Source organism: Sceloporus occidentalis, unplaced genomic scaffold, assembly GCF_023333645.1.
Source record: "Sceloporus occidentalis isolate IW3139 unplaced genomic scaffold, rSceOcc1.0.p SCAF_10, whole genome shotgun sequence".
Classification (NCBI taxonomy): Eukaryota; Metazoa; Chordata; class Lepidosauria; order Squamata; family Phrynosomatidae; genus Sceloporus; species Sceloporus occidentalis.
Window position 1 is genome coordinate 2,262,579 of NW_028316990.1, and position 144,179 is coordinate 2,406,757.

Genomic DNA, 144,179 nt, shown 5'->3' on the forward strand with positions numbered 1-144,179 from the left:
CATCATCATCATCATCATCAGGGAGTAGCTTCACAAGATCGTTCTGGTGAATGCAGACAAAACTCCGTCTCTAGCCTAGAAAAGTTACTTTTTGGGGGAAAGGCGGCACAGCCCCCTGAATTCTCGGGTCTCTTTACCCCAGATCGTGTCTTTTTCATGTAACAGAGAAAAAGAGAGAGAGGCTGGAAAAGTTACTTTGTGGGTTGAGCAGCTAGCCCCCAAAAAGACATGGTCGGAAACTATGTATCTCTTCCCTGTTTGTGGCGAAGTGGTTTGTGTGTTGGACTAGGACTCTGGGTTCCAGTCCTCACTTCTTTCTTTTTCCTTCCCTTTCTTCTTTTCTTCTTTCTCCATCACCTTCCCTTCTCTTTCTCCTTCCTTCCTTCCTTCCTTCTTTCTCTTTCCTTCTCTTTCTTCTTTATTTTTCCTTCTCTTTCCCTTTGCTCTCTTCTTTCCCTTTCCTTCCCGTTCTTCTTGCTTTCTCCTTTCTCTTTCCTTCTCTTTCTCCTTCCTTTTTCTTTCCCTTTCCACTTTCTTTCTTTCTTATCTTGGAAACCCACTGGGTGACCTTGGACAAGGCACAGTCTCTCAGCCTCAGAGGAAAGCCAGGCCAAAAACCCTCCTTTCTGAACAACAAGACAAAAATCTTGCCAAGAAAGCCCCAGGAGACTTGGAAGGCTTCGACTGCAGCTCTCAGCATCCCCAGCTGGGGATGCTGGGAGTTGTAGTCCACCAGCAGGGACGCTCAGGGCAAGGAAAGCAGAGATCTGGGAGGTCCTAAGTTTCTTGCTAAAAGTTTTCCTAAAACTTCTTCAGAGCATCCCCTTTTCCTCCCTTCCCCTCCTTCTTTCTCTCTCCTTTTGTTTTCCTTCCTTCTCTCCATCCATCAGGACACTGACAAAAAGGAGATCCCTCCTTCCCTTGTTCCTTTTCTTTTTCCCTTCTTTTTTAAGCCCCACACATTCCCAGGACAATTAATGCAAACTTACACCCCCATCTCTTTCTTTCTCCCCATAAGGCAGAAGGCGGGCTTAAGCCCGGCAACTACAGCTCCCATTGGCTGGCTGCCGCGTCAGTCTCCTTAATGAGGAGGCGGGATGAAGAGGTCTCTTCCCTCGGGACAAATGCTGGGGGGGCTAGGGGGCGGGGCCAGGGAGAAGTGGGCGGAGTCTGAAGTGAGAAAGGCGACAGTGGCATCGAAAGCCACACTTTCTTTTTTGCAAAAGGGGGAGGGAAGGGAGGACTTTTTCTCGCCCAGGAACTCAGTTTCGTTTCGTTTCCTTTCTCTTTTTCCTTTTCTGTTGCACTCTTTCTCTTTCTCCTTGCTTTCTTCCTTGTCTTTCCTTCTCTTACTTCTTTTTTACCTTCTCTTTCTCCTTTCTCCTTTTCCTTTCCTTCTCCTTGCTTTCTCCTTTCTCTTTCTTTCTCTTTCTTCTTGCTTTCTCATTTCTCTTTCCTTCTGTTTCTTCTTTCTTTTCTTTCCCTTTCTCCTTTCTTTCTTTTTCATATTTCTCTTTCTTGCTTTCTTCTTTTACTTTCCTTCTCTTTCATTTTTCTTCCCTTTCCCCTTATGTCCTCCTTTCTCCTCCCTTCCCTTTCTCCTTGCTTTCTTTCCTGTCTTTCTTTCTCTTTCTTCTTGCTTTCTTCTTTCCTTTCTCCTTGCTTTCTTTTCTATCTTTCTTTCCCTTTCCATCTCTTCTTCTTAACTGAGGACTTTCTCCTTCTTTCCTCTTTCCCTTTCTTATTAAGGGCTCCATTATTTCTTCTCTCTCTTCATTTCTAAGTTACTTCTCTCCTCTCCTCTAGCAACTAACTTGCTTTCTTTCTCTCTTTTGACTAGTCGATACGTTCAGATGCTTTCCCTTCTCCCTTATCCTTTTGTCTTCTTTCTTTCCCTTGTGATAGCTTTCTCTCCCCCTTTTTTCCTTTAGCCCATTCGTTTCTTTTTCCCTTTTCCTTCACCCCTTCATTCCTTTCTTCATCACTTTCCCTTTGGTACAGTGTATTTAGTTCTCTCTTCTAGGATTATGAGGACTTATTGCTAAAGCAAAATAAATGGGAAAGCTGCTTGTTTCCATTTCAATTGATGGATTGATGGATGGATGGATTGACTGCATTTCGGTGTATAAGTTTAGACTCTTTTTATTTGAGCAAAAGGCAGAAAGGATCAGGTTTTGGGGGGTTCGGCTTTTCTCCTCTCCTTTCAGCCGAGACCTTTCTAAAAGATTTGGGGAGAAAATGCATTGTGTCTTTTCTTGTTGCTCTTTTTACTTGACGTTTCGGCTCCAAATGTCCCGATCCCCAAAGCGCTTGAGCCGAAGCAGCCCTTTCCTCCTTTTTTTTTCCCAGGAGGAATCAGCCGTTTGAGAGCATTCAGACGTGCAAAGATTCAGGGCTTTCTAGCTTCTTGTCCTCCTCCTGCATCCACACTGGAGAAATAACCCGGTTTGGCACCGCTTTAATTCTTTTTCTGGCTCAAGGCTATGGATTTCTAGGAGTCAGAGTTTGCTGTGGGCCCAGATCGGAGCGGAGCCCCACAACATTCTGCAACTCCCAGAATTCCATAGCCTTGAGCCAGAACAAGAGTCAAAACCCGTGAAAAGGGACACGGGAGAAAGCCCTGGTCGCTCCGAGAGAGGCTTCGGAGACAGAAGCCCCTTTCAGAGTAACCCACCAAAGGGAACGCCGGCTGGCTAACTTTGAAACCGGTTTGAAACCAGAGTAAGGGGGAAAGACGTCTAAAAAAGGAGTAATCCTTCCTTCCTTCCTTCCTTCCCTCCCTCCCTCTTCCCTTCTTTCCTCTTCGTTCTTTCCTTTCTTCTCTCCCCCTTCCTTCCTTCCTTCTCTCTTTTTCTTCCTTCCCTCTCTCCTACCCTCTTCTCTCCCTCCCTTCATTTGTTCTTTCCTTTTCTCTCTCCCTCTTCCTTCCTTCTCTCCCTCCTCCCTCCCTCCCTTCATTCGTTCCTTCGTTCCTTCCTTCCTTCTCTCTCTGTTCCTTCCTTCCTCCTTCCCTCCCTTCTCTCCCTTTTCTTTGCTGCTTTCCTTGCTTCCTCCCTCCCTCCTCCCTCTCTCCTCTCTCTTTCTTCCTTTCCTCCCTTCTCTCCCTCTTCCCTTCCTTCCTTCCTTCCTTCCTTCCTTCCTTTCTTCCCTCTCATTCTTTTCTCTCTCTTTCCCTCCTGCCTTTCTATTCTTCAGACAATACTCTCTGGTCTCTTCCCCCTCTTTTATTTTATTTTTATTTATTTATTTTGTATTTCTTATTAAATTCGCAACTCCAAGACTTCGGTTGGAAGCGACAGGGTCCCAATTTGCCGGCATCATCGCGGGGGAAACCCTGGGAAGGGACTTCCTAACCCATCATCCAGGAAGAGACTCCTGCCTTCTCCCCTCTTTCTCCTTTTGCCCTCCCTTTGGCCTGCCTTCTGCTTCCTTCGGTGGCGGTGCAAAAGCGGCCGCCTGGACAGGTCCAAGGCATTTCCATTTCAAATGAGCCGCCGGAGGAAAAAAGGAAAAGAGAGAGAGAGAGAGAGAGAGAGAGAGACTGCACGTCTCGGCTGTGTATTCTTGGCCCACGCTTTCACTTCCCCCAAAACACACACACACACACACAAACACACACACACACACACACACACACTCCTTGTATAGTTGTGTGTGTGTGTGTGTGTGTGTTTTAATGACCCCCCCCCTGTTTACCAAAGTGGGTGGAGGCAAAATACACCTCTCACAAACCTTTCATAGAAGTCGGGCTGATCGTGGGACAGAATTGGCTTGGGAGCTTTCTCTCTTGCATTGCAGGGCACCTATCTTTTTACACACACACACACACACACATAGAGACAGACAGAAACATACACACATACATGCACACACATATATAGAGAGAGACACGCAGAGACATAAATATGTACATACCTATACACACACACACACATAGACATAAATACAGAAACGCACATATACATACACACACAGAAATAAATATGTACATACACACACACATATATACACACACATATACATACACACACATATAGAGAGCTACACACATAAAATCTATATCTATCTATCTATCTATCTACACAGACATAAATATGTACATATATATATATATATACACACACATATAAACACACATATTCGCACACAGAAATAAATGTGTGTGTGTGTATATATATATATACATGCACACATACATAGACACACACACATAGACACAAATATATATATATATATATATATATATATATATAGACTTACATGCACACACATATAGAGACATAGACACAAATATATATATAAATATACACACACACACTCAAAAATGCACACATATATAGAGCAACACACATATAGACACAAATATATGTACATAAATATATGCACACACACACGTTCATGCATACACATGTATAGAGACACACATATAGACATAAATATATACGTACACACACACACACACACATATCGTACATGTGTGTAGTCCCATATGTTACTGTTTATCCCCACACATGCCATATAGCCCTATATGATATTTGACAATATATAATTTATACCACTCAGGCCCGTATATTGCTATTTCTGTGTGTGAACACAAGCACATTCACACATACATTTAGGAGCACTGTATGTGTGCGCGTGTTGTATGCCTACCTTTGACTATATCCTAATATATAGGTGACTGTAATGTGTGCGTTGTGTTGTGTCTATGCATTATATCTGTTCTCTCTTCCTCTCCACAGGGCTCTATAGGTAAGTTGCATGTGCCTTTTGTAGGCTATATGTTCCTATGGGACTCCCTGCCTCCTATAGATCCTCTCTTGGAGGCATTTTTCTATAGGCGCGGAGATAGTCTAGCCTCTCCCTAATCTTATAGATATGCATGGGTACCTAGATCTATGACAGCTGAATATTGGTCGATCTGTCTCTTGTGCATCGCATCCTGGATATATATGCCTTGGATTCCCAAGACAAACAGAGGAAGGACTTGAAAAATGAAGATAATCATTTTTCTCCCTTCCCTTGAATATTTCAAGACCTCCTTCGGGCAGAGACGGGGCCCTTCAGGGAGGGGATGCTGGGCTTTCTCAGCCCCTTCCCTCCTCCTCCTGGACCCCCCCCTCTCTTGCATCGTTTTCTTGCTCGTGTGAACCCGAGGGGAAACTTACTTGCCTCCATTGCAACTTGCAAACCCGACCAGGAAGGTTCAAAGGGACATTCTGGGGGGGTTACTTGAGAGTAAATAGACTTAGGATCCCACCTCCTATTTTTCATCTAATGGCGAGCCCCCAAAGTAACCCGCATTCAGACCCTTCTTTGGAGGGAGGGTCTTGGGTTTGCACGTGTGTGGGGGCTCTCTCGCGTGTTCGCGTCCCTGATGGTCTTTTTCATATGTTTGGTTCCCCCCCCCCCCCCAATATTATTATCATCATCATCATCATCATCATCATTAATACGGTAGTCTATCAGATTCAAAGGATCCTCCAAAATCAGAATGGCGAGATGATGATAATGATGATCATTATCATCATTATTACTATTATTGTCATCATCATCATCATCTCGCCATTCTAATTTTGGAGGCTCCTTTGAATCTGATCATGATGATGATGATGATGATGATGATGATGATAATCATGATCACATTCAAAGGATCCCCCAAAATCAGAATGGTGAGATTATGATGATGATGATGATGATTATCATTATCATCATCATCATCATCATCTCACCATTCTGATTTTGGGGGAATCCCTTGAATCTGATCGACCAATCCACACCAAACAAAGTTATTTTAAAACATCACTGCGAACGATAGGGAAACAAACAAATGAAGCAGAGGAAAACAAAATGGTCTTTTCTCTCCTCCTCTCCCCTTCATTTACCTCCCTTAAAAAATAAAGAAAGGGAAATTGTGTGTGTCGGGGATTGCTTTCCACGATTTTGGAAAAGGCAGGCAGTCTTTTTAATACTTTTGTCACTTTTATTGGCCAACTTCGGAGCACGATCTGGCTGGGAGAGGATGCATTTTGTTTGTGAGTTTTAATGCCCAGGAAGAGCTGCAACCTTTCGAAGCAGCGCTTTAGAAGCGTAAAAATATTAAAAATAAAATAAAAATCCTTTATCACCACGCAAATAAATAAATAAATAAATAAATAAAATGGACACAATTTTCCCCTCTCTTTTTTCCACTCTGGATTAATTCCTTCCCTTCTTGATGCTTTTTAATAAAGACTGAGAAGTCTTTTAAGGCTGCAAATGTAAAGCAGTCAAAAAGGAAAAGGCAAGGAGCGCCTGGGGATCGATCGCAAGGAGGACTAGAAGGAAAGAGGGTTGTGTTGGTGTGTGTGTGTGTGTGTGTGATTTGTCATTCTTGTGGGGCAGGTTCGGGATCCGAAGGGTTCAAAGCTCCCCCAGAGCTTGGCTGGAAAAGAGGCGTCGCCTTCTCTGCCAATGCAAGCCATGCCGATCAATCGTTTGCCAATACCTCTCCCTAATCGATAACAGTTATCTATCGAGGAGGGAGAGGTCAGGTTCCTAGAGACATAATTCTAAGGCACTGACAAGCAAATCCATGGCGAAATGTGGCAAGAATTCTGCTCCAGAAATGTACACATACCTAGTTAGAGGGATAATAATACTATGCTACTACTACAAGTACTACAAAATACGAGCAAACCTCAAGGATCTGGAACAACGACCAAGAAAGATCAAGGAAGAAAGTGCAAAGGCACTTTCTTCCTTGAATTGTTGAATATAAGGAAAACAAAAACATAATGACCACAGAGAACCTGCAGAAATATGAATCGGACAAGAAAGGAAGACATAGAAATAGCAAATGAATTCTCATAGCTGGGATCAAACACTGATAGAAATGGAGACTGCAGCCAGGAAATCAGAAGAAGGTTAAGAATGGGGAGGGCAGCTATGAAAGAAGTAGAGAAGATCCTAAAATGCAAGGATATGCATACGACTGAGGACAAAAGTTAGAATCCTATAAGCCAGTGTATTCCCTATTGCCATGCATGGATATGAGAGCTGGACAGTGAAGAAAGACGATAGGAAGAAAATCCATTCATTTGGGGAAGAGTGCTGAGTGTGAAAGGGATCTAGGAGTCCAAGTAGACCACAAGTTGGACATGAGTCAACAGTGTGATGCGGCAGCTAAAAAGGGCTATGCGATTTTAGGCTGCATCAAGAGAAGTATAGTGTCTAGATCAAGAGAAGTAATAGTGCCACTGTATTCTGCTTTGGTCAGGCCCCACCTGAAATATTGTGTCCAGTTCTGGGCACCACAATTCAAAAAGGATGTTGAGAAACTGGATCCATGTGTCCAAAGGAGGGCGACTAAAATGGTGAAAGGTCTGGAAACCATGAAGCCCTATGAGGAAGGACTTAGGGAGCTGGGGATGTTTAGCTTGGAGAAGAGAAGGTTAAGAGGTGATATGATAGCCCTGTTTAAATACTTAAAAGAGATGTCATATTGAGGAAGGGGCAAGCTTGTTTTCTGCTGCTCCAGGGAACAGGACCCGGAGCAATGGATGCAAGCTCCAGGAAAAGAGATTCCATCTCAACATTAGAAGGAACTTCCTGAGAGTAAGGGCTGTTCCACAGTGGAATATGCTGCATTGGAGAGTGGTGGAGTCTCCTTCCTTAGAGGTCTTTAAACAAAGGCTGGATGGCCATCTGTCTATGGGGATGCTTTGATTGGATCATAGAGTTGGAAGAGAACACAACATGTACCTATGCATGCATATATTTGTGAGGGGGAGGCAGAATATATACATGTATCATCGTCGCACAGAAAAGGAAAAAACTCATGGGGAAAGTTGTGCAAGAGTTCAACTTCCTCCTCACAAATGTGCAAATTTGGAAGCATATATTGAAAGAGGGAGCGAGAATTCTTGCAAAATTCTGCCTCATTTAATAATAATATTAATAATAATAATAATCTATATGACAACTATAAGTGTAGAAGTCTCTTCCCCACACTCAAGTCTCCTCCCCAAAAAAAAGGGGGGGGGGATCTGTGTTTTAAAAAGTCCCTTTTAAGACCACAATCGTCCAAATTCTCCCTCCAGCTTTATGCGCTTTTGGACTAATCGGGAGCAGTCGGGAAATCCCACCAAAACCATCTCCAAAGCCTTCCACAGCCAACAAAGCGACAGAGAGAAGGGGAGATACTGGGATTTGTAGTTTGGTGGGGGCACCAGAGCTCTCTGACAAGTCCTAGAAGTCCACAGCATTGAGCCATGGTACCTAAAGCGAGGTCAAACTGACGCCAACAGAGAAAGAGGATCCATCCCTTGGGGATCCATCCTTATCTTTCTCCCTTTCCTCCCTTCAGCTCTTCCTCCCTTTCCTTTATTTTTATGATTTATTTCCTAATGATCACCCAGCAGCCCCCCCAAAAAAATCGATTACTGACAACCAATAATTGATCATTGGCTCAGGCAGCTCAGCTTCCCGCTTTATAACTGCATCAGAAGCAAAGCCAGTGGAGAAAGGGATCGCGGGGCCTGGAAGGAAAGAGGCAGGGATTCACTTGGGTCCCCAAAGAAGGCAAAGGGAGCCCCTGCCATTACCAGCCAAGAGAGAAAGGAGAGTTTTCTAAAAGGAGTTTGTTCAATTGACCCACTCTTGTTATGGTTTTGGAGGGAGGAGGGGTCTGCCTTGACATCTAACAGGCTTTTTAATCAATAGCTATCTATCTATCATCCATCTATCTACATCTATATCTATATCCATATCCATATCTGTCTATTGTTATTATTGACTGCCCTCTAGGGTCATGCTTTTTGTCTTCTTTATGTTCAGCATTTAGACTGTCTTTGCACTTTCTTCTTTTACTTTTCCCCCTATATCTTTATCTATCTATATCTATATCTATTATTGTTGTAGTTAACTTCTCCCCAGATTTTGTTTTCTTTATGTTCAGCATTTAGCCTTCCTTTGCACTTACTTCTTTAACTTCTCCTATAGCATCTATATCTATATCATCTATATCCATATCCATAACTATTTCTCTATCTATCTATCTATCTATCTATCTATCATCTATCTATCTATCTATCTATCTATCTATCTATCTATCTATCTCTATCATCTATCTATCTATCTATCTATCTATCTATCTATCTATCTATCTATCTATCTATCATTATTGTAGATTCCTTTCGTTTTCTTTATGTTCAGCATATAGCCTGTCTTTGCACTTTCTTCTTTTACCTTTTACTGACATCTATATTATTATATATCCAAATCAATATTATCTACTATTATATATATTATTTATCCATATCCATATTATCTGTTATTGTTGTTATTGTTGTTGTTGACTGCCTTCCAGGTCATCACTTGTGCTTTCTTCATGTCCAGCATTTAGCCCATCTTTGCACTTTCTCCCTTTGCCCTTTATCTATATCTATCTTCCTTGCAAAAGGAGCTCCTGGTCGTTTTGCAGAGCGGTCCCTGTAGAGGAGAAGGGGAAAAATAATAAGGAAATTGACCTCAATGCATCAGATCTCTCCACCCTCCTAAAAAATAAAAACCCTTATCCTTCTTAATTTACTCTTTTCGTTCTTTTATTGCATTGTGGCCATCATGAAAGATGCTTGTTTCAAACGGGAGGCAAGGCACACTGCTGGAAGGAGTCTTTTCCTCCATGGAAGAGGCACAGAAGCCCTTTGGCTGGAGGAAAAGCAGCCGCTTTTAAAACAGAGTAAAATTAGCTCGGATCCTTATATTTCTTTATCACCTTCCCTGCCTGCATTTGAGGAAGGGAATGCAGAGGACAGAGCAGCTCAGGCTAGAAACCCACCAGGAGATTCTTGCACAGCAACTAAAACTGGGCTCCTAAACAGTGATCCTGCTGCAAATATTAGTGTTAGGCTGATGAAATGAAGGGGGCTTTAACCAGGAAAAAATAAAGTACAGCCAAACCTAATGAGCCAGGAGTGAGTCCAACTCCATTGCTTTCCAAAGGATAACTGAGGTCCAAGGTCCAAAACACAGGAGTTTATCACACAGGAGGAATTTCTCTTAATTTTGAATGAAAAGAAAGTGGGGCCAGAACGTATTCACGTCAATTTGTTAGTTCAGCGAATCTACGTGAATTGGAAATGCATTCAAACTGACTTCCCATTGTCCGAAAATAGCTTGCCATTGCCCGAAATTGCATGTGATCACCTCTCACGCAATAACGTCCAACCCCATGATTGCGTTCTGATTGACTTCCCATTGCCTGAAATTGTGTGTGGTAGTCTATCACACAATAACATTAAACCCCATGATTGCGTTCGGATTGACTTCCCATTGCCTGAAATTGTGTGTGGTTGTCTGTCACACAATAACATTAAACCCCATGATTGTGTTCGGATTGCCATTGGATTATACTTCCAATTTCCCTTGTCTGATAATGTCCACACTGCAGACCTAATCCAGTTTAAGACTGCTTTAACTGCCCTGGCTCAATGCTAGGTTATTCTGTAAGAGGTGTTGGGGTGTTATTATTCAGAGAAAGGCAATCCTAGCTAGAAAATATTGTATATCAGGTATTTAAAATCTGAACCAACCAGCACTTAGTAACTGATGTCAATGCGGCTGAGGCTTTGGTAGGTTACAGACTTTATCTTCAGCTGTTTCTAATTAAGTCTACAAATACGAAATCCCTTTTTCTTTGAGGGGGCTCCCCCAATTCATTAATCCAAGCAGCATGATTATTACTTTGTAGCATTGATTATGTGTACTATTGATTATGTGGATATTCCTCCTAGATGGACCTATCCACTGATTAAGGAGCTCCACTCGTCAATTGATTGGCATGCTTTTAACCAATGGATCAATCTAGTCATCTATTAAAATCAATGCTACCATCTATGGGAAGAGGATAGTTAAGTGAGGATATTTAATAAAGGTAAGTTTCTCTGGACTAAATAACAGAGATAAATAATTTGTTTACAGCTCTTGAGTGTTTGGAAGTGATCTTTTAGGGCAGGCAATGTCTGAATCAGTAATGAGACACAGACTATTCACAGGACTCTATCATTTAATTTCTTGCGGGATATTTCCTGGTCAATATGTGATTTTAAAAATCCATGTTTTAAAACCTGTGTTTAATGAAATGCATAGCTCTTCTAAATGTCTTTACTCAGAAATAAACCACACTTTCAATAATTTATACTTACTCTTATTAAGTATATTTGGGGTTTTATTTTCCCAGGAAAAGTTTCCTGATTTGGTTCTACTGTGCTTACTTTCAAACCAATGTGTATAGGATTGGAGTGGATGTTTAATCCCATCCTTCTTACCATTTTTTATTGGTAAAGTAATATTACCATAGGTAATATGGAAGCACATTGGCTTCATTGTCAGTGGGGCAATGAATCTGCTCTGGGGTTTAGTCTGAACTGCAAAATATCTATCCAAGACACTGGACCTTTTCTGGAGATATTAAGCATCTCGGATAGTTCTTGCTGGCTCATAAATACAGTTTGCAAATGGGAATCTCTGTACCTTAAAAGATGCCCCATGGAAGCTTTAAACCCCTGTCTGTGGAAACTCAGGCCTGTTACAGACTGCCCAAATAAAGCTGCTTCGGGTCTCTTTGGAGGTATGCTATTTAAATGATGCATGGGTCCTAAGAGTCCGGAGGTCGCGCCAAAGCCACACTCCATTCCTAAGCACTGGAGTGCAGCTTTGGTGCAGCTTCTGGATTCTTAGGATGCATGCATCATTTAAACAGCACACCTCCAAAGAGACCCCAAGCAGCTTTATTTTGGCAGTCTGTAACAGGCCATAGATTGTTTAATGAAACTAGGGCAGCATCTTTTACCCCAAGATTCCAATTGTTAACATAAAAATGGAATCATTCAGACGACTATAGTTAGCTCTGAATAAACCACCAGAAAGCCTTCAGCATAAGATTGAGCTGGTCATATAATTGTTCCTCAGAGCTGAGCAACATTCAGAAATGTTGTATGGTGCAGCCTTATATGGGTTGTTATATATTTGAAAACGTCCCATACATCAACAGTTCTTTGCACGCAGAAGCTAGCATGTAAAGGAGTCAATCTAGTCTAGTACTGTACTCATTTTTGGAAACGGAGAGAGCCTTCTTGGTTGTGGCATCCCAGCTGTGAAACTGGAGCCCCTTTGGAGCCCCAATTGGCACCAGTGTTGGCCTCATTTCAGTGCCATTAGACCTAGCTCTTCACCCAAAGAATCATAGAGTTAGAAGAGACCTCAAGGGCTATCCAGTCTTAACAAATTCTGCCATGGAAGAAAACACGCTCAAAGCATCCATGACAGATGGCCAAGCAGCCTCTGTTTAAAAACTCCAAAGAAGGTGACTCCACCACTCTCCAAGGGAGCATGTTATACTGTCAAATAGCTCTTTCTTCTTAATGTTTAGGTGGAATCCCTTCCCCAGTACTTTGAATCCATTGCTCCATGTCCTAGTCCAGTGTTTCCCGAGTTTTTATCTTCCAGATGTTTTGGACTTCAGCTCCCAGAAGCTCTATCTAGTTTGACTTCAGCTCCCAGAAGATCTATCTGGTACCTGAAGTCCAAACATCTGGAGGAGCAAAGTTTGGGGACTCGTGTCCTAGTCTCTGGAGCAGCAGAAAATAAGCATGCTCCATCCTCAATATGACATCCCTTCAATGCTTGTATGGCCCTGTGACCATACCTTATAATTTGGTTAAATCATAACCAGAGTGTGTTTTATAGTGTATTGTGAATACCATTTTAAAATCTTCTGGATTCTAGATTGGCTAATGCTTTATGATTCATACCCTGACCTAAGAAATTGGAATATACTGCAAGATGGGATGTAACTATTTTAACCGTTAGTCAGTTAGCCATTAAATTAATGAGTTAAGCAGGCTATGCATTGCAAGCTATTAACTGGGTTATGTGATTGGGGAATATTGTTGTTATTTATATGGATGGTTTTCAGTCATGTGACTCAATAGTTTTATTTTATGGCTTTCACTTTTTACACGCCAATGTATATAAAATTATAGCTCATCGGGAAAGCAGATTCTCCGCAAAGCTAATGTCAGTTTTCTCAAAAGTTAGTACTTAAATCTTTAGACTCAAGGGAAACAGAGCTGGTATTATTATTATTATTATTATTATTATTATTATTATTATTATTATTAACCTTTATTTATAAAGCGCTGTAAATTTACACAGCGCTGTACATACAATCTTTTTAATTGGACGGTTCCCTGCCCTTAGGCTTACAATCTAAAAAGACACGACACAAAGGGAGTGGTGGTGGGGAAGGGGCCTCTCTAGTAGGATAATACATATAAAATACATAGCAAAACAGGAAATGATTCAATAAAACAGACAACAAGAGAACATCAAATAGCAAGTGACAATTATGCAATTGTCACTTGCTATTGGTAGTATGTTTAATTCCCGGTATTTGTTCTGAAGGTAACACCGGCACTTTAGCCACCCAAGCAAAGTTCTTCACTGGGGATGGGGTAGTATCTTCCACTTAGAGCTTGGAAAAAGTTCCTTTTTGGACTACAGAATGGCCAATATAGCCTAAAATGTAACTTTTCTGTGTCTCTTGAGGAATAGATTAGTATGGGTATCAATATAGGCGGTGCAGCATAAGAGTGCTCTTGACTCCTGAAATGGGGAACTGCTGGTAACTATTATTATTATTATTATTATTATTATTATTATTATTATTATTCCGCTCTTCAGCCAAAAGGCTTGATTGAGCTGGCTTGCCTTTCTCTCCCTCTGGATGGTGGATGGATGGAGGGCCTTCTTCTTTCAGGCAAGGCTTGCAGTGGCTGCCATCATTACCTCTACCACCCCCAAGAATTTGCTGCCTGAGCCAGTCAACTTTCCTTGTCTAACAAGAAGATTGACCCCTCTGGAAATTAAAACTACATTCCTATGCACACATCCCTAGGGATTTAAGCTCCATTCATTTCAATGGAGCCTCCTTGTGAGCTGATGCATAGGCTTGCCGTGTTGATCAGCTAAACAAACAACGGTTCAGTTTAAAGTTAAATGTTTCATTGGTTATTCTTTGGCCCGGAGGCCTCCTGAGTAATCCTTTGCATACATGAACTAATGTGGTCCTTGCAGTTGTTCTCTGTTACTGGCAACATATAAATAATTTTGCATCAACACTATTGTAAACAATGGCATATCATTTGTAAAGGGTTTAGCTTATTTAAACAGTCTAAATAATTGCACAATTTGTATCTGGAAAGAATTAGGCTTCTGACTTATTAACAGCACTGGAGGTCTCCTGAGTTCCTCCGTGGTTTCCTTTTAATTTTCCATCAGGGGTGGGGGCAGTCAACCCTTTTTTCCCCCTTAAGTATATTTTTAAAATCATACCCTACTATTACCTAAAAGTTTGGGCCACTTATGAAGCATAATTTAAAACAAAAAAATTAAATGAAAACAGTTTTCATTAAATGTTCCTATGATGTATGAAAACTGATCCCTTTCATCTTGGAATTCTTGGAAAAGGAAACAAGCTGTTAGTTTGCCAGCTTTGCTTTCAAGGACAAAGGGATTCTCATGCCATTGCTATTGATTAAAGATGGGTGATAATTTCAGCTCAATAAATGTTGTGAACAAAACTTACTGAAATCCCATGGATGTCTTCATTCTCAGAATGGAAAAAGTTGAGTTTTCTTTTTTAAAAAAGTGGAATAAAATGCAATTGACAGATTCATCCATCCAGGTGTAAGATCTCGCGTAACTAAGTCTTAAAGGCTTGAATCCCTGTGTTTAGGGTTGCCACTCTCAAATGGAAGAAGGCTCCTGTACCTTTAATAGTTGTGTAGATGAGGATATTTCAGCAGGCATTACTTGTTATGTAACCAGGTAACAAGCAACATCACTAAAAGTTGTTCCGTACAGTTCTACATTAAATGAACTTGTAGTTTCCAGATGGGCCTCAGGACTTTGTCACACTAGCTGGCTGTCCTGCTGCAACTGCACTCGTTTCAGAATGGGGAAGCATACCAGTTTGGCATCATTACTTATCAAACTTTTTGCCATAATAGTGTTTTGGTGTTGCTTTGACAATCCATCGGAGGGAGAGGAGCAGAATCACACCCATTATACTACCTAAGAAAGGACCTATGACATGAAGGTGGCAATGGAATAGCAATGAGATTGGGAGCCTGTTGACATGTTTTGCCCATCAATGAAAAGGTGCATTACAGTAAGAAATGGTATACAAGGCAGAAGCAGGACAGACACAATGTAAAATGATAAGTACTGGCCAAAGACACCTTTATCCTGTTAAAATTCTGCTTTTCTAGCCTCGTGTGATAAAGTATTTAGTTTTTCTTTATGTTCTCCTGTCTTTTGGATAACTAAGGGGCTGTGCAGACCTGCTGTTTTGGCCGGCTTGGGGGCGGAGTTGGGGTGTAGCATCTCCACAACTCACACCCTGGCTCCATTCCCAGGGTGGCGTGATGCTGTGCACCACACCGCACATTTTGCAGCATCACGGCGCTCCTCCATCACTGTGTACATACGATGCAGTGCCAAAGGAGCACTGCCAAGCCATGGCAATGCAGCTATTGCACCCTTTGCAGGGCACAAAAAGGAAGTGCTTTTTGTGGCTTCTTTTTGTGCCCTGCAAAGGCCACATTGAGGCCACAGTGTGCGGTTGCCACAGCCCCGATCTGGCTGTAACAGGGGCAGCTACAGCCCTAAGGGACCTTCCACATTATACAGTTATATTGCTACGGTTCCACTTTAAGTGCCATAGGGACATCCAATGGAATTCTGTAACTTGCAGTTTAGGGATGGGCATATTAAATTCTCAGCCAAAGAGCTCTAGTGCATCACCAAATTGCAAACCATAAGTTTTCATGGGAGGAAGCTGTGACAGTTAGGATGGAATCATAGTGCTATAATTGTGTAGTGCGAAAAGGCCCTAAATAATAAAATCCATTCTTTACCCCATCACCAAGAGGCAAAGCAGGCCATTCAACATCCAAGGAAAAGGGGAAAATAAGTGAATTTCTATACATGCATCAAGGACCAGGGATCTATCAGCAACTGAAAATTCTGGTTTATCTTTCTGAGAGCTGCCCAGCAGGAAAGTCACTTTAAATGGGTTACACTTTACAAACTTCACAATGAAATCTTCAGTGTTGATCGACATTTCTCTTTGCATGTGTCTGTCACTTTGATGTAATATGCATTTTCAGTGAAGGTAAGGGAGGGTGGGGAAAAGCTTTAAGGTGGCAATTTAGCAGCAAGACATGCTGTGAATTCCAGATCTCAGAAAATCTTCCATCTTCAAATGCCTGGGTGTATAAATAAGCCAAGAGAAAGTTTGTGTGTGTGGTGGTAGTGGGGGAGCTAGCATTAAAAACCACCCACCTGCATGGAACAAAACATGGTCAGTGTACTGAATGCTTGAAGTTTAGAACCTGTATATTTTATTTATTTTAACTGTGTCTTTCTCAAGCTGTGTTTTTATCCTTAAAATGACAATCCTGCAAAGTAGGCCAGGCTAAAAAAGAAAGTAACATACACACGTAAAAAACCCAAAGGGTTGAACAGAGACTCAAACTGAACATCTTTCCAGTTGAGTCCTGACTCTTCAGCCGCAGTTTTATGAGGGTCTGTTCTGCATTAATCTAAGTTTGGACTACATTTTAACATTTACATGAAACTGCTGGGAGAGATCATCCGGAGACACGGGGCGCGGGGTTATCAGTACGCTGATGACACCCAAATAATTTTCTCTGTGTCTCCGACTGATGCAGTAACTAAGGATGGCATCCCTCCTCTAGATGCCTGCTTGGCGTCGGTAATGGGCTGGATGAGGGAGAACAAACTCAGTGTGAATCCAGGGAAAACGGAAGTACTGGTGATAGGTTCCCCGGTCCCGGGTGGAGAGATCTGTCATCCGGTCCTGAACGGGGTCACGCTCCTCTTGAAGGACTCGGTGCGCAGCTTGGGTGTACTCCTTGACTCGTCGCTCCAGCTGACATCTCAGGTGGATGCGGCAGTCAGGAGTGATTGCTATCAGCTTCGGCTGATACGCCAGCTGCGCCCCTACCTGGATCGTAGGAACCTTGAAACTGTTGTACATGCTTTGGTAACCTCTCGGTTGGATTTCTGCAATGCGCTCTACATGGGGCAACCCTTGTACCAAACCCGGAAGTTACAATTGGTGAAGAATATGGCAGCCAGATTGGTCACTGGTAGCTCCAGGACAGACCATATAACCCCTATTTTAAAAGATCTTCACTGGCTGCATGTTCGCTTCTGAGCTCAATACAAGGTGTTGGTTTTGACCTATAAAGCCCTAAATGGCTTGGGCCCAGGGTACTTGGAGGACCGCCTCTCCCCATATAATCCACCTCGCACACTCAGATCATCTGGGACAAATCTGTTAGAGGTCCCTAAATTTCATCTGGCGAGGACCTCGCAGAGGGCTTTTACTGTTGTTGCCCCCTCATTGTGGAATAAGCTTCCCATAGAGCTCCGCTCCTCTGCATCACTAGTTTCTTTTAAGAAACAATTAAAAACATACTTATTTCAGCTGGCTTTTTCACTTTAGCTAATAGTGTTCTTCTTTTTCTGCCCCTTGTTTTTCTGTTTTTCTTGACCCCAGATTATTGTAAATAGTGTCGCTTATTCTGCCCCTGATGAATGTGATTTGTATAGATTCCTGTTCATATCTCCTTGTAATGGCATTTTAAATTTTTATACTCTGATGTTTTAACTGTATTTTATTCTCCTTATTTTTTGTAAGCCGCCTTGATCACATCTGTGGAAAGGCGGGGTAGAAATAAAAATTATTATTATTATTATTATTACATGGTACAAGGGTAACTGAACATGAGACACTTCCTATGGGTGCTGATGTTTCCAAAGTCTGAGTAAATCATGAACAGGTAAGCAAATTTTGAGGTGCATGGCAACATTTCACTTATGCTACAAACACACTGTACAAAAACACAATTTACAAAACCAACACAGTTGTCTTTCAGACCTTTCAGGGGACAGGGAACTTTTTGACCTACAACTTCTTGTGGCCATGCTAGCTGGGGGATTTGGAGAGCTGTGATCCCAAAAGTAACATTTCTAAGTACTGGGGGAAACATGCTGCCAGCATAGCCAACGATGAGGGATGATGGGAGTTGCAGCCAAATAAGATCTTGGGGAAGGCATGTGTTTTCTGTCTTGTCTTGTACACTTTCAAGGTGTTTCTGACTTATGGCAACCCTAAGGTGAAGCTATCATGAGGCTTTCTTGGATATCATGGGGTTTTCTCTTTAGCCTGGAGAAGAGAGGGTTAAGAGGTGATATGATAGCCCTGTTTAAGTATTTGAAGGGATGTCATACTGAAGAGGAAACAAGCTTGTTTTCTGCTGCTCCAGAGAATAGGACCTGGAACAATGGATGCAAGCTCCAGAAAAAGAGATTCCTCCTCAACATTAGGAGGAACCTCCTGACAGCAAAGGCTGTTCGACAGTGGAACACACTCCTTCCTTGGCGTGTAGTGGAGTCTCCTTCCTTGGAAGTCTTTAAATAGAGGCTGGATGGCCATCTGTCGGGAATGCTTTGATTGAGAGTTCCTGCATGGAAGGGGGTTGGACTGGATGGACCTTGTGGCCTCTTCCAACTCAATGATTCTATAATTCTAAGATTTGTTCAGAGGGGGTTTGCCTTTTGTCTTTATCTGAGGGTGAGAGAGTGTTGCTTTACCAAGGGCACCCAGTGGTTTCCATGGCTGACCAGGGATTTGAACCCTATTCTCCTGGAGTCCTACTCAAACACTCAAACCACTTCACATTCTGGCTCTGCTAGCTATTAAAGACCAAGACATTTTTATGATTTACAAATACAGTTCTCTCTTCTACAGGCAAAATAAATAAATAAATCTGTATTTTAATGTTGATATTGGTGCCAACATTTGAGGAATGGAACTTCTTCTCCAAAGTGCTTGGAACCCTCCTGCTTTCATGAATCTCAGAACATAGGGACCTCAAAACTCTTTTTTATGAACTGCCTAAACACTTACTAAACTTCAAAGCTTGCCGAAAGCTGTACTTATTTTGATTTAGGGAAATAATTTAAATTAATTACTCTTGGTTTGTGTAGAAAATATGTAATCCAATACATTTCTCTGCCTCCAGCTTTGAATCACTCCAGACTCATAAATTACTTTGCTAATGTTTCCTCTTTTGGAGAAGTGTAATGCAACTTAGATGTGAAAAGAACATGGATATTAGCAGAGGCCCAATATTACCTGCTTATTTCCTTATGATCTGGCACAGCTATAAGTAGATATCTTTAAATCTGAGACTGCCAGATGTCTCTTATTTTAACATGTTTTTAGCATTGCCAGAGATCTTCTTATAAACTTTCACAGGCATGTTCCTTTTTCTCTCTGGAATATCCACTTCTTCTAGAAAAAAGACAATGATCCCGCATTTACCAGTGTATCCAGTGATGTAGAAAATGGCCATTCTATTCAAAAAAATGTAAGCAGTGCCCAGTTTGTAAAATGAAAATTGAACCAGCTGACAATGATGATAATGATAATAAAAATAATAATGATAATATAGATATATATATTATTTCTTACCCAGATCTCCCCAAGGCTTACCAATTATATAACACCCTCAATTATTCAATGTACTTTATAGATGTTATGATATAGTTGTAATCTTTGACATCAATGATGTTAGGTAAGTAAATACAGATCAGCCAGAGAAATATGCTATGCAACAATATGACACAGGACCTTCTTTGCAATGGCACCCCAGTTATGGAATACTCTCCTTGGAGGCCTGATTGGCACCAATATTGCTGGTGTTTAAGTGCTAAGTAAAAACATGGTTTTATGAAAACTTTTGGGGCCCAACTGATTTTACAAGAACCTGCCCACACACATGGATCCAAAACACACTGCAGAAATAATCCACTTTGAGACTGCTTTAACTGTCCTGGCTCAGTGCTAGAGAATCCTGGGAATTGTAGCTTATTGTGACACCAGAGCCTCTGAAACAGAGGGCTAAATGTTTCACAAGGCTATAGTTCTCAGAACTACCTAGCATTGAGCCAGGGCAGTTAAAGCGCTCTCAAACTGGATTATTTCTGCAGTGTGTTTTGGGCCATGGTTTCAGTTCCTTTTAAACTATTTAAAACTATTTTAACCTTTTTAATCTATTTTTTTTAGTTTATTAATTGTCCAATTCTTTTTAGCCTTTAAACATTATTTTAATGACTTATACAATTTTAAATTAGTTAGATTTGTTTTATTGTCCTCTGCCCTGAGATCTTTGGATTAGGGGCAGGGTATAAATATTTTAATAATAAACAAATAAACAAACACATACATACATATTGTCAACCCATACAACTTGCATACACATGATTAACAGTAATATAGGTACCTTACAGTTTTTGTAACAAGACTATGGAGCTAATTGCATTGACAAAAAGCCCAACTGCACCCCAACGGGATGCAGCCGAGTTGCGGGATGCAGGTGGGAATGACTGCACATAATTCGCCACTGATTCCTCCAGGCGAGAGCAGCCTGGTTGCATCCTGGGTCCCAGGCATGCTTCAAAGGCCACTTTTCATAGCTGGGAGCTTTCCAACTTTGAAAAGTGGCCTCTGAAGTGTCCCTGGCTAGGACCGGGATGCAGCTGAGATGCAGCCACCCAACAGCAGTAGCGGCAAATTACATGTGATAATTCCCGCCTGCATCCCACAACCCGGCTGCATCCTATTAGGGTGCAGTCGGGTTTTTTGTCTATGCGATAAGCTCCTACAACAAATATGTTTTTTTAAAAAACAGTGGGCCCAAACAGACAGGCCAAAATAAAGTAGCTTTGGGTCACTTTGGAGGTATGCTGTTTAAATGTTGCATGCATCCTAAGAGGCTGGAAGCCACGCCAAAGCCATGCTCCAGTCCTAAGGACTAGAGTGCAACTTTGGTGCGGCTTCTGGCCTCTTAAGGTGCGTGTGTCATTTAAGCAGCATACCTTCAAAGTGACCCGAAGCAGCTTTATTTTGGCCTGTCTGTTCAGGCCCTCAGTTACCAAAAGAAATAAAAAACTGTTTTGCTGATTGTGTGTGCATTTAAGAACATTTCCCGTTACATTTTATTACTTTTAAAGACCACTTTGAGGCATTTTCCCCAAGGCATTTGGAGCAGAACCTTTCACACTTTATGCTATTCTCTTATCTGTCCATGATGATCTGAAGTTAATGAGGAGAGCTTGACCTAAAGTTGGGTGTAAAGTTTGGTTCAAGCTTTTGTACTTCTGCAGTCTTGATGGTGGCTTCAGCCTGATGAGATGACTCATCTATTTGCATGCAGATGCTTGAACTTTTCACATGCAAGCTTTCCTGAGATGATTTATACAAGGCACTTGAAGAGAAGGATGAAATATGTTTACCACAACCGAACCAGGCTGCCGTCGGCCTGACAAGAGGAAAAGTCATTCCCAAAAGTGAAGAGGCCAAGATGAAACTGTACATCCTGCTAATGTCAGAGGCTTATTTCTTGCTTGCGATCCTCAGGAAAGATGACTGGGACATATGATGATCCACCAAGGCTGCATGCTGGCAAAACTCATTTGGCAGTGAGGGTTTTTTAGGATTTGTTGTGGCTTTACCAACCCAGGATATTTATTGCCTCCCCCCAGCAAACTGGTTAGGGGACTGTGGGAGTTGTAATCCAGAACAAAATTATTCCACCCAATGAATGAATGTCACGGATTGACCATGCAAGGCTCTTGAAAGGATTGAGATATGATAGGCATCATCCCTTGAACGCTTGACATTCTCTTTGTAACTGCTAAGTATTTTTATTGCTGTCCCTATGCTTCTATTCCCCTCTGTCCCTATATATGGGTAATAATACTGTGGGTCTCTTCAAAGAATCATAGAGTTGGAAGAGACCACAGAGGCCATCCAGTACAATCCCATGCTATTCAGGAATACACAAAGCACTCCTGACACATGGCCATCCTCTGTTTTAAAACCTCCAAAGTAGGAGACTCCACTGCACTCTCAGGCAGCATATTCCACTCTCAAACAGCTCTTATTGTCAGAAAGGTCTCCCAAATGTTTAGGTGGAATCTATTTTCATTGTTGTTGATGGGATTGCTGAGAAATACTGTACATAAACATCAATTATTATATTTCTTTGTCTTGCCCTGCCCTCCCTCAACATATTCATTTTAAAAAAAATGATATGCCTTGGAACATCTTGTCAGTGATGGCCCTAAATCCATTTGGCACCAGTACACTAATAATGATGTAAAGATGTACAGATCTCTAATGATCCCTATGGCAGCATTACATTTATTCGGGCTCCCCTCCCAAAGACACAATATGCACAAGCTTTTGAGATATGTAGCTCTCTTCATCAAGGTGTTCCAAAAAGCAGGTGCCATACTGTCTGCATGTTATCTCGAGATGCATTGAGGAGGAAGGGTCTCAAGACTCTCAAATGGGATTTATCAGGTGATGGAATTATGTTTCACCCATAGTTTCACCCTTCAGATGCCCCTCCTCAGGCTTGCTAGAGCAGGGAAGACAATAAAGTTTGGTTCACCATTTTGAAAATGGAAAATTCCACTCTAAATTCAGAGCTGTCTTTGTTTATATGGGGTTTAGTATTGCTTTTGGACTTTTCAGGCTCTTATGTACAGCATGGGCACCTCTGGTTTTTTTCTTTTAATACCCTTTACTAAGATTCCAAAATCTGCCCACTGATACAACTGCCTCTGAATCTTATCACTCTTGCTTTATGCTCCCTGTCCAGGGAGAATTCATAAATGTCCAAATCAACAAATAACTACAAAAAGAAAGCCCATGGAAAGCATAAGATGTGTGTGCATGTGTGTGAGTATTGTGGGCTCTGAAAATGGTTTATTTGCTTGGATCTGATGTGGGATTAGAAGATGTTTATCAGTTACCACCAGACAGTCATGCAGAAGGAGTCTTAATTTCTGTCGGAGACAAGCTCTTACAGCTATTGATGGCTTGTGCCAGTGTCCGTCCTGAGAAATGGAAGAGCTGCAGGCCACTTCACTCAAGACACTCTATTGATCGACTGCTTCCTTGGTTTCCCTGAAGCAAAAGCAGAAACTGAAAAAAAGGGGGGAGTAGAAGAAAGAAAGAAAGAAAGAAAGAAAGAAAGAACAAACGAACAGACAAATGAACAGGAGGTAGCATTGCTATGTCAGAATTATCCCTGGTTCTGAGATTTCAGGGTCAAAACTTGAGACATGGAGATGACCACTTCTGATTTTGCCAGAGACAGGCTATGGCGATGCTACAAGTTTAATGTTACAAGAGTCAACCCCTAGTGATGCCATTAAGCATGACACATTAAGCATTGACCACAGTTGCACAAAGTATACTATTCATTAACAAAAACCAATTCTAAGTAAAGAGAAACACATATACCGTATTTTCAGGCATATAAGACAACTGGGTGTATAAGACGACCCCCAACTTTTCCAGTCAAAATATAGAGTTTGGGATATAATCACCGTATAAGACTACCTCTCTTCCAATGCATATCAAATACAAATTAAAAAAGCATCAGATTTGATTTCAATATGGTAATTTTAATTCAAATGACATGCAGGCACTTAGCAGGAAACCTTGTTGCATATAAAGCCTGCTTGGATTGGTCAGCTCTCCCTGCCTGCCCAGCCTTTCCTGTCTCCAAGACTATCAGAGCGGTAGCTGCTTTCATACGATCGTCACATATGGTAGGGATGTGGCCGTGGCCGTTTTTGAGCTCCCCCCCCCCCATATGCAGCGACCGCAGATTCTCCAGTCTGGCTCAGAAGTTTCAGCACCTGCCCTATAAGATGACACCCAGCGTATAAGATGACCCCCGACTTTTGAGAAGATTTTCCAGGGTTAAAAAATAGTCTTATACGTCAGAAAATACAGTACACTTTTCAAGGCAGTGCTGAGATTGCACCTTTCCTTGCCCTAAGGACTGAAGAAGAAAATCTAGGCCCAAGGTTTATGACCAGCAACCAGCTTGCCCTGCAATGTATCAGATTATTGGGCTGATACAAATGTATGGCGAGTTTATGGAATACTGAAAACTATTCCACTGAGGAAGACCCCGTGAATGTTTCCACAAGTTCCTTGGGGTAGTCCTTTGCAACCTGCCATCATGCAAGGACTCTGAGAGAGAGAGAGAGAGAGAGAGAGAGAGAGAGAGAGAGAGTGTATATATATATATATATATATATATATATATATATATATATATATGCATCTCCTTTCCACAGCCTCCAGCTATCCCATTCGATGGAAAGGAGCAATCTGGGGAAGACAAGAGGGGAAATGATAACATCATCCCTACCAATTCAAAAAAGCCCTGCCACTTTGACACGGCAAGCCCTGGCTCCATTATATCACTGTTTGTGACTCCATTCTGACATCCACCTGCCACTGAGCTGAGAGCCACAGGGAGGCAATTTCTGCACCACTTGCTGAAATACCCTCTTCTACACAACCATGAAAGGGACAGGACCCTATTCCTTATTCTACTCAGCAATCCAGCCCAACCCTTAACATCTGCTGTGTGAGCCATCTGTCTTTCTCCATGCATGCCAGTATCCTGATAAAGTTATAGATTCTCTAACATATATACTTTTTTCCCTTAAGTCATAGGCGGGTGTATTTATTTTGTTTAACTGTCTCAGAGCTGACCATATTGCTGATCATTTCTTCATCACATTTTCACTTAACCTTTTGCCCTTACGCTGGCTAAGCATCTGATCACATTTCTTCCCATGGGACTCCCATCCCTCCCCTCCTTTCTTCCTCTAGCTGCTTCTACTCCATTCACAATAGTCTTCTAGACTCCATGAAAGCAGCCATAGATTTATTTATTTGTTTTAAGAATAGAAGAAGAGAATCTTTTATAACATTGGAGTCCTGGTTTGAGCTACATTTTGCTGTTGGTTACCCTGGAATTATGGGCAACAGAAAGGCTTCCCATGTCTTTGAAATTTTCTGTTGGGAACAGTGTGGTGTAGTGGTTTGAGTGCTGGACTACAACTCTGAAGATCAGGGTTTGATTCTCCGTTCAGCCATGGAAACACATTGGGAGAGTCACACTCTCTTAGCCCCAGAAAACCCTGTGATAGGTTTGCCTTACAGGCACCATAAGTCAAAAATAACATGGGGGCATGCAACAACAACAACATGATAGTATCACTGCAAATTAATACATGACCGATTAACACTACGCAGTTATGTACAGAACTATGATGACATTTTAACCACGTGGCTGCAACCTATAGAATCCCGAGGTTTGTATTTTTGTGAGACATTAGTGCTTTCTGGCCCATCTCTAGACTCCAAATCCCAATATTTCACAGGATTGAACTATGTTTGGCAAAATAGAATCATAGTGCTATACTTGTATAATGTGAAAGTGCCCCTGGTCTAAGTAGAATTGGTTTGTTTATATGGATCAACACAACTCAATTTTGCAACTCTCCTTGATGGAACTTGGCATGATGGACACCTGCACTTTCACATTTTCCCACTACATTGCTGGTCACAAATTATACTAAGGAGTAAGAGCCAAGGAATGCACCAGAACCAGGAAGATAGGTATTACGCAGGGAAGTTTTTATTGTCCTGCCTAGCTAGAAATCACCAAGGACCAGTCATCTGTTTTTGTGCATGCAAAGGAAAAATCCAGAGCTGGAAATACATAGTGCTAGGAAACATGCATGCTACACACAGTTGCAGGACTTCTGGAAGCTGGCTGCAGTGTGTGGACAGACACTAAGTTTTGGAAGCTAGCATCCAGAAGAAGGTAGCTAAGCATCATCTGAATTCTGTTGGTAGTCCCAAGCAGAGTAGACCCATTGAATCAATTGTTGAATGGTGAGTCAACACCAAACTAAACCACATTGATTTAGTTGGTCTACTCTGGTTCAAACTACATATAGGATACAGACCCATACTGTAGTTATTCAAGAATAAACACCATTTAACTCAAGGCACTATACATTTGGGTACATTTGCACTAAGTGGGACTAAGTTTGCATAGTCAGTACGATTAAAGGTTATTTTCTCTTTTAATTCTTTGTGGTTGTTGCTGTGATTCGTTCGTCACCGAAACCCTTGATTTTCGCTTGCAAGCAGCAAGGATCAGCTTGTCATCTCCAACAAGGTGATTTCAGCCTTTGGATGCCAGAAAACCTTTCCTACTGATCAAAACACAGCTGTGCACAGGCTTGCCTGATCGGTTAATGGGTGCCCCAGCTCAGGGACATGTCTGCTTATACCTGTGAAAATAGATATAATTAGTATAACAGATATCATATGTATATGCAAATCCCGGCAGGTAAAAATGACTTGTAAGCAGACAAGGTTTTCATTTGCCATACTCAAGAAAAGCTACTGGGGGAAAAATGTGGCCTACATTTAGAATATTCTCTTGTGTGAGCTCTTTTTAATTTGTTTACGGCATTTTCTAATGTCTCTGAGTGCTAACAATGGCTAAGAAGGGCACTAATTTTATTACATGTGTGTTTGTGCAATGCTTAATTTGACTCTTGGTCCTTGTGTGTGTGTGTGTGTGTGTTATGTGTATTCAAGTCATTTCCGACTTATGGTAACCCTAAGCTGAACCTATCATGGGGTTTTCTTGGCAAGATTTGTTCAGAGGAGGTATGCCATTCATTCCGCTGAGGCTGAGAGCATGCAACTTGCTCAGGGTCACCCAATAGGTTTCATGGCTGATCTGGGAATCAAACCCTTGTCTCCAGAGTTGTAATCCAGTTCTCAAACCACTGTGCGAGGCTGGCTCCTTATTCCACAAGAAATACACATAATGTCATTCACTCATGTTTAGCCCTCATTTATCTTCATTTCTCCTCATCCTTCCCTCTGTTGTAGCATACAGACCGTAAACTCTTCAATGCAAAGACCTATCTTTTACATTACTGGATCTGTCCCTGTGTACCACAAAACAGTGGGTATATATAGATTTATGCTGCTCAGTGTTCATGGTGACAGCTGCTTCATCCTCATTGTTGGCTAGGATCCTGCTTGTGTCATGCACATGCTTAAATTCTCTTCCACATGCGGTTGTACTTTCAGGCCATTGTGCAATGGATCTATTCAGTTCATGGGTGTATATGTGGAATCCACAAGTATAATAATAATATCAGGCCTAATGATTATAGGCCTAAATCCTATTGGTGGTCCCAACTAAAATAGAACCATTGGGTTAGTTGGATTTGCCTGACTGTTGACTCACCATTCATCAATTGATCAATTGGTCTATTTTATTGGGACTAACCAAAAGGAGCTAGCATGGTGTAGTGGCTTGAGTGCTGGACTATAGCAATAGCAAGTACATCACTATACCGCTTATCAGTGCACTTAAGCACTCCCTTTCACTTTCAACCTCAAAAGAATGCAAGTCTGAGTCAAGCTTGCGCCCTTTCGCTGGTATTGAACTCACAACCTTATAGTTTGTGAGTGAGTGGCTGCAGTACAGGCATTTAACCACTGAGCCACCAGGGCTCCTTTGTGCCACCAGGGCTCCATAGACTGTGACTATGGAGAACAGGATTTGAATCCCTGATTGCCTATGCAAACTCCACACTCTCTCAACCTCAAGGCAAAGACCTTTGAACAAATAATGCCAAGAAAGCCCTGTGATAGGTTATCCTTAGGGTTGTCATAAATCGCAAACCACTTGAAAGCATACAACAGCAACAGCAACAACAACAACCCAACCAACAAGATTCCATCCATGCAGTTGTGAATTCTTGGATAATGAGTGAGTATGTTTCAATGCTTTCATTTAATGGGACTCCAGAAACAAGCATTAAGCACTTCTCATTGCACAATGGGACACCAAGCAAGCACATTGGCAGATATATACTAAGTCGCATGATGTCGGTATTCAGTTTGGTAAACCATGGTGTTCTTACATGAGCGATCTACAGTTTGGAAGTCTAATGTAGGATGGGGTGGTCAACTAGGTGGGGGCCAGGGGCCAGTTTCTCCTGCTCAGAACCCCCACCACCACCAAGTGGAGGCAGTGGCATCTGTTTTTCCCCTTTCATGCCACCAATGTTGCTTAGGCCAGAACAGAGATGAATTAACAAGATGGCTGTAATGGTAAAGAGGAGGTGCAGGAGTATAAGTTTTTGAGGGACATTTGACTTAGCAACCTAGCCTGGGTACAGAGTGGATAGCACCCCAAACTTCAATATCGTGCATGCCAGGCATACTATCACATTTCCACAGAGTTCATGTGTCTTTCCTAGAGATAAACCTGCCAATAAAATATTGTGGTCCTTCAGTTACCACATGTCTGTACCTATGAAGCTCTGATTACAAAAATTACTTTAAAGAAGATGCCTTTCTCTGCATTTGAAGACAGTCGTCTTTGCTTTCAAATATAGAGCTCCAAAATGTTTGACAATTTCTTGACCCCGCTTGTAAAAAAGTCTGAAGTCGCAAGGCACTGGGATCAAACCTTTTCATGGTAAACAAATAACTAAATAAAAGTTAGTTGAGAAGTTTGCAGCACTATTAAAACTTTAATCATAGCCTGGAGGTAAATAGATGCTGTATCTAAAGTTACTGCTTTATTAGAGCGCCTGGAAAAAACAACAACAATCGAGCGCCACAAAACTCTAGGAACCTGATCTTTTGCTGTTCTGTTTAGTTTTTGAGGAGACACCAGGAAATTAACCCTTCTCCAGGTAGATTTTAAAAAACGAACAAAATTATTATTATTATTATTATTATTATTATTATTATTAAACTTTATTTATATAGCTTTGTAGATTTGCACTGAGTGAATTCTGGACCCAGGGAAATTCATATGTATTGAAAATTAGCAATAGAATTTATGTATTCAAACTTACTGATTTATTCACATATTTATATTCCATCCCAGAAAAGATTGCAAAGAGTAAAGATATACAACTGAGTACTAAGGTTAGAATTGTCCAAGCCATTATATCCCCCATCACCATGTATGGATGTAAGAGCTGGATAGTGAAGAAAGCAGATAAGAAGAAATTCAATTTGTTTGAAATGTGGTGCTGGAGAAGAATGCTCAGGATACCATGAATGTCCAAAAAACAAACAAACAAACAAAAAACAGAAAACAAAATGGGTCCTTGAATAGATCAAGCCAGAAATGTCATTGGAAGCCAAGAAGATCAAACTGAGGCTATTGTATTTTGGCCACATCATCAGAAGGCATGACTTCTTAAGAGAAGACAATAATGCTAGGAAAGATGACATAGGCCTTTTACAGACCACCGGGAAAGGGCGGTCTGGTGGCGCCTCTGCTTGCTCCATGAGGGAGCCGCAGCTTACATACCGCGCGGCTCCCTGGCTGAGTAAAAAGAAGCCCCAAAAGGTGTCTGCAACGTCAAAATGGCGGTGCCCATGTAGAACGGGCGCCGCCATTTTGTACGTCCCCAGGACGTACTAGGGTTAGGGGTGTGCGTAAAAGATGCCCTTTCCTAACCCTAGTACATCCTGGGGACGTACTTTACGCCCGTTTGTAACGGGCCAGGGAAAGAGGGGAAGATTGCCTGCCAGATGGATAGACCCTGTTCGGAAGGTCATGGGTATGAATTTACATGACCTAAGCAAAGCAGTGGGGAACAGGGAGTCTTGGAAATGTCTCATCCACAGGGTCTCCATGGATTGGGGTTGACTTGAAGGCCATTAACAACAATAAAATCCCATCTTGTATCACAGAATTTCAGGGCAGTGTAAAAGTAATCTCAGTTTAACAGTTCAAATCATTTTCAAATTTAAAATCATAATACTGATTTAAACAAGCTAGAAATGAACTAAAAAATTAACAAAGGAAAACTAGTTTAATCATTGGTTAAATTTAAACCCCTACTTTAAGGATCACAATTAAATGTGCACTTCCTCACCGAGATCCTACATTGCACTAGCAGGTATATTATCATGCTCCCCCCCTCAATCTCTAGGGGCACAACCAACCTCCTTGCTACCCATCTATCCAGAGTACCCCTGGGATTACCAGGAGAATGACTTCTTCATGTGTCCACCTTCAGGAACACATTTTTTGTCTGGCTGGCCCCATCCTGCCCTGGGGTCCTTTGATACTATACAGTCATAGTGCTATAATTCTACTTTAGCTGATATGCTTCCATCTTGTGGAATGCTGGGATTTAAAGTTTGTTTGTTGTTGTGTGCCTTCAAGTTATTTCCAATGGCAAACCTATCATGGTGTTTTCTTGGCAAGATCTGTTAAGAGGAGGTTTGCCATTGCTTTCCCCTGAGGCTGAAAGCATGTGACTTGCCCAGGGTCAACCAGTGGGCTTTATGGCTGAGCTGGGAATTGAACCCTGATCTCCAGAGTAGCAGTCGAACCCTCAAACCACTATGCCATGCCGGCTCTCCATTTGCAGTTTAGCAGTTTACCACGTCTTGGTAAGACGTGTCTTGTGCCTGGGTCCTAGAACAAATAAAGCCTGAACTATCCCTAAAAACCACGATGACTAAACTTTGGAAACATCATGAGAACTCAAGACTCACTAGAAAAGACAATGATGCTTGGCAAGCTATGCAGAAGACACTAGGAGAAAAGGAAGACTACATTCCTGATGGAATATCATATTTAGATTGTAACTCTGAAGGCAGGGAACTGTCAAATTAATGATTACATAGGCCTGTTACAGACTGCCAAAATAAAGCTGCTTCGGGTCTCTTTGGAGGTATGCTGTTTAAATGATGCATGGGTCCTATGAGTCCGGAGGTCGGCCAAAGCCACACTCCGTTCCTAAGCACTGGAGTGCAGCTTTGGTGCAGCTTCTGGATTCTTAGGACGCATGCATCATTTAAACAGCATACCTCCAAAGAGACCCTAAGTAGCTTTATTTTGGCAGTCTGTAACAGGCCTAAGTTACCCTGGGAGCTGTTTTGGATGATGGGTAGAATATAAAAACACCAAATCAATAAATTGTCACCAAAATGTTGCCAGACCTTCTTATTTTTGGTCTCAACACATTACATAGGCTGGAACAAAAAAGTCCAGCCCAATGCCAACAATTTCTGGACAATTTTTTCTCTGAACTGTCCCTGTGAATAAACAAAGAAACTGTTTGATAAGTAGCTGGTTATAGTTGTTTGGGTTATAATGCTGTAAGAGAACAACCTTGTATTTCTGAGTGACTTCTCCAAGAAAACATTACTCTTGGGGGATTGAAATATATGTGTGAGTTGATGAGAGCTCATGAAATGGCCTGTTTCAAAAACTCAAAATCATGTGGGTAGATTTGTGACCTTTTACTCTCCAAAGAAGAGCACAGTAACAGCCAGACATGCAGTTTCATTCCTAAGTGCAGCTAATTCAAGATTTTTTGATCCTGAAATGACTTGCAGGTATGAAACTGAGAGGAAAGGCTACCATCAGATCTTCCCCTGTGTAAGTGATTGAATGAATGATGTATTCAAACAGTGTATAAATGTCTTCTCCATTTAAAGAAGAAGAAAAATATAAAATGTACCACTATGATCTGATAATGGAAACTAATCTGCTAAAAGAAAAGATTGGTATAAATATATGTTCCAAGGTACATGTGACCAAAAAGGAGAAAATGTATCACTATTAAAGAGGACATAGATTTGCATAACATATTTAGCATGCTAACGGTTATGTATATATTTAAGAATGCAATAAACAAATGGAGCTGAATAAATAAATTAATAAACATAATGTGTTGGTTTCTGCCTTCCTCGGTGGCTTAAAATAAAACTGAGCTTGTAGTCAAGGTGGCAGCTGAGAACACTCCATCCGTAACATTCTTAAATGTTTGGTGTGTTATGTACGATAATCCTTTAGTTTGAGACCTGGTGTTAAAATCCTGAATCTTTTGGTCTAAGAATTTTCTCTTCTGTCTAAAAATGCTTGAATTAGTTGGCACCACATTTCTAAACAGAGACAAGTCAGAGAGACTGTTCTGAGCTAAAGTGTTTGGCCACTGGTTGCTCTAGATTCCTGGTCAAGTTGGCAGATTTTCCAAATCTGAACTGTGTATGCAGATCTGCGATTGTTTCCTCACGTATTGCAGATAGCATCCTGTACGTCTGCATTCAATCACATAAACATGATCGCCCAATTGGCAAGTGATGCTTTCTTTGATATAGCTGTTCCTGGCAATGCTCCTAAAAGTGGTTACCTCCTTAAGATACATACAGCCTTAAGATAGAGATACAGCATTTGGAATCCCAAAGGTGAGGTCCAGGATTGCTCAGGACAGCTTTTACCAGGGGCTCATTCATGCTACACAATTATAGCACTACAATTCCAGTTTAACTGTCATGGTTCCATTCTGTGGCATCATGAGATTGGCAGTTCAGGGAGAGGTATTTGCAGTTCTCAGCCAGAAGCCTCTTATGCCTCACCAAACTAGAAACCCTAGGATTCAATGGGATGCAGCCATGGCAGTTAAAGTGGAATGATTTTTGCTATGATTATTAATCTGAAAGGATCCCACCAGTCTCCTTAGATATGCATTTTTGTAACACAAAGAGATAAAAGATATAAAATGTGGAACACAGAAGAATAGCACCTTAAAAGTGAAAGCAAAGAGAAAAGGCTTCCATGCTTTGAGCTCGTGTGGCGACTTTAACATGTTGAAACTCCTTCTTCTGCTTTTGTCTTCTTGCAGACAATTCCTCCAGACAGGATAGAGTGAAACTGGCTGATGGCAATGATTCCAAAAATAACATATCTTTTTTTTCTCATGGGTTCAGGACATGAAATATGTCCTTGATGTTTCAGGATGGGTGAAAGATGCTCGATGTCCTATAAACATGAGGTGCTAGGTGTCCTACAAATCAGTATGGTGATATACAACTGCAAGTGCGACCGCTCAAAAGATGTTGTACAGCTTTTCTGTTCTTAATGTTCTTTACAAAATGTGCTTAATGTTCCTTACCAAAATAAATAAATAAATATATGAAGTAGTGGGAAAACAGGAGAGACGTCTTAGAATCATAGAATCATAGAATAATAGAGTTGGAAGAAAACGCAAGGGCCATCCAGTCCAACCCCCTGCCATGCAGGAAATCCAAATCAAAGCATCCCTAACCAATGGCTATCCAGCTTGATAAAATGCACTGAATTAGGAATTTTCACAATATCTGGAGGTATCACTATAGTTGTTGTTTTTGTTGTTGTGTGGCTTCAAGTAGTTTCTGACTTTTGGTGACTCAAAGGTGACCCTAAAGGGGTTTTCTTGGCAAGATTTGCTCATGGGAATGTTGCCTTTATATTCCTCTGAAGCTGAGGGAGTGTGACTTGCCCAAAGTCACCCAGTGGGTTTCATGGCTGAGCAGAGAATCGAACCTTGGTCTCCAAAGTCTAGTCCAGCACTCATGCTGGTTCTAACACATAGCTTTCTTATTACATATACTATATCTCACATACATAGGGTCCATACAGACAGACCAAAATAAAGCTGCTTTGTGTGACTTTGGAGGTATGCTGCTTAAATGACACATGCATTTTAAGAGACCAAAGCTGTGCGGCATGACTTCTGGCCTCTTGGGACGCATGCATTATTTAAACAGCATACCTCCAAAGTGACCCGAAGCAGCTTTGTTCAGCCTGTCTGTATGGGCTCATAACCATATTTCGCCAGAATTCTTCAAAAATGCAACAAACCCTTTTTCCTGTGCAGAAAACAGGATTTTGTACAAAAAGCATATAAAAAACAATTGCATAGAGCAGGGGTTCCCAACCTTTTAAACTTGCGGAGCCCTTTTTAGAATCAATCTCTATGGTGGAGCCCCTAAGAGGCCTACCCTATGTCTTACAAGTTAATGGTGTTTAGGAGTAGTGTTATGGTTCTTATTCTTATTCTTTAATTTCATTCAATTTTTATTTCGTTCATTTTCTTGAAGTGCCTGCAGAGCACCTGGGAAGTGAACACAGAGCCCAAAGGGCTCCTCGGAGCACAGCTTGGGAAACTCTGGTATAGAGAATACAGAGTAATTCCTACACAACATTTCAGGACATTAAAATACAAATGCAAGGACAAATTGTTTGAGAATATACCTTTCTAATTTATACACACACAATATACAACAAAAGATAAAAAAGAATTATCTGGCACTGTGCATTAACTGAACATAGGAAAATGTAGCAATCTTAGCAGTAACAATAGGGTTCCAGTCAGATATACAGTATGTAACCAATCTCTCATTGGGAGATCCCTGGAAATGGTGCAAAAGGAAGCAAATTTTACAATTTTTCCTTTTTAGATTACAATTCCAATAATAAAGAACATGTGTTAAGGACTCAAGAGCCTTAGCTATACATGCACAATATTTTTTTTCTTGACAAAGGATTCCCAAAAATCTATCCTGGTTTATTGATGAGTGTAAAATATTAAGCCTAGCAAGCATGGCTGCTTCATGAGTTTGATATTTTCGAAGAGTTGTTAAATAGGATGCAGATGCCCTGTATACTGATCTTTAACTGATCTTTAAACCACTTGGGATTAAAGCATCTATTAACACATTGTGACAGAAACCTTCAGCCTATAAACTTTACAAAACCCAGCATTATGAGTCATTGTTGCTTTTTCTCTACAGTTGGGAAGAGATATTACTGGACATTAAGTTGTAATGGTTTAGGATACATTAAAGCATACCCCCCAACTATCCTGATTCTGTATGGACAGCCTCAATGAATCCTCCATTGTCCTACTTTTTTCACTTGCCTTAAAAATGTCCCACTTTCTCTACTCTCACTTTCTCCCTTTGTCTTCGGCTTACTTCACTTGCTGCAAACTGTGCAAAAGTGCAAAAACAGTTTGTATTAAATTAACTAAGGAGGGGGGGAGACGAAGAGGTGGCAGAGTCTTGCTCTTCCCAGTCAGCTCAGCCAAAAGCAACCTGCTGCAGCGTCTCCTGGCTTGAGCATTCTCCATCATTAATGTCATCTACCATCTTGACCACACTGTGATGTTGCTTGAGCACAGGTGTCTCACTTTTCATCTGTGAAATGCTAGACAATTTGGTTAAACCTTTAACCATTAAAGGATGGATGAAGGAAATGGGATCTATGGGCTGTATGTAGCCCTCAACATCATTTTTGAAGCCTCTTGGCTCCCCCAAAAAAGTTTTCCCACAAATGGTTTTGAATTTTTTTTAAAGTACCAAATGGCTTCCCTAACCCCTTTGGGGGGTTGTAGGGGATCAATTTTTGCTACTTTTGTCCCCTGCATTATAAACCCTGGAAAGGCCTATTGTTGTGTGCCTTCAAGTTGTTTCTGACTTACGGCAACGCTAAGGCGACCCTATCATGGGGTTTTCTTGGCAAGATTTGTTCAGAGGAGTCTTGCCATTGCCTTCCCCTGAGGCTGAGAGTGTGTGACTTGCCCAAGGTCACCCAGTAGAATTCGTGGCCAAGCTGGGAATCAAACCCTGGTCTTCAAAGTCATAGTCCAACACTCAAAGCACTATGCCACACTGGCTCTGGAAAGGCCTATACATAGCAACCCTAAGGTAAATCTTTCCTGCTAAGCCCACCCTTCAACACTCCTTTTCTGTCTCTGTGGACAACATTTCTATTCAACCCGTCCAGCAAGCCTGCAGTCTTGGTTTTATCTTTGACTCTTCTCTGTCGTGTATTCCTCAGATCCAGACCACAGCCAAGGCTTGTAGATTCTTTTTGTACAATATTGCCAAAATCTGACCATATCTCTCCGCCTCTACTGCCAAGATCCTGGTCCATGCCCTAGTGGTCTCACGACTTGATTACTGTAACGTCCTCCTGGCTGGGCTTCCTCTTTCTCACCTCCGTCCTTTAATCTCTGTTCAGCATTCAGCTGCACGCATTATCACTTCCACCCACCGCGCTGACCACATCTCTCCTGTGTTGGCATCCCTTCATTGGCTCCCCCTCCCTTTCCGCATTCAGTATAAGCTCCTGCTGTCGACATTTAAAGCCCTCCATGGACTGGCCCCTCCTTACTTATCAGACGTTCTTTCTCCTCACCTTCCCACCAGGGCCCTCCGTTCTGGTAGTCAAGGTCTGCTGTCTCAGCCCAGGATTTCCTCTGCCCCATCCCGGATTCGCCCCTTTTCACTTGCTGCCCCTCACTCCTGGAACCTTCTTCCCCCACAAGCAAGAGCCATCACTTCTTTAACTAGCTTCAAAACGGAGTTGAAAACCATCCTGTTCAGAGAAGCCTTCCCAGGCATTGCATAATTGTCGCTTGCTATTTGGTGTTCTTTTGTTGTCTGCTTATCAAACCATTTCCTGTATTGCTATGTACTGTATATGCATTATCCTACTTGAGAGTATGTATTTTCCCTGGAAGATTAACCATCCATTATGAAGCCAAGCCCTCCCTCCAGTCCATCTGCCTTGGTCCAGGCCTCAGAGGTAGAGAGGAACTGCTGGACCCCTTACCCTTTCCCTCCACCACTCTCTTCTCCTTCTGTGTCATGTCTTTTTAGATTGTAAGCCCGAGGGCAGGGAACTGTCTAATTAAAAAGATTGTATGTACAGCGCTGTGTAAATTTACAGCGCTTCATAAATAAAGGTTAATAATAATAATAATAATAATAATAATAATAATAATAATATCACAGGGTTTTCTTGGCAAGTTTCTTCAGAGGAGGTTTGCCCTTGCCATCTCCTAAGCCTCAGAGTGTGATTTGTCCAAGCTCACTCAGTGGGTTTTCATGGCTGAGCTGGGATTTGAACCCTGGTCTCCCAGGGTCTTAGTCCAACATCCAAACCACAACACCATGGTTTTTACTCTTTGGCAACATTCATCTGGTGATGTGGAATTGCTTCCACATTTCATACTGGCTGGTTGAAGTGTGCGCGCAACACAGAAAGCGAGATTCCGCGATTCATTAAATCTAATTTATTGCATGTGTAATTAGGCACCTCTAAGTTGAACCCAGGTCTCCAGAGATAATAATACTTGGAATGTATATGGGTGTCTTTCATCTTCAAAGTGCTTTACAAACATTAGCTAATTAACAACATAATGAGACATGAAAGGGCAATGTCTTTACCCACCAGGCTGCCGAACCTTGCATAATTCAGATTTTGATGTTTGGAATTGAAGTAAAAGCATATTATGGGTTTTGCTCAGCTTTCTTCCTATTTTTTTAAACCTTACTTAGTAACATTGCAACAATCCAAATGAGAGGATGGGAATCTGGAGAGCAAAGTCTTTTGCTCTCATGGGCTGCCATTTTTACTCTTGACAACCATTGTAACTCAGTAATTCAGAAGGCTGTAGACTGTGGGTTAATAGTAGTTAGTGGTGGTTAGGACTATCATTCGGTTTCAGATGGGTTCTCAGGATCTGGTAGCTGAGGAGGACCAAAGGCAAAGGTCCAAAATTCCCAGCATATTTTAGTTTATAGTTCTGACTGGAAGTAGCTACAGTGGAAGATAGGTGTTTCACCTTTACAGAATTGAAAAAAGAGAGAGAGAGACTGCAAGTGACTCTGTACATGGGTACGTAGGAGAAACCAGAGGTTTTGCTGGTTGTTTGTGTCATTCAGTGACATATGGGAATTACATTTTATGAGTAACCTTAGTAGAAAATAAATGACTACAGAATCTGTATGGTTCTTTATGGGAGGAGGTCATTGAGGGTGTGTGTGTGTGACACAAAGGCCCGGTACATACCTTGTTCATGGTCAGGAGCGGCGGCGGCATTTTTTCCTCTGCAGGGAAGCCGCAGCCACCAAACCACATGGCTTCCCTGCAGAGGAAAAAGAACCTGCAAAAAGCGGGTTCTTTTAAAGCTGCAGGGGTGGTGTAACAAGTGTGCCACTGGTGCACTGGTTACGTAAGCGCCATGTGGCAATGTGCGAAGGCCGTGCGTCGCTTACGTAACAATGGTGGTGCCCGTGTATATAGGGTGCCAACATTGTTACGGCGCTGCGCCCTATTAGGGTTAGGAACCATGCGATTGCTGCACAGTCCCTTAGCTTTAGTACAGTGCCAGCATGGCGCATTAATGCTGTCTGTACCGCTCCTGAGTTACTGCACCAGGTGATGCAAACCTTAATGATGCCACTAGTCTGAGCCACTGTGGATTTATGGGACTCTATCTATAGGGCTAAACCTTTCTTCATGGTTGGTGATGTGACACTGTTCCACATAGAAGGTAGCTATGGGGGTTCAGGGCACATAGCTATCTCCTTCACCATCTTGCTAGAACCTTTCAGCATTTATTACCCAGAGAGTGCAGCACTGTCGACAGATTGGCTGACCCTGTAGACAAAAATCCACTTCAGCTGGATCATGCCTTGGGTTATAGCATGAGAAATAATATCAGCTCATTGTAAGGAGAGGCCTTTTGCATTTACATGCTGTTTCTTGCATGAGTTCTGTATACAAGATGTACAGAAATAGCAATAACATCCTACTAGACATGTAAATAGGATTATGAGGAGGATTTCAAAGTCTCTTATGCCAATTTCGCAACTGTTCTTGCCCCAGTCCTCTACTCATTTCCCTTTTTATGAAAGCTAAAAGTAGCCTTAGAGTTATAGATTTTATTTTTTTTCAAAGCACACATCATTATTACTCATTCCCTCTCTGTGCAGCTTTTCTAAGCTATAAACAGGAAAGCATTTTTTGCTTCTTTTTAAAGTTGGTTTTGTAAATATTTTAGGAAATGCTGCCAAATGGTTGAAGTTCACGTTATCTCCTCTCAAGCTAAGGCTATGACCCTATGTGCACTTACTTTGAGAAAGTCCAATGGAGTGCCCTGGATTATTTCCATGCATGTGTTTAAGGCTCTTGGATTCAACCAGGCATCCTCTAGATGTCTTGATCTACCATTTCCATCAATGACCAATGGGCACCTGGGCTGGGGATGTTAAGGTCAATGCATAGGGAGGTTGCCAGGTTTGGGGAGGCTGTTCTAACAAGCAATTTTAAATGAGCACAAGGAATTAATTCAATTTATGTGTTTATTTTATTTAGACTGGGTAGCAATTTCATTTAATGACTGGAATCCCGTGGTTGTCTTATGCATATAAAAGTTCCCGCACAGAAGTGGTTGGACATTTGTGCTCCAAGAAGAATGGCCACATTTAGTTCAAAGCTGAAAAAGCAGAGTTGCCCATGTGGTACCATTGTACTTGGAGGTGCATTGTGCATGGAGCCCATGCACATTGTGCATGGAGGCCCATGTACTATGTGCATGGATATGAATTGAAAATGGATGCATATCAGTTTTTTTTTTATGTGCATTTAGTGGCACTTACAGATATTAGTGGCTCTTACAGTTATTTGGTCCAGCTGCACAACACTTGGTGCATCCAAACTGCAGAAATAAAGGAGTTTGACACCACTTTAACTGCCATGACTCTATCCTCTGGAATGCTGGGATATGTAGTTTGGTGAGGCACCAGAGCTCACTGACAGATCAGGCTGAATACTCACTAAACTACAAATCCCAGGTTTCCACAGGATGGAGCCATGACAAAGTGGTGTGGAATTGCTTTATTGCTGCAGTGTGGCTACATGCTCAGTACCACAACACCCTCTCTTTTGGTAGAATGTTTGACAAATGGTAGTACAAAGGCAGCAGATTGGATAGTTTAGAAACTCTTTAGCCACACTACTTAACCAACCTTGTCTCCCTGTACTGAAAGGGAGTGGCTGTTCACTGTGGCCACACTAACTGGATTAAGCAACACAGTTCTTCTAGCAGGCTGCTGAATAAAACAGCAAATCTCTGAGTAAAACAGAGAATGCTGAGCTTGGCTATGCACTGCAACAGATCTGAAAATAGCCCCAGCTGGTCCTTTTGGGAGTGCTCATCGGTTCTTGTTTTTCACACCACCCCTTTGCCCCAGTGTTGCAACTAGTCACTTGACTGTTGACTGGGAACCCAGGAAGGACTTGCAACTCTCTTTCCTCTGCACCCCCTTTGCCAAGGGAACCACTACTGGAAAGAGAAGTATATGACTGTGGACCATTATGATGACAACTATTGCAATTTCAAGCTATAGGAGGTTGTCTCTACTTGATGCAATTCTCCAAGATATTTGTACATACTTACATTGTGGTCACATCACAGTGTCATGAATCCCTGCTTTTCCATCCTACGCTTATGGAATTCAGTACCTGAATATGCCCTCCTTAGTAAGCCTTCAGGGTAAAGCCATCAACAGCTGCTAGTTACTGTATACTGCTGGCCCTCTGTATGCACAGATTCTGCATCCACAGATTCAACTATCCATGACTTGAAAATATTCTCCCCCCAAAATTCCAAAAACCAAACATTGCTTTTGCCATTTTATATATGGGGTACTATTTTACTACACAATTGTATATTGTAAGTTATGTCATTGTGCATGCTCAATGGGACTTGAGCATCCATGGATTTAGGTTTCCATGGGTGGGGGTGGTCCTGGAACCAAACCCCAGTGGATACCAAGGGTCCACTGTAAAGTCTGTTCATACCATCCACTTATTGCAGTTTGGCAAGGACAGTCCCAATTACTCCTCTGTTGTTCCACCTTTCCAGCTGCTTTCAAGATGTCAGTTCCTCTCTCATCCTTCCATTTCCCCCTTGGTCATCAGTTTGCTGCAAACGGAGTTCAAAATACAAAAGTTGTGTATACTCAGTTGACTCAGAAAGGGGGAGAGAAGAGGAGGGGATAGATTCTTCCCGTTCCCAGTAGGCTCAAGCAAAAGTGAACTGCTGTAGCCTCTTCTAGCTTGTGTGCTCTTCCTCTTCATTACCCTGTGATCTTGCTTGGCTACAAGTGTCCTGATTTTCAGCTAAAAATGCAGGAGAGTGACCTATGTGATACCACTCAGGCAGATCTCAGGAAAGTTCATTTTTGCATGACAGCTCCTGGAATCCATGTTCAACTTGTGCATTACACCTTCGAGTGGCCTGGCCACTGAGAGTTGTGGTGGAAAAAGTAACTTCTCCAAGGTGTGTTCCAATGTCAATACAGCTCCTCATACCAGTTGTTGGGAAAGATGAACGGGCCTTTTCTGTGCATTATCTGCAGAGAAATGTCTTTTCTTTTGTGCAGAAAATGGTTTTGGTGTGAAAAAGATGTGTGTGTGTGTGTGTGTGTGTGTGTGTGTGTGTGTGTGTGGGAAGAACCTCCTGCTGCTTTTTCTTTTCATTCTGCTGTATTTCTGGATCTCAGAGAAAGAAAGACTATTGGTTGAAGAAGCTACTCTCTTAACAGCTGTTGCGTACCCAGCAAAAGGGAATTGCTCATGGAATTGACACTTGAAGAAGCTACTCAGGGGTGTCTTGCCTGCCTCTTCTCCCCTCCTTCACTTTTGCAAACTTTTGCTACCCATCACTTCTGTATTATCAGTCAAGTCCAAGGAAGCAAGCCACCCCATGCCAATATCTTTTTATGAGCAGAGAACTGATATATAGAGTAGTGACATGCCAAAGAAAATAACTCAGTAACTGAGTTTTCTTCTTTGGGATCTACACATGGTGTCCGTTGCCCTGAAGAAATGGATTTGCTCCATCTTGAGTCAGACCTTTTCATATTCCCTGTCTCTTCCCCCAACCCAACCCCGAGAAAAGGTTTTTTAATTTACTTAAGGCAAAGATACATCGGAAAGCCTTTGTGGCCATTGCAGATATATTGGAGGTGAATAATGAAAATCAGGGTGAGAAGGAGTCCCCTGCAGAGAAGAAATTCGCCCCTGCCATCTGAGTAGGAAATGTTTTATGTCTGAGTAATAATGCGGTTTATGGCTTTTCTTGTAATGCATTGTCCAAACTTTAATCTCGAATCATTTATCAAAGTTTTCTATTGTGCTGTACTAATGGATCTCTTTAGCAAAGCAGTGAAAAAGGCTGCACCTTGAGCAAAAGTAGCAAAAGTGCCATTTATCTTTTTTTTCCCCTGGCCCCTTTGGCAGGATGATAACATTTTTTTAACTTACCAGGAATGGTGACCCTGTAAAGATGTAGAACCACGGGTGAGTCGGACACATACATGCTTCATTGTGATTTAGATAGCTGTGGGAGCCTCCAAAGAAAATGTTGATATTGTAAATGTTCTTATGTTTCCTCCTCTGAAATTGGTGAAAGATTTTGCCTATGGATTGAAAGGCTTCCTCTGTCCAGATCATGGAAAAGTTACTTTTTGTGGATCGCAGTGCCCAAAATCCCAAAGCCGCCAGCTTCAGCTATAGGTACAGCTTTGGATTCATCCATCCTAAAGACCAGCTTAAATAGTTTTAATTGTATAGAATAATTGCTTTTAAAAATAGTATTTATTGATAGCACTTCTATGCCACTTTTCTCCTGGTGTGGAATCCAAGGCAAGGCACTAATATATCTTTTTCTGATTTTTTAAATGTTTTAATCTGTTTTAGTTTTACACGGTTGCTTTTTAAAGTGGTTTTAACTGTTGCTCCGTTTTAATGTGTTTTTACCTTGCTCACGTTGTTTATGTTTTGATCTGAAAATGCTTAGAATTGCACATATTGTATACAACCCTGCGATCCTATGATCAAGGATGGGATAGAAGTGTTGACAATAAGAAATAAATACATTCATGATTGAATTATGGATGGGAGGGAGCGCCAAGCCACGTCAACCTACTATTTTTTGGACAGTTCTTTTACTTACTGCTTTCTGAAGGCTAAGAAAGTTTGAATAAAGTTACGAAGAGTCAGGGTTTGGGCATTGTGCCTCTTCCAACTCTCTTTATTGAGTCATTTCCCAATAACCTTCTGAGCACAGAATTTAGAAACATGGATGTGATTTTCCTATAGAGGCACTTCTCCATCTTTACCATTTGTGAAACCAAAAGAAGGGGGAAAAACACCCCTGAATAAATAACAAATAACATCACTGAATAAATGAGAGCCTCTTTAACACTTCTGTGGCTTAGTAGAGATGAGAGAAGACTGTATTAACACACACACCTCTCTCTCTCCTTCTTAACCTTGATTTATTGTCTTAGGCAAAACCAATGCAAGGTATATAACATAGTAAGCACTGCTGCTCTTACCCTGATCTCGGATGTTATCTGTGGTTGTGAGCACATTTTATAACCGCGGCTGTCAGATTGGAAAAGAAATAGGGGAGGGGGGAACCCAAGCATCAATCTCCTGGATAAAAATCAGACCATTTTCTACCACAGTTTGACCTTAGCGATGCCTTTGGATAGTCTTACTTGTCGAAGACCTTACGGCAATTACCAAGGGACCGTTTGAAAAGGGAGCTTTTATGGTGAGGTCTGGAATTACCAGCTGCAGCAGAGACTTAAGGAATGGGCAGGGAGAGAGTGACTTCCCAGCATCAGAAAGAATTTGATAGAATTCTGCTACTGCCCAAAGAAAATAAAAGGGACCAAGGTGGACAAAATCCTAGTCATATTTTTATTTGCTTCTCCTTTAAATGCTATACACAGTCTGCGCTCTCGGAATCTGCTGCATGAGTTAAATACACCTTCTGGATGGCATAAAGGGACTCTCAGAATTCTCCACCAACACTGAATGCAGTAGAAGCTTTCAACCATTCAAAGTGATGGTTGTGACTTATAAAGCGTTGTATGGTTTTGGACCAGGCTATCTGATAGACCTCGTCTTCCCATATGAGCCTGACCGGACCTTGAGATCCTCAAGAGAGACCCATCTCTCATTGCGCCATGTTGACAGGCACACTTGGTGGGATGCAAGATAGGACCTTGTTGGTGTCTGCCCCAGGCTCTGGAACTGCCTTCCTAGGAAGGATAGACTGGACCCTTCCTTTCTGTTCTTCCACAGGAGACAAAAGCTGCAGAATTAATGTAGTTTGACACTGCTTTATCTGCCATGGTTTAATGCGATAGAATTCTAAGATGTGTAGTTTTGTCAGATATTTCACCTTCTCTGGTGCCACAACAAACTACAAATCCCAGGTTTCCATCGCATTCAGCCATGATAATTAAAGTGGTGTCAAACAGTTTTGGGCACCACAGTTCAAAAAGGATGTTGACAAGCTGGAGTGTGTCCAGAGGAGAGTGACTAAAATGGTGACAGGTCTGGAAACCATAGCCTACATGGAGAGCCTTAGGTGCTTTGATTGTGTAAGGTCTCTTTCAACTCTATGATTCTATGATTAAACTGCATTAATTCTGCAGTGCAGACACAGCTCTTAGGGCTTTCTCTGCTGTCACTGCTAAAATCTGGAATGACCTGCCGGAAGAGATTCTCCAATTACCCTCTCTTGAGGCCTTCAAAAAGGCGATAAAAATGATTCTTTTCTAGCAGTCCTTCCCCGATTGATTATGGCCAGAACTGAAGGAATCTGCCCATTTTATTACTTTCCCTCGTTATTCATCATTTGTTAATTGCCAACTTTTCTTGATGCTATTGCTATGTATGATTTTACTATTATAACTGTATACTTTAGGGAGGTAAGTTCTGGGATGGGGGCTTGGGATATTTTGATGTTTTATTATATTTGTATTGTATAAACCTTGTTGTTTCCCGCCTTGATCCCCAAAACGGAAGAGGCAGGATATAAATAAATTATTATTATTATTATTATTATTATTATTATTATTATTATTATTATTATAGAGGGGGTTTTGGGCAAGATTCCCCCATAGGAGGCTTGCCGTCATCTTATTGTAAGACTTAGGCCTGTTACAGACTGCCAAAATAAAGCTGCTTCGGGTCTCTTTGGAGGTATGCTGTTTAAATGATGCATGCATCCTAAGAATCTGGAAGCTTCACCAAAGCTGCACTCCAGTGCTTAGGAATGGAGTGTGGCTTTGGCCGACCTCCGGACTCTTAGGACCCATGCATCATTTAAATAGCATACCTCCAAAGAGACCCGAAGCAGCTTTATTTTGGCAGTCTGTAACAGGCCAGAGTGACTTTTCCAAGGATATAGATAAAGTCTTATATAGATATATAGATATAGATAAGGATAAAGATAGCCGCTCTGATAGCCTTTTGGGCTGAAGGGTGGGGTATAAATACCCTAAATAAATAAATAAATAAATAAATAAATAAATAAATATTAATGGGCTTCCATGGTGCGGTAGGGGCAAGAAATCCTGGTCCTCCAGAGTCCCAATACACTATGCTGGCTCTATTAATAGTCATAGCAAACTATTTTATTTGCTATTTCATTTTACAAAGCATTCAACAGGCCAAAGATTTACAAAGCTGCTTGACAGAAACCAAATTCCCTCTTCTTTTATTTCATATCATTTCTTCCAGAAGAGTGATTTTTTTATTTTACCATTTAATGCTATGTTTGCAATACTTAAAAAAATTATTTTTAAAACCAATATATAATAACTGTAAGAGGGAGGAAATTAAAGGAGGGGAGGAGAAGCAAGCCAGCTTAAGCTCTTTTACTGTACAGGAGATGATTATTAAGATAAATGCTGTGCAAAGAATCTGGAGTTAATTATATTCTATATAATCAGACATTGGTTGACTTGTAATTTATTGCCCCCTAATTTGCATTTATTATCAAAGATAATCCATTTTCAGGAAGTGCAAAATAACATGATGTAAGTTGTGATCAGGAAGGCATGCTTTTAGCTAACTTCAAAACTATCTTCCAGCCTTTTCAAAGCCAATTACATACAATTTCAGGAAATAACACACAGAAAGACACTCAGGCGACTTGTAATTGTCAGTGCAATATATATATATATATATATATATATATATATATATATATCACGCACACACACACACACAAAAGCAGTCATTTTTGGGAGGAAAATATCAGGATTTCCAAATGAAGGTATTCATTCACAGAGTGTTAGAAAAGCAGATGAAAGCAGACAGGCTAATAGGTTAAGTCTAGGCCTGTCTTTGGACTGTATTCAGATCAAAATAACATATACATAAATAAATAAAATGTGTGTCGAACAAGACATTTTCATTAATGGAAAAAGATAGTAGATGCCTCTGCTTCAAATTAGGATATGTTTGTTATTAAAGGAAAGCTTATTAATATCTCCAAAATGCAAAGGATTGCTTGTCTTCTTTATAGCATGTAACCTTGGATTAGCACACAAATGATAGGATCTTGTTGGTTAAGCCCAACTAAGGTAGATCCATCGAAACAGTTATTGAATTGTGAGTATCCAACTGCTTCAGGCTGCATCCACACTGCAGAATTAACACAGTTTGACACTACTTTAACTGCCATGGCTTAATGCTATGGAATCCTGGGGATTGTAGTTTGCTGTAGCAGCAGAACTCTCTGACAGAGGAGGCTAAACGTTTCACAAAACTACAAATTCCAGAATGCCATAGCATTGAGCCATGGCAGTTAAAGCAGTGTCAAACTGCACTGTTTCTGAAGATGCCAGCCACAGCTGCTGGCGAAATGTCAGGAATAAACTCTTCTAGAACATGGCCATATAGCCTGAAAACCCCACAAGAAAACTATGGATGCCGGCCATGAAAGCCTTTGACTTCACAATCTATTCTGACCTTACAATGACCAAAATCTCTATCCAAACCTACCTTAATAGGTGTGAGTTCTTTTTTTGGGGGGGATACCAACAGGAGATGTAGTTGCAGAGATGTTTTTATGTAATAGTTACCTATCCCTCAAATATAGGATCCAAACACTTATTTAAGATACACATTTTTGCATATATCTGCATTTCTGCACACATCCCCCCCCCCCATTGGAAAGCTCAGTTTGAAGGAAAACTGAGTTTGGGCTCATGTCTTTGTTGGAAAGCACTAAATCTGATAAGTTTGCTACATTGTGCTTTATAGAGTAACATGCTCAGCAGTTTACCAAACAAATTTTAAAAATGATAAGATACATCGCCCGGTTGACTAGATATCTGAGAAGGAGTAACATAAGTAAATAGATGCCAAATGTCTACAAATATTAAAGATTTTTTCCTAATATTTTTTTTGAAGTGCTGAAATATATCCCAGATTATTAACACCCTCCCGTTGTGCATTCCTTTCCAAAGGCAGCATTTTGGAGTTTCTGGAGAGACACTTGTTTTGTGGAAACCTTCCTGCTCCATTCTTAGGAAGGCCACTTGACACTACTCTGGGAAGCTCAGCATTAAAATTCCCATCTGGCACAGAAGTGGAATTACCTCCTGCTTTTTCCCTCCCCGGCTTGTTGTTTTGTTGCTGCTGTGCTGGTTTAAGGTTAATGTTTTACTGCTTAGCTAAAGCCAGAACACCAGTTTCCTATTACAGTTCAGGTCCCCCCCCCCCCCCAATCCTCCATCTATGATTGATTCCAGTGGGTTTTTGACTAGCATTCATTCTCTCAATGTGAAATCACAGTGGGGGGAAAAAGTGGCTAATGCATGTAATGCCGGAGAGAGAGGAGAGAGAGTTTTGTTAATGTATAACAAAGCGATTTCATGAATAAATTTCTTTTGTCACCACTGGGGTCACTGAGCTTTCATTCTGGCCAGCCATTCAATGCTTGGCTGTAAGCATCGTTTTCCCAAAGAGAACTCAGGGATATACTAATCATGTACTTTTGAACTAGATCACTTGAGAATTACATCTCACTTGCGGTGGGTGCACTCCATAGAACAGGACGGGAGGACTTAAAATACTACAAATTTTCCAAGACAGGAGGAAAAGGATGCCTTCAAGTGGAAATGTGGAGGTAGATCCTGCCTTCCTCATTGATAAAGTATGGTCAGGTAGTTGAGCAGTTCCTTGTTTCTGGTCCTTGTCATTTTCACAGGTATTCAGCTATATTCTATTCCTTGCAAAATCTGTCTGTCTGTCTGTCTATTATGGACTTGCATCCTGTATTACAGTTACATTTTTGTAAACTACAGTTATGGATCTGTAACTGCTGTGTTGTCAGGAGTTGCAAATGCACCTTGCCTGCCATAAAAATCTTAGAAATAAATAAATAAATAAATAAATAAATAAAATGTTGGGAAGTTGGTATGATGGGTTATAGAGTACAGTGGACCCTTGTTATCCGCTGGGGTTTGGTTCCAGGAACCTCCGTGAATAACAAAATCGGTGCATGCTCAAGTCCCATTAAATACAATGGCATAGCAAAATGGTGTCCCTTATATAAAATGGAAAAATCAAGGCTTGATACTTGAAATTTATACTTTTTTCTTTGAATATTTTCAAGCCGTGGATGCTTGAATCCGTGGATAAGAAATCCGTGGATAAGGAGGGCCAACTGTAAAAGCGGTTACTGCTAAGAAATGAGCTGCATACATACTTCAGAAATAATCTGAACTACTTTAAGTGCCATGCCTCAATGCTATGGAATTCTGGGAATAATAAATACTAAATAAAAGCCTCATTTATATCCTGCTTCTCTGTCACTAGGACAACCGAAGCAGCATATAATTAAAATTTCATACAATAAAATAATAAAATCCCAATCTTCCCTCCCCCCCCAAAAAAATTAAACACATTCCTAATTAAAAATAATCAATTAAAATAATCAGAATGGTAGTTTGTTGTGGCACCAGAGAAGAACTCCATAGCATTGAGCCATGACAGTTAAAGTGTTGTCATACAGGTTATTTCTGCAGTGCAGCTGCAGCTATGGTGATCCCAGACACAGGTCCTGATTTAATACTGGAGAGGAGACAGGCATGGGTCAAGCCTATTCAAGGTAGTTTCAGTGACAAGAATCTAGTTGTAACAACAAAGAAGAAGCGGTATGGGAATGAGAGGAACAAATGTGTTTATTAATTAGAATGAATGAGAGTTGGTGCTTCCATGAAGATGAAATTATACACAGTTTAATTAGGCAATGTTAACACTTGTTTAGTTTGGACAAAGAACATCTCTGGATTAGAACTATAGTTGCTGAATAAAGGTTTGCTGACGGACTATAAATATATTCATTTATACTATACTATAGTCATTTATGCTATGTATTCACAACTGTGGCACTATTTCCACAATCATAAATTTCCCCAGAATCCCAGCTTTAACTCTAGAGAACTGCTCCAAGTGATGGATATCTTTTCTGCTGGTGACATTGCCAACCCCCTCCTACCAATGAGTGAGGCCATGGTGATCAGATCCCTATCACAATTCCACCTCACAACAGAGATAGCTGGCAAAAGTGGGCTGGGAAATGTCATCCTGCTGTGCCAAATCTGAGACCCTTCATCACTCAGAGTAGCTGCTGACTGTTAGAGTGGGTTTTGGGGGGTGGGCGGGATGGGGATGGAGTCAGATCAGAATACTTATATACAATTAACATTCCATATTTGCAGGCTTCATTTTTGTGGATTTGATGATTCGTGGATTATTTGCTGCCTCCTCCATTGCTGTCCCTATTTTTTTTAATAGAGACTGCAAACCTCATGAGACTGAGAGACTATGAATGAGGCTTGTGAGTCCCTATTAAAAATGGGTGGGATAGCAGTGGAAGTGGAAAAAAAAGCCCCACCAACTGCCCACTTCTGCCTTCCGAAGGAACCCCACTGCTTGGAAGGCATCCATGGTGGGTTGAATCCACAGATTGTACTTTTTGGGAGGTATTAAATATGGTTGTGTGTGGCAAGTAGAGTTTTGTTGTTGTGTGCCTTCAAGACATTTCTGACTCATGGTGTACCTAAGGGGTACCTATCATGGGGTTTTCTTGGCAAGATTTGTTCAGAGGGGGTTCGCCATTGCCTTCCCCTGATGCTGAGAGAATGTGGCTTTCCAAATGTCACCCAGTGGGTTTCATAGCTGGGCTGGGAATCAAATCCTTATTCATGTTTTTCCCCCATGTGGATTCTGAACCCCTAACTACAGCAAATGTAGAGGGCTGACTATTCATAACTAAGAGGCTTATCACATGTATTATTAAACTGGCTTACCTCTATCCACTTTAAGGGTTAATTCAGGCAGCATCCTGATCTTATCACACACTTTTTACCACCAAAATTGCAGCCTGAATACATCCCAGGGCCATCCCCACTTGCAGAGCTGCTCCTACTGGCTCTTTTCAAATCCAAGAGTTTTACCGAATTTAAGAAAATGGCCATTGGAGCAGCTCTGCAAGCGCGGATGGAGCCAGGCTGTATTCGGGGGCAATTTCAGTGGTAAAAAGTGTGTGATAAGATCCGGGTGCCACCCAAATTAACCCTTAAACTGGATAGAGGTAAGCCGGTTTAATAATACATGCAATAAGCTCCTTGGTCAGTCATGTAGGATCTCATTGATGTTATTGTTGCTGTTGTTGTTATTGTTGCTGGTGTTATCCTACCTTTTGCTTAGTTTGGGACTCAAGGCAGCTTATATCAGTTCAAGCAAACATAGCTAAAATTCACAAGCATACAAAAGTTAAAAAGCAATTAAACCATCATAAAACTGAAACCAGTTAAAAACCATAAACCATTAAACAGCAACCACAAATAAAAATGTATTATACAGGGCCTGTTTCCTCCAAACGATTCATTTTCCAAATGCTGGCTGGAATGCAAAGCCTTTTACCTGCTTGCAGAAGGAATGACGAAGGTGCCAGTCTAGCCTCTCTGAGGAAGGAGACCCTCCAGAACCAAGGAGCAGCCACAGAGAAGACCTTCTCCTGTCTTCCCCTCAAACATATATGTGATGGTGAGGGGGCAGAGAGAAAGGCCTCCCCAGAAGATCTCAAAACACAGTTGGGATTGTATGGGGGGAAATATGATCCTTCAAATTATTATTATTATTATTATTATTATTATTATTATTATTATTATTTATTAACCTTTATTTATGAAGCACTGTAAATTTACACAGCGCTGTACATGCCATCTTTTTAGTTAGACGGTTCCCTGCCCTCGGGCTTACAATCTAAAAAGACATGACACAGAAGGAGAAGAGAGTGGTGGAGGGAAAGGGTAAGAGGTCCAGCAGTTCCTCTCTACCTCTGAGGCCTGGACCAAGGCAGATGGACTGGAGGGAGGGCTTGGCTTCATAATGGATGGTTAATCATTTTCCAGGGAAAATACATACTCTCAAGTACGATAATGCATATACAGTACATAGCAATACAGGAAATAGGCACCAAAGAACATCAAATAGTAAGCGACAATTATGCAATGCCTGGGAAGGCTACTCTGAGCAGGATGGTTTTCAACTCCATTTTGAAGCTGGTTAAAGAAGTGATGTCTCTTGCTTGTGGGGGAAGAAGGTTCCAGGAGTGAGGGGCAGCAAGTGAAAAGGGGTGAATCCGGGATGGGGCAGAGGAAATCCTGGGCTGAGACAGCAGACCTTGACTACCAGAACGGAGGGCCCTGGTGGACTTGATAACCTGAACTTGAGCTATACAGCGCTTTGGAGGTCATCATCAATTCTTTGAGTGGTGCCTGGAAATAGATGGGCAACCTGCGGAGCTGTTGCAACAAGTGAGTTGTGTGTAACTTGTAGCCTGTCCCAGTTAACAATGTGGCTGCAGCTAAAGAGCCAAAGGGACTCTGAAGTTTCTGAACACTTCAAAGGCAGCCCCACATAGAGCACGTTAAAGTTATCCAAATGAGATGTATAACAAAGGCATGTGTCACAGTGGCCAAGAATGTGTCATTGGTCCTCTTAAGGACCAGCATTACTATCGGCACCTGTTTGCATATTTCCATATTGATGTTGGAGCAAGACCAAGGGTTGAATCCCAGCTCAGCCACAGAAACACATTCTCTTAGCATAAGAAGGTGGCAATGGCAAACCTTGTCTGACTAGAGCCTTATCTCATGCTAAAAGAAAGCCAAAATGGAGCCAGAGAGAAGCAGCTTTCTCTTTGCCTCTCCATGTGCTGTCATAGCACTTCCATTCTCCTTCCCAAGGGAGATAGGTGTAAAAGCATGCCTTTTGCCAAATTGGTTTGACCAGTGCAACAAAAGGCACGCTTTTATGAATGTCTTTCTTGGGAAGAGAACAGAAGTGCTTCAACAGCATGCAGAGAGGCAATAAAGCTCTACATCTTGACAAGAAAAATCTAAGATAGAGTTGCTGCAAGTTGATTTGAAGGCACATAGGAACAACAAATACCCCAGTATTAAAATCTCTTCACTGGCTGCCAATTACCTTCCGGGTGCAATACAAGGTGTTGGTTATTACCTTTAAAGCCCTACTTGGCTCAGGCCTGAGTTACTTGCGGGAATGCCTCTCCCTACACAATCTGCCCCACACTCTCAGAACATCAGGAAAGTATTTACTGGAACACCATAGTACCAGGCTAATGACAACTTCCCATAAGGCATTTACAGCAGCAATCCCAAAATTATGGAATAGCCTACCGGAAGAGATCCGTTGCATTACTACCTTAGAGACCTTCAAGAAGGCACTCAAAATGGATCTCTTCCGGCGGGCTTATCCATTAGATTCTATATAGAAGTTGATAATATCCCACTCTCAACTGTGATCACTGACTGCTGACAAATTGATTTTAGAGTCCTTGTAGAAATTGGTAAATTCAGTATTAGTGTTTTATTGTTTGTATTAATATTTTGTACCATTTGTATTACCTTGTATTATTTTATTGCTGTAATCCCGCCTCGATCTTTGTAGAGGCGGGAAATATAAATCAACTCTATTATTATTATTATTATTATTATTATTATTATTATTAAGAGCTGAACCCTCTGGAAATGCTCTGGCAAAACTGGACCACCAAGATTCCTATGTTGTTGAGTGTCATCAGGCAGTATGAATCAGAGGTATACTAAATGATCAAGCACTATGAAATATTAAGACAGCAATTGCTGTTGAGACCTCCCAGGAATAGTAGCGCCTGCAATCTATGCTATGCATATTTGCTTGGGGAAAAGCTACAGGAAATACATGGAGGGCACTTCTAAGTACAATATTGTGCTTCTCAGAGCCTTTCATATTTAAGGATGTCTAGATGATAATGGAAGGGGAAAGTAATTTGCCTTCCCTTTGCATGTAACTAAAACTGGGCAAAATTAAAGACAACCTGCCTGCCATTATTGAGATCCTCCACTATAAAAATGATTTGAAGGTCCCTGTTAAGATTAAAGTCCCATTGATTTTGGTGGAATCTACTCCCAGGTAAGATGCTGGACTAAATTATTTTGGGGTTTGATCATTCAAGCAAGCTAAGATGATGGACTTCAGTCCACTCCAGTGTGGCTCTTCACATCTTAAACACACATCTTAGGGTCCTTTCTTCCTTTCTGCATCCAGCCAAGCCAAATCACCAGATCTAACGGCATCATCGAAAAATTCTTCTTCCCTCTCAATAAAGATGTTTTCATGTTCAGAAACAGAAGAGGTTGATGTGGGACTGGGGGTAGGGATGGGGGATAGAGGAAGCCACTGAAAGAAATCTATGAACAATAAGACACCAGCAGCTGTAGTAGCTGAATCGTCTTTGTTATCAAGTGAAATGACTCCACAAATATGACAATAAATCACTCTGGAAATCAATCCGAGCGGAGGCGACTGCTCCATGCTGATAATGCATCAATCAATATTTAATGTTTACACTTTAATTAATCCACGCGAAGGAAGCATTCTTTCAGTGACACAAAAAAGGGATGAGAAATAAAACACCTTTGATATCAAACAGGGAACAACTGCCTGCTATCTGTTAGACTTTGATTGGGCCTTCAATTGATCATTGCGGCATGTCTCCCCATCCTTTCCATTCTCTGTTTCACTAGCATACAATGTCAAATTTGGTTATAAAATAAATACAGTGTTTTTGCAGGAGGAAAAAGAGAATCAGGGAAAGAAGGAAGGAAGGAAAGAAGGAAAGAAGGGGGCACAATTAATTTATTGTTTCAAAATCTTTGGGAATAAGAGCGAAATATAATTCTGAAGGAATCTGAGGACAAATGGAGAAAGGAGGAGGAGGAGAGAAAAATGGGACATTTTGAAAGAAATTGAAAAGTGGGATGTCAGAGGACAGTCCTCACCTTTCCTCCTCCCGCCGCTCTAAGTTAACTGAGTGCAAACTACTCTTACACTTTGAACTGAGTTTCAAGCAATGGAAGTAAGATGATGACAAAGGGGGGAAGTGGAAGCAAGAGAGAGAACTTGGACCATTTTAAAAGCAGATGAAAAAGTGGGATGACAGACTGGAACTGTTCTTACCAAATCCAGACAGTTGGGGTGGAAGAGTTGGCAGGAACAGTTAGTGTTCCCAAAGAGGCTTTCGAAAGTGACTTCTTCTGACAAGCTAGCAAAGAGAAGGAGTCTACCACAGCAATGCACAAACAACAAACAAGCAAGAGAAGATAACCATGCACATGATAAAATTATACACACTTGTCCATGCAAAGAAAGACTCAGGCCAGAATCCTGTTATTGAGACTGATATGCTTAGTGCATGCATATGTCTTACTATTTTCAATCCCTTCATGTCCCAATTTTGCTCCATGTTCACTATCCTGGATCTTGCCCTAAAACCTTTTGGATTTATTCATATGGTGGTGAGAGAAGCAAATGGATGCTGCATTAAAAACATATATTAGAATAATGCTACTCAAAATGATGATCCATAGACCCCTGCTGGTCTGCGAACCATCAGCTGTCTTTGCTGAGTTTCCAGGAAAGAAAGAAACATAGCTAAGGGTGCAAGTATGTTACCATTCTCTGGAGCATTGGGGAAAATGTTCCACCATATCAGGTAGGTAGAGAAGCACTGGCCTAGAAGCCAAATTAGACTTGAAATTTGTCACACTTAGAATTATATTTTAAAAATTGCCAACATAAAATGGATAGAATTCTAAAATGGACTGGGACCATGGCATGCCATCCCACTGGTCTTAACACTCCCCCATGGTTCCAGTTAGAACCACACTTTTAGCGCTTGATGTTCAATATGAGACTTGAGTTTGAGAAACTCAACTCTGTCATGCTTGCTTTTTCAATGTGGGTGGCACTGCATTGTGTAGAAGTAGCATTAGAAACCAGCTGAACAGCAGCTATGGTTTTTGGACCCTGGGACCCTATGTCTCCTAGAAATGCAACAATGCTATAACACATGGATTGCCACCCCAGAATATCCATTTACAGGGCCAAAATTTTAGCCATGGTTAAGAAGTGTTGAAATCAACTCAGCAGGTTCATTGCAACCAACAGGAAATCTATTATATTTCATTGGAGCCTAAGCGCAGCTAACTTTCTCTCTGGATTAGGACCAATGGCTCTTGGAGCAAATCCTGAGCTGGTTAAGAACATTTGGCATTAGTGCCAGTGGCCCCACTTAGTACAGAAGGATGCCAGGAAAGGGCTAATATTTTGGCATTCTTGACAGCTATATTTATTAGGCAATTTAGCTCCAGCAAGTTATGTTTTTAGTTATATTTGGGTGGGTGCCCAGGGATCTAATTTATAATAATAAAATATTTCCAAAGCAGTGGCCAAACTCAAGTGGGTTAAACTTCTATTTCCTAGCCGAAAAGAAAAGAAAAGAAGTGGGCATATTTTTAAAACCCTGCCTGTTTTGGAAACTGATGATATTTGCAGAGCTTGGCATGAATCCTATGGTTTGGTCCCAATTAGAGTAGACCTTTTGAATGAATTGCTAAATAATGAATGACCCTTGTGTAAATGCCATTGATTCAGTGAGTCTCCTCTAACTGGGGGTTTCAATAGGATTCAGGGTCATGGAAGTAATATGTTACCAGTAGAATAGTTTTTGTAGCATGGGTTTGTGTGTGTGTATGTTACAAGGTATAACAATATTAGAGTTTTTCAGTTTATACACTTAATGTCTACATATGATATCAGAAAAAGCAACAACTAATGTTTACTCAATATTTCCCATTGGGAAATAATGAGTAAACATTATTTCCTATACTGATTTTTTAGTCATAAACATGCAACTACGTAATGTCTCCTGGCCTGATTCTTCAAGTCCAACGTAAGAACCAGCAGCTGCATCAAGCAAGGGAGGTCTGTTCCACTGCCTATTGGAGAGTAAGAAGGAAGATGTTCCCAGGATGTCAATGAGCAAGGCTGAAATGAGTAATTGTGACAGGAGACCTTCTTCTGATTTTGCAACCTCACTCACTGGTAAGACCAAGCTAGAAATATCCTCCTTGCATCTCAACTGGTAGCTGAATTGATCTCCTTTCCTCAATGCAGCTGTTGGCACTTGTGATGGGTTTGGACAATATTTACAATCATGGAACTATTGCCACAATCATGACTACATAGGTTTACTGAATATGGAGCAGTTACAGATCTGTCACAGAATGCCAGCTTACATTTTAATGGAGTGATTATTGGTTTTGGTTTTGGGTAGTTTTCTGGCCATTCAGCCATTTTACTGAATGATTCCAAGCTCTGTTTGCCGCCTTCAAACACAAATACAGCTCAGAGCAGATCACAGTCCATAGAAGCAATCAGTAGTCTAACAAGGGATCAGGTGATAGAAAGCAGTCAGTAGGAATCCATGCAGGTATCAACAAATAGTTGTGCATCCATTGCTCATGCTTTTTGTATTGTGATCACACCTCCCCTGAAGTCATTTTGCATGTTTAGCCACTTCAGGCCAGCTTTCTATTGAAGGAGGCCAGTTGTGATCAGTGCTGGGTGCCTTGCTGTGGCTTCAGAGGGAGCACCTTGTGCCGGGAACAGTGGTGCGAAATGACCTAGGGACAAAGCAGATGGCAGGTAAGGGGTGGCTTAATGCGGCCCCTTTGAGTGCTTGATTGGGGCCATGGCAACTGCACACTGTGGCCCTGATCCAGCATTTTTCCAGCCCCAAAAGAAGCGGCAAAATGCCACTCCTTTTTGGGGCAGGAAAAAGCCACACCTGCTGGCACCGCTGTGCTGCAGAAATGTCATGACACTGCCCGCTGTCTGGTCAGGCAGGTGGCATAACACCACTTTGGAGGCAGATTCAGGGCTTGTGGCATGCAGTCACCATGCCCCCACTCCATTCCAACACTGGCCATTTTGGATGGTCTGTACAGCCCCATAGTGGAACACATGTATAAACTACTGCCCAGCATTGCTATGGAGTGTAGAGATAACAGAGGGAAACTGTGGTTACTCCAGGACCAGAATATTCTGAGAGCAGACCAGAATATTTTGGCCAGTGTATAGACAACCCCAAAAGAAACTAGGATAGTTAACACCAGTATCCCGCAAGCACCTGTATTATATAAAAATTGCATAGAAATAGTCACCCCTTTTCACTTTAAAGTTCATCTTCCATTACATTATCTCTACGTTTGTAATGAGACTACGTGTGAAAGGGATCTAGGAGTCCTAGTAGACTACATGCTGAACATGATACAACAGTGCAATGCGGCAGCTAAAAAGACCAATACGATTTTAGGCTGCATCAATAGAAGTATAGTGTCTAGATTAAGGGAAGTAATAGTGCCACTCTATTCTGCTTTGGTCAGTCCTCAGCTATCTCCAGTTCTGGGAACCACAATTCAAAAAGGTTGTTGAAAAACTGGAGCATGTCCAAAAGAGGGCGACCAAAATGGTGAAGGGTCTGGAAACCATATGAGGAATGACTTAGGGAACGGGGTATGTTTTGCCTGGAGAAGAGAAGGTTAAGAGGTGATATGATAGTCCTGTTTAAATACTTGAAGGGATGTCATATTGAGGAGGGAACAAGCTTGTTTTCTGCTGCTCCAGAGACAAGGACTCGGAGCAATGGATGCAAGCTACAGGAAAAGAGATTCCAGCTCAACATTAGAAGTAACTTCCTGACAGTAAAGGCTGTTCAACAGTGGAACACACTCCCTCGAACTGTAATTGAGTCTCCTTCCTTGGAGGTCTTTAAACAGAGGCTGGAGGGCCATCTGTCAGGTATGTTTTGATTGAGAGTTCCTGCATGGCAGGGGGTTGGACTGGATCACCCTTATGATATCTTCCAACTCTATGATTCTATGATTATCAAACTGAACATCTATGTTTCTGGAGCATGTATTACTCAATAGTCAACCAACCTTAAAAAACAAAACAAAACAAAACAAAATGCACAGAAGTCTCTGCCTTCTTCCATTATGATTAGTATTAGCCTCAACTAGAGTAGCCCCATTGAAACAATGGGCCTTACCTATGTGTTGACTCATCATTCAACGATTGTTTTAATCAGTTTCCACCTGTTAGGACTAAACAACAGAATTCAGGCCTGTGTTGTTAATAACTGTAAATAAATATTCCATTTAAGGATTGTGTCAGTGACAAATAAAAAGTGCCGGTACTTAGTCTAATTATTCTAACACCTCACTAAAACTCAGATGTTGGGCATAGGTGACTGAAGCCATAAAAGTTCCAGAATAGGAACAACGAGCCCTATGAAACTAATGAAAACAATTGCCAACTTCCTTGCTCCAAAGCCTGATTTTTCTTTTAAACAAGAGTTACATTTCTTCAGGGTTGCCAAAAATGAACACTTTATTTGAATTTAAGTCAGGTCTCCTGGAATTTTTTTTAAATCTCTTAAGAAAGTAGAACAAAACCATGATGCACAAATGACAGTATAATTAAGCTGTTTCTATCCCTTGACAGTTTCAGGATTTTTTAAAATACCAGGATAACCCAATAATGCAAATAAAGAATTGATCAATAATCAGACGTATTCTCTTTCTGGAACTGAGTAGGATATGGAAGATTTGCTGTGATTCAAGTTAGCCTTGGTTGGTTGTTGTTTTTTAATACACATATATCCTGCCAAATGGCCCTGGGGTGGTTTATGACACAGTGGAATAATGCATCTGGAAACAACAACAACAGATCTATTTCATACAATTTTTTAAAAGAACATAGCTCCAATTGACAAAGATTTTGAAAGTATGACAAAACCACAGTTCGAAGATCAGTAAAATCAATTAAATCCATATAAACAAAGTTACTAGGCTAGGGTGCAAATCATATGGCCATCTAGCTTTTGTTGGATTGCAGCTCCCAGCACTTCTAGCATGCATAGCTAATGCTGAGGCATGGTCCAATATCTGGAGGGCCACACAATTTCTGAACTTTTACTCCATCTCTTTCATTAAAGGCTCTCTGGCATCATGAAATTACATCCTGTACTGCAACTTGCATAGAGATCAGGGTTTGACTGGATGATCTCCAAGACCCCTTCCACCCAGAACATGAATGTACACATTATTTCATTTGTTCGTTCATTCATTCATTCATTTGTTTATATTATCTATACTCTGCTCTTTGGCCAAAAAACCCCTTTTTAATTTGACAGTTCCTAGCCTTCAGGCTTACTGTCTAAAAAAAGATATTACACATAAGGAAAAGAAAATGGTAGTGGGAGAATGGATTTAATCCAGCACATTTCTCTAGCCTCACCAGCAAAGTCAGAAGTCTCTTTTCTCTCCCAGAAGTCAGAGCAATGGCAGAGCACAGAAAAGTTACATTTCAAGACTGCGAGTCCCAGAATTCTCAGCCAGAGTTCCCAGCTCCATGCCTACCTCTGCAGTTCTATAATGCTGTGAAGAAGGCTGTGGTTGAACATTGTATCTGTTTCAAATAAAGTATTTTAGTCACAGGATGGCAGTGGTGGGAGGGACGCAAAGGAAAGGAAGTGATAAAAAAAAAAGGCCAGTGACAAATTGTACATGTGTAATGCTGTGTACAGAGAGTGTGGTGCAGTGGTTTAAATGTTGGCCTAAGGCTCTGGAGACCAGGACTCAAATCCTTGCTCAGCCATGGAAACCCACTTTGGCTGACTTTGGGCAAGTCATACTCTCTCAACCTCACAGGAAGACAAAGGCATACCTGCTCTGAACAAACATTGCCATGATAGGTTTGCCTTAGGGTCATGCTAAGTTGGAAACAACTTGAAGGCACATCATAGCGGCAAATGTTGTGTTCATAGCATTACCGTTAAAAACAAAAATGGACTCATGGGGAGTTTCTGAGCTCCTGCTTCAGAATAGAAGATGCAAAAGTAATGAGGGTGGGGAAAAATTCAGATGAGGGGAATTTCAGGAGAATTCAGCTGAGAAATTCAGCAAGCAGGTAGGGTGTCATCCTCTGGGGGCTTCTTCTGTTTACTGATGGAAAGGGATGGCGAGAAGAGGCAGTTCAGACAATGAAGATGTGACTAGAAAAATGAGAGTGTGCACTTTTCTTTCTCTTCCACTGAGAGCCCATATCAGCTGCATTTTCATTTTCTGAACATTCTCCTCATTCCTCATTCTCCTCAATCCACCAGCAGCCCTTGTGATGCAGTACTGCAGCCACAAGGTTGTGAATTCGATCCCAGAGCTCCGAGGTTGACTCAACCTTCTATCCTTTCGTAGGTCAGTAAAATAAGTATCCAGCCTGTTGGGCACAATAGGCTTACAGATTATAAACCACTTAGTGAGTGCTAAATACACTGGTAAGTGGTATAGGGCTTGATAGCTACCAATGGTAGTTTTGGAGGGACACAAAGGACTAAAGAACAGCACTCCTCCACCTTGTCCCTAAAGAGACATAACCGAACATAAGCCCGAGTTAGAATCATAGAGTTGGAAGAGACCAGAAGGGCCATCTAGTCTAACCCAACTTTGCCATGGAGGAAGACATCATCAAAACATTCCTGACAGATGGCCATCCGGCCTTTGTTTGAAAAACTCCAAACTCTACCACACTCTGAATTACATGGCAATATGGGGATTATCAGACGGAGGCACTTACAGTCAGTAAAATGTTGGCAAAAGAGTGAAGGTGTGATAGCGCCTCACACTTTTAAAACATCATTGAGGTGTCCCTCTTCTCTCCCATCGACAAAGCATTTACGTAGCAACCATCTTTTGAATAATGGGATCGTCTGTTATTAAAAAAATGGCTGCTCCACGAACGCTTTGACAACGGGAGAGAAGTGAGATATCTCAATGACATTTTAGAAGCGTGATGCGCTATCACACCTTTGCGCTTCAGACATGCTCCACAAACCTTTTGCCCATGGTAAGGCTCCATGTGATAAGGTCCATAGAATAAGGGTAGTGATGAGATCCCTATGTCACCAGAGTAGGGGAGGTTGACAATGGACATTTCTTCACTAACCTACCACTGAAAAAGAAATAATTTACTTGGGGGTTCTGTCCATCCAATGATAGCTTTGAAAGCCATCAAACTCACCCACCAGGGTCCCATTCTGGGAGAAAGATGAGATATAAAAGGAATCAACCAATGAATGGCCTTCATGAAAATGGCTGAGAAAATGTAATGGAATCATAGCACTGGAAGGGGCCCCATAGGCCACTGAGTCCAACTTCCCACTCAGTGCAGGAATTCTAGCTCCTCAGCAGGGGAGTTTATATATAGTTTATCTCAGGGGCATGACAGACCAGCACTTTGTGCCGGCCTGTGGGTGGGGTTTGGGCACAGCATCTGTATGTTGGATGCCCTAACCCTGCCCCTAAGGCACCATTTTTGGCGTGCACCAGTCTACATTGCACATGACATTATGACACTCCTCCGGTGCTGCACCCACATGATGAAGCACCAAAGAGGCGTCATAAAGCCACACCACTTCAGCTATGGCGCACCTTAGAGGATGCAAAATAGAGCCACTTTTTGCTGCTCTTTTTTGTGCTCTCCAGAGGCTGGATTGGTGTTGCGGTGTGAGGTTGCCATGGCCCTGATCTGGCCAGTAAAGGGGCAGCTGCAGACTGCCCCTGCAGGGGTGGTCTGTATAGCCTATTAGTAATTTTGTTTTAATACTGAAGTTGATAGGCTGTGTTGCTTTACTATGCACTCTTTGGCACAACACAGCAGCAATACAACAAACTCACCACATGAATAAACTGCCTACTGGATCAAAACTGTTAATAGTCCATCTTAGTAGAACTCTTCTTTATTAACCAGAAAGTGTTTCCTTTCTAGAGACATGAGAAAAATCTGAACAACTTTGACTGTTTATTAACAGAGTACCATGGAACCTGAATCCCCTTAAGAAGACAAAACTTTTTCTTTCCCCCTCTCCATCCACCTCCCAATTTTGCATTGCAACAAAGGGAAAACATCCTCATTACTTATTAAGATGTGGTACATCCTTTGTATATTGAGTTTCTCCATAGACTTTGAACTCTTATCCCTCGTCATTTTATTTTGGAGGCAAAACATCAAAGTGGCGTGGTCTTAACAGAGCTCCTGAGCAGGAGAGGCCTTTCAGAGAATATTAATGCCCTCTTGAAGAGCAAAGCTGGGTGGGAGGTGTAATCCCCTCAAGGGCTCATCTTGGGAGTCTAACAACACAGAAATGCTCCAGCCTGCTTGATAGATCAGCTGGATCTTTTTTTTTAGAAAAATTGTGCCGCCTCACCAAGGTGGTAGGCTAGAATGGAGGAGTGTTTTAGTGGAATCTCTGCCACAAGAGACAGGATGGCAGAATGGATCACATTCAAGAGGCAGTCAAGAATTTCTGGAGTGCACATAGTACTAACACAGTCGTTGGGGTGGGGGAGAGAAAGAAATAAGCTGAACTTCTACATTGAAATGGAGCATAACTTTGTACTTGTGGACAAAGATCTTATATCACTTCAGTGTAGTGTAAACATCTGCCAGTGGAGTTTTGTTATACAACCCTTGTACTGAATGCAATGTTTTCAAATCAGTGGTCAATCACATGGCTGACAACCCTGTGTGCAAATGCATTGTGAAATGTGCAAAGGCAATGTATAGAGGTAATGTATATGTACTTTAATATACTACCACCTGTACAACAGTCCCAAATGTGCGACTCCTCTTACATTGTCACTAGCTGGTTACAACCATTGTGCAACAATCATAGAATCATAGAGTTGGAAGAGACCACAGGGGCCATCCAGTCCAACCCCCAGCCATGCAGGAAATCACAATCAAAGCATCCCCGACAGATGGCCATCCAGCCTCTGTTTAAAAACCTCTAAGGAAGGAGACTCCACTACACTCCCCAAATGTGCAACTCCTCTTACATTGTCACTAGCTGGTTATAACCATTGTGCACTGACAACAACAACAATAATAAAATCACTCTGTATGTGTATCACAACATACGGCTGCATATTTTACTAGCAGGATGCAAGACATGGTAGACATGTCAACATGGGTCAATTACACTGGTTTCTCCCAACCCTTACTACAACCTGTCTATACAAGGCAGGGCCAAAGCTTCAATTTGAGTGTGGACTGTATTCACAAGGGAAAGCCAGTCTGCACCAAAACTGCTCTATCCCTAGCTAAATCAGTGAAGAAAACTTCTTTTTTTGCTCTGGATTTTGCTGAAAAATCTGGAGCACATTAGAGTGGTACTGGATGGCTGTTTACGCACATGTCTTGCTGTGTCACCTGGTGCTGCTGCTGCTGGTGGAAGTCACTCTCTCTGAGGTGACAGCAAAGTGCCCAGGTAGGCGATTGACACTGGGTTACTTGTTTCTGACTTGAGAGGAAGCAACTTGTTCGGCAGCATGGTGGGATGTATGTGTAGACAGTTGCCCAGCCTTGCTCTGGAGTGCAGAGGTAATGTGGGGAATTCAGGGCAACCCCAGGCCAGAATACTCTGGGAGCAGCCTGGCATATCCTGTCTGGTGTAGATAAACTCAGAGTTACATAATAGTGGTGCAGTGCCACCTTTCAATGCTGCACACGCATTGTGACACTGAGAACTGAAATGAATGAGTGAGTGAACCCAAAGCTGCATGAACAGCAGCATGTACAAAGCAGCATGTGCAAGGCACTAGGGGATGTGTGTGTGTGTGCACGCACATGTGTGGTCCACACAGAGTAACACCCCAAGAGTGTGTGTGCACCTGGTGGGGTAGTACACCCAGTGGGTCTAGTGCTGCTGCTGGGTGACTGAGAAAGAGCTTCACATGTCTCTCTTACTTTCCCAGCAGCAGCACGATATCCCAAATGGCCCCCTGAAGGCTGTAGCACTACTCCACCAAGCTACAGGAGGCACATGGCACAAAAGGCGCATGGGACAATTTTGCTATGTCTTAGGAGAAAAACACAAGCTAGGAGAGGCTGCAGCAGTTTGCTTTTGCTTAAGCCTAGTGGGAAGGGCAAGATTCTGCCTCCTCCTCTCCTCTCACCCTGTTGAGTAAACTGAGGACAAACTTCATTTGAGCTTCAGACCCTGTTTGCACTAATAGAGGCAAAATAAAGGAGATTATCACATTACCTTTGCTCCCGTGATAGACTTGGGATGTAACTGTCTTAAGTCAGATCTCATTGCATTCACCCATCGCTGGGCAGTATGCAGCCTGTATGCAACCTGGGCTTATCCAGGCTTGTCATGCATCTTTTTGAGAATGGGAAAATCCTGTTCTTGAAAAGCTGTGAGAGAAGCCCAGATTGCATATGGGCTGCATACTGCCCAGTGATGGGTGAATGCAGTAAGGTCCACCTTAATAAAATTACATCCCGAGTCTATCCCAGCAGTTAAACTAATGTGATAATCTCCAAAGACAAAAGGGGAAAGTGGGAAGAGGTGAGGGATATTTGTTGTTATCTGTTCTCAGGTTGACCCTGACTCATGGTGACCCTGTGGATGAGACATCTTCAAGTCCTCCTGTCCTCTACTGCTCTGCTTGTCCAATAGATTCAGGTCCATGACCTCCCTAATTGAATCTATCCATCTAGCTTATGGTCCTCCTCTCTTTCTACTACCTTCAACCTTTCCTAGCATTATTGCCTTTTCTAATGAATCCTGAACTCTCATGATGTGGCCAAAGTATGATAGCCTCAGTTCCATCATCTTGGCTTCCAGGGAGAGTTCAGGCTTGATCTTTTTTTAGGACCCATTGGTTGCCATTTTAAAAGCAGATTTGAAATGTTGGAGAACAGAGGATAAATTGGGATTGTCCCTACCAAATTGGGAAAGTTGGAGGGTATGGGAGAAGACAGCCCTGCAAGATCTCATGGGGCACCATGTACCTCCCCCATTTCTGGCAGTTGCCCACTGCTGCCTTCGAGGGAAATGTAATTACATTGCAACAAATAAAACATCAAGTTCATTCTTTAAAATATGAAATACCCTACTCAAAATCCCCTACTCAAAATCCAAAATGTTGTACAAGCATGGGGAACATTTTACAATACTGTTGCTCTTTTGTATATGTGTTAGATGCACTTATGGTTTCTTCCTTCTCCCACACCAAAAAAGAAAGAATACAAGTGAGCAATTTTAATCAAGTCCCTCAAATGTTTCTTCCAAGTTATTAAAGAGTGGGCAATGATAAGAAACACAAAGCACATCCCTTCTAATATTAAAGCACATTTATGAATGCCATTGATTTTTTTTTAAAAGGTGAAACATGCTGATTTTTCCTCTGGTTGGGGGCCTCTGGCATTTACTAAGCTGCCTCCTTCATAAGGTTTTACGGAGAAAAGATTTTAACAGAGTGCAAAGGAAGATTGTGATGGGGGTGGGCTTGAACCAAGGGAAACAGAGCTGTATTCTTGTTGTCGGTTATTCATGATGTCCAAAGCTCTTTTGAGCCAGTCAGAAAGACTGATGTGTCAGAAGGATATCAGTCACATCCCTGTTTTGTTTTCTGCCGACTAAAACAAAGTGTGCCGTCATGTCCCTGAATAAAAATGTTCCATCTCATTAGTTTGGTACCTTTGCTGGATAAGCATCTGGAAGATTCTCTACCTGACCCCCATCACTTTTCTGGCTGTGTCATTTTTAGGGTGGGTGCTTCAGATCTGGTGGCAATGGAAGTTAGCAAATTCAGAGCAATTATAACCATTAGAAGTTTAGTCATTTTATGTATTTCATATTTTTATATATAAAATATGTACAACAGGATCTTGGTATCCACTGGGCTTTGGTTCCAGAACCCCCTGTGGATACCAAAATCTGTGGATATTCAAGTCCCATTACATACAATGGCATAGTGTCCCTTCTATAGAATAGCAACATCTATAGGAATATCTATATGTATATATACATATATGGAATATTTTAAAGCTATTGATAGTTGAATCCATGGATAAAGAATCTGTGAATATGGAGGGCCGACTGTATATTGATTTTATATTTGATATGTGTGTGTGTGTGTATGTGTGTGTGTGCACATTTCATATAGATTTATTAGAATGATTATGAAACAGCTCCTTTTAAATATACAGGTTACATCGTCCTTATCTGAAATGTTTGGGACCAGAAGATAAGAGAGACTCAACCTCTATTAGGAAAATGTTTTGGCTTCTGCCTTTAGCCAAAAGTGAGCAGAATCCAAAGTAGTTGTTTAGAACATTCAATTGTCAATTTTTTTTAAATGAATGATGATTTTATGTATTATTTTATAGGCTGAGCCATGCAGTGTTCTGGTCTTAAGTCTCTGAATCTAGAAATTCTCTCTTACTTCCAATATATTTAAACAGGTGACAACTCAGTTCAAGCAACTTCAGAAGAGATCTCCTCCTCATAACTTTGATGACAACAATAAACAGAGCAACTATCATGTCTTCACAAAATACAAACAACAGCCAAGAATGTGTTCCACTTGCAGCTGACTTTTATGCATCTCCTAACTGTTGGTGTTGTGTGCTTTAAAGTTGTTTCCAACTTATGGCAACCCTAAAGTGAACTTATCTTGGAGTTTTCTTGGCAAGTTCCATCAGACAAGGTTTGCATTTGCCATTCTCTGAGGCTGAGAGAGTGTGACTTGCCCAAAGTCACCCAGTTTATAGGGCTAGGCTGGGATTCAAATCTTGATCTTCAGTCGTAATCCAGTGCTCAAACACTACACCATGCTGGCTCTAAAGAAAACTTGGGAAAGTTATCCATTGTTACCAAATTTGAAATGTCTTGCTAGAGTAGGGATGGGTAAATGTGGAAGGGAGAAGAGCATGTCTCCTCCCTTGGGGCTGACACATTTAGGCGCACCATTTTGACCATCTGTGTGCCATTTGTCTTGCTTGGGTTTTTTTTTTTTTAGGGGGGGAGGATCTGGGAGGGTTAAAGGAAGCAAACTGCCACATTTCTGGGTGGTTTGTGTAGTGGTTGTCTGAGTTTCCTTCAAAACATTGCCAAAAATCAGCCCCACCACAACATCATTTGGGGGGTCTGGAAAATTTGGGAAGCTTCTGGGGGCATGCAGGCCATGGGCTGCAATTTGCCAACCCCTGTGCTAAATCCCTGTGGTGAAATTGCTGGTGGGAAAACAGTTTTCAAAACATCAGTCATCAATCCTGGATGTCACCCTTTTGCTTCCAAGACTTGCATCACCTCTCTGTATCTTATGAAAACAGTCCCTTTTAGGAGCACCGTGACTAGTAGCACCTCCTATGCTAAACAAAACATCCTCTGTACATCCTGCAATCTTATTTCATTACAGAATGCAAATGTACAGGTTGCCATCTTCAGTACACAGAGAAAACAACCACAGACCTATGTGCACATTTCAGGAATCAGAAATCTGCCATCCTGACCAGGAAAACATAGGCAGCCAGTGTGAATTCAATGAATCTAGTCTAGTTAGTGCTATGAAATAAATTTTGACCCCATGTATCTGGAGTGGCTTTATCCATCCATACTACTTGCATCTGATGAAGTAGACTTAGTGTACGAAAGCTTATGCTACCAACTTCTTTCTCTCATTTGGTCTCAAAGGTGCTACAAGATCCCTTTGCACACTGATCCAGGAGATACGAGGTTTTTAAATCACAATTACAATTGGAGAAAAGCATCTTTGGTTGTACTTCTCGCACAACACCAAAGGAGTTTATCACACTAGCTAGATTCCACAGGAAAATGGGAGTTACACTAGATTTAAACCAAAGAAAACCCGGTAATAACCAAAGTTGATCACACGACGTCACAGTTAACATGAAATAATGTGAAGTTAATCCAAATACAAAGCGAAGAAAACCGGCAGCTTTTTATTTTGGGAACAACCCGAAAGTAAAAAAGCTGCCATTTTTCTCTGTTTTGTGTTCGGATTAACTTTGCATTATTTCACTTGGGCAGACCCTAGTGTGATAAACTAACTGAATTTGCAGTTTGGTTTAAATTCGAATGTACTTTCAATCACGTTTAACTCCTGTTTTCCCACAAGATCTCCCCTAGTGTGATAAAGCTCTCTGTCTTGTTGCTGCTTCGCCTTAACTGTTGGTACAGCATCCCTTTTCACTGATGGGAAAACCTGTCAATAACCACCCAATTGTGCTGATTTCCCCATTATTCCATAGATACAATAAATTTCTCCAGCTATAGTTTTGATATTGGCAGTCATGTGTCATCAGTAGATGTGATTCTTCTTCCCTTTCCTCCTTTCCTCTCAGTATTCCCAAACATGCTGTTTTTCTTTATCTTTTTTCCATTTTCATCTCCTCCTTTTTTACTAAATTGCATTAACGTAACTCCACAATGTCATTACAAATAAAAATTAAAAATAAAATAAAAAAGGCACACTGTGTAGGCCATAGGAGAGGAAGGTGGAGTTAAGGAGGATGTGCGAAGGAAAGCATGAGGGACCATTGATCGCACAAATGTCCCAGTCATGCTATTGCAGAGATGTGAAATATAGAATGCTCCTCAAACAGTATGCTTCTGTTTCCTTTTACTAATGCAATTGAGGCTCATATGAGGATATCCTCTAATACAGACTAACATAGCTGTGTCTTTGAATTGTATCCACCCATATTTCAGGTTATCCCTTGTGGATAGGAAGTTCAATAAAGCACTTCCCATTTTGGCTGAGATCATGGCTGCATCCACACTGCAGAAATAATCCTGTTTGACACTGCTTTAACTGCCAAGGCTCAATATTACAAAATCCTGGGAACTGTAGTTTGTTGTCGCACCAGAGCTCTGTGGAGACAGAGAAGGCTAAATGTCCCACCAAACTACAATCCCCAGAATTCCATAGCACTGAGCCTTGGTAGTGAAAGCAGTGTCAAACTGGATTATTTCTGCAGTGTGGATGTAGCCCTTGTCTCTCTCTTGCCATGTTCCTTTTGGGACTTATGTGGCATGTTCTGCCCTGACTCTCAGATTTTCCTCTGGCAGCTGTTCAGTCTTATCACGCTAGTAAAAATGCACATTGTAAGCACCATGGGGCTGAGTCTTATCTTTTTTGTTTACAAGACACAGTGTACACTAGGGTTGGGGAACATTTGGTCCTCCAGATGTGTTGGACTGCAACTCCCACGGTTCCATACCCTCAACCATGATGGATGAGGCTGATGGGAATTTCAGGCATCTGGAGAGCCAAAGTTTTCCCACCTCTGACATATACGGGGAACACTGTTTACCTAACAGCAAGAAATGTGTTAATATAGAAATCAAAGTTGGTAGGTAAATAAATTAAAACTGCCTATGTTTGATCATGATGTCTGCATCCACCTTCTCCAGGGGTAGATGAAAACAGCTTGGGCACGTGGCTTGGTTCTAATATACACTCTTGCTCTTCTTTTTTTTTTTGGCAGAAACACATTTAGCAGCAGCCTGGGTCACTGGATGATTTACAAAACTGCCATTGTCATATGGTGTTAATTTGATAGCTCGTTTCAAGTGACATCTGCGAGAAACAGTTGGACATGCTTCGGCTTTTGCATTAATTAACTCAAGTTTCTAATTAATTATGCAAAGCTGAAAACAAACAAATAAAAATAGAGCGAAAAATAATAGCTAAAAACCCAAGATAAGATGCACTTCAACACCTCTCTTCAGTTACTGATACCCATTGGTTTGACTTTGGTTTCCACTGGTAATGGATTTTTTTTTTAACAGGCTGAGAGGTACGCTGGGCATTTTATTGGCAGACTGGTTAGAGTGTTGCTGTGTTTCTATTTTTAAAAAGAACAATGTGTATTGTTTAGAATGGCAGGAGTGGAAGATAGGAGAAAATAGTATGCAATGTACATGGAATTTGAAATCAAAACATAGTTAGGGTTCAAACATTTACCCTCGGGGAGGGCTATTTCTCAGCAGCCATGTTTTGGATTGCAATAACTACATGCAACCACACTGTCCTGAATACAAGATGCCTGGTTTGCACTTGGATAGAAGACTACCAGGGAAGATCAGGGCTTGTCTACATGGACTGTTTATGCTCACTTTGTCCTGTTTCCATGATGCAGGGCCAAAATCCCAGATTGGGCATGGACTGTCTTCACTACGTCCACATCTGATTTTGTCTTTCCTTCTCTTAACTCAGATTTAAAAATCATACCTTTTGCTCCATGTTTTCAGCTTTCTCTGTAGTGACAGTGGGAGGCTGCCTTCCAACATGGTCCCTGAGAGCTGCCTGGTACTGCTGTTGTGAGTGTGAGTTGCTCTGAAGTCAGAACAAGGTGCCCAGCATTAATAATATGGCTGGGTGCCTCGATGTGGCCTCTATAATGGCACCGGGTGACAAATGGGGATTGCCTGGGAAGGCAGCTTTCCATTGTTGCTGCAGAGAAAGCACAGGTAAAGAGAGATGGAATTTGGGGCCAGAATACTTTGAGAGCAGCCTTTAGTGTTTTAGCCAGTGAAGACAAGCGCAAAGTATCTCCAGATCAGTCAAGGAACGAATCTTTCCAGAAACCCGATACAGATGTTGCTAATCAATATGAGTCTAGATGGACCCATAGTCTGACTCAGTGTAAGGCAGCCTTTTATGTACCAATTCACTGATTAAATTCATCCATTCGAAAAGAAATGTTCCACTAAAAAGTTGCCTTCTCATTAGGTAGAAAAATGTAGATGTTTTTGTAATGTGCCTTCAAGTTGACTCCAATTTTTGGTGAGCCAATGGTGTGTTTTCATGGCAAGCTTGATTCTGAAGAGATTAGCTGTTGCCTGATGGGGATATCTATAATTTGGCAGCAGTTTCTCTTGTGGGTTTGGGCTCACATGGGTTTACTTCCATGACATTCCAGCAATCTCCACCGAGATCATGGTTTCTCTACTGTGGAAGTATAGGGTGCAAACATGAAAGTGTGTCCATGCAAGCATGTGCCTTCTGGTTACAAATAATATGGTATTTCTTAATGTGTTCCTGTTTGCAATTACTCATACATAGCTTGGTTGTGTTATGATTGTAAGTAACTGAGGGGTTTCATTCCTTTTGGGGCATTACTGTGATCTTTTACTTATTTTTTTTTATCACTGCAGAGGCGTAGCCTCATGAAATGATGGAGGGGGGTTGTCATACAGTTCAAGAATTGTGCTTATTGTGGTTGAAGGTACAGAAGTAATCTCCATTTATCAGGCTAGCCATGACAGCCATTTTTATATATGTTTGACATGATGGCTATCTTGAAATATCTGAAGCAATGTCACATAGATCCTGCTTCAGAGACTTGGACACAAGCCAGTAGATTCAAATGAGAAAATTCATCAACATTTCTTTTTTTGAAAAGAAAAGAAAAGAAAGGAAGGAAGGAAGGAAGGAAGGAAGGAAGGAAGGAAGGAAGGAAGGAAGAGAGGCTCTTCCTAAATATTAGGAAGAACTTGACTGTAAGAGCTGTCTTGGAGGGTGGTGGAATATCTTTCTCTGGAAGTCCTTAGAAGTGGAAAGTGGGAAGAGGAGGAGAGAGAAACTGGAGCATTTTAAAAGCAGATATAGAAAGTGGAACAACAAAGGGACTGTCCCTGCCAAATCAGAACAGTTAGAGACTATGAGTCTAGTATCTGCTCACATATATAACTCTACAAGGTTTTATATAACACCAGAACCAGCAAACTTCAGGTTTGTGGGATCAACTTTGTTTCTGATTAAAATGTCTAGCTTCACCAACTGGAAACGCAGAAGCTTATGTATCTTATTGTTAGTCCCAACTAGAGTTGGTCTGTTGAACCAACTGGATTTTTCTATGTGTTGACACACCATTTTACAGTTGATTCACTGACACTACTATGATCTCACTACCAATAGAATTCTAACTGTATGTGCATTTCCTTCAAGTCATCTGTCAATTTATGGTGGTCCCATAAATTTCACTGGGTTTTCTTAAGCAAGGAATACTCCAGAGCGGTTTGTTTTTGCCTTCCTCTATGATATAGGCTAAGACACCTGGTATTCCTTGGTGGTCCTGCATCCCAATACAAACCACGTCTAATCTTGTTTAGCTTGCATGATCATATGAGATCTAGTGCCTTCAAGGCAGATCCCATTTGATTTTGGTAGCCTAGTAGGGCCAGCCTCAGTTAGTACTTGGATGGAAGGCCACCAACAAATACAAAGTACTGTATGCTATATTTCAAAGAAAGGAACAGGCAAAACCATCTCTGGATCTTCCTTGCCTTAGAAAGCCCTATGAAATTCATTTGGGTCCCCTTAAGTCAACTGATGTCTTGAAAGCACACACACATAGCAACTTAAAACTTCAGTTGATACATGTTAGGCATATCTGAAGAAAAGAGGCAGATGAAGTCACCAAGGGAATGCAGGCACAGTAAATATAAGAGTTTTAGTTGTGAATGATTTTCAGTGTCTTATTCCATGCAATGCTAGAAATTCGGGGACTGAAGGAAATGTTCATTTCAGGAGGGTGAATTTCTTCTGGGGGAGAAGCCCTCATTTTGTTGCCCCTGTAGCTACATCCCTGCAGACAATGTAGACTTAAAATCAGTGTGTGTATATGTTTCTGTGTGTGTGCGTGTGTGTGTGTGTGTGATGACATGCAGAGTATGAGTAACAGCAGCATCCACATTTCATGTGTATTTTTGTGCACTTGCCTTTAAAGGGGTCTTGTTTTCATCAGCTGTACCTCTTTTACTTTGCTGCAAATAACAGGCAGGTTGTGTTATCTGGCTAACCAACAGGAAGGATAATAATTCCACCTTGTCTGTAAACACCTTATAATCTTCATAACCATGTCTGGATTGGACAGTTTTAGGAACTCTTTCTATTCTTAGAGCCTCTTCTCTCTAATTTTCATACTAATCCACAGCCTCTTAATGAGAAACCTTAGCTTCAAACGTTGTGACTCAAGTGAAACAAAAATATTTGCCTGGAAAATACTCCATCATTTATCAGCTCTTTGGGTAGGAGTTGTGATGTTTGTTTGTTTTGCAGAATAGGGTCTGTATGTTCATTAAGATCTCCAGCTATTAAAAGTATTTTTAAAAAATCATAATGCAAAACTGAACTATTCAGAGCTTAGGAAATACTTGAGGAACAGTGCTTGAAAAATTCAGTGTTTTCAGCCTAAGCTTTGCAGAAGACATGGACAGCTGAATCACAAGGGAAGTTACTTTTCTGTTGCTAACAGAGTTAAAATTTTATTGCCTGTCTTTTCCTTTGTTTTCCTTTTTGTTCCTAGCCCTCACATGCCTTTACCCAAATCCCTCATACCTGATGGAAAGGACATACACTTATGCTCTGTTGACCATGCAACTGATGTCCAGTAAAGTGGATTGTAGGGGGCAGTTATGACCATGACAGTAGTGTCACAATTGCAACAGAGAGCCTTATCACGCTACACTGTTATTGTGCTATATTCCTCTATAATAGCCATGGCAACATCCTATGCAATCCTGAGATTTGCAATTTAGGAAGGGGCATTTTGAATTCTTAACCAGAGAGATTGTGGGAATCACTAAACTACAATGCCCAGAATTCCACAGTATGTCACCATGGCCATTAAAGTGGAATATAGCGCTATAAGAGTGTGGAGTGATAAGGACCTAAGTAGCAATCATAAATATGGATCTGTTCCTTAGATATACCCATCCATAAATATTATACTTAACTTAGTAGTTGATACAAAATACTGGTCTTGCTTTTTTTTTGGAAAGGGTTGTTGGAGGAAACAACTGAAAACTCTGAGGTTTCCATAAGTCTGCTGATACTTCTAATGTGTGAATAAAAGATGCTTTGGCTACAAAAAGATAGGCATTCAAAAGCATGGAATTGTTCATTATTAGTGATTATATCACATTAGGCTTCCTTTATTTCCAGTTTCTTGGGAGCATTGTGGCTAGCATAAGCAATGTAATATAATTCAGCATGATGGAAAGGGACCAAAGTTTCCCAAAAGATTCATTTTCACAGTCACACTGGTCTGTGCTCAGATATCGCACCAGTCCTTATGTTACCTATAAAGAAATCCAAGTACACTGGATTGACTTAGCACACATTGCATCCTCTTACAGCAGCCTGAGGATTTGCATATTCTTCCTGATTATCTGGTAATTAAACCAAGTAAGTACATATATACCATAATTACCATGTAACCTACAGGGCCATCTGGCCTGGAGGACAGAATTAACTGTGTGTTTACTTCGCTGTTTTGAAGTACAGACGAACCAGCCATCGTTGGTGCATCTAAGCTATGGTTAAAGACTGATTGCCATGGTCAAACAGTGGCCTCAGAGCATCCCCAGAAGTCTGATGTATTAGCTATTCATCTGAGACCCACTTTTCAAATGAGAGGAAGTGCCTACAAAGGTACATCTGTCTAGTACTCTGGGGCAGCATTTGCACTGCAGAAATAATGCAGTTTGACCCTAGTCTAACTGCCATGGCTCAATGCTATGAAATCCTGGGATTTGTAATTTTGTGAGCTATTTAGCCTTATTTGTCGGAGAGCTCTGCTGCCACAACAAACTGCAGTTCCAAGGATTCCATAGGATGGAGCCATGACAGTTAAAGTGCTTTCAAACTGCATTAATTCTGCAGTCTGGCAGTAGCCTCAGTGAGGTTCATATGTGCTTGCATAGCAAATCTCATGCTGACCTACCACATAGGCTCAAGATGAAACCAGGTTGGCTTTCTCTCCCTTTGAAAAGCAAAAAAGAAACCCAGTGGAGCCCACTGGGCTGCCAAATGACACCAAAGAGTGCTAAGTTGAAAACTAGAGAGAGCTTTGGTACCTAGAATGGTTGTGCAGAAATGGGAATTTCAGCAGTTGTTGCTTGTCATGCAACCAGGGAACAAGCAACAGCTGCTGAAATCCCCTCTTCTACACAACCATAAATAGTGTAGGGGCCATCTCCTTCTGGCAATCATGCACCCTGCTTAATACCTCAGTGCTGAACTTGTATATAAGTCTCATGGAATTAAAACATATGATGACACAAGAACACAAGTACATACAAATTTCTCAGTCAAACCTGTGGTCCATCTAATTCAGTAATCAATCAAATATCTCTGGGATCCTCAAAATTAGGACATGGGGGTCATAGTCCTCCTTTTCTTTCCTGTATCTGGAACTTAATATTCAAGAAATTCTCACCTCTGTTGGTGTCTGTAGGTTCTGCTCTTCATGAAAGTTCCACTAGTGATCATGGATTAAATCCTATGGCTACACCCAACTAGAGGAGATCAACTGCAGTAATGGAATTCACATGAGCATACAAGTTCCCATGTATACCATTGGTCTTTTCAGAGCTGGGACTATCAATTGGAATGTGAACCATTACTATTACTCCATAGTTGACCACTGTAATCTCACTAAACTCATCAGAGCCATACATCCAAGTAAATCAGTACAGAATTGCATTGTCAGTTCATGGCAGCAGAATGTACAAGATGATTCTGTGCAATATGGTTATGTTTATACTCTCTTGTCTGTAGAGATGTGTGATGGGCCATTTTGTTGTCATTGTGTGACTTCAAGTTGTTTCTGACTTATGGTGACCCTAAGGTGAATCAATCAGGAAGCTTTTTTTGGCAAGGTTTGTTCAGAGGAGGTTTGCCATTGTCTTCCCCTGAGGCTGAGAGAGTGTCATTTGCCCAAGGTGGATTTCACGGCTGACCTGGGAATCGAACCCTGCTTTCCAGAGTGTAAGTCCAACACTCAAACCATTATGCCATACTGGCTTGCTTACAAATGGGCCACTTGGGCATGCAAAAAAAATTAGGAAACAATGCTCATGTTATTAGACAATGAATTTGCAAGGATAAAACTTGCTGGAATTCCGAGCCAAAGACTATCAAATAGCTGTAACAGATTGCCCATGACCTATAAGATGTTGACCTGTTTCTCCTAACATTCTCCAAGGTGTAAAGGATTAAAAGGATTTGGAGTCCAAAAAACATCTCAACTGACATAGGTTCCTCACCCTTGGTTCCCCCCCCCTTCCTTAGAAGACCAAGATCCAATGAGAAATCTGAGTGGACAAGACCAACCCAAACCATATAGATGTTTTACTGGCCAAACTGATGCTCCTATTACTCTGCGATTCAATCAAGAGGTTGGCTGTACATGAACAAAGGGTTCCTGATTCTAGCCCCACCAGCTTTTGATAGCTTTGAAAAATGGAAGTATGAATCTGCTGACCCAAGTCCAACTACTATGCAAAATCATACAAAATCATGATGGAAAAATAGCAGGGAAGAAAACCAGCTTGGTGGGCGAACCTACCAAAATTAGATCCTCCCCAGCATCATTAAAACACCATCTTCTGAATGGGATCTTTAAAGTGACTCAGATTTCCATCAGAGGACATTTCTCTTTGGCGGGGAGCCACATGATACTTTGAGGGAGCTTTGTTTTCCATTAATTAGCATCAAATAAAGGAAATATATAGCCGGTTTCTCTTTTCTTTCTCTCCTCATCACCCCCATCCCCTTTCTTGTTTCCACTCCTCCTCCTAAGATGTTGGAGCAGCAAACAGCTATATGAAGGATGTTGTCGGTATGGCTTTGGCAGGCTGTTCTTCATACAAGTTTCATGACCGCATTTACTTTTAATTGATCCTGCAGCTATGTGCTCCTTATGGAGTGTTTTAAATCAATGTCAACCATAAAGTGGTACTAAACTGTACGACAGCCTCTGCCCCCCTCCCCAACTTCCTTAGTTGCAGTTAACTTATTTATGAGAGCTGAAGAAATACTGAGAGGGCATGGATGTAAAGATGATTTTTGTAAAAAGCAAAAAACAAATACTCTTTCTGAATCCTTTTTATTTTCCTCCTGGTTTGCAATAGATGAGGAATGTTAAAAGGCCACTCTTTTCATGTTTATGTAAGTGGATGCAAATTTCCATCACTTGTTCCTTCGATGCAGAATGACTTAGCTAATGTGGAATTGACTCTTCGAATAAGCCTTTCATTTTTGGTTGGTACATCAAGTTTCCTGCAGAGGATCAAATATGGAAGCTAGACCCAGCCAAAGAAAGAAAGAAAGAAAGAAAGAAAGAAAGAAAGAAAGAAAGAGAAATGAGAACAGGCTTCAAGAGTGAGTCTCTATTAATCACTGCCCAAAAATGCTAATTGCAGAGGCTAGTCAATGGACCAAGTTGGATCTATTCAATTAAGCCACTGCTCCATCAGGCCACAGCAGTCTATCTTTTCACAATAACCATCCTCAGTACTTAACTTTCATATAGTTCAAAAAATGCAAGAAATGCTCTGAATTGTTATAAAAGAAAACTATTGTTGTCACATTTTTGCATGCATTGAGCCATAGATTTTGAAGAGTTCCCTGTTTTTATTGATTGCTTGTACTTATATCTTGCCCTCCAAAGGTGCTCAGGATGGTGTAATGATTCTCTTCCCCTGCAAATATTCCACCTTTCCTTTCCTCAATTTCTTCTCAAAACAACAGTATGATGTAGGTCAGTGGTTCTCAAACCTTGGTCATCTACCTGCCAGAAGCTTCCTCCATCTTGGTTAATGGTCATTGAGTCTTTTGAAATCCAAAACACCTGGAAGACCAACATGTGACAATCACTGGTGCAGGTCAAACGGGCAAAGAAGATATCATTGGGCCAAGGTAACATACTATGCTTTGTGAGTCAGAGGGTTGTGAATTCATATTTCCTCAGTCCAAGTTCAGTGCCATAAAGACACTAACTCTTGTTCACCTGACCATGTGATGGTGAATGAAAGGAGCTTTTTGTGGTGGTTGGTCTTGCTTTGGTGACAGCTACTTAAATGAAATGGTGTTTGCTCCACTATGGATTCAAACACCATTATTCAAACACAGCATAGAAGCTAGAAACTCCATTCTTGATCATTCAATCTATCCGTGATCTTACATTTAGATCATTTGTTGACCATCAACAGAATTGTCAAGAACCCTCCATCATCCTGGTATCCTTCCAGATGTGTTAAACCACAAAGCCCATTATCCCCTGTGCTGGATGGGGCTTATGAAAGCTGAACTCCTGAACAACTAGAAAAGGAGTCAATGTTTTAGGGAGGGGGAAAAACATTGTGATGAACTTTATAACAGGAACCAGACCCAGAGTGGAGGAGATACAGCTCACCTTCAGTGGTCACATTGGGTGAGTGAGTAGAGCATCCTGGGAGTTCTAGTCTATTAGAATTACTGTTTGCTCATGGAAAACAGCAGTCCCCACTTCATATTCTAAAGAGAGAGGAGGTAGGGGAATCTTACCACAGTTACTGTATTCATTGCTACCCTAGATTCATCCATCAATTACGTATTTAAAGAAGGAATCAAGAGAACATATGGTGGTATTAATGACATCTTGTTATGCAGCTCCAGGAAACCTGAAGCATTGGAGATCCTTCTATCTCCTATTACTCATGTATGTAAGACACCAATATATAATTCATGCATGCATGATAATGAAGTGTAGGGAAAGGGCTCCTCTGTAATCTTTTTAAACATTTACATTTCCACTTGCCCACCTCTGTTTCGGCTTCTAATCAGAAGGAAGCATAGACTCAGCTGGGAAGGCTTGACCTTCTGCTTTAAGCTGGTGATCCCAGAGCAGAGAAAAGATGCCATAGCTCAGTAGGAGAGCATATGTTAGCATATGCTCATCATGTACACAAAGTCAATCCCCATCAACGCCAGTTAAAGGATCAACAGGTAAAAATAGATCAGATCTGATCTGATCTGAAATGTCTCTGGAGATACTTTTCTGGGAAACCGCAGGAGTTTTCTCTTTTATTTTCTCTTTTGTTCTGTGAAGAAAATTAGTTAATATTTCTCTGAATATTATCCACAGTTTTATTTTGGGTGGCATTCACCAGTTTCCCATAGTGACTTGGACTAATGTTCTATCTGTGCCAAAAGGCTCTGCTTGCTAGTCCAAAACACCTTAAAGGCATCATCTAGAAGAAAACTGGCTTAAGACTTGACAGTTGTGTATGAGGTATGTATGTGTATCTATGAATATGATTTTAAGAAGACTAATGATAGTCGTCTTTCTGGATCTGGTGCCACCTAGAACCATTTGATACATCGTGTCCAGGCAGCACAGCAAATGGTTTAATGTTCTAAAAAACATTTCCCCCACCCATTGGGATCCTTGTGGGTTGAGACGTAATAGACAAATACCTCAAATAAGCAAACAGATAAATAGCCAGGAACTATTGGTGTTGTAGCATCAATATGTGGAGGTTATTAGGTTGGTGAAAGGTGCTTTAAACAATTGGGCCTGGAATTTACTAAAGCATATACCAATCTGTAACCTAGAGTTACACTTTGTGATTGTTTCATGTTCATGATCCCTACAAATTACCTACATCAAAGGATAGTTAGGGACTGTGAAAGTCCTCCAATCCTCACTTTCAGAGCAGCAGCCACTGTGATTGACAGGGGTCTGTTCCTCTGCCAATTGGGAAGCAGATGACTGACAGTTCCACTCCCCTAGCATGAGCAATCTCTGATGCAAGGGGGACCAGGAGTCACTACACAGCTTCAGTGGTTACACATGTCTATCTTCCTTAGTGAATTCAAGCTAAGGTCGATTACTGTGGGACCTCCTTGGTCCTGCTCTTGTTTAGAAAATGTCCAGAGGTCTAGGGGCCATGACTAGCTCCCTGAACCTCAGAGACTTGCACTCATGCTTCAATCCCACTGTGCCCTTACATCTTGGAAGAACATATCCACCCTGGAGGTTCCTTCGGCCATTTGCCCCCATTCCTTGCCAAGCTGGTTAAGCTTAAATTTGAGGGCAAAAGAGTGGGTTGGAAGCCGCATGAACACTAATGGGAGGTTAAGGGGACTGCCACTGGCACATGGGCAGCATTTTGCCCAACCTGCACTAATCTGTCATTCTCAGTCCCATCAGGTTGAACCAGCAATACAGTGACAGGTAAATGGCAGGAGGAAAGATGTATCTTTTACCACCCAAATAATAGGAGATCACTAACATTTAGAGAGCCAGTGTAGTTTAAACATTAGACTATGACTCTGAAATAGGTTCAAATCCCCTCTCAGTCATTAAATTCCACTTGTCACACTCTCTCAGCATCAGGCAAAAACAACCCTTCCCCAACAAATCAAGCCAGGAAAAGCCTGTGATAAGTTTGCCATAGGGTCTCCATATGTCTGAAACAACTTGAAGGCACACAGCAACAACAAACTAATGTTTAATCTTTCCTAGCCCTCCACATCACATCCTAATGTCATGCTTTCCCACATCTTTTCAACAATAAGATTCGAAAGCTAGAAATATGTCTTTTGGGGAAACTGACATGGAGTTGAAATTGAGATACCAGCCTGGAAGGTTGATCTTGTTTGGAAAGCAAGAAATATATATGTTAGATCAGCCATGGGGGAGGTGGGGTGGGGGAAGGAAATATAGATGTCAGCCCAGTGACATGGAGCAATCTATTTTGCTGAGCGCTTGTATTTTCCTCCAGATTTGGTATTTTTCATGAAAGGACAATAAAAGAATTGTGCTTGCTGCTAATTAATGACAGGCTGGTAAAAGCATCTCTTCATTGTTCTATTTATTTCTTCATTTCCAGGCGCTAACAGCCCTGTTCTGAAATGAATCAATGTCACTTGCACAATGCTGTCACCCCTATTGTTTCTTTATCATCCCTGCATTTTCATAAATCGGAGGTGTTGATCCCTTAATGGCTTCTTCTCCCTCTTCCTCTCCTCCTCCCAGCTTCAAAATGTATGCAAAATGAGATTCATTTGCCCCTTCCAAAAGAATTTGTGTTTGATGCACAGGCTCCTCTCACCGAAAGTTATCTACTAACCAACTTAAGCCCTGATGTGGCTTAACAAGCTTGGTTCATAAGAGACAAAATAGGCAAAGTTTTATTTGAAGGGAAATAATCATTGTCCAGGATAACGGCTCTTTGTCCATTTCCCAACATAGTGCAAGAGCCACACAGGCAGAACTCCAGTATGACTCCCCACTCACCTCCAAAGGACTTGTGTTTTTTCTGCAATAGCTTCCCTGAATATTACCATTCTGTGGCTGGTGGAAAGCAGGATTGGATTATGGAAGCACCTGACAATACCCCATAGCCAGATCTTTAAACTGGAATTCTTTTATGGATGTCCACACACACAGGTTTCCCTTACATGTATGGATGTCCTTTTTCAGACACTGTGTTCTAACAGGACATCAGTGCTGAAAAGTCAGTAGCCTCTCCATTCTGACATGCTAAATCCCTGATTAGTCAGATTCTGCCATGTTTGAACCTCAACTGACAAGGCCCTTCTTTGGTCCTATCTTTGCTCTGTTGGACATCTCTCCCCACTTCATCAGATTCACCGAGTTTTGCCTTGGCTCAGTGTGCCTTGGCTTCTGTCCCCATGTCTAGGGCTCTAGTCTTTGCAACTCTCCAAAGGGTCTAGGCTCAAGGAAATTGTTGCATAAACAAGTTGATCTTATTGTGTCCTACTCTGAAGTTGCTAAACTGAGATCACTACATGAGCGTTTATCCTCACTGTTGGCCTTTTGTCCTGTAGTCACATGCTGTGATTTGGATAGCCCAGTTGTTGGTGCTTCTGGGTAGTGATAGAGTATATCAAAACTGTGGGACTTACTTTGGAGCAGGGGTGGCTGGTGACTTCCATGTCATCGGTGCAGTGAATCTGCTCTAGGTTTTATCTAGGCTATAAAAGAGTTATCCAAGGTGCTGAACTTTATCCCCCAAACAGGCTCAGCAACTTGGACAGATCCTTTGCAATACTTCCTCTTTGATATGGAAGCCTTGCCCATCATTCCGTGTTAAGGAATCATCAGTGAAAGAGCAGAAATCATGAATCAACTAGATAGGAAATTGATAACTGAGATATGCTTGAGAAGAGAGCTATGTGAAACATTAATGGAAAGAAATCATGATACAGAGAGAGCAAGGCAAAGAGAACTAAATGAGGATTTCTTAAGTCCAGTGAGGAAAGAAGGTGGTTGTCATGTTCCCTCAAGGTTTTCTGGCATATGGCAACCCTAAGGCAATGCTAGGTTCAAATCCTTGCTTGGCAAGGTTTTTTTTTCTGGGTGGGGGGGTTGTCCCTTTGTCTTCCTCTAAGGTTGAAAGAGTGTGAATTGCCCAAAGTCACCTGGTGGGTTTCCATGGCCAAGCAAAGATTTGAACCCTGATCTCCAGAGTCATAATCCAAAGCTCATCATACTGGGTCTCAAAAAGAAGGTTACTGTTGTAAAAAATGGCAAAAATAGTGGAGAGATTGAAGAGAGTTACAGCAGGACCAAGAGGACCAGCAAGATTGGCTATGGAATACTGTTAACACCCTTTTTCTTTCCTCTAGCACCATAGTCCTCCCTGGTTCACTGTACTCTATGATGGTGATGGAGGAGAACTGAATTCAAAAAGATAGATATTGGTATCTTTTTGAGTTGACAGGGCTGGCAAACTTGGTTGAAGTACGTTTGTGTTCTACCTAAGTACCAAATGAAAGTACCAACATCAGTTAACTTAACTTTGTACTTTTCTGTTAAATTAATATAATGTTCATATTTGTAAATTACATGATCCTCACATTTCTGCCTTTATGAATGGCCCAAAATGCAGGATTTGGGGCATCTTGTACAGTCAGTGTAAAAGGGAAAGATATCTAACCCTCAAATAGGGGACATTTCTTTATAATAAGAAACACCTGCTAGCTCTATAAGGGACAAGCTATCTGGCTCGGAAATAAGAAACATCTCTTATAATAAAGGACGCCTTGCAAACATAGGTTGCTGCCTCACTGCAGAATTCATGTGGTTTGACATAGCTTTGTCATGGCTCCATCCTATGCAATCCTGGGATTTATAGTTGGTTCTGGCACCAGAGCTCTCTGACAGGGAAGAGTAAATATCTCATCAAAAAAGTCCTAGAATTCAATAACATTGAGCCATGGCAGTTAAAGCAGTGTCAAACTTGCTTTAATTCTGCAGTGTAGCTGCAGCCCTAGCGACACTCTTTCATTCTTTGGATACGATTTTTGGCATGTGTGTAAAAGAGGTTGGCTGCCAACCAGTCGGGAAAAAAAACCCTGATCACTCCTCAGCCCAAGTACTTCTCTGGAGGAATGAAATGGTTGAGAAGGTCTTTGATGGTTACCAGGCCCTGGACCATGGCTGATGAATGGTGAAGCATCTGCTGTGACTCGGGTGACAATATCTTTCCTTTAGCCTTTGGCTAATCATCCATTGTTCTACTTGGGAGAGACCAATTAAAGACTGGGGCTGATCATCGCCATCTCCCATTGATCCGACATAAAGAGGTCATGCAAAATACCACCGCATTAGCAAGCAATAAGCAGGAATTAAAAGCATACCAAGAGACACCCCATTAGAGGCGGGCAAAAAGGCCAGCTCACAATTAACTGGGGTTAAGGAAAAATTATTTTGTAATCTTACCAACTGTGAAACATCTGCCATGACTAAACAAACAACTCAGAGTGGCTGGCTGGAATGCCCATATGGCCAGCGCGGGAAGGCAAAGAACTACGGGAAAGAGAATGGACTGATATAAAAGTAGAGGACAACTGAGAAAGGAAGAGGAGGAAGCAGACAGGGAAGAAGTTATGGAATTGTTATTAAAACTCCAATACTCCAAAACTCCAAGTGCTATTGTGAGATTTTCTATTCACATGTCAAAAACGTGGATCAGAAATTATTCCAAGAAGTATGTTTAATTTATTATTAACCATTTACATATTGCTTCATTATACAAGTGCTTTGCATGTATTCATTCTCACTGTTCTATGCAGCCTTCTGTCTAGTGAAGGACCATCAGATTTGCCTGGGAAGAGTTAGTTTATGGTATATAATAAAAATGACATCTTACTAGAATGATGTAGTGGTTTGAGTGTTGGATTATGATTCTGGAGACCAGGGTTCGATTCCCTGTTTGGCCAGGAAATCCACTGGGTGACCTTGGGCAAGTCACATGCTCTCAGCCTCAGAGGGAGGCAATGACAAACTTCCTCTGAACAAATCTTGCCAAGAAATCTGTATTATAGGTTGCCTTAGGGTTGCCATAAGTTGGAAACCATTTGAAGGCACACAACAACAACACAACAAGAAGGCACACAACAACAACACAACAAGAAAGTGTTGTCTGGATTATTTTACTGACTCAACTCTGATGACTGTTATCAGTGTCAGGGTCAATACTAAAATATGTGAACGCCTAATACAATGAAAGAGCCCCTGAGAAAGTGCAGAGAGCATTTCTCACACCAACTAAGTTCCAGAAGAGGATGGACCCTCACAACAAACAGACTGAAGCTGCAAGGAAGGCATATTTGCTGACGGACATGATCCTCAATATATCAAAATTAAGTACTTAGTACTGGTAAAACAATTTTAAAAATGAAAATACTGTGATCCACAGAAACCTTGGCTATGTTGTCCTACTCAATAGTGCAATGGTCCAACAACAACAACAACAACAACAACAACAACAGCAACAAGATGTGTAGAATTTGAAACAAGAAAACACTTTCAACTAACCCAATATCTGCAAAGGAAAGAGGAGATAAGTTGTAGTTTGGGAACGTTTCTTTCAACCCTCCCCACCCTTCTTTCTTTCTTACTTAATTGAAGCCCATCCAATCAATCAAATGTGGCATTTTGTGTCATTCATATTCCCCAGCGTCAGCCATGGGGGGGGGGGGCTCTTCCTGCTTAATCTTTGATAGGAATTGTGCAACAAACCAAAATTGAGTTCTGTAGCTAATAATGGAACCCTTCCCTCTGAGATATGGCCTGGAATATGATGTTGCCTTTATTGAAGGAGACATGAAATGTTCCACAATATGTTTCTCAAGAATATCCCAGCAAGAAAGTCACACCTGATTAAGCCGGTGCTGTAACTTGTGGCAATGGAGTTGATGTCTGGAAAAAAGAGTGTGTTTCAAGCCAAATTCAACTACTAGCCTGATTGCCTTGATTTAATGAAAAATGGCTGCTCAATCTTTAATTCTGACCCAGCATTAAATTTGGTCTTCAGAGCTGGGATAGCTCAAAATAGGATATTGGCAGCACAGCCCTAGATATATCTGCTAGGAACCAAGCCCCATTGAGTTCAGTGGGGAATGACACTTCAGTGTTAGAGAGAAGCCATAGGGGGAGAAGTTTCTGTGTTTGTTTGTTGTTTTATATCTCGTCTTTCTCCCAACATCCGGACTCAAGGTGGCTAACAATTTCTAAAGTTAAAAAGATCGAACATTACAAACATTTTAAAATATTTTTTAAAACTATATGCAATGTTCCTGCAGGTGTGACATATGTGGTTTTCAGCATACACTGAAAGCTGCACCGGAAGAAGCGGCGCCATGTGCCGGAAAGAGTAATAGCATGCACAGCATGTGCTGCTGCAGGCACAAGCCCCATTGTCTTTAATGGGGCTTGAGTATACATGGAATTTCCCTTATGCGGGGGGGGGGGGGGTTTGTCCAGAAAGGATCACCCGCATAAGGGAAGGGACCAGTGTAATAATATATGGGGCCATCTTGGCTTCTCTAGGGAGGGACTTCTAAAGTCTGAGAGCATCCACCAAGAAGGCCCTTTACTTTGTTCCCACCAAAAGTTGTGCAATTTTTTTTTTTACATGTTTTAAGTATTTGTAAATCTGATGAGGAAAAATGTGCTAGTGGAGGACTGATATCCTGTATCAAAGACATAGCCACAATGTGGTTGCTATACTTTGTTTCTGGTCCTTAAAGTCCATCTTCAAAGTCAATAAACCATCTGCAGCAACAGAGGATTGCTCTGTTGGTGTGCAGGGCACTATGGCCAGCCCCCTTCCCCCAACATTTGTAAGCTGAATTTACAGATTCATAACTTCTGTTACGTTTACTGTCAGTTGTGAATGAACATGATCCCAAATAGGCAGGACCCAAACCTTTCAAACTGGCAGGATCCAAACAGTAGGGTTACCAATACACTCCAGATTAGGGCAGTGGAAAATGACATCTGCAACATACTAGTGAGGCACATTAAGACAAGCAGTTATGGGAAGACCTCAAGGGATTTCTCCAGCTGCCTATTGTTGATACAATCCACAGCTGGGAGAGCATTGTTGGTGTCATTTTCCAATGTCCTGCTTTTTAGTGCCTTGGAAAACTTTGGGTTGGGGCTCTGGGAAGCTGAAAAGGTTAGTGTTTTGAGGGGGCATTATTAGACTTAGCTATGAGGACAGAGTTTTTTCATCTTATCTACATCTGATGATGCAGGATCTTGGCCAATATTTTCTTTGCAGAAAATAAAAAACATATGTGAATTTTGCACAGAATATGTCCTAACTGAGAATAGTTGTCTGAAAAAAAAAAGGGGGGGGGGGAGTTTTCAAAGACTTTCTTGCAGTGGGCCGAAAAGTGCTAAAATTATTCATTGTTTCCTTCAAGGCTGAAATTGGTGAAGAATGACATCCTTTGAGTTTTAGAAGAATGGCCGCTCATCTATCTGTGGATCAGCCATGCAAATATCTCTCTGTATGCTGTATTCTTTCTGTATTCAACATGGACTTGAATTAAGGCTGAAGGTTATTAGAAGGTCTCACCAAAAGTCACTGTAGAAGTTGGGATGGGACAACAAGAGAAGGGGCAGTTTCATAAGCATGTTGGGCCAAAGCCATTACGCAACTCAAAGAAGATTATTCTCCAGTTTCAAGGGAAATGACAATTATGGCTTGCAATGTCGGGGGACTCTGTTTTGTTTTTGTTTCCATCCTATCTGAGGATCTCTAGCACCTGAAAAGGAGATGCTGTACCCATTTCATATTTCCCATTGATTGACATAATTGCCATATTGTAGACTGATGCATCTCATGGTGCACATTGCTGCCAGCCAATTGCACCAAACAACAATAAAGCCACCAACAGCTTGGACTATCAGATAAACATGCCCAGAGGGGCAGTTAGGATGCAGATTTTATTAGGTAAGTGATGAGGAGCCAAAGAAGCTGGTGAGCCACTTGAGCCGAGAGTGTCAGCATAAATATCCCAGCACACCAGGGCGCGTGTGTATATTTTATGCTGATGCACCAATATATTATCTCCTAAGTGTTTAGTCAACCATTTTGGGTCTTCCCCACAATTCATTTATCTGCATACAAGCCGAGCGGCAAACAGGACCGTCCTTTAGGAACACGCAGCCCCGGCATGTTTTCCGTCACCATTTATAATCCCTTGCGATCATCGATCTATAATTCATGAGGCAGCCCAGGTCCTCCGCAAACGTTTTCCATAAAGGTTTGAGCAGAGTCCAGGCTCCAGCTTGTCATGCACAGAATCCAAATGCACCCGCTTTTCCCTTCATACATCACTGCTCAAAGACATTTTGGCAATGATATTATCCAAATATTATTAAAACTTTGAACCCTGTCCTCATAAATTAGGGCAAAATGGCTTCAGAGCCATTAGGCCAGGAGGATGTATGGGCTCCAGTTGCTCTGGAGTAATTATGTGCTTAAAAGGAAGCGTGGCTTAGCATTCTACTGGCTCAAAGAGAGCGAGAGAATGGGAAAGAGAGAGAGAAGGAAGGAGAGAGAAGGCCAGCATCATTTGTTAACTGCTCTCTGTGCAATGCACAGTGCTGTTCACACACAGGTCAAACCAACCTTACAGTGGGACAATTATCTTCCCAGAGAGACCAAACATCTGTTATTGAACAGAGCATAGGCCTTGCTACAGCATGCTAGCAATCTCAGTCCACGTTGTTGGCTTGTCTCACGGCAACACACTTCAAACACTTGGCGAACTTGGTGCAGCATCCCCCGTCTTATTGTTACTCCAGCCAAGCTGCTTTGAAATAGACACAAGTTCCTTTCCAAAGACTCCCCCATCATTTCCTTTCATATGCACACAGCTGTTGAAAAGGGGATGGTGGCGGCGGTTCCACAAAGCCCCCACTTCCACTCCTTCATTCTCTCAATTTGTTTTCGCTACATTCTTGTGTCTTCATCAGTTACTCCAGGAACAGGTCTGAGATAAAATACAGTGCGAAACCGCAAGGCCGCTCTGCATTGGTGTTAAGGAAACAAATCTTTCTTTCTTTTTTTTCCTTTGGATCCTGCATACAAACAGAGTCTGCCTTGATTTTCCTGTGGCATCCAAGGTGCAAAAGAAGACAGAGAAACTTTCAGTGGGAAAGAACTTGTCTATCTGCACTTTTGTTGTTGTGTGCCTTCAAGTTGTTTCTGACTTATGGTGACCCTAAAGTGACCCTATCATGGTGCTTCCTTGGCCAGAGGAGGTTTGCCATTGCTGAGGCTGAGTATATGTGACTTGCCCAAGGTCTTGTAGGTTTCATGGCTGAGCTGGTTTCCAAAGTCATAGTCTAACACCTAAACCATGCTCCACTATCTATGACTGTATCTACAATACACAATTACAGCAGTCTGCCACTTTCACAGACATGAGCCATTCCTATAGAATTCTGAGATTTCTTGACAACATGTTTGGAATTTCTTTTCTAGAGAGTGCTAGTCCATTCCCACAGATTACATTAGAGAATTTCAAGCACCTTGCCAAACTACAAAAGCCATGATTCTGTAGAAATGAATGAAGGCAGTTTAAGTGCAATTAACCTGCTAGAACTGCTAGCACAAATAAACTCTCTCTATGCTTTGAATAACTTTGTCAGAACTCTCTTCCAGCTCCATATTTCAAATGATTTGATTTTCTTCCTATCAGCTTTCCTCACTGTCCACCTTTCATAACCATATCTAAAAATTGGAAATAAGATGGGATACAAAATCCTGAGTTTGGTATTCAACGATATATCTTTATACTAGTGCATACTGCATCCTGATCCACACTTTTGTTTGGGAGGTAGAAATCAAGTCAATTTGCATCAGAATTCACAAAGAGTTAATGCCTCCTGAACTCTCAGTTATGGGCTTGTAATAGAAAGTCACCACAATAGTTGCATGTCCAGAGTCTAGCGATGCCATCAGTGTGTACAAATGTCCTGTACATTTTCAAAGGACTTTTATTAAAGCAATCCTGAGTCGTTTCCTCCCCACTCTCCATGCTAGGTAGATATTTTAAATCCATTCTGGGTTTTATCGATCCACAGCCGGTTGTTTTCTTCTTGTGATGAATGTTAGCTAACAAAAATCCGCAGTGCTGTCAAACAGGCAGAAGACTCCTTCTGCCAGATAATTCGCTTGAAAGAAGTAGAACCTGAATTGTGTACTTTTCAGTGATTGCCTAATAGATCTAATGTTAATAGACAATGCTTCTCCCCTGCTCCCCCCCAATAGAAATTGCAGGGATAACTGACAGTCCCTGCCATGGGGCATGGTGAGTGTTATAAAACAGAACAGTGAGCCAACCATAGAACCAAGTTTCAAGGGGATAGAAATCAGCTCCATCTTTGGATTTTTCCTCCCATCATCTCCCATGTTTGTGCAAAGGTTCTTGGACATCTTTCCCCAACCGGTTGCCATCCTGATGTCTAGGGCCATAACTCACAGCATTCCCAGCCAGCGTTGGTCATGTTTTCTGGGGAGGATGGGGATTGTACTCCAAGGAATCTGAAAAGGGTCACTTTTTGTCTCTGTGGCACTGTGATCCTCTCAGTAGCAAAATCATTCACATGTTTGTCCTTCTATTTGGAATTGCTCCCAGAGCAACTATCAGCAATGGATCCACAGCAGGTAGTAATGGAATGGCATTACCACCATCACCAGAACCCTAAGAAATCAGAACCTGATCATGGAAGCAAAGCAGGGTCAGCCCTGGTTAGTACACGGATGGGAGACCACCAATGAATAGCAGGAGCTGAAGGCTATATTTCAAAGGGAAGAACTGGCGAAACCACCTCTGAGGATTTCTTGCCTAAGAAAACCCCCTGAGTTTCATGGGGTTGCTATAAATCAACAGTTGATTTGAAGACACAAAACCACCACAAGCACCACTATTACAATTATTGTGTAATTATTGTGCCCTCCTCCTGGAAGCCAAATTAACCCTGGTCTCACTTAGGTGCCAAGTAAACACATGTCGACTTGTTCATGTCTCTGGGCTTTGCGGATTGGCTTCAAATGCTATGCACAGAATTTCAAGCCTGTAATAATCTTTTAAACTGAAAAATTGTTCAAAAATGGTTTAATATGTTCATTTTCTATTTCGTATCCCCCCCCCTCTCCCCCAGATTTCAGAGATAAAAAACAAGCAACGTGAGATTGTGGTCAAGATGACAAAAGTTGTAAATCGGGAAGAACAGACAAGCAAGGAGAGGGTGCAGCAGTCTGCTTTTGCCTGAAGCTACTATGAAGGGCATCATTTTGCCTCCTCTGATCCTTTCTCTGCTGCTGAGTTAATAGAGTACATATACTTTAGCATTTTAAACTCAGTTTGCAACAATTGAAGAAAGCAGAGACAAAGAGGGAAAGTGGGAGGAGGAGAGAAAAACCGGGTCATTTTAAAAGCTACTAAAAATGGAACAGCAGAGGTTGAATTGGGACTGTCCCTGCCATTTTTGGGACAGTTGGGGGGTATGCTTTTAAAATTATTTTTATTGTTTTAAATTGTTTCAACCTGGTAGTATTGAATTTACCTGTATGTGCCCTAAGATCTTTCTATATAGGGTAGGATGTTTTTCAGCAACTTATGTAAGCTGAGGACAAAACAACTGAAAAAGTGGGATGACAGGAGCAATGTGCCAAATCTGCACAGTTGGAAGGTATGCTAGTGGCATATAAAAATACTGCATCCAATTGAAGATAAATGGGCATAAAACAGAAAAGGGAAATATAAGGAGAAGGCAGTGAGAAAATGAAAGGAAGGGGAAGGGCTGTTAGAGAGAGAGAGAGAGAGGAGAAGAAGAAGAAGAAGAAGAAGAAGAAGAAGAAGAAGAAGAAGAAGAAGAAGAAGAAGGGAGGAAGAGAGGAGATAAAGAAGAAAAGAAAGGTCCCTTGCCCTTCCATTAGGCCATTACATACTACCAACCCTTTGGCCTTTTGCTGTAAATTTGTGGAGTGGGTTTTCAAAGTCTGGTTGTGAAGAGAGAAAGATACATTTTTTAAAACTGAAGATGGTTAGGCATTTCTTAACTGTTTCCCCAGCTCAACTGAAGTTAAATCACTGACTAAGACAGGCCAGGTCAGATAGTTTAGACAGGACTTTGAAAGACTGCCAATAAATTACAGAGCTTCAACTTAATGTGATACAAGCAACAGTGGGCTCTTCCAAAGGGGCAAAATGTGTCAGGCGGTGGTGATATTCATTGCTGTACATCCTACTATTTTATTTTAAGATCCAAAGGACATGTTGCCAGTTACACAATGTTTCAGGCTATCTCCTTTTTGCAGTATCGCAAAATATTCCGTTCTGTCCAAAAGGTGAGGTGTGTGAGTGTTTTAAAACTGATGCATTTTGCCATCACATGAATTATGACAATCCAAGTAGGTGTATCTAGTCCCTTCTTGGTATGTTCAATATGTTTCCACCCTCTTCGCTATTTCCCTTCTCACTCTTTCTCTAGAGCCATAGTAATAAAGCAGCAGGAGTTTCTGGTCAGGAAGACCACCTCCCCACTGGTTAGTTTTAACTTGGGTTGAAGTAGTAAGTTTGGAAAGGAGAGACAATGTTTAAAACAATCCTCCACTGAAGTTCTGATGTTGTTCAGTCTGTAAGTTCATCTTTCTGAATCAAGTGTCCTATTGCTTTTGCACTAAGGCACTAGATAGGTTTTATTTTTTAATAAAATAAAATAAAATAAAACATTCTCTAGATTTATAGTACTGAAATGGTGAATTTTAATGGCATTATTCAGCCAGTGTGATATAATGATTTGAGTGTTTGAGTCTAGGACTGCAGAAGACCAGGGTTCAAATCCCCACTCACATGGAAACCCACTTGCCCAGAACAGCCTTGGATAGGGTCATAGTAAACTGGAATCAACTTAAAGGCAAATAACATCAACAACAGTGTATCCTATGCTTGTTTTCTTGAAGCAAAATCTAATGTTGTTGCTATGGTTGTACTTGTCATTCCATATAGTCAAGCTGACAGCAACTTATGATGACCCCAAGGCAAATCTATCATGGGCCTTTCTTGGCAAGAGTGGTTCAGAGGGGGTTTGCTATGGCCTTCCCAGTGGGTTTCTGTGGCTAAGCAGGGAGTTGAACCCAGATCTCCCAAAGTCAGGCCCATAGCTAGGCCTTTAGAGGCCCTGGAGCAGAAAGTAGGGCTTGGGAATGTGGAGCATTCGCACACTCCCAAGTCCTATCGCACTCCTTGGGCGCCATCTTGGCACAACACCATTTGGGGGCACCTTTGACTGGGGAGCCCCAGGGTAGTGCCCCAGTTGTCCCAGCCTAGCTATGGACCTGCCCAAAGTCCTGCTCTATATTCAAACCACTCCGCTATGCTGGCTTTCAAAGGAAGATCTCCCACTCCATCAAAGCACTCCTTCTCTATATGAACTGAGGGACTGGAGGGAAATGTTTATGATGGGAGTGCATCTGATGGGACAAGGAGTGATCTCACTCCAAGGAAAGAAATCCAACAATAGCATTGCTAGAATTTCTTGGTAAGATGAATCCCCAGCTTGTTGGGGGCAATTGGCTTACAAACTGTAAAACACTTAGAGAGTGCTGAGTTCACTATGAAGTGGTATAGAAATGTAAATGGTAAATGCTAATGCTAAATAGAACGGTTTCAGATGAGTACATCTAGGTAACTGTTCTGTATTCAGAATTGCTACTTAGTCATGACTGTGACCCTATTGCCACAATCGTTCACAATAACCTATTTCATGGAAGGAGGTCCATTCTGCCACCAGTCAGAGCATGAGCAAATGACATTTTTGTCACATTTGAGTTGGGCCAGGAGAAGTTACTTAATTAAGCATAATTAGCTAAGTAGCTGCTATAGAACACTGGTCATTATAATTGGTAACAATATGCATTTTTCCATATCATGAGCCTTATACTTTTCTGTATAATGAGTAATTTGGGGTTGGGGGAATTTGTTGTTGCCTTTTAAAATAATAATAATAATAATAATAATAATAATAATAATAATAATTGTTTCACAGATATACTGCCTTCTCTCGGGAACGATGCGATTGAGGCTGAAGCACATCATTAACAGGACACGCTATCCTTGAGAGGACATCTGTTAAACTGCAGGTGTCTTCTCTGTCTATCTTTTGGCTACTTGATAATATATGATCTAATCTCTATCTCTACAATGTCTTCGTGTAAGTGACAGAGACAGAGCGATGCCATCCTTCAACAAGGAGGGGAAAAATGACTCCCCTCTGTGCTGTGTGACTGTTATTACCAATATGCCTGGGCCATCCGTCATAAAGTTTCACAATCCTTGTTCGCCTTCCTCCCCCTTTCCTGGCAACAGCAGCAGCATAATCAGAATGGAAGAACAACTCAATGCCATGTTAACTTCCAAAATCTTTCCTCCGTGTCTCAAAATTCAGATTACGTTGGTAAAATACTATTGTGAGAAATATTGGCTGGACTTCACAATCAGAATTACTAATGCATATTATGCATTCGTAACTAGTTAATATTTATGATCCCAGTGTATCAACGGTGTAGGGAATATGTGGGGATTCTTAAAGTCCCTCAGTCCTGACTTACTGGGCAAGCTGCTGATGTAAGCAATGGGGTGGTGCTGTCTGTCATTAGTTTATATCCCACCTTTCCCTCAATATTGGGACCTGATGCAGCTTACAAAAATTAAAACAAATACAATTTAAAACATTTACAAAAAGAGAAGCAAAAAGATGTAAAAGATTATGATAACAGCATGCAGAATTAAAAATGTCTTGATTCCATTTTAAGTGCCATGGCTCTGTCTTATGGAATCCTGGAAACTGGAGCCTGGGGAGACACTAGAGTGCTCTAGCTGAGAATTTTAAGTACCTGTCCCCAAACTACAAATCCCATGATTCCATTATCATAATATAGTAATTGTGTAGTTATAAAAAGCCCTTGAATTGGCTCAGAAAGTGAACTCGGTCTCATTGTAGTCCCTCTCCCCAAGTAGTTCTGGGTTATTTTCAAGCCAGTCCTGCCATTACTGAGAGTGAAGCAATTGCCTCAGAAAACAGGACACTTCAGTTCCACTCGTTTTCTTCTATTTGAGGATAGATCTGTCCCAGTTCATCTAAACTATATGGTATGATAAGAAGACTCTAGCCTACCACTCATACTGAACCAGATTCAATGGCCAGTCCCTCTGGCTTCTGTGGAATGGGGAAGAATGTGCCATCTTGCCTTCTGCTTCAGGTAGCAAAACATCTTGGGTCAGCCTTGCTTATTTTCCAGTCCAATTCACTCTGAGTCTGGGAAGAAATGGGCCATCTGCACAAACTGCACTCATTTCCAAGTCCATGCTCAAGCTATAACTGGGTTTGTGGGAGCGTAACAGATTTGTGTTTTCCTTGTGTCGCTCATCAGATCATTTACATAAGAATACTCCCCTTTTCTCTGCTTAAAACATTCCTATTCAGAAATATTTCAGACATTTGAGAGTAGGATTCTAAGAAACCTGTGTAAAAAGAACCGCTCTTTTTCTCTCTGTATTTCACATTATGGTTATGTGTGTGTGATTCTACCATTACATTATTTACAAATCTTTTTTTAAAGGGCGAGGTGGGGGGTGAGAGATGGGAGAGAAAGAGATTTGGAGCCAATTTGTAATAAGCAAGAGCAGTTTGACCCAGATTAAAAGATACAATTAGTCTGTCTGAATAGTAAACCTAAAAAGTACTACTTACCCCACAAGTTATTGTTTTATGACAAAGGAAGACATCCTGGCAGAACAATAAAGCCACAGATAAGAACCTTGCAATTTACTGCACACACAACAGAGGAATTCTGCACAGTTGAGTTACACAATACTCCCTCGAAAGTAAAAGGATATCATATACATGCACAGTATGAGAGAGAGGGAGAGAGAGGATATATATATGAAAGTAGAAATCTGTGCGCATTGTGTGCATGCGCCTTCAAGTCACCTGTCGACTTATGGTGACCCCATGAATTTCATAGGGTTTCTTAGGCAGGGGATACTCACAAATAGTTTGGCCAGTTCCATCTTCTGAGACATAGCCTCCTGATATTTCATTGGTGGTCTCCCATCCAAATACTCACTAGGATTGACCTTGCTTTCCAAGATGAGACAGGATCTGGTGCCTTTAGGGTATTTAGGCCAATAGTACTTTTGTTTCAACCAGTGATAGACATTAGACACCAAAGTGGCCCCAGGGTGGGAAGGTATTAAAAACCCATATCTCCTCACTTCTTCCTTTGCTTGTTCCATGTAGATTTTCTTTTTCTTCATGAAGGAAAAATAAATATTGATTTCTGTATGCATGTTTCAAATATCAATTGATACATTAACAGCCAATACCATCCTTTTTTAAAGTCACAATGTGTTTGTTTGCACAGAGGAGCCACTGGCACCATGTGATTGTCAATATTGCAACTGCCCCAGTAGGGGTGTTTTGCACCTGAGAACTACCATGCTTGGGAGTTGATTGATGGGTTTCCCCCATCAATGAAAAGGATGCCCTAAGCATGCTTCTAGAACACAGCAGCTACAAGTCAGAGATGGCAATGTGCAATAAGTATCTCCAAAGCCACTTTTTCTGGCACTAATTATGGTTTAAAATCTCCTTTGTAATAATGTAGTAATCTCCTAAATGTCAAACTCTGAGGACCGCTCAAAGGCAGATATTATTGGTGGGCTAGATGTAAAGTCTGCCCAACCCATGACACAGGTGATATCCTCAGATGGCTCACTCAGAGAAAAAAGGGCTCTCCAGGGCTTGGCATTTAAGAAATAACCTTCTCTGGGGATCAGTGTACAGTAAGGGAAAGGATTTTCTTTTTGAATAATGGCCCCAGCTCAAGGTGGAGGGAGAAATTAACTACATCTTTGACATAGTAGTTTGAGCACTGGACTATGACTCTGGAGACCAGGGTTCAAATCCCACCCTGACACCCACTGGATGAACTTGGACAAGTCACACTCTCTCAACCTCAGAGGATGGCAATGGTAACTCTCCTATGAAGAAACTTGCAACAATAGGTTCCCCTCAGAGTCACCATGAGTTGGAAACAACTTGAAGGCACACAGCAACAATTAGATTTTCACTTGATATCCCACCAACTGCCAGACAACCTTGTGTTTACCCAAAAAAAGAACAATACTAAGAAATTGCTTTCAGCTCTTCCTTTTCTTTGACACACATTCTCTGACCTGGGCTAAAGAGAAAGCCAAGTCTTTCAGACTTGGCAACAAACCTGGTCAAAGAAGGTCTCCCACTCCACACAGAAACCAACTACAAATAGAGATGCATGCCAGCATCAAAAGTCAGCTGACTTCCTATTGGATACATATCCATCCACCCACTATATATCCCAACTCCTAGCATCCACCTAACTGTAAGCTTGAGATATTGCCTGATAATGATATATCAAGAAGGATAGGAGAGGAGTTGTGCAGTTGTGCTGTGCGGCTGTGCTGTGAACATGGGCTATATCCAAAGAGCATCCCTTCCCCCAATCTTTCAGCACCAGGTTCTGGCTGCTCCTTCCTTCCGAGTTTTAATGGCAGTGATACAGCGGGTAACTGGATGAAAAATGGCCGCATGTTCCCCTGTTATGATTCTTTCATGCATCTCTGTCAATGGCGGTTTACATTCTGGGATTGAGATCATTTGTTTCCTGTTTGCTCACAGCTTCGGGCTTTTTCTTGTTTGCCACTGTGGATTTACAACTCTTTCTCCCTCCTGCCCACCCCTGCTCTCCATGAGCAAACCACATCTAAAGGGATGAAGGATTATAAGGTTTAATACTTTTGCAGGTCAGCAACTTATAGCCAAAGAAGAAGAGGTTAAAAAGCTCCTGCCAGGGGACACTAGTGATGGCTCAATCATTCTATAAATGGTTTGGGAATATACAGAAAGACCGAGCTGATATGAAAAATTCTCTGTCTTAACTCCCACCTGCATTCTCATTCTCGTTTCATCTTTCGTATCAAGTTGTAAGGCTTGGTTTATTCTTCCTGTACATTTTCACACACATTTTTTTTTCATTGACTGAAGACTGTTAACAGATATTTTTCAACTGCTGCTTCTTTAGCCACATTTTTTTTAAATGCATGTCTGATTTGGGGCATGTTTTATTTCTCCAAAAGGCACAATAAGTCTCACAAATGCGTGAATTTCCAAAACAAAGTGGAGATCCTACCTTGTTTCCATGTACCATATACATCCATCAGAGGAGTTATAGTACGTTTCAATTGCATAACCCCTATACTAAACAGCAACATAGTACAGTCAGTCCTTCATAGCCATGACTTGAAAATATTCACACAGAGACAGACACACACAAAGAAATTCTAAAAAGCAAGTCTTCATTTTTCCATTTTATATAAGGGACACTAAAGTCTGGGCCTAACTCTCTGTCAGAGCCCACTAAGCAATATACAGATATTATAACATAATTAACTATGCCAAGACAATGCTCTAAATGTAATTTAGCTGCACATAATTTAGCTCAATATATATGCATATATAAACACACATGGGGCCAGTGTGGCATAGTGATTTGAGCTTTGGGCTATGACTCTGGAGACCAGGAATTCGAATCCCTGCTCAACCATAGAAACCCACTGGGTGACCTTGGGCAAGTCACACACTCTCAGCCTCAGAAAACCTTGAGATAGATTTGCCTGAGGGCTGCCATAAGTCAGAAATGGCTTGAAGGCACATAACAACAAATGTATATTGTAAAAATTGGAGAATTACAAAATTGAAAGGATAGTACCATGCTGATCTATACATTAGTCTAGGCAGAGTAATCATCTTGGTTCAAGACTGAACAAAATCTCTGAGAATCCAGTCTTACAGGCCAACTCTTCTTCTAGTACCTTCAAGAGCCAAAAAGTTCTGGAAGGCTGATGAGACCTATATGACTCAAGAACAAGCACAGAATGTAGGGATTATGTCCCTGAGGTTGAATTTGGCCCTCATGCAGTCCCAACCTGTCTGTTTTGGCTTTCCCAGAAATTGAATTCGGCTTTCAGGCTGAAAGAGTTTCCTTACCTTTGCTATAGTAGGAATTTGAGGATTAAGATGTTCAGGAATATTTCCACTGTCATCATCTGTGGTGATCATGTCCCTGCTGTTATTGAACAGCAGGATATTGAGGATGTGATTAAATAAATTAGCAAGACTGTAAAGAGAGGCCAATATTGTCCTCCACACATTGGAGAGACAGGGGACTAAAGCAATGTCAGTTCAAGCAAATGCCACCAAGTAAGTTAATGATGGAGTAACAAGATTTGACTTAATGACTTCCCAGCTCACAAATTTCTGTTTCATCAACCCCCATTCTAGATTAGATATGTGTTTCTTTTTCCCCCCTGATGTATTTATTTATCTCCAGTCTTTATAATTGGAATTGTGAAATAATCCTCTCTAAGAGGGATTGCAGCTGTAATCAATTTGCAGAGGGGCTGTTTTAATAAGACACTGCCCCAATAGGATTAACAGGGAGAGCTGTAGACTTCTTCTCCTCCTTCTTTCACCCCACAACTCTTGGCTTCCTTATATTCCTGTCGAAAGCATCTATCCCAGGGCCTATAAATTATTTATGGGTCTTACCAAGGTGGCATCTAGAGAAGGAAAATGGCACTTGACAAGTTGAAAACACTGCCTCTTCCCACAAATCTGTTAACAAGATCTCCCACATGGTCATGGATATGTTTTATTCCCTTTTCCTTACTCTGGAGAGTTAGTCTTCCAACCCGCTTCTGTTACACCAGGGAAGGGGTTCCCCAGAATTTTCCCCACCTACCTGGAAGCTTCCTGAGCCAGTCTCTTTTGAGTTCTTCACATCATATAAATTATGTCTCACATAAAAAGACCAGAAATTGATTTATGCGCAGCAGGTGATGATGGGACATTGGAAGACAGAGCCCAAATTCTCTTCAGAAGCCTAAAAATACAACAAAAAACAACAACCACTATTTGATAAAAACAGATCTCCTCCATTTTTTAAAAAAAATATTATATTGAAGTTTAAAGCTTAAGCAAGAAACGCACATGATTTTTGAATTAGCCAAAGAAAAAGATGGAATGAGAGAAGGATATAAACAAATTGAGGTATGACTTCCCCCCATGAATGAAATCATACAAATACAAGCTACAAAACTTTGGTTATTGTCTAAGCCTGTTCATCTCAAGCTATGTGATATGGGAGACTATAATTTTGTATCTCCAAGGGGCCAAAGGACAGGCTCCAGATTTGTGCCTGTTGTCTACAATTGTTTTTCTTCTTTTCTCACAGCCGCTGGCTTGTGAACTCTCACTAAACCAGGGACCGCCACTTTGAGTATTACCGATATGAGGAATCTACACAGTATGAGAAATCTATACAGAGATCCCACAGACAATACTGTGAAAAATGTGTCAAAAGTTAGGTCCCCTTGATTTCGATGGGATTTATGATGGAATAAATCTAGATTAGGGTTGACACACTCTGGGGTTGGAGGTCCATTTTGGTACCCACTAACCATGTGTAGGCCATATCACTCTGGTGTAGCTGCCGGTTTTAACGGCGAGAAATGACATTTTGCCCTCTTGTTAATTTCTGCAAACATTTTGGTTCTTTCTTTCACTATTTCAAGATGCCCTTTTCCAAAAGCATTTTAATTGAAAACTAGCCCCAGGGAGTTAATTTTATTTTGGGCAAAAAGTGGCTTGTTTGACTTATTTTTGCAGGAGGTACCATGGGCTTTGTAGAGTGAGTGGGGGCACCAGGCTACATAAAGAACTCCCCTTCTCCAGGAATGCATGCAGCTTAAAGTATCACAGGGGCTCAACAGCTCCGTGCCATCCATCTTTGCCCTACATCATTGCCACAGCCACCAAACAGCACAGCAATGATACACTGTCAAAAAGAAGCTGCCTAGAGTGGCTTCTTTTTTGTGGCGCCATAAACAGGAAAGGGCACCGCCATGACGCCAATTCCTGGGAGCAACGTCTGGATGCTATGCAGCATCATCATGGTGGCACACGTGTGGATGGGAGGCCGCCATGGCGGTGCCACTGCTATGTGGTAGGGCTTGCAAGCTTGCAGTCGCTCCGCACTGCCGAGCCGTAGTTTTGACCCCAGGGCACCACAAAGCACCCATTTGTACAGGGCCACAGTTACTAATATTGGTCTGAAGCACTGGTTCCCAAACTTTGATACTCCAGATGTTGGACTTTAACTTCCAGAACTCCTGATTGTTTGCCAAGTTGGCTGGGACTTCTGGGAACTAAAGTCCAAAATGTCTTGAGGACCAGTATTTGGGAATCCACTGAGTCTAGATACCATTGATTCAAGATACCATGAAGTACCTTTTGAGTACAAGCATGTTTAACTTGCATTGAGTTCAATAAATCGATTAAGATCTCTTCTGTACAACTCCTTGAGGCTCGAAAAAGCTCACCAGCTTGTTTACTTTAATGGAGAAATGACACTGGGGGAAAATCAGACTTTCTTTTTGTGTGTGCGGTGTGTGTGTGTTAGATTTTAATAATAATAATAATAATAATAAAATCTTTATTTATATCCCGCCCTTCCAAAAAGATCAGGGCGGCTTACAGATGCAACAGTGCACAGATACAGGTTAAAAACACAACAACATCAATACCAATACAAAGAAAAACAATAAAAGCCCCATTAGCCCCTCCTCATGGCCACGGAAGAGGAGGGAGGCCCACAGGATATTTAGTCGGGGAATGCCTGCTTAAATAGGAAGGTCTTAAGATCCTTCCTAAATTGGGCCAGGGTAGTAGATGAGCGGAGCTCAGTGGGCAGCGTGTTCCAGAGGGCAGGGGCAGCTGTGGAAAAGGCTCTTCTAGAAGTAGAAGCTAGCCTAGCCCCTGGCACCTTCAGCAGTTGCTGCCCAGATGTTCTGAGGGTGCGAGGCGGATTGTACGGGGAGAGGCGGTCCTTCAGAAATCCTGGGCCCAAGCCATTTAGGGCTTTATAGGTAATAACCAACGCCTTATATTGAGCTCGGAAGCGAATAGGCAGCCAATGAAGATCTTTAAGTATAGGTGTTATATGGCTGGTCCTGGTCGCACCAGTGACCAGCCGGGCTGCCATATTCTGTACCAATTGAAGCTTCCGAGTTTGGTATAAGGGTTGCCCCATGTAGAGTACGTTGCAGAAGTCTAATCTCGAAGTTACCAGGGCATGTACAACAGTTTCTAGGTCCCTCCGGTCCAGGTATGGGCGCAGCTGGCGAATCAGCCGAAGCTGATAACAGGTGCTCTTGACCGTCGCATTCACCTGAGCAGTTAGATGAAGCGACGAATCAAGAAGCACTCCCAGACTGCGCACGGAGTCCTTCACAGGGAGCGTGACCCCGTTCAGGACAGGTGGAACCACCGTCATTCCCGGACCGGGGGAACCTATCACTAGTACCTCCATTTTCTCTGGATTTAGTTTGAGTCGGTTTTTCCTCATCCAGTCCATTACTGACTCTAGACAGGCCACGAGAGGAGAGACGCCATCCCCGGTCACTGCATCAGTCGGAGACATAGAGAAAATAATCTGGGTGTCATCAGCGTACTGATAACCCCGCGCCCCATGTCTCCGGATGATCTCTCCCAGCGGTTTCATGTAAATGTTAAATAGCATGGGAGACAGAATGGCTCCTTGAGGGACCCCAGTTTTAAGGGCCCGCTCGCTGGAGCACACGTCTCCCAGCTGCACCATCTGGGACCTCCCAGAGAGGTAGGACCGGAACCACTGGAGCGCAGTGCCCCCGATCCCAACCTCCGCCAGGCGCCCCAGAAGGATACCATGGTCTATGGTATCGAAAGCCGCTGAGATGTCCAAGAGCACCAACAGGGACACGCTTCCCCCGTCGATGCTCAGACGGAGATCATCGACCAAGGCGACCATGGCCGTCTCAACCCCGTGACCCGCCCGGAAGCCAGTTTGAAATGGATCCAGATAATCAGTTTCATCCAAGACCGCCTGAAGCTGGATCGCAACCGCCCTCTCGATCACCTTCCCCAAAAATGGTAGCAGTGAAACAGGCCGATAATTATTATGTACCAGGGGGTCGAGGGAGGGCTTTTTTAGGATCGGTCTTACAGTGGCCAATTTTAGATCCGATGGAAACTGCCCATCCCTCAAAGAGGTGTTAATTATCCGGTGTAGCAATGTCATTACTACCGGTCCCCCCTGGGCCGCTAACCACGAGGGGCAGGGATCAAGAGAGCAGGTCGTTTTCCGAACACTTCCGAGGATCTTGTCCACATCCTCGGTACTCACCAACTCAAACTGATCCAGTGTAATGCAGTCCACGGAGGCTCTGGACACTTCTACCCTAGGCTCTGCATTAACATCGGCGTTCAGACCTTCGCTTATGCGAGAAGTTTTATCCACAAAAAAGTCATTAAAAAGGTCGCAGCAGGCCTTAGAAGGTTCAAGGATCTGGTTCGGGGCAGGAGGGAGCTGAGTTAGCTCCCTGACCACCCTGAACAACTCTGCTGGACGTGACTCAGCGGACGCAATACGAGCACCATAGAACGAATTCTTTGTTGCTCGTATTGCCTCTCCATAGTCCTTCAACAGGTGGTCTAGGAGAGTCTTATCGTTTAAGCGAAGGTGTTTCCGCCAACGGTACTCTAGTCGTCGCAGAACCCGCTTCCTCGCCCGGAGATCTTCCGTATACCAGGGCTTACGATTGGAAGCGGGCCTGAGAGGACGCTTGGGAGCGATTCTGTGTATAGCCCCGGAGAGACCGGTATTCCAGATACCGGTAAGGGCGTCAACAGAGTCGCCATCATTTCCAACCGTGAGCCCCTCTAAGGCTTCTTGGAACCTCTGAGGTTCCATCAGCCTTCGAGGGTGGACCATCCTAACTGGTCCACCACCCCCGGGAGGGATCTGGGTAGAAGCCTTGATTTCCACCTCTACCAGGAAATGATCCGTCCATGACACGGGGGAAATCTTAGCAATTTCCACCCACGGATTTTCCGCATCCGTACAGAAGACCAAATCGAGGGTATTACCCGCACAATGCGTAGGACCCTGTATCAGCTGGGACAGTCCCATGGCCGCCATGGTCTCCATGAATTCCCGAGCCGCACCGGGTGGAACATAGCTGGCCGTGAGGGAGATGTTGAAGTCACCCAGGACAAGAAGCCTGGGCGTCTCCAACATCAGCTCAGCGACCAGCTGTGTCAGCTCGTTAAGGGAGTCCGCTAATGCACGGGGTGGCCGATACACTAACAGAATCCCTAGACTGTCCCTAGCCTTTAGGGTCAGGTAAATACACTCAATATAGGAGGTCTGTCGGACGTGGTTCCTGGTGAGGGACACGGTGTTCCTATGTACCAAGGCCACACACCCCCCCCCCCGCCCACCTAACCTGCGCTGGTCCTTCACCGAGTACCCGGCAGGCAGGGCCTGAGCCCACACAGCATCCCCTTCAGGCCCCAGCCAGGTCTCGGTAATGCAAGCCAGGTCACACTTAGAGTCCTCCAGAAGGTCATGGAGGATGTGGGACTTGTTGTTAATAGACCTGGCATTGCACAGGAGCAGCGACAGGGTTTGTGGCACGGTTGGAGAGACCCTCAGGTCCTTTAGGTTGGGAGGGGGACAGGAAGGCGGGATAGATATAATGCATCTATCTCGCCTTCCCCTGGAACGCAAGTCCCTTCTCCCACCGCCATGCCTCCTCCTGCCCCACACTACCTCGATAGGAGCTCCGCTCTCCCAGATGTCATCCCTGGCCCTGGCATCCCCCGCATCCCTAACCTCCCCCCAACCCTCTATGGCGGCTGGTGGAGCAGAGGGCAGCCACCATAGGCATCCTCATGCTCCCCGGGCTAAAACAACCCTCCCACGCCCTGATCGGAACTGCGCAACTGCGCAGTTCCGCAGCTGCGATGTTCCCCAAGTCCAAGGGCGGCACTCCCGGGGGCGGTGCGCAGCTGCGCACCTCGAAAAACCCCGGGAGGAGGCCGTCCGGCAAAGGGGTGCAGTCCAGCGGTGGCGAGGCGACGGCGGCGTCCGGCGTGACGGCAGAGGGGGCGTGTCGGGAGGGTCCGGTTCCCCGGCTTTTTATCCCCGCCGCTCTCACCAGCGGGGCTCCTCCCAAACTTCCCCCTAGATGGACCTTAAAGGGCCCTCACGCCCAGCTGGCCGCCAAACGCCAAGGCCAGACAGTCCCGGTCTCAAGCGGGGATGTTCCCCAAGTCCAAGGGCGGCACTCCCGGGGGCGGTGCGCAGCTGCGCACCTCGAAAAACCCCGGGAGGAGGCCGTCCGGCAAAGGGGTGCAGTCCAGCGGTGGCGAGGCGACGGCGGCGTCCGGCGTGACGGCAGAGGGGGCGTGTCGGGAGGGTCCGGTTCCCCGGCTTTTTATCCCCGCCGCTCTCACCAGCGGGGCTCCTCCCAAACTTCCCCCTAGATGGACCTTAAAGGGCCCTCACGCCCAGCTGGCCGCCAAACGCCAAGGCCAGACAGTCCCGGTCTCAAGCGGGGATGTTCCCCAAGTCCAAGGGCGGCACTCCCGGGGGCGGTGCGCAGCTGCGCACCTCGAAAAACCCCGGGAGGAGGCCGTCCGGCAAAGGGGTGCAGTCCAGCGGTGGCGAGGCGACGGCGGCGTCCGGCGTGACGGCAGAGGGGGCGTGTCGGGAGGGTCCGGTTCCCCGGCTTTTTATCCCCGCCGCTCTCACCAGCGGGGCTCCTCCCAAACTTCCCCCTAGATGGACCTTAAAGGGCCCTCACGCCCAGCTGGCCGCCAAACGCCAAGGCCAGACAGTCCCGGTCTCAAGCGGGGATGTTCCCCAAGTCCAAGGGCGGCACTCCCGGGGGCGGTGCGCAGCTGCGCACCTCGAAAAACCCCGGGAGGAGGCCGTCCAGCAAAGGGGTGCAGTCCAGCGGTGGCGAGGCGACGGCGGCGTCCGGCGTGACGGCAGAGGGGGCGTGTCGGGAGGGTCCGGTTCCCCGGCTTTTTATCCCCGCCGCTCTCACCAGCGGGGCTCCTCCCAAACTTCCCCCTAGATGGACCTTAAAGGGCCCTCACGCCCAGCCGGCCGCCAAACGCCAAGGCCAGACAGTCCCGGTCTCAAGCGGGGATGTTCCCCAAGTCCAAGGGCGGCACTCCCGGGGGCGGTGCGCAGCTGCGCACCTCGAAAAACCCCGGGAGGAGGCCGTCCGGCAAAGGGGTGCAGTCCAGCGGTGGCGAGGCGACGGCGGCGTCCGGCGTGACGGCAGAGGGGGCGTGTCGGGAGGGTCCGGTTCCCCGGCTTTTTATCCCCGCCGCTCTCACCAGCGGGGCTCCTCCCAAACTTCCCCCTAGATGGACCTTAAAGGGCCCTCACGCCCAGCTGGCCGCCAAACGCCAAGGCCAGACAGTCCCGGTCTCAAGCGGGGATGTTCCCCAAGTCCAAGGGCGGCACTCCCGGGGGCGGTGCGCAGCTGCGCACCTCGAAAAACCCCGGGAGGAGGCCGTCCGGCAAAGGGCAATGGCAATGGTTTTGGGAAAATTATCAGATCTGAGGATGTAGGAACAGATCTATTTAGTCCTACCATTTCCTGTGATCAAACAGGGTAGAATTCAGAGACATAGGTGTTTGAAGCAAAATGCAATGCTTGCAAAACTTGTTTACCATTAGCAAATGTGCACTGAGTGTAGACACATCACAAACAGGAATCCGATGGAGAGATAATGTTGTGTAAATTTCCTCTGGCAGAGTTACATGGCACTTGTACTATGCAGCTCTTATACAGGATTACAAGATTGTGCATCCGATTGCATATCTAGTATCAGGTTGATGTTCAATAGAGAGGCAATGCAGTATAAATTTCCCATTGGTGATAGGATGAGTAGTTACATAATGAAATAAGCACAAATGCTTCTGAAACAATTGTATTTGTGGAACTCTGTCTTTGCAGCCTTGAACAGGATACATCCATTGGCATTCTGAATAAACCACTATAACCTGTAGTGTAAAGGTACCTTGACTGGCATAGGTCACCAACAGAATTCTGCTGTCTTTGTCTCCACATGTCCATGCACATTCTCTCCTGCATGCAATTTGCTTCCATCATTGAAATGTAGGATGGAAGCCCATCCAAGCAAGCACTCTATGTATGAACAGGATCACATGGGGGGCTCTGAATAGATTTAGACCATACCTGTGAACTATGTTTCAGGTGTTGCTGGACTGCAATTTCCACCAACTCTGTGCAGGATAGGGATGATGGGAGCTGGATTCCAACAGTCCCTAGGGAATCATACATTTCCCAGCCCTGGTTTAGTCCCAGAACATGAGATATTGTGACTGTAACATTATAATCATCTACTGGTTTGTTTGTTTTTAATGGATTGATTATCTGAACTGAAAACTGGCCCTTTCTCACACTACATGGATTGGTCTTTTTCAATGGTTATGGAAGCAGGACATGTCTGAGTCTGACTAAAACCAACAATACAGTCAGGATCAGCCTGCTTGATTGGATTTTATGAGACTTCATCCCACTGGATTCTATGCAATTTTTAAGTTCTTAAAAACCCAGAAAAAGTTACCACTTTAGAGAACAATTCTATGCATTCCCCAACTACTTTGATACATTTGGGACCCAGTTTTGGGCATACATAATGTGTACACACACACACACACACACACACACAAAGATTGAGGGGGGGGTCTGGGGGACCATATTTCCTTGTATTAGCTTACCCAAGTCTCAAGATCTCCCTGTTCCACCACTCTCACAGATATAGCTAATGGTGATATATGAGAAGGCTTTCTCAGTGGCTGTTCCCAAACTCTGGAAGTTTTTTTCTGGAGAGCTTAGACTGCCATCCTCCTTGCTATACTTTCATAGCCAGGTGAAGACTTTTGTAATTCTGGCTGCACAATATTGTTGCTACACTTGATCTTAGCCAAAAGGCCAAAGAGTTTGTTTATTATTGTATTGTATTGTATTGTTTGTTATTCTTCTTTAGAATGGTTATGCTTTTAACTGCTTTTCATTTTCCTGATAGTTCGATGATATTTTGAATTTTTATATGATGCACTTTTTTTAGCTGTGTCTTGTTTTGATTCTTAAAGTCACCTTGAGTTCTAGCCTGAGGAAAAAGGCCTGACATGTAATAGTAGCAAAAGTCACAACAACAGACAGAGAGTGATAGACAAGATTGCATAACCAGTTGCTCTATCAGCTGGCTAGACTGGAGGATTACAATCCCCAAAAAATAACTTTGCTCAGCACTGTCACGGATGTATTGTGGAGTCCATTTTCAATCAGGTTTTTCAGTGTCTTGTAGCAAGTTGCAATTCTTTTGCTGTGCCTTGACATGCTATAATAAAAAACTACCTTTTATGGTACTAGTAAATTCCTGCGAGGGACAAAACCACCAAGTCAGTCAAGGCCATTTTGTGCCAAGGTTGGGCTGCTGTCTTAATGTTTGTGGGCCCTGCACCGAGGTTGTCATGAGGTTGAAGATTAATACAAATGGCTTTCCGTGTGGTCTGGGGTTGCATCACTGCCACCCCATCCTCACTCCGGGTGACTTGCTTTTGCAGCTGTTTGATATAAATTCCTCACATACATCTTAGTCCAGTTGGTTTATTTTTACAAACAATAAATAGCCCCAACATTCCTGTAGTCCTTTCCTCCCCTCTTTGCTCAGGCCATCGCAAGGCTGGCCATTTGCCAGAGAGACGGTGGCTTCGATGAGGGACGTTTGCACAGATGGTGGCCGTCATTTTGGAAATCACATCAGTCCGCCCAGCCCACGGCCTCATTCCCATTCTCCATCCCTCCTTCCTCAGGAAAATGATCACAATATATTATCTGGGGCTACAAATCACTACCAGATGATATTAAGTTGCTTTGATAACACTCTTGGTCCCTTCCGGTGTGATATTTTTCTTCATTAGGAAGAATGGCTCAAGCCTACCAAATCCTCTTACTCTTCCCCCCTTCTCAAAATTTATAGATCACAGTCCCTAAACTAATTGTTAGTTGCACAGCATGCCTAAAGCCAGGCCCAGACGGAGCAATTACATCCCCCTGGCCCTGATTAAAGGCACAGAGGAAACAGAAGTGCAAAGAAAATGAAACACTCTTGGCCGTTGGAGCAAAATGTCACGGCTTTCCTAGGCCTTATTTGACATTTGTTGATAAAAGCAAGGGAGAAGAGGCTAGTTATCCATCACTGGCTGTGGTTCAAAGGGCCCCAAGATGTGACCTGCCTGTCCAAGGCTACTGTCTCACTTTATCAAACTGTAAAGAGATTGGGTAGAGCTGGAGGTGGGTGAGGGTTTCCTAGGCCAAGACTCAGACGAAAAGAGGGATAACCTCTTTGTTACTTTCCACTCAAATTTACATGGCTTTCTACTGCCGTGAAGCTTATTGATTCTTTCCTTTGTAGTCCCAACAGCTGTTCATTTGGATTGCAAGAGGTTCACACTTCCTGCATCTTCACATATCTGGTGTTTGCGGCAACAATCTGAGAAGTGGCATTGGGACAGATTGCACAGACAACGTAGTATAAGGAAATATTCTGGTGAAATTAGTGCACAAAAATCCCTGTATCTTGGAGATTCTGGTGGTCTAGGCCCAGTCAGGACTGGTTGAACAAAGTGAACATGTGGCTACCAGTCCTGTGATTATGGCTCTATCTGTTGAGAAACTATTTCAAGTAATCAGATGTGTTGGTTTGTTTTGGTTTATAGACGTGATAGCACCATCTTTCCAAACTCTGTACATAGAAGCTACCAGCTGTGGACTGGAGAGAAACGTTTTGCCCATCAAGATGCAAGAATCATATTTGAGGTTCATGTGTGACCAGCAAGATGGGATCTCCAAAAAGGGTTTCATGCTAATAGGTATTGGAGGACTTGAGTTGTATGAACCATACAGCTGGCATCTTGCCTGTTCTCTCATGCCCAGCTTGTGCATTTGTCAACAAACAAATCTTCTTCAAAAGGGAATTAGAGAGATTCATGGAGGTTGAGACCATCCTCCATAGTAGTTACTAATCATGATGCTAATGTCCAATATAACATTGTGCTTTTCAATATAAGTTTTTGGGGAATGTGATCAGGAGGTTGACACTCAGACTGAAGTCTACAATAGATTCCAACTGATATCTGGAAACCAACTGATGCCACTGTGTGATGATTTTTCATTTCTGGGCTTCCATTAAATCTCTGTGTAGACACTGCAGGAACAAAATGTTGTTTTTGTGAGGCACCAGCACTCTTTGGCAGAAAAGGCTAAAGCCCCTGTAAAACTACAAATCCAGGGATTCAATGGAATGGAGCTACATCATTTAAAGTAGTGTCAAAGTGCAAAATTTCTAGTATGGATGCACCCTGAGGGCCTCTTACTATTTGGAAGGTAGGTCTTTGGAGGTTTTTTTTTTTTTAGCAGTTGGATTTTCTCTGGTTATCTGGTAGCCATCAGTCAAGGAGCTCTGGTGGCACAGTGGTTAAATACCAATACCACAGCCACAAGGTTGTGAGTTTGATCACAGGGCTCCAGGTTGACTCAGCCTTCCATCCTTTTGTAGGTCAGTAAAATGAATACCCAGCTTGTTGGAGGCAATTGGCTTACAGAATGTAAACCATATAGAGGGTTTACTGAGTTCACTATGAAGCGGAATAGAAATGTAAATGTTGTTGCTGTTGCTATCAGTCACCAACAGCTATTATGGCTAAGTGAAGCAAGCAAAGATTTTCTGGATGCTTCCATTATACTTTTGTGTTGATATAGATGGCTGGTATTAGGGTTCTTAAATCTGAGTCTTTGCCTCCTTCCTGAAATGCGCTATCTATAAAACAAAACAAAAGAAGTAGTGAATTAGTTTCTCTCAGTCTGCATGAAAGGGGAGCTCTGAATTGCCACCAATGTGCCACATGTTGTTCACTTCCTCCTTTAAGTTCTTTGTCGACCATTTGTGGTAGTGTTAAAATTGAGGGCTGGCCCCTCTTTCAGAAAAAAGAAATTGCCTCCCAAGTTATTTGCTCCTTACTTGTTGCCAATTGTAAGCTGCTGAGTGATTCTGACATAGCTGTTGAAGGTGAGGTTTCTGGTGAGATCCGCCAGCATCTGACAGTTCTTTTCCACTGCTGATTTGTCAGCCTTTCATCAGTGTAGCATGTTTTTCCGATTAAGCCACAGAAAACTATTGCCCAGTAGCTAGAGGCACTTGTTACACTTTGCTGAGGCTCGTAAAATATAAGATGCAGCACTGGTGACTCCAGAAAAATGAGAGAGAAAAAAATTAATATCTTCCTTCCTTTCCTTCCACCCCTCTTTTTAAAAAAAAAAAAGGATGGAAAAAAGGACAGGCAAAAAGTGAGATGCCCAGTTTGATTTGTGGAATGTTGGCAAAAAGGTTCATTTTCTGGACAATCTGTTGGAGAAAATATTGCCATTAATTATTCCTTGAAAAATAGAAGTGAAGGGGGGGGGGGGAGAGAAAGACTGAGTTAGAGATTAAAACAAAAACCTATGCAAATTGTATTTTAAAAAGTTATTTATATTATGAATTTCTACTCTGTCTTCCAAGACAAAATATTCCCAAAGACGCTTACAATATGAACAGAAACCATAGTCAAGAAAACGATTAAAAGCGCACTGGAGAATACATCACTCAAGATGGGAAAGTACTATGGAGGAGTCAACATAAAAGCAGTAAGGTTTATTTATAGAATGTGAACTTTATGAAACACAAGTAAAAGATTCATACCAAGGACGAGAAAAATATTATTCTTGTTTCCTCCCTTTTATTTTATATTTTTAAAATGTTATTTTGCATAGAAAACAGTAATTTATCCCCATGTCCATAGAATTGTCTCCCATGGGGACCCCCCCCCCCCAGAGAAAATCAAACCAGAAGTAGTCAAATGCTTACTTTTGATTTTCTAAAGCCCTAGTCTTTGGGTAGAATACTGTAGGTTAATCCCAACTCCCCAGCTCCCTTGGGTCCCGCCTAGGGAGAAAGGCACCATATAAAAAGTAAATAAAATAAAATAAATTATACTAGAGAAGACCGTCTGAATCAACTGTTAGTAGTGAATAAACCCTGAACGTACATCCGATTGAGTCAATGGGACTCCTTTAGTTGGAACAAGTGTTAGAAAGAGAATTGCCATGCTTGGAGGAAAATGCCACAGGTCCAATGCCCTGAAACAGGCCTCAAGTCAACACTGACTCCTCGTGAAAATGCAGGGGCAGATCAATTTGAATCGAAAGGCCAACCGGCCGGCCGCCATTTGCTTGTGTGTTGACCTTATATGATTAAATGCATTTAAAGCAGCAAAAGCAGCCCTTCATCTCTGCCCACACCTTGAATTGCATCCAAGCTCTGAAATGTTAATAGAACTCCTGGGCCATTAAAAAAATATATACTGGATATATTTCTCCATCTCAACAAGCAGCTTTCAAATGACTGTATTATTTATTCATTAGTATTACATTCAAAGTGCTGTTTCCCTTGTTCCTTGGTGAAATAAATGAATGAAGAGCAATATCCCACAAAATCCCAATTTACAGCTCTTACAAGCCTAAAATGGCTGCATCATAAAAATGATCCTCCTCCCCCTCCCTTTCCCCACCTTCTCTAAAGACTCTTCACTTGTTCCACTTTGGCAGACTTGACACTGAATTTTCTTTTCTTTCCCCCAACTAGTTCCCTTGCTACCCTCTTCTCCCAAGTCTAAATGGCAGGAGGAATGATCTCAGTAAATTGGAATATTCTATATTCCTTCTGTTAAAGCCAGGGATGAGGATGAGTACTGAAGTCCAAAGGCAACATTTGACACACTAAGGGCATTCCCACATCTCCCAGAAGACCTCCCAAACCTCCATCACATTTTCCCCTGTGAAAAATGAAGAATCATGCCTCTGAGACCCTATGGTGCACAATTTCTGGTTCAAACAAGGTGCTTTTTTCACCTCATTTTAATCCTCAAGAAATATAGTCCACAGGAAACAGAGGTTAGGTGGAAAATGTTCATGTTCATAACTTTTGCATGCCTATACTCAGTAACTATAAGTAATTTGTAAGAGGCATTATTGTTTTTTTTATAATTTTATAAAGAAGACTGGGCTTATTTCTTTCTCTGCTAGACCCTGTCTGTGGGCGAGTGGGTTGGGGACTGGTTGGTGTTCAGCTTCTGCCTTGCCAGTTGGATTACTCTGCTTGGGAAATCCAGTGCAATCGCCCACATTACCCAAGAGGAAATGGGGTATGTTTGGCCTGCAGACTTCTACAGTTGCCCATTTCTAGCTGAATAACTTAAGAAGCCATCTTTTCTTTGTCTGTGATGGTGTGCTGTGGCAGTAACAGTGAGGGACTTAGGCGCGGGACACACCAAAAAGGACAGCCTCCCGGCGCCCAGCTTTGCTCCATGGGGAAGCTGCAGCCTCCAGACCGTAGGACTTCCCCACAGACCAAAAAGAACCCATAAAAACCGGGTTCTTCTTGCGGCACCATTATGATGCCGCAGTGAACCAATGGTGCACTCGTGACATCACAATGGCGCTGCTACATGCGAATGGTAGGCATCTGTCACGTAATGATGGCAGCACCCATCTGTACAGGGCACTGCCATTTCAATGCCCTCATCACATGTGAGGGGTGTCTAGAAGTGCCACCCTTCACACGTGACGAGGGCACCCTATCACGCCCGTCTGGACCGGGTCTTAGTTCAGACTCCTCTGACTCCTACTCACCTTGCCACATTCATAAAATCATTAGTAGTGGAAACAGGGATGCCATTGGGGGGAGAGACTTCAGTAGTTGTGGAAAGTATGAAGTGTAAAGGACATATAAACACATGTTTAGGGGCCATGTGCAGCTTTCAAAATTGTGCACCCCTGGTCAGTTTGGAGATAGTCTCCATTTAAAGGTTTAGTTTAAAGAGTGAATGAGAGGAGTGTTGTTTGAAATTTCCCATGGATAACTGCTACTTGGACCACAGACTGAAGAGACACATATGTTACCTGGTTACAGTCTTGTTCACAATAGCAGGAGTCTACTTCCAACTAAGTTATGATACTAATTTCTACATTGGCATCTTTCGTGGTATCCAAATCTGCCGCTAAAAGCTGACCATCTCATGAAATCCCGCTCTAAAATGAGTTGATGTTTGTAGAGTTTGCATTTGTTTTTTGGCATTATTTCCTACAGAGTTTGTTTGTTTGTTTGTTTGTTTGTTTAAATATTTTTATCCTGATCTTTGAGCATGAGATGTCAAGGTGACAAACTGATAAAACAATATAAATAATTTTAAAAATTCTAGAATAAAATCAATGAATAATTTAAACAAGATGAAATATATCAAACCATACCCACCATCTGTCCTGCTTTTGCAGGGACAGCCCCAACTAATCCTCTGTCCTCCCACTCTTCCAGCTGCTTTTAAAAGGTCCCAGTTTCTCTCTCCTCCTCCCACTTTCCCCCTTGGTTCTCAGCTTACTTCTTTTGATGAAAACTGAGTTCAAAGTGCAAAAGGACTTTGCACTCAGTTAACTCAGAAGTGGAGAGGGAAGAGAAGGAGGCAGAATCATCTCCTTAACTGTAGGCTCAGGCAAAAGCAACTGCTGCAGCATCTCTTAGCTTGTATATTACTCCTCCTTTGTCAACTTGACCACATTCTGATGTTGTTTGGCCACACATGTCTTGCTTTTCATCTGTGAAATGTTGGACGTTATGCTAGTCAGCAAGCTTATGCAGCTCTAAAAGGCTAGGTTTTTTCTTAAACCCATGTGCATGCTGAAAAGTAAATTAGGTTCCAAAGAGTATTTTTTTAAAAAGCCATTTTTATCGCCTGCCACTGAAAAGAAACCCATCATTGAGGCCCATCAAGCCTCCACAAATGGGGCTCCATCGCTAATGCCTTCTCCCCATCAGATTGTTCCCACTGCTGAGACACGCAGCTTGGAAAAGTTACTGTTTGGACTCCTTTTCCCCGAATCCCCCAGTCAGTATCACCACTGGTCATTGTGTGATTCTGGAAGATGTAGTCCAACCCCCCCCCCCCCCCAGCAACATTTCTGCACCTTTGGCTTTAGCAAAGCACACAGAGGAAGTTTCATTTCAAACAGAGACTTCAGGAGACAGAACAAAGTCAGGCCTACTGTCCGGATGAACAATTTCAGGCAAAGTTAAATGAATCAAAGGTCAAAGTGGAAGGCTCTCCTGACACGGATTCAAGTAACAATCTTGAATGTCCCAAGTATATCATCAAACCTTTGTGACTCTGAAACAATTCTGAGCATGACAGAGGGATGGACAGCAAATTAAAACATGCAAGGGAGACACAATCAAAGGTTAAAACAAAGTGGGAGCATGGCCTCCATCTCTGTCATATCTTTGCCTATTGTTCTGCAAGCTATTTGCATACCTAAAGGAAAGCGGCCTCTTTAATTTCTTTCCCTCTCTCCTAATCATCTGAGGCCTATTAAGAAGTACTCTGTATCCTGTAATCAGACAATTTATACAGTGTGCGGCCCCAGGCTAGTGCCATTGTAAACAAGCTGGAAAACTCCTTTACAATAAATGATTAACATGGGAAGACACCGTTCATAATTAATCCCCCCCCCCCCTTTTGCCATTTTGGTTGGCAGATGGTCCAAGGATTCCAAGCATGGTCTATTGCCTGCCTCTTTTATGTTAGGAGAACGTGGGGGGGGGGGGGGACTTGGGAAAGAAGTTTTTTTACCTTGTAGGGCTGGCTGGGTAACATAACAAAACATCCCCACTCCTCACTCCTCACTGGTGTCAGGCACTGTTGTTAAACTCAGAAATGAATCAAAACACTTCCATAGCATGGAATTATACTTTGAAAGAGCAAAATGTCTGTCTTGTGGGGCCTACAAAATCATCACCTCCATCATTGTATACAAAGTCTTGCTCCACTGCCATCATGTTGAAGAGATAACTGGGTCCTTAGTCTAAATAGTATAACTTCGGGTGGGGTCTTCCAGTCTAGCAGTCTTGCATCTGGCAGTCTAGAAATCTTGCATCATGCATTTTGTGCATTTTTGTTGGTCCACTGCTTTGTGGATTTTGAATGTTATTGTCGTTTGCTGTGTGGCTGACATGGCTATTTTGCTGTATGGCTAACATGGCTACCCCTGCTTATCTTCAGGGAAATTGAGGAGGAGGACATCAGAAGGTGACCACTTGCTTTAGGGAATCCCACAACAGGTTGCTTCCCTCTCTTGCAGTCCACACATTCATCTCAGTTAAACAGTGCAATGATTAAAGTGATCCTTTTTCACCCAATATCGATGTCTGATCTCATTATTTCTATGGTGGGTCATTAAAGAACACTTAGATGACTGAAAGCTCGGTCAAGGAGAAAAGACAGTAAGCTCCAAAGAAATATTTTTGGGCGTGGATAGGCAAAAGGACAAGGATAGGAAGAGAGATGAGAAGAAGGATTGCCAAGACAGAAGCCCACTTATCCAGATACCAAAGGCAGATAGCCAGTCCTCTGCAAGCATAGTAGCAGATCTAAAGGTAATAGTAATTCTCTCATTAATATTAAAGGAAACAGACAGTAGTTTGGCTTACAAAAACAAACAAAAAACAGGAAAAACAATTGTGTTTGAATAATCCAGCAAGGAAAGGATTCCCTAAAGAGACACTGCATATTTCTGTTCAAGAGTCATGTAGTCATCGTCAGTCCAACAGCATCTCCTCACCAGGAACTAGAACTTGGCACATTCTGCATGTTTAACACCACTCTTTTCTGCTACAACTGTCAGCACCAGGTTTGCGGTATGATTGAGAGGCTGAGATGACCTCAGCTTCTGTAGTTTATTAAGCCATCTAGGCAAATAAAGAGGTTCCATCAAGTAACTGACTCCTAGCCTTTACCCTGATGGGTTAGCTAAAGCTGTAAAAAAGTGTGCTGTGCTGATCTTTTCCTTTTTAAAGAGAAAGGGATGGTGAAGGAGCTAATGGTAATAGCTGCTGCTGGTGGTCATACAAGACAAATCGGAATGGAATACATTGTATTGGAAAGAGCAAGCTTCCAAGTTTCAAAATGCAGAAAATATATCATCATCATCATCATCATCATCATCATCATCATCATCATCATCATCATCATCATCTCATTTCTGTCTTGCCTTCCCTCCCGAAACTGGGACTCAAGTTGGCTTAGAAAAATTAAAACAAATGCAGAGAAAAGAGCATGCAAAGAGGTAAATAAAAAATATGCTATTTTGTTGTTGATATTAACTGCCATCAAATCAACTTCGACTTATGGAGACTCTATGAATGAGAGACCTCCAAACTCCATATCCTCAACCACCCTACTCAGGTCCTGCAGCCTCAGAACTGTGGCTTCCTTGACTGAGTTTATCCATCTGGAATGTGAATTCAGAGACATAGCTATGTTCATATGGAATGTTATTATGCAAAGGGAACTTGCAGCATCTTTGAGACTAATCTGGAATGTGTGTGGTCTTCTCTTTACCTGCTGCCTTCCACCTTACTAAGCATTATCGTCTTTTGTAGTGAGTCATGTCTTCTCATAATATGGCCAAAGTATGAAAGCCTCAATTTAATCATTATTGTTATTAAGTTATTATTAACTTAATATTAAGTTATTATTAATAATAAAATTAAATTAAACTGTCCATCAAATTAAAGCCAAATAAAATAAATAATTAAAATAATTAAAGCAAAAGATAAAAAACCTATGGAACAAGATGCTACTAAAACCCTAGCCATCCATTGGTAAAAGCTGGAATAGACAAGTTTTCACTTTCTGATGGAAGATGAAAAAGGAATTAAGTGTTTTGACCTTCCTAGGGAGAGGTTCCAAACCCTAGGAGCAGATGCCTAGAAGGTTCTCTCCCTTGTTCCCACCAGAAGTGCTTGTGAAGGTGGTGGGAGTGAGAAAAGGATTTTAGAGACCATGCATGCTTATATAAGAAGATACAGTCCTTCAAAATCCAGTACACAAATATTTCAAGTCTATATGATACATTCCTTCAGTCTTGTTAACCCTGCAGTAAGGATGCAATTCTTCATGAAGTTTCTTCTTCAGATTATTGCAATGAGTAATTTTCTTCACGTTACAAGAAAGTCTTCAAAAACCACACACAGTTTTTGAAGGATATTCACAGTTCAGAAGTTATTCTGTGCAAATTTCATGTATGGTTTTTCTGCACATACACGCCCCAGCATTTTCTGCACAGAAAACAGCATTTTCTCCATTTTCTATGCAAAACAACTGCATGCAATTTTGCACCTGAATTCCAAGGATTCTTCTCAGTCTAGGGTTCTTCTTGTCAGGGTTTCTTAACATTTAGAAAACATGTTTTTAAACCATTTTTGGAGAATATTTTCAAATATTCTTTCTATCACTACGCTGTGGCCAAGTGTACAGATGTGTATAGTGTCAGTTAAAATACTGGCTCCCTAAGGAATAATGGTCTGGGATATACAGAGGGGTTTTGCTCCCTGCCCATAACTTCTGCATTAATTGCCAAATGCTTATATTTGAGTGTGGTATGGAGGCTATGGAGAAAAATAAGACAGAATTCTGCCTACTCCATGCACAAAGTTGCATTCAGTTTAGTCCTTTCCATGTCAGTTCTCTTATTCTTCAATGTTGCAGCTCAGGTATTGTGGAAATCCTACTGCAGACTGGAATGGAATGGAAAGGAAGTAGTAGTTTTTATAGGCAAGATTAACAAAAAGAAGAGCCAACGTGAAATCGTATTTAGAGCAGAGCTGGGGAAAAGTATTTTTTGCTGGCCATGCTGGTTGGTGGATTCTGGGAACTGGGTAAAAACCTAAAGCTTCTGATCTCTTGTTTAAAGGTAAGACAAAGACCATGAAGGTGTATATTCAAATCCCTGTACTTCTGCATATTCAATGTGCATTCACAATGGCATTGCACACACAATTCCATTTCTGCAACCTTGAACTGGATGCAAACTTTTTTATACCATACAAAAATATACAGCTTCCATAGGGAACTTATGCACACATAGGACATGAAGAAGATGAGGACTAGTGTGTGTGACCATGGGCCAGTCTCACGCCTTCCAAATCTACTTCATCTGATGGATCTGAGAAAGCAGGCCAAGTCTGCGAAAGCTTATGCTACAATATATTTTGCCGAGTTGGTCTCAAAGGTGCTACAAGATCCCTTTCCATACTCATAATGAGAGAGTTTAGTGACACTCAGGACTTACTAAAGGAATTGTTAATTTGAGGATTTGCCCTAAAAGCACATGATGGGGAGTTACCAAAGGGCCTACACTGTCATATGGGAAAGCTTTATGAGGCTTTTCCAACAAAGGTTATTACTTGATATACCTCTTATTTCTCTCACCTGTTTTTTAGTACCTTCCAGCATGCAACACAGACACACAATTGAGCTCACAGTCCATTAAAACCCCCACAACTGGGGACATTTAGTTGGCTACAAAGGGCAGATCGGTACAAAATGAAGTAGAACAAAATCAAGGAATTGCCCTCTCCTATTTTCCAGAGCAACCTAGCCTGGGAAAGGAAAAAAAAAAACCAAACCCAAAACGCAAGTCTGTCAACAAGGCTGTCTGCACCGGAGAGCATTAACATGGCAGGAAAGCACAGGAAAAGGAAAACGGAGATACCGCTGACACAGTCTCTGTGGGACAGCCATGGTGGTAAAGCCTTAGGGGAATTCCAACTCTAATGCACAGCACGTTCTGCCACACAAGGTTTGTGTTTTCGTGTGTGTGTGTGTGAGTGTGTTTCAGGAGGGAGGGGGAACTCCTATACTGACACTCGTAAATTGCCACATGTTTGGAATCTCAGCAAGGTCTCCCAACAAGCTGTGTTCCTGCAAGTCATTATTTCCACTGGACAGAAATGGCTGTAACTGTGTTAAGTTGAGGCACGATGCATTGTTGTGTCAGGGGAAACTCACCAGGGAGGCTTCCCACCTCAAGGCCAGGAGGTTGTGTTCCAGGACCATGTCGGGCCTTCTTCAGCTGAGAAGTTACACCATGTTTATACAGTTTTAAAGCAACAGGGGGTTTGGCACTCAGGGTCAACACTGAAGTGTGTTCTGACGTCCTTCATAGCCAGTTGTGGACTTGAATAATCTACAACTGTATTGTTTTTCATAAGGACAAATTTAATTTTGACCAAATTTTATAAAACATAGAGCACCATGATAACCATCACAACCACAAAATCATAGAATCAAAGCATTTGAGAACTGGGCATCATTTAGCCCAGTCTGCCGCTTCTGCAGAAAATCATAGCTAAAACATTCCTGACAGATGGCCATCCAACCGCTGTTTAAAAAGCACCAACAAAGGAGAATCAGAACTCTCTGAAGCAATCTGTCCCATCATGAAACATCTGTTATCATCCAGAAGTTCAATTAATGTCTGGTTAAAACTATTTTCTCCATTGGCTTGGCCTCCAGCTATTAGAACAGCAGAAAAGGAGCTTCCTCCACCTTGATCAGCCAGAATGAAGAATACCTCTGCATCATTTGATAGATACATATGGAGAAGACCAAAAGTACATTTCCCCACACATGGGGAGGGCTGTTGCTCCCCAGATGACCACGTGAAGTTGTAACATTCAAATATGATCTACATGTGTGTTGGTATAAACTGTTAGATATGGCCCCAATAAGAAGAAAGATACAACTATCTCAAGAGTTAGATGGTAAAGAGAGATGAAGAGGTGGTGGTGAGAAACTGGAGGGCAAATCTAAGTATCTGGTGTGGCTTGCACTTCATCCCTAATCTGGCCTCCTTCCTTTAGGTGTAATGGAGGATGCTGTCTCACTACCAGAGATGAAATAAGATGGTCCTTTCAGCTTCTTCTAGGTGATAATAAATTAGGAATGGGAGGATGGGGAGAGGTAGCTCCTTCTGTTCATGCCACAGAGACAGTCTGTAGCTCCAGTGGGGATGCCTACATAATGGCCATAAATGTGTTCTTTCAGGGAAGACCAATGTCTTTCAATATAGAGTGACCGTCCCAAACTTAGGGAGATGAACCACCCAATGGCAGGACCTTCAGGTGTTCATGTATCCCATTTGACAGAAAATTTTCCTCTATTTATAGGGCTTTTCAGTACAAGTCATTTGAAAGATAAAAGGCCCCAAGGAGAACAGAAGGACATCTTGAATATGATGGTAAATATCCAGACAAGAGAATGAACAGCAGACAGAGGTCACCTGGACAATTTCCCATCACAAACGATGAGATACATTGTGTTTCTATTGACATCACAATAATCCTTCCTAAATGTTTATCTATGTTCACACATTCTCATTTGGAAAGCTACATCTTTTGACTGTTTTCTGATTATATGTTTCCTCTTTTCCCTCCTTCTTTCCTTTTTATTTGGGGGGGGGAGGTGTTGCATAGGTGACCACTTATAGGGTCTCCATCTTGTTAGGAGCGAGATTTAAACTATTGGCCTTCACTCAATCCATTACCAACTTTGGATGCATTTCGGTCCAGCACTGGCATGGTCTCACAGGGTTCACCCCCAAAGAGGAGGTATTGCTGGGTGTTGTCAACATGGTAGATAGAAACTGAGCACATGTGTGTTCTCCAAAATACTCCATGGCGTGTTGAGAGCCAATTCTGTAATGATTACAGAGCTGGAGATGTTTTATTGGCCATTTCAGAGGGCCTGGCCCAAGGAGCATACAGTCTAAATTATACTCTCAATGGGCAATATGACGACACTTAGCCAAACGGGATTCCCTGAATGTTGCTAGTTTCAGATTCTCCGACACAAAGAAAGCACACAGAGAAAGTGGAAACCAGCAACCAGCCAACCACCCACACTTTTACATGTGGAAAGGAAACAAGCCCTGTTACCGAATATCGAACTGAAAGGGAGGAGAGACGCCAGGCTCTCTGGTGCTTTTAAACACGTCTTGTCATCGTTTATTAACTTATTTGCTCAAAGCCTCAGGAGAATAAGGCCTTGTTTTGCCTGGATTCCTGACTAAGCCTCCACACAACAATGCCAATTTCTTCTTTTAGTGGCCTTGCGGACTCGCGGTGACATGCAGGCCCCTCCTGTTAGTGGGAAACATGTTGCGGGCCTAGTAGCTGTTAGCAAGAGAGGCGAAAAGACACGGCACCGCTGATCCTGAAGCTTTGAACAAAATTACTTCCTTTAACACATGACTACCTTAATTATGTGGTGGGAAACAGAAAACAGGTCAGACAATTTGTCCCGGGACGTCATAATTCCATCAGTACAATGCTGACATTATCGGAGATTTATGGATGGAATGTCATAATTATTTTTTGAGTAAACAGATCAAGCTTTTGCAAACGGGAGGAGGCTGAAACTAGTAATTAGCTTCTCTGGAAAGGAAACGACCCTTTAAGATGTTGAGGGAGGGCTGGGAGGGGAGGAAACAGGCCTTGTGACCAAAAGAAAAGAAAAGAAAAGAAAAAAGCTCCTGCTATTCAGGGACATGCTTACAATCCCAGCAGATTTCCTTCTTGAAAGGAGAGACGTGTTATGAGTTCTGGCCACATACCCGTAGTTCCATTTTGCTAAACTGCCTCCTGCCCCCTTTCACTACATGACAGACTTGCAAGGAAACTTGCAATTCTTGCAATTCTTGCTTGCCTGTTCAGGCTGCAAACCCACACATACAGCTCTTGGCAAGGCTTCCCTCTGAGCAGCTATGGGTCTTGGCTATGAGTTAGCTCTGCAACACTATGCATAAAATCTCCAGGAAGAGGAAGCATTTCTGAACGACAGCAATTTGGAAGATTATCATATGGGTAAAAAGCATTCAGGAAGTGTATTGTTACTGTCATTCTTGCATGATCTGGGGGGAATTTTTCACATGACGTTGTCCTCCTATCATTCTTATACTGTCCTCAAAGCTACTGAAATACCCCATGAACAATAAAAAAGCATGAATGGCTTGGTGATCACAATTCATTTGTGCTATTGCAGAACATATGGAAAGCAATTACAATTCAATAGTGATATATAGACAATTTGCCAATCCATCTGGGTATTCCCCCAGAGTACAGTTCAGCAAACGCTACCTGTGTCACATAGGAGGGTTAAGGAAGTGGCGAAAGATTAACCAGTTTTCCACCTCATCACAATTCCTATCCTAACAAGATGTCTTCTGAGGCTCATGAATTCCATCAACTAAAAGGTTGGTAAACATTTGCTTTTATTCTGAGGACAAGATTGAATACAGGCCAGTAGTACTTCTCTTTTCAATATTTTAATTTTTCTTTCTTTTTTGCAATAAACCTGTTCCATTTAGAACACTTTTACAAAGCCAAGTAAAAGCTGCTGAGGTATGGAAATCAATTGCACCATTTGCTGCTCATGAATCATTAATGAAGTGTTATTGCGCACCATGTGTGAAAGTAAATATTTTAATATCACAATTGTATCATTCTTACTCAATAATGATAGAATAATGCTACAAAGCCCTGTGTCATAATCTCCTTGATCATTTTGGTTGCCAAATGACAAGACACCAATAAAGAATGAATTCATACTTCTTACTTTCTATCTATCATTATGGTGTTATTGTAGCAGGTCCAACCAATGCTGGGTCTAGACCAGTTGTGTGGGATCCATGCCAGTTCATGTGGCCTGAAGCTATGGATTAGGTGCTTGTGGTAATGTGCAACAACAGGATCTTAAGTCTGTCCTTATAGTCAGTGCAATTCTTTTAGCAGAGGTGTTAATGCACTACATGAAGGTTATTCCACTCAGAAGCCTAGCTGAAGCATTTTGCATCAGCTATCATATCCAGTTCAGACTGAGCAGCAATCTTGTGTAGAGCATGCTGCAAGAAGCTATTGAGGTTATCAGTGCCTGGACCATGGTAGCTACACTATCCTTGTCCATGAATGGCCACATCTGATGTGCCAGCTGAAGATGAAAATGGCACTCCAAGCCATTGAACTCACTTGGGCCCCCAGTGATAAAGATGGACAAGAGAAACTGAGAAATTGATTCTCCAGAGGGTCTGCCCATCTCATCGAGAAAGCCTCCATCTTGCCAGATTCAGCCTTAGTTTTAGTGTCCCTCGTCCAGTCCACCATTGTATCCAAGCTGCTCCTGAATGAGGTTTGGCAGAAGAGCAATTTGGTGTCGTATATCCCAGAATCAATAACAACAACAACAACAACAACAACAACAACAACAACAATAATAATAAAATTTATTTCTATACCACTTTTCTGCAGTGATCATCTGTTGCTGGCATCTGTGCTGGTGAAACGTCAGGAAGAAACTCTAGAACATGGCCACATAGCCCCAAAAATCCACAAAAAAACTATGGATGCCGGCAATGAAAGCCTTCGACTTCACATTAGATCTAGTCTGTTCAGTGCAGTCTAGATCAACAGTGTAATGTCAATGCAAAAACACAGCCTGATATATGCATAGAAGACATGATGACAGGCAAGCCAGAATGTACACTAGACAGTCTGTGTAACTATTAAGTGTGAGGGTGAATAGATTTCAGGCTATCAGGATCTACTTTGGTTTACTTGTCTGGGTTTGCTTTTTACCAGAATGTTTGAAGGTGTAGTACACATTTTGATACTATAATATTTTATTTTTCTAATATTTAAATGTTTTAAAATCAATTTAGTTGTAGATTTCCCTGAAATCTTTGGATACAGGGCAATGTGTAAATATTTAAGTGAATAAATGTATATGTTTTGGGCGATTCTCTCTCTCTCTCTCTCTCTCTCTCTCACACACACACACACACACACACACACACATCAGTGAAAAATCCTAGTAAGAAACTGTTCATTTATGTTTTAGCAACAAGTACAGTAACTCATACACATATATGCAAATACACAGAGACCAGAATTGTCTGGGCTACCTCTAATTCCTCCAGAAAAATGGCCTTTTTGTCTTCCTTAACTCCTCCACAAACTGTCTAAGGCTGTTGCAGTACATTTGTATTAATGATCTGTGGCTAAGTTGAAGGTTTTGTTTTTGGTTCACTGATACTAGGGTCTTATTACACTGTCCTCTTGTTTCCGAACTGATTTCTCAACACGGTTAATAGATACCAAGTCGCTGAAAAGCTTAGCAGGGGGTTGCATTTCACTCAGATTTTTCCAAGCCCACTGCATTTATTTTTCCTAGATGTTTTCAGTGTTTATTTTCAATTACTCTCTTTCTTCCATAATGGTCAAGACTTGCACTTGCAGGCTGACAGCATTCAATTTATTTTATTTTTTAAAAGAAGGAATCCAAATAGCTTAGAAGAAACGAGTGTAGTTTGTTTGGGTGTTCACAGTAACATCTTGTGAAAGCTGCCCAGCTTCACACTGTGAAGGGCAAAGCAAGTTCAGGAAGACCAACCTTTAAGGTATTGTGACTCAGCACTGAAAATATTCTGCTTGGGAGGCAAAGTGAAAAATCAAGCAATGTAGCAGCAATGCAAAAAGAGTTCTTTATACAATGTTCTGTAAAAACAACAACAACATTGAAGGGTAGCCATGTCGGCTATAGATCAAATCAAAAATACATCAAACAATGATAACTTTATTGGGCCACCAAAATGCACAGTTACACGTTGCAAGCTTTTGAAGCTCCACTGATGAAGAAGCCAGTGGAGCTTCAGATGTTCTATAAGACTGCCATTACTTCCAATAATTCTTGGGCTATAGGCAGAAGTAACAAGCCAGAAATTAAAGGACAGGGCAAAATATTGAACCCGGTGATTTGATCAAACCCAACCCTATTAATGTTGCCTATTAAATCCTAATCTGACCAGGAAGCCTTCATTGTTCTTTCTTATGAAGGGGAGCTGGTAGTCATTCTTGCTTCATTGAGTCATTCCAGAGGCAAGGAATTGTTGGAGAATGTGGGAGATTGCACTGTGCTTGAGATGCAGAGTAATTAACATTTGCAAGCAGAAGGTGAGCAACAGTCTGTCCCACACCAGCACCACTAAAAGGAAATGACACAAACACATCCTATGCCTGAGCTCCTAGAAAGGCATGACAACTAGCAGCTACTCAGTACAGACATGCTGAGGTTGCTATCTCGAATAGGAGCTGCTAGTTTCCCTACAAATATTCCAACATGTTATTCAAGTGGCTTGGGGGAAAGTATATTTAGCACCATAGGCAGCAGTTTATAGGCCTTGGCATTTCTTAGAGATGGACAATTGCAATGGAACCATTTTGCCTATGCCTTTCCTGTGGGGTGCATTAGAGATGATGTATAGACGGCTCTCAACTTTTGCAGGGTTGGGGCACAGGAGCCCCATGAAAGTAGAAAAATTGCAAATATAGAGTGCTTCCCCCCCCCCAAAAAAAACAGTTCTCTAGGCATTTCTAGGGCCTCCAGCATGACTCTGTGACCCACGTCTACCAAAAGCTGGCCATACAATTGTCCTGGAGGACCTAGAAATGCCTAGAGAGAACATATTTTTGGTTGCATATAGACCGGTAGTGGAGGCAGCAGCAAACACAGCAATCTGCAAAAAGTCAAATGTACAAATGTTTAACCCATAAATATCGAGGGATGACTATAACATCATTTCCAGATGCCATTTGGGCTGATTTTCAAGGATGGGGGGGGTTGGGGGCCTCTGGGGTTGTGAGGGTAATAAACTGACATGTTTGCAGCTAGTTTGGGGGTGGTTTTGAGGCACAGAGTCTGGAAATTGGGTTGGTTTTTTTTAAAAGAATGATGTCCTAGAAGCTTTGTGGGACTCTTGGAGGGTTTCTTTGGGCCACACCTTGGTGTCCCAAGGTTGTATGTAGTCTCTGGGCTACATATCCACCCCTCACCTGGAATTGTCAGAATTAGGAATAAAGGTACATATCATCTTCAGTTACTTTGCATAAAACATTCATTAAACGCTAGTGCTTTGAAATTATATCAATCTGCATCTTATTTCCCCCCACTATCAGATCTATCACAACATTAAATAATGCAGTTAGCAAGAGAAACAATCACTGAGCAAAAAAGAAAAGGATGGGGGACACTGAGGGAAAAAAAGAAAAATAGACCAAGGAGAAAGGAAGGGTGTTTGAGCTAAAGCCTGAAAATAAATGCAGATAATTAGCACTTCTGCAATGCTTTTCATCTTTCAAATGGTGGGCAAATATTATTTTTAAAGTTCCCAATACACTTGATGCGAGGTGGATAAATATAAATCAAACAGGCCAATCATATCATCTTTTTTTTTAATTCCTACATTTTCAGGTAGGGATGAAAAAACAACAGTAATAATATAACATGTTGTTAGTAGTAAAGGTGTTACACCTTAGGTGTGAATATGACTTTTTCCCAGGTCCCTATCCCAAAGAGTGTGATATCCAATCTTGCTATAGCAACTTATGGGAGTTGTGGATGAATCATCAAACAGAATTGTTCCCCTTCTAAAAAAAGTTAGCAAAGTCCTAATTTGGAGACAACAAATGTCTAGCAGGAAGGTCTAGACAATTTGAAGCCTGGTGGAAGGACGACCTTCTTCCATATGTAGGACTGCCATATGTCACGGTCTGATCCTGAATCTTCAGTTTTCATGGATCATATCCAGGCAGGAGCTGAGGGTGCAAATTCTCCAGTTTTGGTGGGCTCAACTTTGGACAAGAGGAAAGGATTGTGTGCAAATCTTCAGCTCAGCTAGTAAAAGAACAGCTTGCTCAATTTTGTGACTGATTTGTTGCCACATCTTACAAAGAATCCAAGGGTGGGGGAGTCTGTATTTAAATAATTAGCTTCCTTCTTCTCTCCTAGGTGTGATACCAGGGCTCACTATCAATTTGCTCTGCATCCACTTTAAGTAAGCGGCTAGACTAAAAGTATGTCTACACTGGCTGCTTAATCCTGGGCCAGTTCCGAGCATGAGGCTCACCCTAAGCATTATGCCCTGGAACCTTAGGACCTGGATTTGCTACAATGCCAACCACATACATCATTGCAAATCGGATGTGACACTGCATTGTTGTGCACACAGGCCAGCTGGGCTGACACTACATCAGTCCTGATCCACCTCAGTGCTACTGCACCCTCTTGGGCAGGAGCTCCCTGTGAGAGTCTGCCCAGAACATCACTTTTGCTGAGGTCAGAAGAGAAGACCTTGTTGTGATCAACAAGGAGAGGATTGCTCTATTCCTTCCTTGTTGATCACAGGGACCTCAGCAAAAGTGATGTTGTGCTGGGCAGGGTTTCACAAGATCCTGCCTGTGAAGAAGTAGCGGGGGGCAGCTCTGAAAACAGGCTATTCTCTTCCTCTGCACTTCTCAGTGCGAGGAAGAGGGATGCCATAGTTCTTGGTAGGTGGACAGTGGGTTGGCCGGAATCAGACCTCATCCAGCTGTCCACATGCCAAAAAATCCAAAGTCAGACTGGGGTTTCTGGGGAACACTTTTCTCCAACTTTGCTTATTTTGGAGCAATGTTGGGTGAAAGGCCATAACCCATGATATCTCCCCAGAGGTAGCCATCCATCATGAGGATGGCCAACACTAGCTTCAGGGTGAGTTTGACATTTTTCCCCCTGGTGTAAACAAGCCCTATATGTTCCTTCCCCTGTCCGTCTAAGTAAGTGAGAAGGAATAATCCTCTCATTTCACCTTAATTTGGGAACAATCCTTTTGACTAACATTTCTGTTTTAATGCTGAAACAGGAAATTATGCTTGCTCTCCGCATCTCTCTGCATATGTGTGAAGGACAAAATGTAGGAAACTATATTTAATGCAAAATGCTTAATGACGTCACTAGCGGCTATCTTTTGGTCTCAGGTTTGGGCCTGGAAACCTCAGGGAAGATCAGGAACTGGTGACCATATCCATATGAGTTTTCACAATTTTTATATGCATCATTTCTAGCACAGTGTCTATTGTGTAGCACCCTGGATGTGGACGTCTGTCCCCCGACCCCAGGAAGATTAGGCTAGTGCCATCTTTATTATCATTTCGATAGCTATTGGAGACATTGTTCTGCTGAATTTTTAATACTTAATGGTTATTTGACCAGTGCCTGAAAGGATTTTATGTGTATATTGATGCACATAAAAAAGAATTCCTCCATGCAAAATAAAGGTTCGCCTAGACACCACACTCCATGTGTACATCAATTGGTATATATTTATTAACAATGCATTTATTATTTCTATTTATGTCCTATTCTTCATAAAGTAAAATACCAGGAACATCACCTAAAAGCAAAACAGCACCTTCTTTGAAATAATGATAATGATATAATAATGCCACTGAACTGATAAAAATGAATCAGTTAATCAATTCGCCTTAGATCCCTTGTCTTTAGTATCTTCCTGAAAGAAATACACATAGCAGCAACCTTACTAGCAGTTTGTTTCTGGAGGAAGAGAAAGAAGAATGGGAAATAAGACCTATCCTTTCAGCAGTGAATTTGTAACCGCTTAGCTCTGCTGTCCCTTATTTCACCTGGCAATTCTAGTATGGACTACTAGTGCTTCTCTGTGTGTATGTGTTTGTGTTTGTGTGTTAGTATTGTGGTTATTTTATATTAATAATTATCCACCATTGGGTTGTTGTTCTGAGATGCTTCTTTGACCACAGAAGGGATGATACATGTAATAAATAATAATGGATTTGAGTATTTTATACACTTCAAATAAAGGCAAAGTATCCCGATGCACCAAAAGATATACCAATTCTTTGCCACCCAGTTTCTGATTTTTTTAATGTATTCTGAATTATTCTTGCTAACACCCACTTTGGAAAGAATAATGCCTTCCAAAATCGTGGATAGTATATAACTAGATTATTGTGGTGGTGTTTATATTTGAGATGACACTTTCTAGTATTTACTCATGCATAATCGCATTCCAAATGACTCCTAATTTACAATTTGATTTGTGCATTTTCTTATGTGAGACAAAATTAATACCCCCTGACATGGAAGAAATATGCTGTATTATCTTTTACGGCATTTATTTAGACCTTGCCATATATCTTCTTTAACTTCGTAATGGGATCCAAAATAGTTGGAGGAAAATGAGAATAAGGGAGACAAATGCTCTATTAGGAAAAAAGAACTATATATATGCATCCCTATTAAATATCCTTCTTCCAGGCCTTGAGGTAAGAAGCTGCCTGTGGGCTGTTTAGACAGAAATAAGATTTGGAAAGACATGTAGAAGGTTTGTAATCCAGCAGTACTCAAGTTAGAGCACTGGATCTAGATTTAGTCCTACTTAGCCTATGTCCACTGAAATTGGAATTGTTAGCTTATATCAAACTTAAACCTAAATCCAATTGTTAGTCCCAGTTAGAGTAAACCTATTGACTCAATGAGAATCCAGTAAATCAATACCTCTGTGAACTCCATTGACTCAATGGATCTACTTTAGTTGATAGTAGCTGTTGGAATTAGGGCTTAAATTCAATAGATCCCCATGGATTTGCATGAAGTGTGTCCAAGCTCAGATTTATTCAGAGATAATTTTCCACGCAACTTCATTCTGTAACCCTACATCCATTTGCCTAGAAGTAAGTTCCACTGAATGTGACATGACTTATTTTGACATGTATATAATTTTTGCTATAATTGGATTAGGAGTTCAATATGCAGTGCTGAAACCTAACTCTTGAAACATAAAACATTGGAGCTTTGATTTTAAGAACCATGGATGGGGTCCCACCATGTTTCTTCTTGCTCTAGCTTCCTAGTGGTCCTAGGAAAGTGACTGCTGAAGGTCAATACATTTTCTGGAACAGCATATGAAATGATGCAGCTGATGAAGGGTGTAAATGGAAATTGTACCTCCATTTCACACTGGAGCAATGTTGGATGAAGACCTGGAATAGCCAACTAGCAATAGTGGCCATGGTGAGCCTACCACCTCTTATTGGTGTTTTCATAGCGTGGATGAAAAAAAGTATCCCATGAGTTGACTCAATAGAGGAGGAATTTTCAGGTTGTTCACTGGAAAGTTTAATGTCAATGCTGCCACAAACTCTGGATCTTCCACGAAGCTAATGGAATTCCTTGTTCATTTTTCAGAAGACGTTTTGGCTCTAATGTTCTGCTGTCATGGTATATAGCCTAGAGCTTAGATTGTCACAATGATGTTGGGCTCTCTTGCCAAAGAATGACAGCTTTTATTTATTAAATTGTAAGTTACATGTAAGAGACACCCTGCCTTTCAACATCCTTGAAAAGAGACCTATATTTAAGCTGGGGTAATATGTAGATTGATTTAAATGTAAGTGACTAATTAACCACCATTTTATGTATTTATTGTCAGCATTTTACCGCAGGAGTTCTTGTTTTATTTTATTGTGTTTTGTTATGGTAAGGGGTGTTGGGACAGTTCTGCAGTGAAATGCGAGGAGGAAATTTCATAAATACATAAACAGTGAAAAAGCAAGATTTTAAACAATCTCTTTTTAAAGATTTCATGGTTCAAAATAAATAGCAATTGGTTGATTCGCTTGACTTTCAAAATGGGTTAAATTTCACAAGGCCTGGCTGTCCTTCCTCGTTTCTTTTCAGCAATGAGGCAGCAAACAGTTTATATTGCTCAAATATGGGAAAGATGATATAGATAAAATATCTCTGAAAGAATTATTATCTATGGTAGTAACTGGGTTGTAAAGTTTGACCTTATGAATCTGGTAATGCATCGGCCACTGGGAACCTGAGGCCTGTGGTATTTTCAGGCTTGCTTGGCTGCCTTTCTGAATCCCTGTCCAAGATATAAAAACAGCCTAACTTATCTTGAGACTAAAATAAAAGTTTATTTCTTTTCATCTGCTCACAGAAGAAGAGTCAAAGGACATTAGTGACTTTTTTTTAAAAAAAGCAGGAACCGGGGGAAAGAAATATCCTGTTTTGCTAAGACTTGCCACAACTTTGTCTGCTTTACCAAGTTTGGGATCCACTACAGAATTAAGAACCCGGTTTATTGGATGGGAGGGACAACTGGATCCAGACTTCTTGGGAACAGAACTCTACTAATATAATATTGTATCCTCGAACATTTCACAGATGAAAATTGGGACCTGTGTGGCCAAGCAACACAACAGTGAGATCGGGACGGCAAAAATTATTAATGGGGACGAAAGCACAAGTTAGGAGAGGCTATGGCAGTTTGCTTTTGCCTCATGCTACTGGGAATGGAAGACTCTGCCCCTGTCCTCTCCTATTCCTTGCTAAGTTAATGGAGTACAATAGCAAATAGCAATAGCAAATACATTTCTATACCACTTATCAGTGCACTTTAAACTCATGTTTGCAGCAACTGAAATAAGTAGAGGACAAAAGGGGAAAGTGGGAGAAGAAAAAAGGAACTGGGATGTTTTAAATGCAGCTGAAAAAATGAGACAACAGAGGATTTATCGGGGTTGTCCCTGCCAAATTGAGACAGTTGGAGGGTATGTACTATTTCCACTGGAGTGTGTGTGTGTGTGTGTGTGTGTGTGGCAATTTCTCCTTCTTACGTCTTCTTGTATGCTTCATAAACTGCTGTGAGAAGTTGTGATTGCTTCTGGAAAAGTGTGGAAGACTTCACAGGAGCCTGTGAGGGAACTGGCAAAACATAGGCTGCATCTGCACTGCTGAATTAACGCAGTTTGACACCACTTAGATTGCCATTGTTCAATGCTATGGAATTCTGGGATTTGCAGTTTGGTGAGGTATGTAGCCTTCTCTGCCAGAGAGCTCTTGCGCCACAACAAACGACGATTCTCAAGATTCCATTGTGGGAATGGAATACTGCATCAGCAAAAGTGTGTGTGGCACCAAGCTACATCTCCACACTTATTTATTCCAGTGATCCTTGGGAAGACCCTGCAGATGATGTCCTAGTAGCATATATAGCTACAGGAAAATAGCTGGATGGTTCTCTAGCGATCCTCTTCCAGTGATATGGAAATGGCTGTAGTCAGGGAGTTAGTAAAGGATTCTAACCTTTGCAATAACTCAAAAAGTGAATTATGATAGCATTAAGCTGGACCTTTACTGTTAGAACTTATTAATAGGATGGTGGGCATTATGTTTCTCAGAGCTTGAGGCCCAGCAGAATCAACACTTCTTTGAAATCAAATCTGGCGAATAAATATAGAAATAAATTTAAAGAAAGAAAGAGCCTTTCAGCATAGATGCCAATCGCCCTCCCCGCTCCCTGCTTCTGCCAGTGTGTATTGTTTGTTTAATGCTCACTAAGTGCAGATGTGTGTGAGTCAGCAATAAAACTGAAAATTAGCATCCATTGGGGCAGAGGCTGCTGCAGGATGCCTCCCAATAAATAACATGACAAGGCCTTGATATTTATTATTTTGCCATCACTCGTTACAGCATCTTCTGCAGCTCTTGATGCAAGAGTGTTTTACAATCCTAGCGGCACCTGGCGATAACAGCTGGACAATGTCTCCATTAAAATCCAGAGCACAGTTTCATTAGAGAGCTCTGCTTCGCTTGCTCTAGGAATCATTATATATGTCTGCTTTGTTGTGGTTCAGAGCTTCCAGTGATACAGTTCCTATGAAGGAAACATGGTAGTGTTGAATTCAGATATAGCTGTGCTAGTCTGTAAAATCAGTATGTAGAGAGAACTTGTAGCACCTTTGAGACTAACGGAAAGAAGATGGTAGCATGAGCTTTTCAAGACTTAAGTCTACTTCCTTAGATGCATTGTGTCCCTGGCTTTCCACTCCACCAAATGCATCTGAGGAAGTAGACAGTAAAAGCTCATGCTGCCCACTTCCTTCTTTCAGTTAATCTCAAAGGTACTACAAGAACTCTCTACCTACTGATTGTAGTGTTGAGGAGTAGATGAAAGAATTGGTTGCTTTGTAGGAATGACCTAAATCCTATTCAATACATCATTGAATCAATGGATTTCCCTTTGTGTCAACTCATCATTCCACAATTGATTCAGTGGGTCTATTCTAGTTGCAATTAACCAAAAGAATCAAAGCCCAGCATATGCAACTCTTGCTGAAGGATATAAAGAGAAGGTCCTGGTTTGTTTAGACCAAGCTCCTTTTCCAGCATGAAAAATCAAAATGGGCACCAGGTGGGGAACCTTTGTTCTTCCAGATGTTTTGGCCTACAGTTCTTTCAACCTCATGGTAGCCAATGGTGAAGGATTGTGGGTGCTGATGTAGTGCCAAACATCGGAAAGGCCAAAGGTCCTCCAAAGCTGGGTGGCCTGCCATAATAGTCCAAAACAAAAGTCCAGGATCTAGGGATCCAACCTTGAGAAACATTGCTTGAATCCACTTATTTGATATGTCAGTGTGAGGGAGCAATGTCTCTTAGCACTCTGATTTTTCATTTAGTCTGAGATGTTCCACATTCAGAATTCTCCATTTCGAAGTCTACTGGCTGACCTTCATTGTGACTGTCACTTGTCATTGCAAATCCTAAAAAAGATCACAAGGATGTTGGAAAGTCGTTGGATTAAAAAAAAGTGGTGATGAAAAGACACCAGTGTAAAATTAAGAGCTCTGAACCTTTAAATTACTCATTTGGCAGAAAATTAGGAACAGAGATATAATACTAGGAAAATAATAATAATAATAACCTATCCTCAAATTGATTGTGCTTATGTGCCTATTCAAGTAACACAAAGGAGGCTGAGATACTCCACCTTGGAAGTTCACATGTAACTTTTCCATTATGGTGGATGTGGAGAGAGAAGATCTCTTCAGTGTACAGGGCTCTGAGTAAGACGTTATTAGGTTGTTGCTGTCATTTTAAAAAGTTGCAATTGTAATAAGCTGTTAATTGTTCCAGGGTCATGACAATTTCATGCATTGACTTTTACAGAGATGGATTTGAAACCAGTATTGGGATGAAGAATGCAATGCTGAGGTGGATCAGATTTTCTCTCAGCGTGGAAAAAAGACCAAAACAACCAAGGAAATCCATTGAATGGGTGAATAGATTAACAGAGTTCATCTACACTGTAAAAATAATGCAGTTTGACACCACTTTAAGTACTGTAGCGCCATCCAATCAATGTACAAGGTCTTTAACCTCTCTAATAAATAGTGTTGGTGCCTCACAAAATGACAAATCCTACGAGTCTAGTGCCATGGCAGTTAAAGTGGTGTCAAACTGCATTATTTCTACAGTGTAGATGCACCTTTGATTAGAAACCTCAGGAAGAAAGGGAAGGTATGTACATGGGCAATGCTAGGCAAAACATGAGGGGTGGGTGGGTGGGCTGGAGGATATTGGGAGTTGTCATTTTCCCAATATTTTGGAGAAAGGGAAGAAAATGCAGTCCCATAAATCCATGCCTTGTATTACAATTAAAAATAATTACCCAGCAAACCTTCATGTTTGTATCTTGATGGGTACTTGACAAAGACAGGAATGAATTAGAAAAGGGGGAGTGAAAGAGAAAAAAACGGAGGACCTTTTTTCCCCCAACATCCGAAAATCACAATAATTAGTCACGATGCTCTTAAGTTCATTTCCATAAAAAGAGAAGGAGGGAGGGAGTCAAGAAAGTCTTGGTGTTTAGACAGTCCCGAAAGCCCCCTTGTGACCTTACCCTGATATTTTGCAAAACATTAATCTTCTTGCCAGCAATTATAAAGAATACAGTGATGTAGCTGGGAGTCAGTGAGTGAGTAATAGTAATGCCATTGTTCTCTTTTTATTTATGCCTTGGCTGTACCAGGCAGATGAGGTAAGTTGGGGCTTTTTATATGTGATTATTCTGAACTGGCAATACATAAAGGCCAATGACACAAATATCTGTCTGTTGCTAACGCGCTGCTTCACACCTCCTTCGAGCTCCTGATCAAAGCGTTTCAACATTTTATTATGAATTTGCTGTGAGCTTTCCCTAGCCCTCTGTTTCACCGCCACCTCTGGCCTTTGTTTGCATATGAATTATAGGCTTCTGTGCAGAGCATGGAGTTGCACATTGTGGGTTGCAATGCACATGCAAACTTGCCATTAAGGAGTAAATACTATTCCCAAACCATGTATATCACACTTATTCTTTACATTTTTCCCTGATGTTTTATCAGTTCTCCTATCAGCAGAATATGTCAAGAAGTTTTGGAACATGGCTCACAAAGTTTGGTACATGTTCAAACTAACTTGAAATTGCTAGGAAATTCAACATTTTCCATGTCTAAGCAAAGGCTTTTCTTCAACATGGCTCCACCTCAAGACACTTTATCCCTTCATAAACTTCTTCAAAAGCTATTTTGGTTGAGCAACAGGACAAAAAAAGAAGGAAGGCAAGAAGGAAGTTCTGAAAGGTCAATCAATAAAAGAGTCTAGCATTTGTGTCCTACAGAGGTCAGCCAGATGGTCCCTGGATGCCCCCAAATAGAGTTTGAAGGCAATTGTTATCTCACGGTTGCAGCCTAGCAACCATTGTCTTTGAATTGTCTTTGAATACAGAGGCGCGGTACAGATTTCCCAAAAGTGGTGGGTCTGTGGTGCCCCTTTTCGCTCTGGATTGGGAGCAGGGCAGCCTCACCAGCAGCCCTGCAGCCCCAATACGGAGTTTTTCCGGACCACAGAGAAGCGGCAAAATGCCGCTTCTCCATAGCGCGGGAAAAGGGTGTCATTGGGGCTTCATGCCAGAGCCATGGGATAAATAATAATAACAATTATTATTATTATTATTATTATTATTATTATTTCCTGCTTCTCCTTGCAGATTGAGGTGGGATTACAACAATAAAAACAGCATTACAAGATAAATGCAATTTCATATAAAAGACATTCAATAAAAGAATAAAACCGCTATGAGTACAATACATAGACTAAATCATCATTTAAAATACATATCTTTACAAACAGAGGTGGGGTATTTCTATAGCAGATTGGGTGGATAGGCCTGCCAGAAGAGAGCCATCTTAAGTGCCTTCTTAAAGGCATCTAAGGCGGTAATGAGACGGATCTCCTCCAGCAAGCCATTCCATAATTTAGGTACTATGGCAGTAAATGCCCTGTGGGAAGTTGTTGTTAACCTGGTGTGTTTACATACTCTAATAAGTTCTTCCTGGTTGTCCTGAGAGTGCGGGGCAGATTGTGTTGGGAGAGGCGTTCCCTCAAGTAACTTGGACCCAAGCCATGTAGGGCTTTAAAGGTAACCATCACTTTGTACTGGGCCTGGAAGCTAATTGGTAGCCAGTAAAGAGATTTTAATACTGGTGTTATGTGGTGTGACCTAGATGTTTCAGTGACCAATCTAGCTGCCGCATTTTGCACCATTTGAAGCTTCCAAACTTGTTACATAGATAGCCCCATGTAGAGGGCATTACAGAAATCTTTCTCCCCTTTCTCCCCAGCATCATTCCCACAGACATTTGGTTGCTGTGGGAATGATGCGCACGCCCAAAAGGAGCTCTGTTTCAGAGATCTTTCCCACGCCACAGCCAGGCTGCCATAAGCGGCCTGGGGCGGCATGGAGACGTCACACACGTGGCGTGCCGTTTGGACATGGTGTGTGCATGACGTCATCATGGCGGCCCCCGTGTGGATGGGAGGCCGCCATGATTGTGCCACTGCCACGTACTAGGGTTGCGGGGCATGCAGTCGCTCCACCTCCACGCAACCCTACCATATGACTAGGCCGGCGCAAAGCGCCAGTCTGTACCGCACCTGAGTTTCCCTTTATATATCACAAGTCTGCTTAATCCACAGAAATAACTGCATTTGCATGAGGGACCACTGGGTTTTTGTTACTCAGTATGGTTGGCCCTCCATATACCTGGATGCCATACCCATGGACTCAAGCATCCACAGCTTGGAAATATTCAAAAAATATATAAATTCTGAAAGCAAACTTCATTTTGCCATTTTATGCATGGGGCACCAATTTACTACACCATTGTATATAGTGGGACTTCAGCATCCACAGATTTTGACATCCACAAGGGGTCCTGGAACCAAAACCAGGCGGATACCAAGAGCCCACTGTATAGCACTCTTCTTTTCCCCTTGCCCTGCAAAAGTCTGAAACTGAATGAGTTTGTGCTGTTGAAGGGAAGAAGCAAACCTTTGTTTTTACCAGATACATTTGGGTTTTGGTCTTTATGGGAACAAGGACCTATGCAAAGTAATATTGTTGTTACTATTATTAACTGTTTTTGAGTTGACCATTAAGTCTGACTTCTGAGATTTTCTCAGGCATTTCCCATAGCCACTTATAAGAATATTTTCATAACCACTTATAAGAATATTTTTATGGTCATAAGGCCAAGATACTTGATTTTATCTTTTTTAAAAAATGAAATTTGAAATTTTGTATCTTTTCGCTATTTCTTTGGAACTGCAACAAGGACATAGTCTGTGTACAAGGACAAGATGAAGATACTATTTTCTTTTCCTTTTCCTTTTCCTTTCTGGAAGTGCTTTGTTTCAGACTGAATAATGCCTCATTGAATGTTGTCAATTTCAAAGTATTCTGTTTTAATGCTGTTTATTTCCCCTATACTATGAATCTTAAGCTATTGCCTAGAAATATTGTTCACCTTTTGTGATAAAGAAAATAGTTTATATTCTGAGCCTAAGAATCCCATGCCAATCCTTCTGAACTTTCTATAGGTTTTAATAAAAGTATAACACAGCAATACTTTTCCAGCACTGGCTCCCACCTGTGGAAAGGATTGTACAGCTTGTAAAATCAGCATCTCAACATGCTTGAGAGACAAACTCACAAAGGAAGGAATTCCGAGTTGAGTCTTAAGCCCTATTCATAATTTGTTGCATTGTTGGAGTGTGTATGAGATATGTAAGACCACCAACTGTTTTGAACCCCCTGCCATGTCTCAGGACAATGGGACAAATTGAAAGCTCACTGGGAACCCTAACCCTTCAGTGCCTTGGCCTTTTGTACTTATTAATAAGATGTTTAAAGTTATCAGAGAGAAAAACTGTGTCTAAAATATCAATATCAATGGAGCAGCTAAATACTTCAGCTGTTCAAAGCAAACTGACAGTCAGGGTGTTCCAGAGCCTCTGTATCCTCTTCCCATTTAGTGTGTGTATGTATATATTATAATTTGATCTCCTCACTAAATAAAATAGGCATACACACTTTATATATGTAATACTTTCCTCCCCCCCCCCCCCTCATATTTTGTAGAGTGGGACCAGAGCCTGGAAATGTTACTTTTTCAGACTATGGCCCAGGACAGACCGCCCCAGGAAGGATGCTACAGCCACCAAACCATGCATCGTCCCTCGGAGTAAAAAGAACCCGGAAAAACTGGGTTCTTTTTGAGCCGCTGGGCGGACATCATGAGTGCACCAATTGTGCACTTGTGATGTAAGCGACGCACAGCTTTGTGTATATGCTGCATGTTGTTTAGTTCAAAATGGCAGCACCCGTGTACATGGGATGCCGCCATTAGTTTGCCGCAGCACCGTGCTAGGGCTAGACTGTGCAGTTGGTGCACGGTCCCTAACCTAGAATTGGTAGCGGCACAGCACTTAGGGACTCTCTGTCCCACGCCAAAGGTTCCCACAGTCTCGTAGCTACATTAGTTCTTGGCCTTGCTAGTTATGGGAAATACGGTCAAAAAGTAAATTTCCTAAGCTCTGGCAGAGACTAATTTGGAACCATCCTCTGTAGCAATTATTCTCTACTTTCTCTTTGGTTCTCACTTGTTGCTGCAGTATTAGTATTTGGGTACACCTCTTTATCCTCTGTTTCATTCACCTATGGATTTTACTGTTTTATCCTGTCTGTTACATTTAATGAGCATCCCCACATTGAATGCTTACAGTTGCAACTCTTGCTCCCAAGATTGCCACCCCCTTCTCACATTGATTGTATTATACTGATTGTCCAGCTGATCTTTCTTCTGAATTGCAACCTAGGCAGATTCAAGCAAACCTTCCAATTTCTTTCTGTCTCCTTTGCCATGCCATCATTTGCCCCTTGGATGTATACATGGGTTACCTTTACTAAATAAATTCCACGTACCATTCCCCCCACTCACTTTGGTATGTCACAAAAAGAAACATAAGTTGGACATATCATTCAGGTTTACATTTTTCTTTCAGGCATTTTGTAGAAAAGAGAAAATTCTGTTTATATAGTCTTAAGACCCTAATATCACATGGCCTGAACCTACAAGATAATGCCATCTTCTACTGAAGAATGCTGAAAAGACAGTATCTAAACTTCTACTTTGCGTGCAGCTCAGTATCATCTTCAGCAACCCAGTAGAAATGGAAACGTTTTTCTCATTGTTTTTTAGTTCTCTCATACAGTACATATGCACACATGCACATATATACCAGAATAATTTTGGTGTCTTGTGTATGCATTGCTTCCCACTACAGAACCAGTTGGACAGAATTGTCCATTACAAAATGCTTGCATTTACTTCAAGATTGTGAAAGTGTAGTTGTGTGTATGCTCCCATTGTACATGGGTGTGCATGCATATTGCACATGGATTCCCACATGCATCTGGCTGTGTATCCATTTTCCTAATGTTGCCATTCTGCCCACATCTTACCTGGCATGATTAATGCGTAACTCCAGAAATGACCCTGATATTTAACACTGTGTTCGTGGTGCTAAATTTACTGACGGATCAAAATGCTTTTTAAAAAAATCTCAACCCACATTATATAAAAATTTGTCTTTTGTCTTTTACAGTTTGTCAATATTATTTTATCTATTAATAATTGATCTTTTGTTCCTTGGGAATTGGGGCAATTACCTTTCTGTTCTTTTGGAGAAAGAGAATTTTGTGTTAAATGGTACAAGACTGAGCTAGTTGTTATTCCTGTTAATAATTTAAACATTGTTAGCAAACAGGTAATTGGACGGTAAATTTTTTGGAGTAGCTTCTTCCCTCTCCTCCCCATTTTTCATAATTAATACTGTTCTTCCTCTTTTCACTCATCCTTCAACTGTAGTTGCTTTCAGGAAGGTGATCTCCAGTGATTTCTCACTGATACCTAGGGCTGAGATTCTACATCCAGGTCTAGACTGCATGATTTTACAAACCCTTTGCTACATTACAGAGGTCTAAGGAAACCCTGTTAGTGAATTACAAAGATATATGCACCAGAAAGAGTTCTCCAATGTGCACTGTACTCTTCTGATGTGCGTTGGGCACTTCTGGTGCTCATTGGGCATCCTTAATGCACATTAGGTGCTCATCTTGTGCTGCAGCACTTCTTAGTTGTTGCTGTTGTGTTCTCTCAAGTCCTTTCAATGTATGGCAACCCTAAGGCAAACCAACACAGGGTTTTCTTGGCAAATTTCTTCAGGTTTTTTTTTGGGGGGGGGTTGTTTGTTTTTCATTTCCATCTTCTGAGTCTGAGTTGGTTTTTATGCTCAAGCAGGGATTTGAACCCTGGTTCAACAGTCATAGTCCAATGCTCAAACCACTACGCCATGATTCTGGTGTCCAAATGAGCACTGAGTAGTGTTGCAATGCACACTGGTTCCCAATGCACATCGATCCATGTCTCATCAGGCACTCTACCTTTACGTAACAAATGCTCATATGCAATAATGTCACAGCAGCACTTAGGTGAATAAAGACATTGCAAAACTGTTCAGTTCTATTCCTTGAACACCTGAGTTCATTTATGAAGACATAAGTCCCATAGTGAATTCCAGACTAGATTTTTTGATAGAATCTAAAGCACTGATGGTCCAAAACTCCAGACTGTGAAACTGAGATGATGATGATGATGATGATGATGATGATGATGATGATGATGGGCTTATTCTCAAATGCAACTTCTGACTCCATGCTTTTGCAAACAAGCGACAGACCCTTATGTGTGAACCAGCCAGACCAGTGGATAATTGTCGTTAGACCCAACTTAACAGGACAACGAGGGAGATCAGAAGCCAGTTTTATTGCTATTTTATAATTAATGCCAACCACAGAACTGCAAGGATGATTTCTCTTTCCTTGCAATTTAAATCCATTGGTTCATGTTCTGGTCTCTGAAGCAGCAGAAGAAAAGATTGCTCCACCTTCTGCTGTTTTCTGCAGAAAACATTGTTTTCTGTAGAAAACAACCATGAGATATATATATATATATATTTTTGCACAGAATAGCTCCTGAATTGCAAACTGTGTAGTTTTCAAGGATGTCTTGCTGCATGAAAAAAAAAATTCCTAAAATTACACATTTCTCCTTTCAACAAGAAAAAAAATGAATGAAAAGTTACATCTCTAATAAGTGTTGAGCTGTCAGAGGATATGTTAGAGCCCTGGTGACACATCATTATTATTTTTTAAGTATGTTTGCATTAGATTGGATTTACAAGCCCTGGACCTGTGCAAACCTGATGGAAACTAATGGATCTTGTGCAACAGCATTTGGCTCATTGCACCCCATATCTCCCAGGTCACACAGGGTCACAAAGTGCCTTTAAATTTCACTCCATCCCTTTACAGCCCTTTTGCTTCAGAAGCTTTATGTGCCTTCAAAATAAAAGGCAGAGGTACAGTGTGAAAAGTTGTTAAAACGTCCATACATTTTTAGCAAGCCATTAAGGCTTGAAAGTCATATAAAAGGCTACAGGTTCCTTTCCTTTGCAAAGATGTTGTAATCAATAGGAAAGAAAAGGGCAATTTAATTAAAAATTTAAAAGTGCAAAAGTGAGGGAAAAACCATAAAAGAGCACATTAGGCAAGAACTATTCCAGATTTGGATACAAGTCTAACTGTCATTGTGTTGCCATCTGAAATACATTATATAATTATAAACATACACTGGAAATTATTTGCTTCCAAGCTTTGAGCAAGTGCAGACATTCCAGTTAATTACAGTATTTCCCTCCCTTTGTTATTTCCCTCCTTATGTTAACATTTGAATAAAAAAGGATGTAAATGATCATGGGGAAAAGACCAGCCACCCACTATCTGGAAGGTTTCCTTTCTGGACCAGCAAACTTATTTATTTATTTATCTAATATTATTTTCAGTATTGCTTCTCTGTTAACCTTCACTCAAACGAGAGGCAATTAGTCTCATAAAAATATTAGGATCTCATAAAAGTGACATGAAGCTACACAACAAAAAGTCAAATTCCCACCAGACAACACACTGAATCAGGGTTTGCAGCCATTGTGCAGAGACCACACACCATGGACTTAACAGAGAAACATACAAACCATGGTTTAGAATTACTCATCCTGATTTCCATGTGCTCAGTGCACCCTCCAACATTTCACGGATGAAAACAACAACACGTGTGGTCAAACAGCATCAGAATGTGATCCAAAGGCAGACGTTTTTCATGAGGAAGAATACGCAAAATTATGAGAGGCAGCAGCAGTTTGCCTTTGCTTCAGTCAACAGGAAAGGGAAAGATTCCACTTCTATCCTCTCTGCTGAATTAATTGAGTGCAAACTGTTTTTGCATTTTGAATGCTCTTTGTAGCAATTGAAGCAATCTGAGGACAAAGAAGGAAAACAATAGGAGGAGAGAGAAACTGAGGCATTTTTAAAAGCAGCTGAAAATGGGTTGTTGTTGTTCATTGCTTTCAGGTTGACTTCAACTGCTGATGATCTTATGAATGAGAGACTTCCAAGTGACGCTGTTATCAACATCCCTTCTGAGATCTTCCAAATTTAGGATCATGGGGTTTTTGATTGAGAGGCTGTGCAGACCGCCCCTAAGAGGCACCCTGCAGCTGCGCTGGATTGGGGCCATGGCAACCGCACAGCGTGTTCCCAATCTGACCTTCCCAAGGCACAACAAGGAGCCCCCAAAAGTGGCTCCTTTTTGTGCCCTGGAAAGGGCGCGATAGTTACTTTAAGGCACTCCTTTGGCACTGCATTGTGTGGATGCAGCACCAGAGGAGCACCGTGATGCTGTGTGCCATGTGGAGTGGTGTGTGGCATTATGCCGCCCTAGGGGCAGAGTCGGAGTGTGCACCATGTAAACACAACACCCTGACTCCACCCCCAGCCCGGCCTTTATGGCCAGTGTGCACAGCCCCAGAGACTATCCATCTGTAATGAGGTCTTTCTCTTTTCCCGCTGCCTTCTCCCTTAACAATCATTCCCTCCCCCCCTCAGGGAGTCACGTCTTCTCATGATATGTCCACAATACAGCCGTTTACTCATCTGGCTTTTAGGAAGAGTTCAATCTTGATCTACTCTTGAACTCATTTATTTATCTTTATTGCAGTCCATGGTATCCTCAAACCCCTCCACATTTCAAATGAGCTGATTCCCCCCCCCCCCCCGTCTTCTTGATTCTGACATAGGAGGTTAGTTGCAGCCTGAAGAAGGAAGCAGACTTACAAATATGGAGTGATTAGTTTTTGCCCTCCAAGTGTCCCAGTTTGGGAGGGGTAGTCCCAATTATTCCTCTGACACCCCATTTATGAGATGACAGAAGATTAATTGGGAGTAATCCTCCCAAACTGGTACAGTTGGAGAATGTGGCTTAGTGCTCCATATCTGCAAGTCTACTGCCTTCTTCAGGCTACAACTAACCTCCAGAGATAGAATCAGTGTTGTGGGAATTCAGTTGTTAGGAGCAAACCATAATTGGAGAAAACTGTGCTTTGTTAGTCAGCTTTGAAATTAGATCTAGATCTAGACATAGATAGGAGCCAGCATGGTGCATTGATTTGAATGTTGAACTAAGGAGATCAGGGTTCAATTCCCCACTTGGCTATAAAACCCAGTAGGTGACCTTGGGCAAGTCACACTCTCTCAGCCTCAGGGGAAGCCAATGGGATATCGCCTCTGAACAAATCTTCCCAAGAAAACCGTATTATAGGTTTACCTTAGGGTTGCCATAAGTCAGAAACGACTTGAAGGCACAACAACAAACAGCAATAGACAAAGATATATGATCCTAGATGCATCCAGCCACAGGGACTGGCAATGTCTGCCCTGGAACAGTCCGATTTGTTTTTTAGGGGCTCAGTTCTATCATTTGTTATGACTGGACATTGAAACCAATAAGCTAAAGTGCTGTGATACTTTCCTTTCTTGTAGACCATCCACTTCATCAGTTTACCACCAACAAAGGCTATCCTACAGGAGTGATGTGTGACAGTTTTTGGCATCAAACAATGCCTTGGTTAGGCCTTGATTTGCAGCCAGTTCCATCGCAGGATGGACACACATGGCTTCTGATAAGAGACAATGAGAGTTGTATTCCAACAACATCTGGGACACAATAGTTCCACCACTCATATTCTACTCTTTTTACATAGTGAGATGCATAACACATCTTGCCAGAATATGAAAAAAATAAAAAAAA